This window comes from Boleophthalmus pectinirostris, unplaced genomic scaffold, assembly GCF_026225935.1.
Source record: "Boleophthalmus pectinirostris isolate CB_2022bp ecotype Guang Dong unplaced genomic scaffold, ASM2622593v1 HiC_scaffold_2, whole genome shotgun sequence".
NCBI classification, from domain to species: Eukaryota; Metazoa; Chordata; class Actinopteri; order Gobiiformes; family Gobiidae; genus Boleophthalmus; species Boleophthalmus pectinirostris.
In genome coordinates, this window is record NW_026571152.1 from 9,705,609 (window position 1) to 9,849,787 (window position 144,179).

The 144,179-nt window shown below is 40.3% G+C and overlaps 1 protein-coding gene across 1 annotated transcript; it reads left to right on the plus strand.

The window, feature by feature from the left end:
• The first annotated feature begins 15,972 nt into the window (after positions 1-15,972).
• si:dkey-106n21.1 (solute carrier family 23 member 1) lies at positions 15,973-117,027 on the plus strand. Its single transcript, XM_020919184.2, has 12 exons — positions 15,973-16,170; positions 49,461-49,607; positions 62,179-62,336; positions 63,865-64,024; positions 67,656-67,837; positions 72,147-72,264; positions 73,029-73,185; positions 80,258-80,511; positions 87,804-87,968; positions 96,715-96,823; positions 114,004-114,099; positions 116,710-117,027. The coding sequence occupies exons 1-12, from the start codon at positions 15,973-15,975 to the stop codon at positions 116,880-116,882; spliced, it is 1,917 nt and encodes a 638-aa protein (XP_020774843.2). The 3' UTR covers positions 116,883-117,027.
• The last annotated feature ends 27,152 nt before the right edge of the window (positions 117,028-144,179 follow it).

A 144,179-nucleotide genomic window follows, 5' to 3' on the forward strand; every position in this document is an offset into this window, starting at 1 on the left:
ATTGTAAGAATACAAGTTTTTCAAGGTATCTTTGAGGAATTAAAAACACTAAAAATATGTTCTGAGATGTCCCTGTGTGTCAGATGCCCTCCCTGTATCTTCATTGAGTCTTATTCTGTAATTGAATATTCCAGTAACAATAATAACAACATAATAAAAATAACCATCGCCATGGAGACAAGCAGGTAGTAAACTCCTTATCAGAAAAATGATGTAGTGTCCTTTTAATTCTAACCATTCTAACCAACATATTATGATTAAAGATGACCTCTGACCTCCTGACTTCCCCTGTATCCCACGATGCTTTGTGCTCAGACGGCCCGTGACTCCTCCTATGGTGAGGGGTTACCCAGAGTGCACTGCTCCTGTCTGTGGCTTTGTGGGACTCCGCGGGAGACTGAAGGAGGACAAACTTTTAACATGACTTCAACAAAGAGAGTTCACTTTAATCACTTAACCTGTGGGAATACGAGAGGAAAATGTAAATTAAAGAAACACTGCGGAATCTGTCTGCATTTGACCCATCCAATTATTTCCTAAAGGTCCCATATTACATAAAATTGACTCTTATGAGCTTTAAGTCACATTATAATGTTTTTACCTCCTCAAAAACTTACCTTGGGTTTAGTCTCGGTCTTTAGTCCTGGTTTAGTCCGGGCCTTCAGTCCAGACCGGTCCAGACTTCCTTTCATCTGGCAACTCTAAAAACAACCTTTGACCTCCCGTGACCCCCACACATTCACTGCCCCCCCTCCTCTCTCCAGGGATCTCTTTATGACCTCTGCACACTGACACCTTAAAGTGCCAGTCCACCTTAAATCACTTAAGGTGGAGTAACTGTTTGTTTTAGCTGAGTGAGGGGGGGGAAAGGTAACGCGCCTGACACCTGCCTTAACAAAAGCTTTTCCTGGAATGTAAGGTCACGTCTCCACAGATCTAACTCGGAGTAATGTAGCCTTGTGGAGTCACCTGTTTGTTTCCATGGAGATAGCCTGTGGTGCAACATAACAAAGTAGAATAAAGTAGTAATGAAGTAAAAGTAAAGAATGAGGACAAATTTGAGTATAAATCAAGATCAGTACATTTGGGGCTTTATTAGGTCTTAAAATCTGTGTGAAATATTTTTACTTTTTACTCTTTAAGTACATTTTTTAATGGGGTACTTTAATATTTTTACTTTAGTTGATTTTTTTAGGTGATACTCCCGCCCCCAATATCTGAACTTTTACTTAAGTAACAACATTGAGTACCATATTTTTCAGACTATAAGGAATTCTCTCGTCTATTTTCATACATAAAGTGCACTGGATTATAAAGCGCATTAACCAAAACAAACAGACGACACTTGAGACTGATCCTTTAGCCCAGGCGTCCACGATCCATTGGCAGAACGAGGCGTAATTCGCCCGGTGTTGCCTCCCTGTCTTGGTGAATGTGTATTATGAATGTGAATGTGGGTGGATCATTTAAGTTTTTTTGTTTGTTTTTTTTTCTAATGAGGATGACTCCAATATACATTGAGCAATAATGTGTTTAATGGAGCTTTGAGCACATTTGTTTGTGTTTTACAGAAACAAAACTTGAAACCACATGGCTCATTTGCATAAACTATAAGTGCTGAAAAAACAGTTTGCTCCTTGTGCGCTGATGCGGTCAGCTGGACTCTGGCTATAGTCACCGTAATGCTCCAACAATCCATCAAGCGGTGCGGCTTCATAGCTTACTTTAGTCATACTAAACCATTATGGCAGATTTTTGAGCACCGTGTGCCACATAAAATCAGTTTGAGGTCAGTAAGCACAACCAGAATTAATTCATAAGGCGCACCGGATTATAAGGTGCACTGTCTATTGTTGAGAAAATTAAAGGATTTTAAATGCACCTTATAGTTCGAAAAATACTGTACTTTTTCCATCACTGCCAATAGAAAGGTTTAATCCCCCAATGTGGAATATTTTAGTCAGTTGTGTTTGTGGGTTTCAAGCTCATAATCACCATACTAATTAAACAATTAAAATAAAAACATGCTGCTGCTTTTTTTAACGGGCAAAAGGTCCCACAGTGTCTTTAAAATCATCTCAAAAAGTTACACAGTGCAGCTTTAAGCATACATCTGAGTACCAGGAGTATTTTGCACCAACATCACAAAAAGCACAGAAAATGTATACTAAAATTACTTTCTTATTTGAACCCAAACTGGAAGGCTGGGGGTTCAATCTCAGCTTTGATCAGGGCATACTGTTGTTGTACCTTTGGGCAGGACATCAGTGGTTTAGGCAGTTGTGGGTCACTGCCGGGTCACAGCTGCCCCTCTGCCTGCAGGTGGCACATGACTTTATGACCCCAGGAGTGAAATAAGACAACTACATGTACCTCAGGTTAATGTGTGTATTTGTATGGTGTCGGGTCAGCCACCTGCTCGTCTCCATGGTTATTGCTTTGCTTGGAAGGTTTCACAGTACGGCATTAAAGTAGCTTGTATTTATTTTATTTCAGGTGTTTTTATTGCTTAAATGTTACCTTGAATAACACACATTCTTACTGAAATTGGGGTAATCTTTCCACAGATCTGACTTGTAACTCAGCCATGGGATACACTTGCTTTTCTTCATGGTGATAGATAAGCTTAATGCCATGCTGTGGAACATCCCAGGCAAAGCAGTAACATCTCCACTGAAACAAGAAGCTAAAAAAGAGTTCACCGCCACCATTTTCATCATTTCATCTTTTCAAACCCCAAATAAAATCAAATTAAAAGCATGTTTGTTGTTGCTGTTGTTGTTGTTGTTTATTGCATTGAAAAACTTGTGTGTGGGCTCACATCTCCACAAACCTGACTCATAAATGGGCTACATATATTAAGATCATCTTTTTTTTTTTCAGTCTATAAAAATTATCTGTAACAAGTGATTGGTTTGGTCTTGGTTTGATCTCAGGTTTAGTCCTAATGTAAGATTTGGTTTGGTCCTGTTCTAGTCCTGGTTTAGTTCTGGTATAGTCCTGGTCTAGTCCTGGTTTAGTCCTGGTCTAGTCCTGGTTTAGTTCTGGTCTAGTCCTGGTCTAGTCCTGGTTTAGTTCTGGTCTAGTCCTGGTTTAGTTCCAGATTCAGTGCAAGTTCAGACCTAGTTGTGATGTGGTGTGAGTTCTAAATGTGTTGGTGTGAAATCGATCCTGAGCGAGTGACCCCTGAACGACCCGGCAGTGATCCAGGCTCAGGAAGTACACATGTGTAAACAAACTCAGCAGTCCAGTGAGACTCTGCTATGATTAAAGGAATATATAGAGTTTAAATGACATGATTTCAGAATATTAATCTTAATTTCAGCCATTTTTGCTTGTTTCGATTCATGAAGTAGATTGATTATGATCATTTCACTTGTTTAAAGGTCCTATATGATGCAAAATTGACTCTTATGAGCTTTAAGTCATGTTTATGTTGTTAAATGTTACGTTTGAGTCATGTTTATGTTGTTGAATGTTACGTTTGAGTCATGTTTATGTTGTTGAATGTTATGTTTAGGTCATGTTTATGTTGTTAAATGTTAAGTCATGTTTATGTTGTTAAGTGTTATGTTTAAATCATGTTTATGTTGTTAAATGTTATGTTTAAGTCATGTTTATATTGTTAAATGTTATGTTTAAATCATGTTTATGTTAAATGTTATGTTTAAGTCATGTTTATGTTGTTAAGTGTTATGTTTAAATCATGTTTATGTTGTTAAATGTTATGTTTAAGTCATGTTTATGTTGTTAAATGTTATGTTTAAGTCATGTTTATGTTATGTTTAAATCATGTTTATGTTGTTAAATGTTATGTTTAAATCATGTTTATGTTGTTAAATGTTATGTTTAAGTCATGTTTATGTTGTTAAATGTTATGTTTAAATGTTTAAGTCATGTTTATGTTGTTAAATGTTATGTTTAAATCATGTTTATGTTGTTAAATGTTATGTTTAAATGTTTAAATGTTATGTTTAAATGTCATGTTTATGTTGTTAAATGTTGTTTAAATGTGTTGTTGTTTAAATCATGTTTATGTTGTTAAAGTGTTATGTTTAAATCATGTTTATGTTGTTAAATGTTATGTTTAAATCATGTTTATGTTGTTAAATGTTATGTTTAAGTCATGTTCATGTTGTTAAATGTTATGTTTAAGTCATGTTCATGTTGTTAAATGTTATGTTTAAATCATGTTTATGTTAAATGTTATGTTTTGGTCATGTTTGAACGTTATCTCATCAAAAACAGACCTGGAGTTGTGTTTCGTTTCATTCACACATGTTTGACTAACACAATGGAGTGTTTTCTGTTTGAGAGATTATTTCTAGAAGTTTAAATATGCAGGGTTTGTGTGAACAAAACAAAACATACCTCAAGCTTTGTGTTGAAACCAAATTATGACGTGGGGACAATTTTACTTGGCCAAATCTGTTCACTTATTTTAAAGCTGCACTGTGTAACTTTTCTGGTCGGGGGTTCCACTAGATGCTTGTCTTCATGAAAATACTATACTTCCCTGGGATGTTTCGCAGTATGGCATTAAACTGCTCTAGCTTATTTATTCTGTTACTGGTGTTTTTATTGCTCAGAAACCTCTTGTAAACCACACATTCTTATTGCCAGCATGGTTGCCTCTCCGCAGATCTGACTAATAACTCTACGTAAAGCAAGAAAATCAGAAAAGTTCCGTGTAGCATCTTGTCCTGTAGCTGACCCTCACTTGGCCTTAAGGTCTGGCTCCAAACAGCTGCTGCCATTACGACCCAAAGCAGGAAGTCTGCTGTTTATTGGCCCTTCATAAAGAAATCCCAGCCTCTGATTGGTCGAATCCGCTCCCGTCGTAAAGCACCCCGGCTCCTGACTGGTCTGAAACATGTGTGAGTTTGTCTGGACTGTTTTATTGATCTGTAACTGCTGCTACACCTCAACGAACACTGAACAAATAAGAAGACGGAATGAACTTTGTGAACTCTTAGCGTAAAAACATAAAACGCCAGATTCATGTCGGACATTTCAGACACATTTCATAGTCGTCCAAAGCTATTTCTCACTTACCTAATACATTCAGAAAATCCTAATTATTCACCTTGATGAATTTAGTTTTGCACAACTTTCCGAAACCAACGCGAAGTTTTGCCACACTACATTACAGTTCAGATCTGTGGAGAGTCACCCTTATTCACAGAAGGCGTTATTGTATTTTTGATCAGTAGAAACAACCATAATGACTAAATGCTAGATAGACATGTTTAATAGATGGATATGATGGAAATGTTGTTGGATATGTCATACCATGGAACATTCCAGGTGATTCCGTTATTAGACTACTCACGGAATCTTTTCTGGCATAAAAAAGGACAAGGGCAATGTTAATCCTGGTTTAGCACCCCAGCGCTTCTCACTTCTTCTCCGTGCACCGCGCATCCCCCTCTCCTCACTTCTACGTGCACGGAATCTCCACGGCTCTTTATACTGTGTTTCTGTAGAATAAGATGCTTTTATAACCCTAAAATAGTTATTGAGGAGTGGACTGTTTCAGACAGAACGCTACTGAAGGCCTAGGTGTGAAATGCACGCTCTGCCACTGTGCTAAGGTATTTGAGGGAGGCTTTAAGTTAAAGTGTATAGAGTTCCAGATGATGAAAAGTGCTTGTGATAAGGGGGGCTATTTGGGCTAAAGTGACTTGTCCTAACCCTGAAACCTAACTTTGGGCCAGATATTGCACTTTCTCTCTGAGACCTCAGCTACTGTCCCACAACATGCATCAACTAAAAATCAACACTAAGAATAAGAATAAAGAGCAAGAATAAAGCAGCAGTGGCAATCTGTTACACAAGGAACAATAAATAAGCTTCAGGTAGGCAACCAGGTACACAACAAAAAGGCATTTACTGAAAGTTTAGAAGGGAGAGGGGGCCACATTATATGGGACTCAGAGCGTGTTAGGAGCGACCGCCGTCACCACCAACGCCACACATAGCACCTTGAATCCGAATTCCACAACAACACATTAGGGCAAGTTTTTAACAGCGAACATTCTCAGGAAAAAAACTACTTTGCTACTTACATGCGCCACGTACGTCTACGAACCGAAAAGGCCACGAGTGCCACCTCACGGCGTGCGCACCCTTTTCTAATCGCTAATGAGTGACGTCCGGGAGCCACGCACAGCGACGCGCAGGCTGATGCATTCACGGACGCCTTACGGTAGGACAAAAAAACTAGTCCCTGCTAACCACCCGGGTACACAGGTAAAGCAATAACATCTCCGTCTCCACCAGCAAAGTTGCGCAGTGCACCTTTAACAAAATAAAAGTGTTAAAATGTATTTGTGTCAGTCTAATCATAACTATTTTGTAATTTAGACAAGTTTTCAAAGGTCCAATGTGTAACTTGTCTAGTGGAGTGTCCATCACCTTCTTGTCTCCATGGCGATGTGGCTAGAATGTTCCACAGTATGGTCGTAAACTTAAGAATCTCCATAGAGACTTGCAAGACAAATTACAGGTTCAATTTGTGGTTGAGTAAATGCAAAACAGATTCAGTTACAATTTAAACCAAAGCGTGAACATCTCCATGGAGACAAACAGGTTGCGGACCCTCTCCAGTAAAGTTACACAGTGCATCTTTAACATTTCACAGTTTGATTGCCTGGTTGTGTGCCACGGTTTTGAGTTCACTCTGTATCTCCGTCTCACTTGTACTTCCTGTAGCTTTCTCTGTAATACGATCCGCTCTGAAACCAAAGAGGACCCAGACTTACATAAGAGTCCAGACCTGAGCCAAGACTAGGACTGTCTGGGACCAAACCAAGACTGGGACCAAAAACACAGACCAAAAAAGGAGTACTAACTAAAGTCAAAGTCAAATCAGGTGTATACAGTTTATAGTACATTACACTACAGCTGCATTACTTCACCGTTTCTTCTGTGACCTGGATACACACTTTTCCTTGTTTACTGGGACATTACATTGACTTGTAGATTCTGTATCAGATATTGACGTCTTAAAAACATGAAAAACAGAAGTGGTTTGCAGTGGTCCAAAGTTCTTCCTCACTTACCTTCACCATGATGAGTTTATAAGCACTTTTTACAAATCTTGGATGACGTCACAACATTCTATCAGCTGGTGTTATTTAATACAGATGGGAGGCAAGTAAAATAAATGTTGATGTTCATGGAATCCAGCATGGTCTTGGGTCTAGTAAGTAATAGAAATGATCAGGTTTTATATTTGGAAATTCACCTTTCCCATGTTTTGTACAATGTAATTAATACAATATAATTAATAGAAAAAACTGTCTCTTGCGCCCCATCTGGAAGTATGACATCAGCACATTCTACAACCTGAAAACTACCAATTAGCATGGTTACGACACACTTCCTGCTTTGCTGTGAAAACGTATTATTAGTTACAGACAGCACACATATCTCATTTTCATTCTAAGAACTTCTTTTATTATTTAATCAATTTGTATTAGAGGAAACAGATATTACTTCATACATGAAAAAAATAGTCTGGAATGTTCCAGGTTATGGCATTAAGTATACTAGACTTGGAGAAGGTCTACAGGTTATGTAAGATATTTTTTCAGCATATTTTTATATACAGGATGTCCCCCAAAAAATTGACATAATTTTAAAAGCAATTACTGAAAACTGTTAAGGCAAGCTCAATGAGGATGTTGATGTTGGTCTACCAGATCCTTTAGCTCTGCACAAGGAGCTTTCTTCTTTAAATGTTTGGTACCAAGTCCAAATTTGTTTGCCAGTTGATAATTTTTTCCCAAATTTTGCACTGAAGGCGCTGCACAGTCTTGGGTGACTGTGTGCGAGCAGATTCCAAGTAGAGGTTTGCACAGGACAGAACTTTCAGTCCCGCTCTCTCTCACTCCTGCAAGGAATTGTAATTTTCAGCCCCGCTCCCGCCTGCAAGTCCCGCAGGATGAGAACCTTTGCTTTCTTAAGCTCTATCAAACACGGAGAAGTGAAACGGAATTGGGCTGTATATGGGAGGAGGCGTGGTGGGAGGTCCGGCGGCATGGTTAAATCCTGGCTAAATTCTGTTTTAGTCCTGTTTTGGTCCTGATTTTGGACTTGTTTTTAGAGCTGGTTTAGTTCTGGTTTAGTGGCACAACGCACGCGGCGTACGGGAGGAGGGACTCTCCACGCGGCGTACGGGAGGAGGGACTCTCCACGCGGCGTACGGGAGGAGGGACTCTCCACGCGGCGTACGGGAGGGGGGACGGTCTGCTGCTTAAAATGTTTCTATTAATGCCAAATAAAATAACCAGCAAAAATGATGCATGATATGCTTACATTCATCATTTACTTTACACTCATTTAGTTTGAGGGACTGCAGTTTGTCTTCCCACCTGCTCCCGCATTGTGTAGTCCTGCTCCCTCCCGCGCCCGCATTGAGCTTTCAAAATGTGTCACGATGCAAAACAGGGCTCTAATTCCAAGACACAAAATGACTTCTTTTGGGGAGTGAACAGCTCAACCTGAAAACAGAACAAAAATAAAACATTAAATAGAAAATCTTGATCTGTTTCATTATGTAAAAATTTCAGGTTATTTCAACAAGAATTGCCAAAATTATTAGCCTCCGAAATGATATCAAATATTTTGGGACACCCTGTATATATTCCACTTATTTGAAAGTGGATTAGTCCCTTTGTAAGCAGCACTTGAGGTCAAAATAAGTCACTGTGTACTGTTTGCATCAAATTCTAAACAGTTTTATTGTCCAATAATCTGGAAGTACACATTAGCATGCTAGTTGCTGTTAGAATTACCATCACGAGAGCGGAGAAAAGCGCTTCTAAACTGGTCATGGTGAATTATTAAGATGCTCTGAGTATAAAAGTTATGAAGTAAGAAATGAAGTAGTAGTGAAAATCAGGTAGTGCACTTTTAATCCCATACTGCGCAACATTTCAGGCAAAGCGTACATCACTCTAACCCACAGTTGTACCAGTCCCCTGTTCTTCCTGAGAACACTGTGATCCATATCATTGATCTGTTCTCTGTGTGTGTGTGACCTAAATCAGCACGAGAGCCACGTTTGACCTGGTTCAGTCACCTGACCAGACGTTACCACGGACGCACTTCCTGTTTCCTGTTTGGATCGATGCGTGGAAAAGTGCTCCGGGTCTGAACTCAGGAAAGAGACAGTAATAGAACAGCATCACCAGGAGTTTTAACGGCGCTGTATCGGATTTTTATTGTCTTAGAAACAGGAAAAACAGAAGTAGTTCATTTGAAACGGTTTGCAGTGGTCCATAGTTACTCCTCACTTACTTTATGCATTCAGAGCATCGTAATTATTCACTTTCCATAACTTACTAACAACAACTAGCATGCTAACAGTGCTACTTCCTGGTTTGTGGATGATAAAATGCTTTATAATTAGACTTAGACAGTACATATTGGATTTATTTTGACCTCAAGAGCTGCTTATACTAGAAATCTTGGACTAAACTAATTTTCAGAGCCTTTAACCATGTCGTCATTGTTTCTTCTTTTCATTTACCTTCTGGAAGTTGTATTTAGAGTGATTTGTGCAGGTTTGAGCAATCTTTAGTTACTTATTTTCAAGACACCATGTTGCAGATCTACCCTCGTTTTCACCACCACTGGTACACGCCCACTGCCCTGTACTTACTTCGTTCTCCAGTTTTATTTTCTTAATCTGTGATACACGCAGGATCCGGCAGGGTTGAGCAGGCATTTTGGTTTCTACCATAATCTGCAGCTGTCCATCGGAGTTGTCAAATGTTTGTTGTGACGGTTTTAAGGGCGACATCAGCTCTCACTGGGCACCACAGTTTTCTAATACAGAAGTCAGTGCACTTGTTTCTTTTATCAAGTGGTTTTAGATGAATATTGCAATTGAAAATTTGTAAATTATAACATAATGATCCACAATATGAGTTTTTAATGTATAAAATAATAACATATCTATAAAAAAAATGGGTTACAGCCCCTAACAATAAAACACTTTTTAAGTTACCCTTAAAGGTACAGTTGGTTATGTACATTTCTGGAGGTAGCACTATGTTTTTCAGTGTGCATCCCCTCAGTGAGTGTCACTCATAGAACTATAATAAAATCTGAAGGTGAACCCAAGATGGCGTCGTATTGTTCTCAGTGGCCTGTGCTCATTGGCACATGGGCCCAAACTAATTTTCTCTTTCACATTTACTTCCTCAATAGGGGCGAGCTCCTCCCACCCATGTGACACCTGTAACATATGTGGAGCGTTTGGACCAATCAAAGTGAGAGCTGCTAGAGTGGCAAGAGCACGGGCTCAAAGCGAGGCTAGGCTCACTGTTACAAAGATCACTTTTAGGTGCTTTGAGGATTTAAACATTTCAAAAAGTGTATGTTGTGAAAACAGCAAAAAATCCCTACAGTTTGAATTCCCCAAAAATGCTTTGTGCCTCTATGGGAGAATTCTTTCTGCGCCAAAGCTCCCGAGAGCTGCAGTACCTGGAGTGGCCACTAGTCGGTCTGGAACCGGGACTGATAGGCAATGCCTTATCCAGTTTTGATTATAGATCCATGCTCAAGCGTCACCTTCTTCTGCATGATGTTGAGTCACACGTAGGACGCACATGTGTGACATCACGAGTAACACCATGTGACTTAATGAATGTATAAATATATTTTTTCCTATCTGTGCTTAGATTATTATTAGGGTATTTTTGATTATGATTATGATAATGTTTATGATTTTTCAGTATTAAAGGGGGAATGTATTTGTTTCTATTAGTAGAGAAAAAGCCAATTTTCATTGTTCATTAATTTGGGAAAGGAGCCTCATACTATAAAAGAGGTCTCCCATCTTCACAGAGGCAGTGTGTGTTAAGATGAAGAGTTGTGTGTACCGCACACACCAGGCTCCAGGTCCATTTAAGGGCTGCTACAGACTGTAAATATATTTAATTTTCACTATTTTGTGCACTGTAAATAAAATCACCAACACTATTTTGACTACACTACAGTATATTATTTCTTTTATCACAATGTTTATATATTTGTCTATTCAGCTCAAATGTTACACACTGTGGCTTTAATAAAATGCCCCTCAACTGTAAGTGGTTCCACGTTCACTCTTTCAACACATGTCCATAATCATGTTGTAGCCTGTTTAGTTATTGCACCATTTCCCCTCATGTCTCTGTGTACTCTGTGATTCACTGGGGTCAGAGTTCAGGAGGAAAGGCTGTAATCACCGTGACCTTTGACCCCTGAACTTCCTGTCCACGCGGGGTCAAATGCAATTGTGTTTTCCTGGAATGTTTACGACGTGGATAGCACCCTCCACACTGACCTGTCACTGTGACCCAGAGGAGGGGAGGAGGGGCAGGGCAAATAAATACTGCCCCACGGAGCACGCAGGCCTGCAGGGTCAAAAAGCTCCTGCTTTATGACCCACACACACAACAGGTACTTGAAAGGAGACTTTACTACTACTACTACTACTACTACTACTACTACTACTACTACTACTACTACATCTTAGTATTTTTGCTACTAGTATCATTACAATCACTATTACTACTTTTAATCCAACAACTACTACCACTACTACTACTACTAATTCTATCATCACTACTACTACTACTACTACTTCTACTGTTACCACTTTTAATTCTTCTACTACTACTACTACTACTACTCCTACTACTACTACTATAATAATTTTACTACTACAACTATTAGTATTACTACTAATTCTACTACTGCAAATATTAGGAGTACTACTGCTAATTCTACTACTACTACTAATGCTACTACTACTACTACTACTACTACTACTACTACTACTACTACTACTACTACTACTACTACTACTACTACTACTACTACTACTACTACTACTACTACTACTACTACTACTACTACTACTACTACTACTACTACTACTACTACTATACTACTACTACTACTACTACTAATACTACTACTACTACTAATTTTACTACTACAACTATTAGTATTACTACTAATTCTACTACTGCTACTATTAGGAGTACTACTGCTAATTCTATTACTACTACTACTAATGCTACTACTACTACTACTACTACTACTACTACTGCTACTACTACTACTACTACTACTACTACTACTACTACTACTACTACTACTACTACTACTACAACTACTAATGCTACTACTACTACTACTACTACTACTAATGATACTACTACTACTACTAATACTACTACTACTACTACTACTACTACTACTTCTTCCAGTTCATGTAAATGTATGACAGACAAAGCAATACCATCTCTGTGGAGAAAGAGTGAATTTGACAGACCTTCCGGCAGAAAAGTTACACAATGCGCCTTTAAATCTGGGTTAAAGTTACATTCACAAATCCACTGCAGATTTTCTCTTTTCTCTTAAGTCTGTTACATCATCGCAAACACACACGATTTTAAGCAAGAATTCTAATCTCACAGCATATTTGTGAGGAGAAGGCCGTTGCTTTAGCTCAAATCTTTTGAGAAAAAAAATAGATTAAGAGTTTAAGAGAAATGTGATTTTAAAGAAAGTCAAATCGTTACAAAGATGCAAAAAAAAAAAAAAAAAAAAAAAACCCAAGGCACTCACTGGTTCAAAATAAAATGCCTTTATTAGTTTACGGCATGTCTTAATGGACAAATTAAAAAGTCCCGACGCGTTTCAGCCTATGGCTTTCCTCAGGGGACAAAGTCAAATCGTTGTTGGTATTGGCTGTGGTTATGAAACTGTTCCTGGAAAATATTAAATGGAGGGTACAATTTGATCTTAAAAGTTTTCTACCTGATTTTTAGTTCATTTGAAACAGATTGCAGTGGTCTAAAGTTCTTCCTCACTGACCTTATGCATTCAGAGTGTCCTAATTATTCACCATGATGAGTTTAGAAGAACTTCTCACAACTTTCACAGAGACTACGGTTTTGTTATGACAGTAAATTGTCAACAGCTAGTGTTCAAATGTGCACTTCCTGATCACTGGACAATAAAACGCTTTATACACTGATTTAGTCCTGGTTTAGTTCTGAGTTAGTCCTGGTTTAGTCCTGGTTTAGTTCTGAGTTAGTCCTGGTTTAGTCCTGCTTTAGTTCTAGTTTAGTCCTGGTTTAGTTCTGGTTTGGTCCAGGTTTAGTCCTGAGTGTAGATCTGGTTTAGTCCTGGTTCAGTCCTGGTTTAGTTTTGGTTTAGTTCTGGTTAATCCTGGTTCAGTCCTGGTTTAGTTCTCATTTAGTCCTGGTTTTGTCCTGATTTATTTCTGGTTTAGCCTGTGTTAGTCCTGGTGTAGTTCTGGTTTAGGTCCTGGTTTAAGTCCTGGTTTAGTTCTGGTTTAGTCCTGGTTTAGTCCTGATTTTTTTCTGGTTTAGTCCTGGTTTAGTTCTGGTTTAGACATGGTTTAGAGTCCTGGTTTAGTCCTGGTTTAGTTTTGGTTTAGTCCTGGTTTAGTCCTGGTTTTAGTTCTGGTTTAGTCCTGGTTTAGTTCTGGTTTAGTCCTGGTTTAGTCCTGGTTTAGTTCCTGGTTTAGTTCCTGGTTTAGTCCTGGTTTAGTTCTGGTTTAGTTCTGGTTTAGTCCTGGTTTAGTCCTGGTTTAGTTCTGGTTTAGTCCTGGTTTAGTCCTGGTTTAGTTCTGGTTTAGTCCTGGTTTAGTCCTGGTTTAGTCCTGGTTTAGTCCTGGTTTAGTCCCTGGTTTAGTTGGTTTAGTCTGGTTTAGTTCTGGTTTAGTCCTGGTTTAGTCCTGGTTTAGTCCTGAGTTGGTTCCTGGTTTAGTTCTGGTTTTAGTCCTGGTTTAGTCCTGGTTTAGTTCCTGGTTTAGTTCTAGTCCTGGTTTAGTCCTGGTTTAGTTCTGGTTTAGTTCTGGTTTAGTCCTGGTTTAGTCCTGGTTTAGTTCTGAGTTAGTCCTGGTTTAGTCCTCCTCTGATATTTTTTGCTCAGATCTCAGTTCAGTGAGGGAGAATCATTTGTTTATTACATAACATCAGTGCATCATCCTCCTGTATCCCTGTGTGTCAGATGCCCTCCCTTCTGATAGTGGAGCGTCCGCCGCCTGTTTGTCTCCATGGAGATGCTCTTACTTCGCCCAGAATGTTCCGCAGTATGGAGGTAAACTTATCGATCTCCATGGAGACGAGGAGAGGTCAGATCTTGAGAGAAGACAAGTTACAATAAAATTACCTTTAACTGAATGTTTCTTTAAAGATGCACTATGGAAATTCTGTCAAAAAGTCTGCCGCCTGTTTGTCTACATGGTGATGTATTGTCTGGAATGTTCCACAGTATGGCATTACACATGTAAATCTTAAAAAAAACCTGAAAAACATTCTCATGAGTGACTATTCATTGCAAATGTACTGTGGTCAGATAAATATTGCTTCTTCTCATCCTTCTCTCTTGTCACCTCTCCTCTCTCTTTTCTCTCTCACTTTCTCTCACTCCCCTCCTCTTCTCCCTCTTTTCTTCCTCTCTCCCTCCTCTCTCTGTCTCTCACCCTCCTATTTTGTTTCCTCCCTCATCCCCGCTTTGCTCTCTCCCTCTCCTTTTTTCTCTCTTCCCTCCTCCCTTCTCTTCCTCTCCCTCCTCTCTCTCAGTCTGTGCTCTTGTTACATAATCCTCCTCAGTTCCTCCTCGCTCTTGTTTCTTGTGAATGGACTCTTAACCTCCATCATTCTCTTCAGCTCATTCTTAACGTCAGACCAGCGTTTCCTCCTTTATCCCTCTATTCTTATCCTCACCTGTGTGTCAGATGCCCTCCCATCCTTCCATATCCTCTATGTCAGATGCCCTTCCACCCTCCTATTGGTAGTTTTCAGCTTCTAGACCAGGGATGATCAAACTAAGGCCCCATCTCCGGTCCCCCAGCCCCTCTGCCCCCATCTCTTGAACTGGCCCTATGAGGCAATTCTCAAAAGTTGTTGTTACGCCCCCAGGCCTTAGTTCTAACATGTTTTGTGTGATTTTGCTGAGTTCTCCGGAGCCCTGGTCCTGGTCCTCACCTGCAGCCACCGCCCCCTACTTAAGGAGATTACCAGCACCTGTTCGGGGCTGCTGGCATTGGTGGCCAGTTTGCCATTTTGTGTTTGTTTGTGTGTTTAGTTTAGTTCTGTTTTGTGCCTTTTTTGATTTGGTCACTGGATTCTGTTTGTGGGCTTATGTGGTTTAATTTGGGGAACTTGTGTTTTAGTTTGTGTGTGTCCCTTAATTGTACCACTCGTTATTGTTTAAGCCTGTGTGACCCCTTTTGTGGCACAAAACTCTTGTTCTGTTTCTTAGTTTAGGTTGTTTTCTGTGTATTTTTAGAGTTTTGTTAGTTTACCTTTCCTGTTAATTAAACATTATTTAATTTATTCCATTTCACCTCTTGGTTTTATTTTGTTACTTCCCTCACCCCAACGAGCTGGGTCGTAACAGTTGTCATGGCCTGTTTTTGAAATTACTTTTTGGCAAATAATACATATCTGCATCTTGTATTTAGTTGATTTTTTCAATTAAAAAAATTATATTTATATGAAGTATTTATATTTAAATAATTATATGACATATTTACATTTGACGTCGAATTTTGGTTACCTGACAAGTTCAATATCGGACAGTGACAGTGAACTCACGAGCAGAGTACTGTAGTACAGTTTAGTGCAGTTTTTTTTTTTTTTTTTTTTTTTTTTTACCAAATTTACCGTCAGTCTATGTTCCTCCCCTCACCTATGATCATGAGCTGTGGATAATGACCTAAAGAACAAGATCATGGATACAAGCGCTCGAAATGAGTTTCCTCCACAGGGTGGCTGGGTGCTCCTTTAGAGATTGGGTCAGGAACTCAGTCACACAGGAAGAGTTTGGAGTAGAGCCACTTCTCCTCCACGTCGAGAGGAGCCAGTTGAGGTGGCTTGGGCATGTGTTCCAGATGCCTCCTGGGCATCTCCCTCGGGAGGTGTTTTGGGCATGTCCCAAACACCTCCCATGTTTGGGCAGGCCCCCGGGGAAGACCTAGGACACTCTGGAGAGACTATGTCTCTGGGCTGGCCTGGGAACACTTTGGGGTCCCTCGGAGGAGCTGGAGGACGTGTGCGGGATGAAGGAAGTCCTTGCTCAGACTGTTACCTCCGTGACCCGGGCCCGAATAAGCAGAAGAAAATGGATGTACAATGACAGCATTCATCTGTGGGAGGTGGAATCACACCACCAACCTGTGGGTCAGTGGATCTGCCCACTTAACCAGCAGTGTTTATGTCGAGAGAGGAATTCAAAACACCAACCTTCGAATCACTGGAAAAACACTCTAACAACTAAGGTACTATCGCCCCCAGAAGAACCCACAGTATTTTCAACTGTAAATTTGGTTTGGTCATGTGTTAAAAACTATTAAAAATAACAAAGAATTGTATTCAATGTAATTAAACTCAAATTAATGTAATTAGCCATTACAGTATCAGTCTGTATCACTGGGTGTTTCTTGATTCCTTCTTGTGGCTGTTGCTAGGCAGATTTTCACCTCTAAATATGAAAAAAAAAAAAAAAAAAACTAACATCCTCACAGCATCAAAAATGTATGTGTGCATTTTTATGTACTGACTTATGAAATGAACACAGATATAAAATGTTTTATCACCTTTTTTTTTTTCATCTGGTGCTGTAGGAAGTGCAAGAAGAGGCTCATTCAGAAAGAAAAAAAATAAAAAAAATCTGTGAATGGTGCAGAGGAGAGGAGGAGGAGGAAGAGAGAAAGGGAGGAGGAGAGGAACAGGGAAAGAGGGGGGAGGGTGAGACGAAAAGAGGGATGGAGGAAGGAGACAATGAGAGGAAAGAAGGAAAGAGGAAAAGGAGGAGAGAGGAGACAAGAAGAGGAATGGAGAAGGGAAAAAAAGAATGCATGGCGGAGGGATGGAGGGAGGAGGAGGGAGGGAGAGGATACTGAAAGAAAGAAAGGAATGTGGAATGTAAGGAGACAAAGAGAGAGATGGAGTGACTGATAAATATAGAAAAGACAGATGGGGTTTAAAGGAGGAAAGAAGGGAGGAGACAAAAAGAGGGGCAGAGACAGAAGGAGGAGGAGAGAGGGAGGAGAGAAAGAGAATGGGTGCAGCAGAGATGGAGAGAGACAGAGGGAAAGGGAGAGAGGAGAAGAAGAAGAGGGACAGAGAGAGAGAGGGAAAGAAAAGAGAGAGGAGAGAGACAGCAAGACAGAGGGATAGAGTCAGTGAAAGGAAAAGGAGGGAGGAGAGAGAGGAGAGAAAGGGAGAGAGACAGTAAGGGGGCAGCAGAAGCAAAAAGAGAGAGATGGTGAGAGACAGAGAAAGGAGAAGGAGAGAGACAGAGGAAGATGAAGGAGAGAGGGGAGAGACAGAAAAAAGGGGGAGACAGCAGAAGGAAAAAGAGAGAGGAGGAGAGACAGAGAGCAGAGAGAGAGAGGGAGGGAAAGAGAGACAGAGACAAGAGGAAGAGGAAAGAAAAAGAGGGAGAGAGAGAGGGGGCAGAAAGAGGAGAGAGACAGAGAGAGAGATGAAGTGAGACAGAGGAAGATGAAGGAGAGAGGGGAGAGACAGAGAAAGGAGAGAGGAAGAGAGAGAGAGAGCGAGAGAGAGCGCAAGACAGAGATAGAGAGGGAGGGAGGGAGAGAGAGAGAGAGAAAAGAGGGTGAGGAACAAAAAAGAGGGAGAGAGAGGGGGCAGAGAGAGGAGAGAGACAGCGAAAGGAACAGGAGGGAGGGAGAGAGACAGAGGAAGGTGAAGGAGAGAGGGGAAGAGAGAGAAAGGGGGGCAACGGAAGGAAAAGGAGAGAGAGGGAGGGAGACAGAAAGGAGAAGGAGAGGGGAAGAGAGAGAAAGAGAGAGGAGGCAGAGAGAGGAAGAGAGCAATACAGAGATAGAGAGAGAAAGAGATGGAGACAAGAGGAAGAGGAAAGAAAAAGAGGGCGAGGGAGGGGGCAGAGAGAGACAGTGAGAGACAGCGAGAGCGAGACAGTGAAAGGTAAAAGGAGCGAGGGAGAGAGACAGAGAACAGAGAGAAGAAGAGAGACAGAGGAAGATGAAGGAGAGAGGAGGAGAGAGAGAGAGAGCGAGAGGAAGGGAGACAGAATGGGGGGTAGCAGAAGGAAAAGGAGAGAGAGGGAAAGACAGAGGAAGGAGAGACGAGGAGAGGCAGAAAGAGGAGAGAGGGAGAGACAGAGAGAGAGAGAGAGAAGGAAAAATAAACAGGGAGAAAGTGTCAGAAAGAGGAGAGAGATAAGACAGACAGAAAGAGAGAGATAAGGAGAAGCAGCAGAGAAAAAGAGAGACAGACAGATAGATAGAGAGAGAGAGAGAGAAGGAGAAAGAGAGGAGGAGGAGAAGAGGAGGAGGGTTGAGGCTGACGTCACATGGGGAGACTGCACCATAACAAAAATAACACGTCCCATCTGCAGTGGATAGAGTGATGGAGAGGAAAGATATTACGGAAAATCAACCTTTACCAATCTCTGTTTTCACCTACCCCCTGTCTCCGCCCACTGCAGATACACTTTTTTTGCTGTGAACCATCTACAGGTTTGAGAAAAGTGAAAAATGCGGAATCTTGCCATAGCGATGAACAATTATTATATCTATTGAATGGGAAAACAAAGAAATACTACAGAACTACGCTATTAAACGTACATTTGTGAATACTTACGACTTTAATGAAACAAACATGAGTTCAGACTTTGATCGACGGGCGCCAAAGTCATCGATGTGACCGGGATCTGGGTCAGAACGAAGAACACACACAGGCGACCAATCAGAAAGTAGATCGGAAACAGGGAGCAGAGTTTTATTGATTGGTTAATAGCAGTAAACAACAACTACTTTAGAATACTGTGGCACACAAAATCTAACTCAAAATGTGATTTAAACGAGGCATATTCAGCAAAATCAACTTTTCAGAGCTTTTAGCCTTGTTATAGTTGTTTGCCTTCTGTCGTTGATTCTCTCAAAGTTATATTTTGGCTGATTTGTACAAGTTTGAGTCATCTTTATCCTCCTCTATTCAAGCCATCATTTCTCCTGTCTACTTACAAGGCCAATCAAAACCACACGCTTTGAAACAAACTTTACAAAGATGAATGGATCTGGAGCCCTATCCTGTGTCCCTGATTTCAGAGGAAGTGATTGACAGGTGGATTAACCAATCAGACAGAGTCAAGAACATGCATAGCCTGCTTATGTAAAGAAGGAGAAACAGCATGGATTTTCTCCAAATCATCAACTGAAGCAGCAAACTGTTACTCATCTGTGTTAAAAGAAGTGATATACTGTATTTTGTTCTGAATGTTACGAACATTTTGGAGAGGAGATGTCTCCTGCGTTTGACAGACGCGTGATACACATTAGCGGCTGTGGTTGGATCGTCTCAAGTTTGGGCCGAGATTTTTCAGTCTCAAGTAAGTCTGAGTCAAGTCCCAAAACAAAGACAGACAAATCAGCAAGTCGAGTCTTGAGTTACTGGCCCATAAGTCTTAGTCAAATCCAAGTCGTCTGCTTTGAACTTCAAGTCTTTAAACCAAAATACCAAATACAGCTTAGAATTTAGCAATTTATAAAAATTTTAAACAAAATTGTAAGTCATGGTATATAGTATTTTCTAAAAACATATATATTTTTTTAGGAGAAGCATCAAGTCTTCTCAAGTCACAGGCCTCAAGTCTGACTCAAGTCCCAAGTCAGTGACCTGCAAGTAGTAAAACATATTGATCTATAGAATGTTGTGATGTCACCTGAAACCCAACAATTCCTCCACAGTCAGTACAGAGCAGTCACTATGCATTATACTGACTTGGTCTATGGCGCCATCTGGTGGACGATGACAGACATGAGCGTGGATATGACACATTCAACTGTTCAATTCACTAAATACTTGGAGTATTTTCACAGAAGAGAAATCCTAATGGCAAATTTGAGGGTGCTGATTCAGAATATTTTGTTTACCAAGCTGAATTTTATACACACACACACACACACACACACACACATATATATATATATATATATATATATATATATATATATATATATATATATATATATATTATATATATATATATATATATATATATATATATATATATATATATATATATATATATGTGTGTGTGTGTGTGTGTGTGTGTGTGTGCGGAGGAAACTCATTTTGACCGCTTGTATCCGCGATCTCGTCCTTTCAGTCATAACACAGAGCTCATGACCATAGGTGAGGGGAGGACTCATGGTAAATCGAGAGCTTTGCCTTTCGGCTCCCTCTTCACCACAATGGTCCAATACAGTGACCGCATCACTGCCAACGCTGCACTGATCCACCTGTCAATCTCACGCTCCATCCTCCCCTCACTCATGAACAAGACCCCGAGATACTTGAACTCCTCCACTTAAGGCAGGGATTCTCCACCCACCCGGAGAGGGCAAGACACCTTTTTCCGGTCGAGAACTACAGCCTCAGATTTGGAAGAGCTGATCTTCACCCCAGCCTCTTCACACTTGGCTGCAAACTGCCCCAGTGCTGCAGGTCCTGGTCTGATGAAGCCAACAGGACAACATCAGACACGTGTAGCGGTCCAGTGTTCCACGGCCAGGACAAAAACCACACTGCTCCTCCTGGATCCGAGGTTGGACTATTGGCCAGATTCTCCTCTCCAGTCCCTGGTATAGACCTTATCAGGACTATCACAGAAGACGTGATAGTTGGATTGAGGAGATCCTCAAAGTATTCCATCCACTACCCGAAAACTTTTTTTTTTTTTTTTTTCTAAATGGGATAAAGGTAACAAAGCAAGTAGGGTGTATTATTTGTTACATAAGGTGAGTTGTTGTACAGTTGTAGGGAGTATTATCTGTTACATAAGAGTGAGTTCTTGTACAGTTGTTGTGTTGTTTTTAATGTATGTGAAACTATGACAAATATTAACCACAGATACTGTATCCCACCAAAATAAGTCACAAACCCTGCATATTTAGGCTGAGTTGCTTCTCTCAAACTGAAAGCACTGTGTGCCACCTTGTGATGTCATGTGGTAATACAGGAAGTGCTTCATTGTGTTTTTAAAATCCACACACTTTCTAGAATCAATTGAATAATTTCAGCCCTGGGATTGCCAAGCTCTACTGAACTAAAAGTAAAAGGTAGCTTTTAATTTGAAAACTACCACTTCATGACATCTCAAAGTATAGAACAGAGCATTTTGAGCTTTGGAGGTGTAGACAGTCTAATAATGAAGTATTACTCAAACATCTGTGAATGAAACAAAATACAACTCCGGGTCTATTTTTGAGGAGGTAACAACTTTATAACCAGACTTAAAGGTCACAAGAGTCAATTTTGTGCAATATAGAACCTTTAATATATATATATATATATAAAATAAAAATAAAAAATAGACTGAATCTGATCTAATGAGATGTCAAAGTCAGGCCCAGGGGCCAAATTTGGACCACAATAAAACTATATTTGGCCTGCGAGATCATATCAAACATGTATTAGAGTTGGCCCACTAGCTACAGATAGGCTATAGAGACATTATTTATTTAAAATGTTGTTATTATTTTATATTATGCTTGTTCTGGATTCAGTGTTTAAGCAAAACTATGATTAAACATTTATTTTACTAAGAAAATGTTTAACATTACATATCTCGAAAGAAGAGAAAACATGCAGATGTTGTTGAAATTTTTTTTTATAAATATTTAGTTTGGTCCCAGTTTTTAATTTTGGCCTTCTGTGAATTTGAGTTTGACACCCCTGCTCTATCCTGTCATGAACTTTAAAGCTGCATTTTGAGCTATAAAACCACCTGTAATTGAATAAATGTAAGGTAGATCTGTTTAAAGTCATACTGTGGCTATATCACTATTCCAGGCTATATCACACATCCATAGAAACAACAGGTAACAGACCCCCAACAAAAAAGACACACAGTGCACCATTAAACTTGAACAATTATGACTTAAAAATCCTGGTCAGGACAATATTTTTACATCCAAAATATGTATTGTCTTTCTGGTATATAGTAAATAGTAGAGTACAGTATGAGAATATACGAGTGTAAAATGGACACAACTGAACCTGCACTGCTTCACAGGGATTTTACAGTTTACTGCTGTGAAGAAACAAGAATGTCCACACTGACTCACGAGATACAAGAGAGAAAGAGAAGAGACAGAGAAGAGAGGAGGAACGGAGAGAAAGAGAGGGCCAAGGGGGTAGAGGAGTGAGGTTATGAGGGGGAAGAGGGAGGAGAGGGGGTAACTGTGAGAAAGGGTAAGTGAAAAGTTCAGCTGATTCGAAATAATTAGTTTTGGATTATGACTTTACTATTAATAGGTCTAATGTGAGGGGTTTACTGGGGGGAAATCGTGATACTGTTTGCGGACGAGTTGACAGAATGGACCACAAATGATTGTTGTTGACCTTTTTTATAGCAATATTATCATTTGATATTTATTTATATATTATTCCATCCTTGTCCAATATAGAGCTTGGGATCGAGCTCAGGTCTCTGGTCCCACTCTAGTACCTGAACTCTGGTCTCTGGTCTCTGGTACCTGGTCTCTGGTTTGGTTTCTGGTCTGCTCTTTGGTCTCTGATACTTGGTCTTGTCTTTGGTTTCGTTTCTGGTACCTGGTCTGGTCTCTGCTACCTGGTCTCTGGTACATGGTCTCTGGTCTGGTCTCTGGTACCTGGTCTTTGGTCTAGTCTCTGGTACCCGGTCTCTGGTACTTGGTCTCTGGTCTGGTCTCTGATACCTGGTCTTTGTTCTAGTCTCTGGTACCTGGTCTCTGGTTTGGTGTCTGGTCTGGTCTTTGGTGCCTGGTCTCTAGTCTGGTCTCTAGTCTGGTCTCTAGTCTGGTCTCTGGTCTGGTCTCTGGTACCTGGTCCCTGATCTCTGGCACCTGGTCTGGTCTCTGGTCCTTGGTCCCTGATCTCTGGCACCTGGTCTGGTCTCTGGTCCTTGGTCCCTGATCTCTGGCACCTGGTCTGGTCTCTGATCCATGGTCCCTGATCTCTGGTCTCTGGTCTGGTCTCAGGTACATGGTTTCTGGTTTGGTCTCTGTTTTGGTCTCTGTTCGGGTTTTTGGTCTCTCGTACCTGGTCTGGTCTCTGGTACCCAATCTCTGCTCTGGTCTCTAGTCTCTGGTCTCTGGTACCAGGTGCCTGGTCTGATCTCTGGTCTGGTCTCTGTTTCCTGGTCTTTTTCCAGACCTTGACCCAGGTTTTGATCCAGGTTTTGATCCAGGTTTTGATCCAGGTCTCGATCCAGGTCTCGGTCCTGGTCTCGGTCCAGGTCTTGGTCCCGGTCTTGGTCCCGGTCTTGGTCCTGGTCTTGGTCCTTGGTCTTGGTCTGGTCTCGTGTGAGGTCTGTATTGTTGTGGGTCATGAGGTTTTACACTGAATTATAAAAGGAACGCATCGATTCTCCTCCGTCAGCCGCTCCACATGTGCTCCTCTCACATCCATTCAACATCTCAACCTGAAACCAGGACTAGACCAGGACTAGACTAGGACTAGACCAGGACTAAATCTTATTCTAACTCTGGTCCAGTACTGGTTTAGTTCTGGTCCAGTTTTAGTCTGGTTGAGTCCTGGTTGAGTCCTGGTCTGGTTCAGTATGTTCAGAATGCAGTAGTATCTTTGCAATGACACACTTTTCACCACAGCTCATTTCTCTGACGATCTTTGAAGAGTCGTGACACAAATGAGACGCGTGATTCTGCTGACGACAATATGAACCATCTTCACACAGGACTGAGCCAGGACTCAATCAGGACTGAGCCAGGACTCAACCAGGACTGAACTAGTACTGAACCAAGACTGAATCAGGACTTAACTAGGACTGAACCAGGGCCAGACCAGGACTGGACCAGAAGTAAACCAGGATTAAACCAGGTCTAAACCAGGACTGTACCAGGGCCAGACCAGGACTAAACCAGGGCTAAAGCAGGACTACACTAGGGCCAGACCAGGACTGAACCAGAACTGATGCAGAACTAAACCATGGCTAAACCAGGACCAAATCAGGACTGCACCAGGGCCAGACCAGGACTAAATCAGAGACTGAACGAGGACTTCACTAGAATTAAACCAGGGCCAGACTAGGACTAAACCAGGGCTAAACCAGAACTTCACCAGGACTTAACCAGGGCTAAAACAGGACTAAACCAGGCCAAAAATAGAACTGGTACAAAACCATAACTAAACCAGTTCTAAACCAGAACTAATCTCTTGGTCCTGGGTCCGGAACTAAATGCTGCTAATACAGTGTTACTTAAGTACGGTGTAAATGTTTGTCAGAAAACTCCTCTGAGAGATGTGATTTTATTCAAAAGTTACTCAAGTAAATGTAACTAAGCACTGGCACCTCTGATTTAAGCATTTCTGTCTACAGTCTTTATGGTGTCCGGTGCTGGGTGCTTTAGGGTGCTGTAGGGTGCTTCAGTCCAGGTGGATGCATTGGTCAGGGTTCCTCTGGACTTGAATAGGCTCTTTGTACAACACATGTTCACACAGTTTTTTCACACAGAGTTAAAAGTACAGTGTAAATCTGAGTTTGTGAATGTCTCAGGAGGAGAGCTTTAGTTTCAACTTCTCCAGAACACTTCACCTCTCCAGCCGAGCGAAGCAAAGGACAGTACGGAGAAATAAAGCCGTCAGTGGAAACAAAGCACTCTGGAGTGTGGGCAGGGCTCACGTGTTAAAGCTGCCTGTAGTTTAAAGGGCCCATATTACCCTAGTTTCTGATCTATGTTATAATGTCTCCTCATGACAAACAGATCTGGAGTTGTGTATTATTTTATTCACACAGAATCCCTGCATATTTAGACTATGTTCAGACTGCAGCCTGAAATGACCCAAATCCAATTTTTTGCCAGATTTTCCGCCTGTATCTGATCTTTTAATGATAGTCTGAATGACACAGATCAGATTTTTTTCAAATGCGACCCAGGCCATTTGGATATGTGCTCCTAAATCCGATACATAATCGATCTTTTGACATGCGACTTCAGTCTAAAACCAGTCTGAAGCCAGGTCGCATTCATCTCACCTACACGTCATCAACCAGCGACAAACATCACTATTCTGCACTGAAGCAGGAGAAAACTAGCCAGGCTGGCGTCACCTAGTGCCTCTGATCAATTTCATTTCTCTCCAGCGACTAGGTCAGGAATCAAAATACACTAGACGGTTTGCAAGAACCCCAGAAGTTGTAGACGGCACACCAGCCAATCAGTGAAGAGCTGTCAAGCCACGACGTCAAACTCAAGCGCCTGTCTGGGTCCCTCTTGTGGTACAGCACAACAGTAAACAAAACGGTTGAGATGGATGTAGACGAAGACAAACATTCTGTGTTGGCAACAATTCTCAAGATCGAGGATTTAAAGCTAGCACAAAAAAAATGTTTGGTGAATTTCATCAAGGGGAAAGACATTATTGCCCTTCTTCCTACAGGATTTGGGAAAAGTTTAATATACCATTTAGCCCCGTTAGAGGCACATTACATACGTCACGACCAAATAGCAGCAATTGGTTAAATAAAAAAAAGTACCCGCCTACCGTCGAGTAAACAAATCCTAATGCCACAAGGTCAGACGGTTTCCACAAAGTGAAACTGGTTGATGAATCAGGCTAAGCAGAAACTGGAAGAAGGCCACAACCTTGGCGGACGACAATGCAATCACATTACACTTCGTTCCTTTCTACAGACGTTGCTGCCACTGCCCCACAAAATGCCACGGTCAAAAACCTCGTCCTTCTCCTTCTCAATCTCCTCCTTAAAACAAATAAACTGTACATGTTCTGGCTCCGGTAAGACAGCAACTTTAAAATGGCCAGGTGCTCCATGACATCACAAGGTGGAACACAGCATTTTGAGCTTTGGAGACATAGACAGACTAATAATAAAGGATTACTCAAACAAACAAATACAACTCCAAGTATGTTTTTGAGGAGGTAACACTATTATAACATGGCTTAAAGCTCACAAGAGTCCATTTTGCGTAAACATAGGACCTTTAATGGTACAATGTGGAACCTTTCTGGTGGAGGGTCTGTCACATCTTTGTCTCCATGGAGATCTGTTTTATCCAAATTTTTCTCAATTTTGCATTGCATAACATTTGCATTAGTCCTAGTTTTTAACAACTCTTACACATTATAGTCGTCTTTTAGACCTCATTTAGACCTGGTATAGTCCTGGTATGTGCGCGCAGGTTTTTAAACACATGGGCTGGTCCATATCTTAATAAAGGACTTTTCATTTTTGTATGTAATAGTACCTCCAATTTTTTCATTTATTTATTTGGTCTATTTAACAGGGACAGTGTACATGAATCATCATTTCTGTAAATGTGCTAGAATTAGCCAGAGAGGCTATTTTTTATCTGTAGTCTCTGGCCCTGGACATATGGTAAAGATGGTCACCCTAAAAACACAACAATAAAAATTATACAAAAAAATGCTCCATAACCGCTCACATTTCAACGCTGGTATGTCCAAAACTAAATCCCTGACCAAGTCTATTTAAATGAAACTATTTTAATGTTTTCTCTTTCAGCATTTTCCTGGCTTAGTCCTTGTTTAATCTTGGTTTAGTCCTTGTTTAGTCTTGGTTTAGTCCTTGTTTAGTTTTGATTTAGTTCTGGTCACTCAGTCACTTGATGAACAAACAGAAGCCTGACCTGTGCTGTTTGAGCAGTTTGTCCATGTTAATCCTGATTGACCGTCTCCATGTCAAATGTGTGGTTTTACAGCTCAGGACTGTTCAGACTTTACATTTTACATTCATTAGATCACATTATATTGATCGTTACTCAAACATCATGCTTTATAGAACCAATATACTTGACTTTAGTTTAAAGGTCCTGAAGGTTACCTGAAGGGAATATTTTTTTTTCCCATGTATTTGAGCAAAATGTGTCTTCCGGACATTCAGCTCTAGAGGTCAAAATAAGTCTGCTTTGTCCAATAATCAAGAACTGTAAAGTTACCATGCAAGTTATTATTTGTTATTTTTACCATTTAAAATGAACTAGTTCTGTTTTTCACTTTTTTAACATAGTAAAGACACATAATCCGGTGTATATATATAGTGTGTCAAAAAGCTTCATGTGACAATATTAAATGACCTGAACATGATTGTTGTTGTCACACTTATTGATACTGAGGAACAGAGTTGATATTCAATACCAATTCCGATACCAAGTTCATAAAACAATTTTTATTTTTCTTTAAACAATATTTAGACAACAGACTGTGATTTTCAGTATTAAATGGTCATACTTTCTTTTCTATTCCCATGTGTCTTTACATGTGTGTACATGGAGCTTCCATAGTGGTCCATGGATGTATACTAGTCTATGTGCTCTTATACTTGTTCTGATACAGCTCAAGAACTTCTAGATTCATAATTCAAGATTCTAAATCTATTCAGGAAAGGTTCATTTCTGTCCACTGAATGTGACTTTTTTAGTATCAATACCTGCACAAATTATTATCTACACTGCAAAAATCAAATCTTCCAAGAAGTTCACATGACAAGTAAAATTATCTTAGCCTCATTCATCAGCCAGTTTCACTTCGTGGAAACCGTCTGACCTCACAGCATTAGGATTTGTTTGCTCGACAGTAGGCGGGTACTTTTATATTTAACCAATCGCTACTATTGGTCATGATGTATGTAATGCGCCACTAATGGGGCTAACTCGTATATTAAGCTTTTCCCAAATCTTGTAGGAAGAAGGGCAATAACGTCTTTCTCCATGATAAAATTCACCAAACATTTTTTTTGTTCCGGCTTTAAATCCTCGATCTCAGGAATCGTTCTCAAAACAGAATGTCTGTACCACAAAGGGGACCCAGACAGGCGCTTGAGTTTGACGTCATGACTTCACAGTTCTTCGCTGATTGGCCGGTGCGCAAGTCTACAACTTCCAGGGTTGTTGCAAACCATCTAGTGTATTCTGATTTCTGACCTAGTCATTGGAGAGAAATGAAATTGAATGAAAGCACTAGGTGGAGCCAGTTTGGGTAAAATTTTCTACCATTGGAACAAGACTTTTTGTGCTTAAAATATGAAAATACATCTTGCTACACTTAAAATAAGAAAAACAACAACTCTTTGCACATAAAATTAGAAACAAAATTGAATGTTGCTTGAATTAAAAACACATTCCAATGGTAGTGAATATTACTTGTCAAGTTGAATCTACTCAAATAAAGTAAAATGTTCTTAAGCTAAGCCTTTTTGCCTTACCCAGATATTGTTTTTTGTAGTGTAGTTTGATACTAGTTTTAGTACCAATTTTTACCTGATTTTCGATACTTTTGACAATCCTAGTGTGAATGCAGCCTTATTATTCGAACAATTTTTGACTATATGAAAAAAAAAAAATAAATTTAAAAATTTCAAATTTATATTGTAATACTGATAAAAAAATATAAATTAGTATTTTTTTTGTTTTTAGTCTCCAGTGTCTCGTCTCTTGTAACCTGGTTTAAACTCTTTGGTTTTGGATTGTCATGTTTCACTGTAATGAGTGCGTCCAATCAGACGCGCATGTGACAATCTCGGCCCCGCCCCTTCTCCAATGTGATCGTGAGGCTGCTCTATAGACCTTAAACAGGGTCTATAACGTCCTCAGAACTCCATCACAGCTACTCCTACTACTACTACAACTACTATTGCTGCTATTACTACTGCTACTACTACTTCTACTTCTACTGCTTCTTCTATAAAATGCATATAACTGCTGAGGAGAAAGTAGAGTTGGGATTGAAAGGCAATGGCACGGTGAACGAGGGATTTTTGGTGAGTAAATATGTTTAAGGTTTTGATTTGCAAATGTATTCTGGAATAGTCGAAGTCGAAGTACTGTCCCTTTACAAATAAATAAAATAAGAAATAAGTCAAATCGTTCTGAAAGAAAAATGAGCCTGAGGAGAAGTGGTCTGTTGTTGGGTTTGTGTAAATGTGGATTTGAGCCGTTGAGGTAAAAGCTGTTTAATCCACTCAAGAATGCAGCATAAACTAAACAAATGAATTTCAGATTAAAATGAAATTACAACTAAAATATACTCTTAATAATAATTGTAGTCTAAGAAAATAATGCATGAAGATCACACTTAAAGCTCCAATATTATAGAAAACTGACTCTTGTGAGGTTTTAGTCATGTTATAATGCTGTTACCTAATCAAAAAAAAAAAAAAAAAAAAAAAAAAAAAACTGGAGTTGTGTTTTATTTCATTCACACATGTTTGAGTAATTCTTTATTATTATTAGTCTGTCTACATCTCAAAACCTCAAGATGCTCTCTTCCACCTTGTGATGTCATGTAGTGGTAGTTTTCAAGTTAACAGGTAACTTTTACCTTTACTACAGCAGAGATCGGAAATTCCAGGGCTGAAATCATCCGAATGATTCTAGTGAAGGGTATGGACTTTAAAAACACAGTGGAGCACATCCTGTATTTCCACATTACATCATAAGGTGAAGCAAAGTTTTTTCTCTTTGAGAGAAGAACTCTCAAATATCTCAATCTGCAGGATTTGTGTGTTAAACAATTAAAATAAAAAATGTGTGAATGAAACAAAACACAACTCCAGGTCTGTTTGTGATGACTATAACACATTATAATTCTCGCACAATTAAAGGTACAATATGGAACTTTCTGGAGGTGCAGTGTCACCTGCTTGCTCCCATGGAAATAAAAAGTTAAAACTATACTTTAGAACATTCTCCATGAAGACGAATACATTTTATGTCATTGTGGAATATTATAACCTAAGGAACATTTCCATGTTTCTGTTTCCATGGAAACAAGGAGAAGCTAAATAAGAGTCAGGTTTGTGGAGATGAAAGCCTGCTCGCAGTAAGGATGCATGTTTTTCTATGTTTTTCTGGCAATTAAAATACCCAACATGACATAACATGCTTTTATTTTTATTTTAGCATGTTGCTATAAACAAAAAAACAAAACAAAACAAAACACAGGATGTACAGTATTTAACTTGTTGACATGTTTCAGCTGTAAGCTGAAAGCCATGCTCACAACTGTCACCAACTGTGACAGCATGTTTCAGGCTCACAGTATCACGCTGTTTGCTCCAGCTTTAGTCTTTGGTATGTTTTAGTCTTGTTTTAGTCGTGGATTAGTCCTGGTCTAGTCTGAGTTTATTTCCGAGTTTCATCCAATAAAATCTTAAGATATATTAATCTTTGCATGCATCAAGTAGCATTTATTTTGATTTAGGGTACTTTTCTTGCAGCATACTTGTACTCCTAGTTGAGTAATATTTTTACTGAAGTAACAGTACTCTTACTTGAAGTTTTGGTTATTCTTGACAAAAATTACAAAAACGTTATGTTGACAATATGAAATGATTTGAACAGTATTTGTGTTTCTTGCAGTGCTCCTTCACATATGATTGGGTTTGTCTCATTTTTGTGTCTAAGACCAGATGTTGTACTTAATTAAGTTTCATTGAAATTGCATTGAGCATTTCTCTTTATTTGAAGCAAAACTAGACATTTCATACTTGTTCCATTGACAAATCTTTAGTTAAAACAGTCAAAATGTACTCAGATTCAGATAACTTCTACTTCAATCAGTTATTCTCTTATTTTATGTCTCTCTTTACAGTTTCATTACATCAAAGTTTACATAACTGGTTTATTTCTAGTCAACGGGGTCAATTTCACAGTGTTTGGTTTCTTAGTTACTGTAGAAACCGTAGTAGGTGGTCATATGTGTGTCATGAGCCAATCAGGCGACAGGTAACAGTAGAGCCGCATCATTTGATTGGTCACAAGAGTCAAAAGCCCATTCACTTTTCCCATAGACTTAAAGGAGTGCTTTGTAACTTTTCTAGCGAAGGTTCTTTTCTGCCCTGTGAATGTGGCTTTTTTAGTATCGACACCTGCTCAAATGAGCATTTCGTTTCGATACTAGAATTAGTATCAATTAGTATCTGATTTTTGATACTTTTGTCAACAGTTGGCGCATCCTCTCAATCAACAATGGGAAAATTATCTGTCCGTATCCTCTGTGAATGCTATACTAACACAGTCTAACAGAGCCAGTTTGCTGTGAGCACAGTTTGACAACAGAATGAGTCCGGTGATGGATTATGGACTTTAAAACTGCAGGACAAGTCTGGAGTTTTATCTATGACGCAACAAATCTGGCCAAATGAAAACAGAGCATTTTTGAGACTCAGAGAAGATGACTTTGGATTAGTGGATAAATAAAACAACAAAATACAACTCCAGGTATGGGGACAGCAATATACATTTTCCATACTGAGTTCTTTAAGTTGAATATAAAGGTAAAAGGTCAGATTGAGTGGTTGTGTTGTTGTTGTGTGCAGTGGTCAGCAGGGGGCGAGAGGGGACACAGCTGGAGACTGGACAAAGCAAAAAGCATAACAAACACTGGACAGATGTGTCAACAGAACATGTAAAGATCTGTGTACAGAGACACGTGTGATGAGACGTGGGTTTTAACATGGGACAAAATGAAGGGAATGAAGCACAGACATTTTGTTATTTGAGTAGTTTAGAATGAAATTTCTTAAAATGACCAAAAAATATAGCACTTGTAAACTCACAGTCAGGCCCATCGACAGAAATTTGGAGGCCCGGGGCAATAAATCTCACATGGGCCCCCCACGAATATAAATTATTAGGAAGAGGGTCCAATTCTAGGCCCCTAAAACCCATGGGCACTAGACAACAGAACCCTTTGTCCCTCCCGTCTACTTCCCTGTACACAGTATGTAACTTTAACCCTTTTTTTTCTTTTATCACTCTGAAATATGTACTTCCTTAGTGTGAGTGTTGTGGCATTTTTCCAAAACCAGGTCTAAACCAGGTCTAAACCAGGGCTAAATCAGGTCTAAACCAGAGCTAAACCAAGTCTGAAACAGAGCTAAACCAAGTTTAAACTAGGGCTTAATTAGACCTAAAGCTAACCAAGGTCTAAAGCAGGACAAAACCAGGTCTAAACTAAGGCTAAACTAAGGCTAAACCAGGTCTAAACTAAGGCTAAACCAGGTCTAAACCAGAGCTAAACCAGATATAAACTAGAGCTAAATCAGGTCTAAACCAGGTCTAAACCAGGACAAAACCAGATCTAAACTAGGACTAAACCAGGTCTAAACTAGGACTAAACCAGGTCTAAACCAGGACAAACCAGATAAACTAGACTAAACCAGGTCTAAACTAGGACTAAACCAGGTCTAAACTAAAACCAGGTCTAAACCAGGACAAAACCAGGTCTAAACTAGACCTAAACCAGGTCTAAACTAGGACTAGGTCTAAACTAGGAACAGGTCTAAACTAGGACTAAACCAGGTCTAAACTAGGACTAAACCAGGTCTAAACTAGGACTAAACCAGGTCTAAACTAGGACTAAACCAGGTCTAAACTAGACCTAAACCAGGTCTAAACTAGGACTAAACCAGGTCTAAACTAGACTAAACCAGGTCTAAACTAGGACTAAACCAGGTCTAAACCAGGACAAAACCAGGTCTAAACTAGACCTAAACCAGGTCTAAACTAGGACTAAACCAGGTCTAAACTAGACCTAAACCAGGTCTAAACTAGGACTAAACCAGGTCTAAACTAGGACTAAACCAGGTCTAAACTAGACCTAAACCAGGTCTAAACTAGGACTAAACCAGGTCTAAACTAGACCTAAACAGGACTAAACCAGGTCTTAACTAAAGTTCAAACAGGTCTAAACTAGGACAAAATCAGGTCTAAGCCAGAGCTAAACCAGGTCTAAACCAGAGCTAAACCAGGTTTAAATTAGGACTAAACCAGGTCTAAACTAGGGTTAAACCAGTGCTAAACCAGGTCTAAACTACAGCAAAACCAGGTCTAGATTAGGGTTTAATCAGACCTAAAGCTAACCCAGGTCTAAACAAGGACAAAACCAGTTCTAAACTAAGGCTAAACCAGGTCTAAACTTGAGCTAAACCAGGTCTAAACTAGGACTAAACCAGGTCTAAACCAGGACTAAACCAGGCCTAAAATAGTACTCTACAGGTCCTGAAAGAAATACTACAACTAGTCTGGATTCACCCATGAACCCAAAACATGCACAGTAGGCCAAATCCCCAAGCTGAAGTAGTCCTGAACAAGACTAGCTCAAGACCTGGAGATGGGTCCTTTTTTCAGTGCACAGGTTGGTCCTTTGTCCGCTGAGTTTGGAAGTAAGTCATTTTGGTTTTAAGTTTCAGAAAATCGGATTCCGTATTTCATTCACAAAAAAAGCTCTTTTCTTTGAGACTCATTTGAGAGGAATCCAGGCTATTTGTGTAACAGTGTCTTCGTTGAGAACAATAAACAATGAGTAAAGAGATAAATGAATGGTTAACATGACTAAAACCGATGACTCATACCAATGACACAACAGAAAACCTTTATTATATTATTTTACTGTCTTAAAAACTCAAAAAACAGTTGGCTTGAAACGGTTTACAGTGGTCCAAAGTTAGTTTAGTTTTATCTATTTGGGCGTTCTTTACATTTTTGTACAGTTTATATAACACGCGTACATAGAAGCATATATAGTCTTTAAGGAGTAGGCTACTCTTAATCATCTTTTAACGATTTAAGATTATAAAGTCATTTTTTGAAGCATAATTCTTAAAACGGACTCTTGTGGGCTTTTAACTAGAATATTACCTCCTCAAAAACAAATCTGGAGTTGTGTTTTGTTTCATTTACACACATTTCAGTAACTCTTTATTATTAGTCCGTCTCCATCTTCATATTTCAGAATGCTCTGTTCCACCTTGTGAGGTCATCAAGTGGAAGATTTGAAGTTAACAGCTAACTTTTACATTTAGTTTAGTAGAGATTGGGAATTCCAGAGCTGGCCTTGTGTGTTATTAACAAAGTTCTTAGTTTCATTATGTCTTAAAGGTGCATTGTGTAACTCGGTCAGTGGTGGAGGGTCCGTCAAATGCTTTTCTCCGTGGAGATGTTATTGCTTTGTCTGGAATGTTTCACAGTATGTCATTAAACCTTTCTGTCTTCATGGAAACCAGACCTGACCAAGTTACAGGTCAGATCTTTTGAGAAGTGGAATTGAATAAATGGGTCAGTCTGTATGAAATCGGCCATTTTCAAGGAATCTCCCCTATGAGCCATCTCCGATTTGGTTGAAAATCTTTTTAAAACATTTCTCAAATCACCAAATGAAAGAATCTCAAATTTTAGCTCAGTCCCTTGAATCGTTCCTGAATTATGGGCCGTTGAAATTGTGGGGCCATGCTCTATTTTTGGAAGCCTTAATTTATAAGCATGTTTGAGAGACCATAATTTCATAAAAAATAGAGCTAGGAAGCTGAAAATTTGTATTATTGTAGTTTCTTGGTCATAGATTCTGAATCTGTTGTCAAATATTGGGTATCTTTATTAAGGGGCGTGATATGGGCCCACATAATCTCACATTCCCTCATGACAAGCAAATAGTGTTTAAGGCTATTAAAGGTAATTGAACCTTTCTAGCAGGTGGAAAAGTACCTAAACTCCACCAAAAATGACCTGTGAGATTTTCAAAAATTCCATTTGAAATGAAGGAAGTTAATAGTAGATGTTTTTTATGACTTTAAAGTAATCAGAATATGCCAAAGTTTCTCTGGTAAAAATTTGATCAACATCTAACTGTGCCCACATGGGGAACCGAGGGTCCAAAGAAGGGACCAAAAAGGTCACAATTGTTCTCTGACCATATTTGGGACTCTACACCATCCACATAATCCACCCCTTAATAAAGATACTCAATATTTGACAACAGATTTAGAATCTATGACCAAGAAACTATAATAATACAAATTGACAAATTGACTTGAGAGACCATGAAGTTATGGTTTCTCAGGGATTGAGCTAAAATTTTTGATTCTTTCATTTGGGGATTTTTGAAATTTTGTGAATTTTTTTCAGCCAAATCTGAGATGGCTCATAGGGGAGGGGGGCTGATTTCATATGGACTGACCCAAATGTAAAGTGGAGCTGTTTAATTTCATACTGTGGAAAATTTCAGGCAGAGCAATGACATATCCATAGAAACAAGCAGGTGACGGACCCCCAACAGAAAAGTTACATACCTCACCTTTAAAGTTTTAAATTATTTTAGGAGGCTGGCGTCACCTAGTGCTTCTGCTCAATTTAATTTCTCTCCTGCGACTAGGTCAGGAATCAGAATACACTAGATGATTTGCAAGAATCCCAGAAGTTGTGGACGGCGCACAGGCCAATCAGTGAAGAGCTGTGAAGCCATGACGTCAAACTCAACACCTTGTCTGGGTCACTTTTGTGGTACAGCACAACAGTAACCAGAGCAGTTGAGATGGATGTAGATGAAGACATACAATCTGTGTTGGCAACGATTCTCGAGATCGAGGATTTAAAGCTGGAACAAAGAGAATGTTTGGTGAATTTTATCAAGGGGAAAGACGTTATTGCCCTTCTTCCTGCAGGATTTGGCGCATTGCATATGTCACAACCAAATAGCAGTGATTGGTTAAATTAAAAAGTACCCGCCTACCGTTGAACAAACAAATCCTAATACTGCAAGGTCAGACACAAAATGAAACGGCTGATGAATCAAACTATTTGTATGGTTCCTGAAGCCAACTTTATGCACAGTTCTAATGGCCTATTCCTCACTTACCTTATGCACTCAGAACATCCTAGTTATTCACCACGATGATTTTATAAGCGCTTTTCACAACTCTCAGAGACGAGACCGGAGTTATTCTGTGACAGTAAAGCTATCATTAACTAGTATGCTGACGTGCTCTTCCTGACAATAAAATGCTTAATCGTTAGTTACAGGCAGTGCACAGTGGACTTATTATTTTCACCTTGAGAGCTGCTTATATATTATATCTGTACTGGGGCAAGACACATTCTGCGCAAATATACTACTGCTCAGAAGTTTTAGAACTCCACACTTTTTCCAGGTTTTTAATGTTTATTGTTATCTGTTGACCAAAACATAGTCTCAACTTTTGATTCATGAATGTGTCCACCTTTGGCAGATAGAACAGCTGAACACACTCGTGGCTCGTTCTTTTTACAATAGAAATCAAATCAGAAATCAGAAAGTTCTTCCCAAGTCTGTTGCAGAAGTTTCCATAAATGTGTGGCACTTGTCGGTTGCTTCACTCTTCTGTCCAGTTCATCCCAAACCAGCTCGATGGGGTTTAAGTCTGGACACTGTGCTGGACACGTTAGGTTTTCAAGTTTACCATCTTGTTCTTTTTTTCCTGAGTTAGTTTTGGCAGAGCTTTATTTTTTTTAAGCTCTCTCTGTTCAGTACTCACCTTTGTACCATTTCAAACTATTCACTGGACTATTCATTGGAAAATTAGGGTGTTTTTTTTTTTTTTTTTTTTTTTTTTTGGACCAGTAGTGTGTATGAGACAAAATCATATTATACTGTTGTCCTCTCATTAAATCCTTACTCGTCTTCTCTGAGGATTCACATCTTTCTCAGATTGTTGCATCAGAGGTAAAAATCCAGACTTCTTCGGTTTTTAAAGTTCCCATATTACACTATTTTCTGATCTGATTCTGATGTTATAATGTTGTTTCCTCATCAAAATGGAAAAACATACCTGGAGTTGTGTTTTGTTTCATTCACACGTGTTGTGTTGAGTGTATTGCGTTAAAATTAAACTCAGATTAAAGTGTAACAGTGTAACAGAGCTTCAGATAGAACAGTGTCTAGAGTTAATTTTTGATATTCTCAAATTGGAGGACGTCAACGAAACTAAATCTGACCTCAGCTCCATTTTAAGCTTCAATACTGAGTCAGAAGTCATTGTTCCTTCTGTCATTCCGTTTTGAAATGTCACGTATGATGATAGTTCTCATGTGGTGAGCGTTCAGAGGACAGTAAATGTGGCGAGGACGGAGACACGTGAGACGCATCACATCACATAGACACGGGGACAACACGCGCTCCGCAATGTCCTGATTTAGACCTGGTTTAGTCTTAGTTTAGTCATGTTCTAGTCCTCGTTTGGTCCGGGTTTATTCTGGTCTGTTTCTGGTTTAGCACTTGTTCAGTCCTGGTTTAGTCCTGTTTCTATCCTTAGTTTAGTCCTGGCCCAGTCCTGATTCAGTAATTGTTTAGTCATGGTTTAGTCCTGGTTTAGTTCTGGTTTGGTCGCTGTTCAGTCCTGCTCTAGTCCTGGTTTAGACATGGTTTAGTCCTAGTTTAGTTCTGGTTTAGTTCTGTTCAGTCCTTCTCTAGTCCTGGTTTAGTCTGCTCTAGTCAGTTCGGTTTAGTTCTGGTTTAGTCCTGCTCTAGTCCTGGTTTTGTGCTTGTTCAATCCTGCTCTGTTTCTAGTTTAGTCCTGGTTTAGTCCTAGTTTAGTTCTGGTTTAGTCCTGTTCAGTCCTGCTTTAGTCCTGGTTTAGTTCTGCTCTAGTCCTGGTTTAGTCCTGCTCTAGTCATGGTTTAGTCCTGGTTCAGTCCTTCTCTAGTCCTAGTTTAGTTCTGGTTTAGTCCTAGTTTAGCTCTGGTTTAGTCCTGATCAGTCCTACTCTAGTCCTGGTTTAGTTCTGGTTTAGTCCTGCTCTAGTCATGGTTTAGTCCTGGTTGAGTCCTGGTTCAGTCCTTCTCTAGTCCTTCTCTAGTCCTGGTTTAGTGCTTGTTCAGTCCTGCTCTAGTCCTAGTTTAGTCCTGGTTTTGTCCTAGTTTAGTTCTGGTTTAGTCCTGTTTCAGTCCTGCTCCAGTCCTGGTTTAGTCTTGGTTTAGTCCTGGTTTAGTTATGGTTTAGTCCTGGTTTTAGTGGTAAAAAAAATACCATTCTGTTGGTATCAGAATCAGTGTTGAGAATTTACTCTATTCGTTAGTATCGAAATTGAGTTTGAAATACTAAAAGTATTGTGACAAAACTTGTGTGATTTCATAAGATGGTCACAAAATAGAGACCACTAGAGACCCTAACGTCTGCCACTCGAGAAGCTTATGAGGAAAATATGGTAAATTTCTGTTTAATAAAGAAGTTATAAAATAGTAATGATTATGTAATATTTTATAGAAGCAATATTAAAAGGTAAAAAAAACAAAAAACAGAACATGTTCATTTTAAACAGTTTGCAGTGGTCCAAAGTTCTTCTTCATTTACATTATACATTCTGAGCATCCTAATTATGCAGTTCATTTATAAGTGCTTTTCACAACTTAAACTCAGTTTAGGCGTCATTATAAAGTTGACAGGGACTAGCATGCTAACATGCACTTTGTGATTATCAAACAATAAAATGTTTTGTATCTTCACTCCACTCTTGAACTGATCTAAAAACTATACATGTAAATATAATTATCAAGAGTAGGTTTGTTTGGTTTGGTTTGAATCTCGACATAAACATTATTGGGACCCAGAGGTTAGCAGTGCAATTCAAGCTTTCACAAATGAATGCTGTCCTTGTGTCTTTGAGCAGAACACTTAATCCTGCTCGTGGGTAAATGTGCGTGTGAATGGGTTAGTGGTTACTTGTTGTAAAGCGCTGTGAGTACCTTGATGGTTTAAAAGCGCTGTATGCACTGTGACCATTTACCATTTAGAGTGTATTGTAGCAATGGGAGCAATTTTAAGTGCATTTTAATTTTTTTTTCCTTTGCATCCAAATCTATAGTTTTCGATACCTTAGTTCTGGTTTCTTGACGCACTTGGACTTTACAGTATATGGACTTGTTGCTGAGAGCTGACCATGCCTGTGCTCCACCACTAGAGGGCAGTGTTGTCCTGTGTTGTGCCCGATGATTCCCTCTACGCTAAACTGCCCCACGTGTTCATAGTGACCATGGACCACACTATCAGCATTTGTCTCCTATAATAATCTGTACTAATAAATATACTCTATGCATTCTTAACACTTTTGGACACTTCCAGCCTTATGTTATAGTTTACATTTTCAAATACTGAACAGCCTGTATAGATAAGATTTGATATGTAGGCCCGGTATGTGATTTTCAATCAATCAATCAATCAAACTTTATTTGTATAGCACTTTTCATACATTTGAAATGTAGCACAAAGTGCTTCACATGCAACAGAAACATTTTTAATACATTAATTAACCCCCCCCCCCCATACACAATTTAAAGAAACATAAAAACTACAAAACTAATAAACATAAAGCTCTTAAAAGTTATAGTAAAAAATTAAAAGTGTATAGCTAAGACCAGATGGAGACAAAATAAAATAGTAATGATAATTTAATTTAAAACTACCATAATAATAACAATAATAATGATAATTTAAGTTAAAACAGGTAAAAGTTTCAGTTAAAAGCTAAATTAAAAAGATATGTTTTAAGTTTATTTTTAAAAATATGAACACTCGCAGCGGACCTCAGATCCTCAGGCAGACTGTTCCACAGACGGGGGCCGTAAAAGCTAAAAGATGCCTCACCGTGAGTTTTAGTTTGAACTCTTGGGACAGCTAAAAGGAGACTACCTGAGGACCTGAGAGTCCGAGAGGGCTCATATGATAAAAGCAGATCAGATAAATAAATAGGACTAAGATCATTAAGAGCTTTATAAACCAATAAAAGAACTTTAAAATCTATCCTGAAGCTCACAGGAAGCCAGTGCAGAGACTTCAGTACTGGGGTGATGTGCTCTCGCTTCCTGGTCCTTGTCAGCAGTCGTGCTGCAGAGTTTTGGAGGAGCTGCAATGGAGCTGTAGATTTCTTTGGAAGACCAGAAAGGAGAGCATTACAGTAATCAACACGATTTGTAATAAAAGCGTGTATTAAAGTCTCTGCACTGGCTTGAGAAAGAAAAGGTCTGACTCTGGCAATATTTTTTAGATGATAAAAACCAGATTTAGTGATGGACCTGATGTGTGGCTCAAAGCTAAGCTCACTGTCAAGAATAACTCCTAAACTTTTCACCCTCTCACAGGGGTTCAGTGAGTAGGTTTGGAGCTTAGCTTTGAGCCTCTCTCTCTGAGCTTCAGGACCAATAATTAAAACCTCAGTTTTGCCCTGAGTTGGAGGAAGTTTGCTGCCATCCAGGACTTAATATCTAAAATGCAGTTAAAAAGGGTATCGATCGGGCTCAGGTCACCAGGAGACACGGCTATGTAGAGCTGGGTATCATCAGCGTAGCTATGAAAGTTAACACCGTGTCTCCTGATGACCTGTCCTAGTGGCAGCATGTAAAGGTTAAAAAAGGGTTGGACCTAAAATTGAGCCTTGGGGAACACCATACTCCATTTTACATTTTGCGGAGGAGTGCTCCCCAAGACTAACATAAAAATCCCTGTTTGTTAAAAATGATTTGAACCAGTTAAAAACAGATCCAGAGAGACCAACTGTATAATGCAATCTATCTAATAAAATACAGTGGTCTACAGTGTCAAATGCTGCCGTGAGATCCAACAGCACCAGGACTGACAGGTTTTTCTTGTCTAAGTTGGATCTTATATCATTAAGAATCTTTAATAATGCAGTCTCTGTGCTATGCTGAACTCTAAAACCAGATTGATAAATTTCGAAAATATTGTTAGAAATCATAAAATCACTAACCTGGTTAAAAACAATTTTTTCTAAAATTTTGCTTAAAAACGGCAGATTTGACACAGGTCTGTAATTACTGAGCAGGGAGGAGTCCAAGTTATCCTTTTTAAGCAGAGGTTTGACCATGGCAGTTTTAAGTGCTGTAGGAAAAACCCCTGTCTGCAGCGAAAAATTTACAATGTTAAGAACTTCTTGGGCTAAAAAATTAAAAACTGATTTAAAAAGCGATGTAGGAATAGGATCTAAAAAACAGGTGGCTGGTTTTAATTGTAAAATAATTTTGTTAAGAGTCGTAGCATCAACCAGGGCAAAACTATCAAGTGTGTTTTGATAAAACCAAAGGACTTGTATTACAGACAATGCCTGGTTGGATCTGTTGCAGGTCAGCTCTTAATCGACTGAATTTTACTGCTGAAATAGGTCAGAAAATCCTCACAGTTTGGCATGTTGGCTGGCTCATTCCAGTTACAAACAGGGTCGATAACGGAACTAATAGTGGAAAATAGATTTTAAAGGTTTCAGGTTTCATTATGTTATCAGTTGACTTTTTTTTTAAATTACATGACTGTACTTGTAATAAGAAACATAAAGAAACATAAGAAAGAGCACGTTTTAAGGGCCTGTTCTGCTTTTTCCACATGCATTTGAACAAAATGTGTCTTGCCCCAGTGCAGATTGCAGATGTCCAAAGATATTCCACGCTTACCTTATGCATTCAGAGAATCCTCATTATTCACCACAAAGAGTTTAGAACAGGGGTGTCCAAACTGTGGCTCGGGGGCCAGATGTGACCCTGAGTTCAATTCTTCTGGTCCCTTAAATCACCTGCTGAATTGGCCCATATGATCGTTTTCGCTTCAAATTGATGTAATTCTATCACTACATCCTCAATGACATCACAATACATTATGACACACTTAAAATGATTGCGCCAAACTAGGGATGGGTATTCGATTAAATTTTCTTAATCGATTGTCTGGAGAATTAATGAATGAGTTTCGATTAATCATTAATGCCCTCAATTTTACAACATATAAACCATAACCACTATAGAGCCACATCAGCCCGTTTGAGATTATAATGTGTTTAATGCAGGTTTGACACATCTGTTTACGTTTTACAGAAATGAAACTTAAAACTGCATTGCTCATTTGCATAAACTGTAAACGCTGAAAAAAAAAGCTCTTTCCTTGTGCACGGTCAGCGTCTGTCAGACTAAAGGACACGACTCAGTGGAATATGAGTGTTCTCTCTGTGACAGAGGGATGTTGATGATGATGATGGTGAGTCTGTTCTGTGTGTGTGTGTCGCATTGGAGATGGTTCATGTTTTGAGAGATCAGACGTGTGCAGGTTTAGTGCAGCTCATTTCACTCACTTTATTTATGTTGGTCACTTTATTTCTTTTGGCTACTGTTATGATGAAAAGACTGAAAAGTGTTTGTTTTTTGGACGCATGTGCACTCAACTTTATGTTGTAGTAACCGGGATACTGTGTTTACATGCACCATGATGAAACTCAAAAAACCTGAGCATACCCAGGACACTGATGTGCATGTAAACACACTCATCAGTGGTAGTTTCTCCAAGAAGGAGCCAGAGTCCAAATGTGGGACTGTGAGGCCACAACTCCAGTGTTTGTGTCAGACGCAGCCTCGTCTTCTTCTGCACACAGCAACCTACATTCAGTTTGTCGATTAAAAATGAACGTGATAGACAAAATTTGTAATGATCAGTTATCAGTTAGTCAACTAATCATGGCCATCATTTTGTCTGGACTCTGAAGGCAAGAGGGCCAGAGCACAGGGAGCGAGCTGGGGGTTCAAGCTGTGTATCAGTCGTTCATTCATTTTTCAAAATAAAACCAAAAATAATAATAATAATAATAATAATAATAATAATAATTTAATTAAATATATATTATATAATATTTTCTTCATTATTTGTCTCCAAAGCCAAAATGAAAAAAACAGATAACGATTTGTTTTTAAATGAATAATGGAAAAAACAGGTAACGGCAGTTTTTCTGTTTCTATGACTTAAACTCCGAACTTTTGCGCCGCATAGGACAGAACCCGGACTGAACCAGGACTGAACCAGGACTGAACCAGGTCTAAACAAGGTCTAAACAAGGTCTAAACCAGGTCTAAACCAGAACTGAACCCCAAACCTTATTAGAAGTGTGGCAGCTCTGTCTAAAGATCACCTGTCTTTGGCCCTTAACTTCAAATGTGTTTTAAGTTTGGACAACACTGTTTTAGAAGCCCTTTTCACAACTTTCAGAGGAGACTTTAGACATGACGGTAAAGCTAACTACAACTTGCATGCTAATTCTGCACTTCCTGATTTTTAGACAATAAATCACTTCATAATTAGATGCAGACAACATGAAGCAAACCTATTTTGACTTCAAGAGCTGCATATACAATATATATCTGTACTAGGGCAAATACAAGTTCACAATTTAGCATTCTTAAAGGTGCATTGTGTAACTTTTCTGGTGGAGGTATTATTATCTCCATGGAGGTATTATTGCTGTGCGAGAATGTTTCACAGTGTGGCTTTAAACCTTTCTATCTATCGTCATATAGACCAAACCAGGCCGAGTTACTGGTCAGATCAGTGGAGTCAGAATGCCTGTTTTTCAAGGTATTTTTTGAGTAATGTAAGTTTAATGTGTGGAATCTGTGAAACAATCGAAGCAGAGCATTGGCATATCCATGGAAACAAGAAGGTGACTGACCCCCAACTTAAAAGTTTGTGACTAGTATTTCAGCAAACTTGTCCTACCCAGTACAAATATATTATATAAGTACTAAAAGATTCAGTAGTCCTAGTTTAATTGCATTGACAAAGCGCTGTTCTCGTCCTGTTTCTGACTAACCCATGGTGCTCATGTGATGCAGTCTTTTGTCTGCGTGAGTGGGCTGGATGCATTGTGGCGAGGCGTTCAGGGACCTCCTCTAAGGGTGAGTCATAGGGCCGCCGCTGTTGTAGTGAAAGAACACATGATCCCGGTGCAGAGGCGGCGCGTTCAAACGAGCCCGGAGAACACAGAGACACAGAGGGAGAGGCGGTGCGTTCAAATACATCAGGAAAATCAGGTCACTCACTCCCTTCAGTGGACAGGACCCGGGGGACAGATCCAGTGTCTCTGAACCAGGACTAGACCAGGACTCTAAAGACCACACGGACTCGAGGATTAAAGAGGGCTATAGAAAGTCCAACATGAATCATAGATGTGTTCAAAAGATAAGACTGGAAGAGTTAAATACTTAAAGGTACACAACGCTTTTCTGGTTGAGGGTCCGACATCAGTTTTGCCTGGAATGTTCCACAGTACGGCATTAAAACATCTGTCAATCTTGAATATATTTTAGATGATTTATTGCAGCAAAACATGCATTCTTACTCTGAGTGAGGGAGCCTTTCCACAGATCTGACCTCTAATCTCCTGCTTGTTTAATGCCATACTCTGGAACATTTTATATGCACATCATGTTAATAGATAATAGTATATTCTGGGTGATTGTCTGACATCAACTTTGCCTGGGAATGTTCGACAGTATGATTTTAAAATGTCTGCCAATCTTGATTTTATTTTAGATGATTTATTTGAAAAAACAGACTATGATCGGAGTCACCTCTCAACAGATCTGACTTGTAACCTCATAGCATCCTCTGCTTGTCTCCTGTCATGTAGGTTATGTTATTAGGTTCTTTTTTCAGACCAAGAGTTTGTTTTCATACCTGACAGTTTGGACTGCTCACTAACACTCTTCCTCAAAGTCACATGATGTTGCTGTGACGTGTCCGGTCATCTGATTTAAACAGGTTTTTACGCCACCTTCCTATCAGTGGAGGCAGAAGACAGAGCCATCTGCAGTCCGATTTCCTCAGGACCGTATCCCGGGTGTGTGAAAGTAAAAAAGTCCCCTCGTCCCGGTTTACAGCCGTCAAAACTGTCAGGTATGAAAACAGTCTCGGTCTGAAAAAAGAACCTAATAACCTGAATTATCGAAAGACCAAATGAACCTCATTGGACTGTCATGTAGGTTGACCGTGAGCAGGTTGGGATTCAGTGAGAAAGGTTAAAAACACAGACAAAGGCGTGAAGATGTGGTCCATAGTTTTTCTTTTTGTTTTCCAATAGTTTACAAAAGTGCAGGTGCAAAAAAGTGTAAGGTGCAATGTGCAGGCAGACAGCAGTTTCCTCTCCAGCAGCAGAACGCAGAATGATGTGTGGAGGTGCGTTTTATCTGGTCTGTCTAGTTGGATAAAACTACAACAGCTAAAACAGGGATAGTAATAATTTACATTATAATAAATAATAATAATAATAAATCTTTATAAAGCACAAAACAAGGTTCACAAAATGCTATACAAGAAGCAATGAACAATACAAAAACATAAAAATTGCATCCAGAAAGCATACAAAAACTGATGCAAATAATCCAATTAATTATAATAAATAAATGAAAAGAAATAGAAAAAAAAAAAAAAAAAGAAATAATATCAAGCAAAAGCCAGTTAAAGGAAGACCAACCGATAAAAATGAGTTTTAAGAAGTGATTTAAAAGCTGATACTGATGGTGCGAGCCTTATCTCCTCAGTCAGGTCATTCCAAAGCCGAGGTGCCTTCGTCCGGAGCCTGGACTTTGGAACAGTCCCAGGGACCTGCCTGAGGATCTGCGGCTGCGGGAGGCTCGTACGGAGTTAAAATTTCTGAAATTTAACTTGGTGCAAGACATAAATGAGCTTTAAAAGTGATCAGTAAAATCTTAAAACTAAAACATACAGGCAGCCAGGGAAGGGAAGTAAAACAGGGTCATGTGTTGATGTCTGTCAAACCCAGTGAGGAGCCGAGCTGCTGCGTTCTGAACCTATCAGAGGCAGGAGATGGATTTGGAGTCGAGGTCGGAGAGTAGGGAGTTGCGATAGTCTACACGGGAGAAGATGAGCATGTGGATGACTTCTTCAAGATCAGGGCGGGAGAGGATAGTTTTGATTTTACTAATTGTGTGGAGGTGGAGAAAACAGGATTGGGTGACTTTTTTGATGTGAAGGTGGAAGTTGAGGTGAGAGTCAAAGATGACACCGAGGTTTCTGACAACACGGTTAATGTTGAGAGTGAAAGAGCTGAGACTATTGCTGATATGGGAGGTGGATTGATTAAACTGATTAATGATTTGGAGCTGCTGAGTTGTAGGGAGTTGTAGGAACTTTAGTTTAAGATATTGTCCTAACACTCCATAAAACAAACTCAAAACCAAATAACTATTAAAACCCCAACTATATACATAAAAACACCAAGTAAACTTTAAAAGGTGCACTAAGTAACATTTCTTGTCTCCATGGAGATGTTGCTTATAAAGTCATGTAATGTGAACTTCTCTATCGTCATGGAAAAGTCTCCCTACAAGAGAAGTTACTTAAAGGTTGTATAGAAGATTTTTTAAGGGAAGAGAAATACAGCGACAGTCCTTTTTCAAATATTGTGCATGTGTGACACCACCTTCCTCCTCCACCGCTCCCTCGGTAGAAACATCTCCTCCCGCCTCCTTACTCTAGAAATCACGCTTGTTTACAGCCAATGCGTGTTCAGAATTACTGTTGAAGTGACCTGTCTAGAAATAATTTACCGCCCGACATGTCAGTTTTTAGACCCTTTGTCTGCTTCATTCACTCAATCGCTGGAAGAGATCCCCAAGAATCACCTCAGTTTAGCTTTGCTCATTTTCCCCTTCTCTTCTTCTTCCAGCGACTTTCTTTTGTGGCAAACTGGTCGTGGATTCTCGTCCGCCATCTCAACAAACTTTGTGCAAACTGCGAGGAAGCTACAGTTTGAAAAAGCCTCTAAGAACCACTGCATAAACCACATAATCCCCGCGAACCAGCGAGTCAGTTACACTAGAAACGTAGGGAGTTTGATTGACAACCTAACAGCCAATAGATAAAGAGGTCGCCTCGTTTTCTATTGGCTGATGTTTATCTGGCCTCACTACGTCCACAGTTGATAGATTTTCATTCTATTTTTTTGGTCATCATAATTACAAGGCTGCTGCATTCTCTGTAATGGTATTTTAAACTTTATTGACAATTTGAAACAAAAAAAATAAAATCCTCCATACAACCTTTAAATATGTACTATTAACTGATATGGAAGTGTTGTCTAATTGTCAAATCACATACAATATAATGAGGTGAAAATACATACGAAACGCCGAACATATAATATCAACGCTAAAAACAACTAGCAGGCTAACCAAGCATTTCCTGATTATCATACAATAAAACTGTACTAATTACAAGTGCACAGCGGGCATATTTTGACCTTAAGAGCTGCTTATACACTCTATCTGTACTAGGGAAAGACTATTTTGCTCAAATCCATGGGAAAATAATCAGTTACAGGACCTTTATGGTTTTAAGGCGGACCACACGTGAACTCAGCCTCTGTTTTACGTCTTTATTTTGTTTCATTTGACTCAGAAAAATGAGTTTTTCCACGAACGATTCACCTTCAAAGCAGAGCCCAGACAGCACAGGCTCAGGGGAGAGAGAGGTGAGTGGAGAGGCGCTAACCACTCTGCCGCCTATCACACTTTAAAGAGTTTGGGCTCGTGTTTGGGGTCAATGAAGTTAACAGCACTTCTTCTGAGCTGATGTTGTGACCGGACTCTTTTTAAAGACTGGTGGAGGAGAGAGGGAATATATCATTTGTATATAACATCCGGTATCTTTTCTACTCCATAAAACACATGGCTCTATTAGCAGGCTGGGAATACTGCCAATGTCTTTATTTATTGATCATTACTTTGTTCATTCATCAAATGTTAAATGTTAAATGTTAAAAACCATGAGCCTAATACTTTGTAAAACCAGGGGTCTGGGTCCTCCCGCAAAAAAACAAAACAAAACAAACAAAAAAACATGAAACAGTTTTTTTCAGTATGGCTGCCAGGTTACTATTTCCTGTAACCCACAAATTAAAAATAGGTCACTTTTAAAAAGTTGTCGATGGATGTTCAAAGCATTCATTATTTCTGTTTTCATAGAAGCTTGTCCCTCCTAACAATAGTTTATTTGTTATCATCAGAAGGCCCCCTAGTCAGAAAGCCCACTAGTCAGAAGGCCCTGTAGTGAGAAGGCCCACTAGTCAGAAAATCATTACCTCTTCTATTGGTTTGTCAGCAACATTTCTCTTGAACAATTGAATGTATATTTGATGAAAGCAACAGGGAATAATCCCTGGAAATCAGGGAAGAATTAGTAAACTTTTGGATGTATACCAATTAAAAATGGCTGCAACATCAAAATTACATTGACAGGAACGCATAAGCATGCATAACAGCATTAGCTAAGACCAGCATTACTTAATTTGTTGGTTTACAAGCCCACCAATGCTATATTAAAAGAAAAAAAGATTTAAAATAAAATTGAAATGAAGGTTGTAGAGCTCGAATTACTGAACATTTTGCAAGTTGTTGCCTGAAAATTAGACAATTATTAACCCTGTTACACTTCAGACAGCCATTTCCACCCAAATCATTATTTCCTCAAACATTTTTGCTGTATTTTAAGGGTTTAATATATTTATTACTTTTAATATTTACTTTTTAAAATATTTAAAACTTTAAATACAATTTCATTTTTAACAAAGCAGCCACAATTTTGTTTATAAATGTGGTACACTGAAAACACTACCTGAACATGGATTTTCTGACTAGAGGGTCTTCTGATGATAAGGCTGACCCCGGTGTAATGGTACATACAAATCAAGGTTCGGTATGTACCTTGGTTTTGAGATCAGGGTTTGGTTAATTTTTGGTACAGTATGGGAAGAATATACATAACTATTTGCTTGTTGTTAATTTGTGTGTTTATTAAACCAACAATTACTTTTAAGATTACACAAACAGGAAAATAAAATAAATGCAAAGTGCTGCTTGGTAATAAAATATATATTTGAGAAATAAAATATTCTCAAATAAGCAACAGCAGCAGAGATTTCATGCTGACGAAATGAAGGAATGGGGAGTGATGACCGTAGTTTTGCGAGGATTCACACGGTGCGGAGGGAAGGCGTGGGGCAATTGTTATCAAGGAGGCTGCATTAACTATAAAGCGCTGCGGGAAACACTGTCACCCCAATCACGGATGAGTTTCTTCATGAATATTAAAGAGCCGAGCCTCCGTGTAGATGCACATGTAGTGGCAGAATGTAAACACACACAAATTGCACAAATTCACTCGTGTACAGCCCTGCACCAAACCGAACATTCCGGACCAAAACGGTTCAACAAGAACACATGTACCATTACAGCCTGATTGTTTACTGGTTGCTATAGTGATGCTTATACTGCAGTGATTTACAACAGTGATTACCTTTTGCTCAATTACATGTGTGGTTATACAAAAATAATGAATGGCCGTTAGTATTAGAATTCTCAGAGGCCGTGGTAAAACACGTAGTGATCTGATGCCAGACTCACAGCCTTGTCTCCCGTGGACGGTGGGAACACAGAGCAGCATTCATCACCATTCAAACAGCATGTGTCTCATCCATCTCCTCTTCACAAACTCTCCTGATGTATGCTCGGCCCAAACACTGAAAACAGGACCACCACAGAGCCAGACCCCCTCCCCTCCCCTTCCTGTCCGCCATAACTCACCTTCATACCACATCTCACCCTAGATAAAAGCACTGCTACTTTAAGGTGTATTTTGCTTTGAAAGAAAAGACAATATCAGGATTTGCTGTGGTGCCGGAGTGATTACAAGCTTAAATATTGTGTTTTATTTGAAGTTATGGGTGTGTGGGTGATATACGGTGTGTGTTATTTGAAATGTAAACATTACAATGTATGTCTTTTTGTGCAGGATAAGGACAGTGATGCAGGGCCACAGCTGAGCGTGGATCTGCAGCCACACACAGAGAGAGAGGAGGAGGCCGAGGGAGGAGTGGACCTGGTCTATGCCCTCAACGACCGCCCGCCCTGGTACCTCTGCATACTGCTCGGATTTCAGGTAAAAACACTCCATTTGGTTCAGTTTTCACATTTTACTCAAATGGAACTAACTTTTCTCAAACTATTTTTGCTATTATTATGCATGGATATTTGGTCTCTTCACTTTAGCCTGTAAATGCTTCTGTAACCAGGCTCACATCAGACTCATCTGTGTGTCACTCTGAATTGAGTTCAACAAATTATCATTCTGGAAAGGCTCTCAATGAAAGCGATCACTTGGAGCGTGCTCTGTGACTGGTCGCCCACCATCTGTCAGATTTGTTGCACCAACCTGGGCCAAGGTGGATTCTTGTGAGTTTATGAAGTGTTATGGCGTCACTACCACTAATGAGAGAATCCCATTAGTTTCAGTGAAGACCACCTACAGTCATTACAGAGAGCCATTCCAACCCATTATTTGTTCAGCTTAAAGTATTGAAAATGCATGATATTGTTGACTTGAGTATTCTCAAAGTAATGTATAAAATAAAGTGCAATGTGTTAACTGTAAATATTCAGAGACTGTTTGAGATAAGAACAAACCACTACAGTTTAAAAGGATCCTACATGTTTAAAAAACCCAGATTCAGAACCCAGGTTATGGAGCGAAGCATTACTGTGAAAGGAGTTAATTTATGGAATAGTCTTGACAAAGATATTTCTTATTTTATTTATTTGTAAAGGGACAGTACATATTAATGAACATTAAAAATGCAAACATGTAAAGATTATAGCCAACGTGGCTAATTTCCATCTTCAGTCCCTCGGCAGGTTGATGTAAAATCATCTACAAGACAAAGGAAAGTACAACAACAATCACACAAAAGTACACAACAACAGCACACTCACTATACACATAATTAGTTTCAGACTGTTCATTTGAAGTTCAAAGTCAAAAGTTTTAGAGTTAAACCAAGAGTTAAACCAACAACCCCTCAAAATAAAAGAAAATGTAAATTGGTTAAACATAGTGACATATTTGACCATTGAATAACCACTGTTATAAAAGAATCAACTACTATGATGGCATTTAAAAACATAAAATCGAGTGCACTGTGTATGTATGTAAAAGGAAACTAGGCTGTTGTGCATAAAACTGAAGATTTCTGTTTGTAATTGATTAATAATTGTGCCTGAACTGAAATGCACCGATTTGAAATGTTTAGTAACCATTGATGTTGATGTATTGTCTGGAAAAGGGAAAGACGGGGCAGATGACATTAGATTCCTCTTCTTTCTGCTCCTTTTCATTCATTTCTTGTATGGTTGATGGTGTGACACTGGTGATGTCTTTTTATATTTTGAATGAAACATATAAACAAATACAAAAGAATTTGAGAAAAGTTTTGCAGCTAAAACAGGATATAAAGTAGGTTGGTTTGCAGTCTCTATGAACTTATTTGATAGTCCAAAAAAATGCAAAATAATACAATCCCAATGATGATGGAGTATGTGCTGCCTCCAGTGTCCTCTGCAATTTCAAGTACTTGGTGACATCACACAGGACTAGCCTGATTACACACAGGTGTTTCTGATACCAACATGTGGCTGCAGGGATTGAGTTTGATGTGTGCATACTTGTTAGATCAATCACACCATTCCTTATATCCCAGATCCTGTCATGTCCTTAGGCAAAACACTTGACCCACATTGTGTAGTAGGAATGTGTTGTGTGAGTGAATGTTAGTGGTTGTAAAAAAACAAAGCTAGTTCATTTTAAACAGTTCACAGTTGTCCAAAGTTATTCCTCACTTACCTTAAGCAGTCAGGGCACCTTAGTTATTCACCAGTCACTAGAAGAGTTTATAAGCACTTTTCACATGTCAATTTAGCAGAATTAGTGTCCTTTAAATCACTTTTACTATAGACCTCTGCCCACCCCCGAGACAGTAAAGTTCTGTGCCTGGTCTCTCCCCTCTGCTCCTGATGCTGTCCTGTCTCCTCCTCTTCGTCTTCAGTCGTTTTTCACCAGATCTAGTTTCAGAGAGTGAAAAGTTCCTCTCATCCTCTATGATTTACTGAGCGGAGGAAACCTCACACCCCTGGCCTAACTAGCGTCTGCTCCATTAACACATGTCACGTCAAAGTGGACATAAATTTCGCAAAGTGTGAAGCCAAGTCCGTGTCTGAATGTGCTCTGCGAAAAGAACAAATATGAGCTAATTCTCAAGCTTCACCATACGGAGGTAGAGCAATTTGTCTTAAAGATGCAAGGTGTAACTTTTTGGATGTGAGAGTTGCCATAGAGATGCGCAATGCCAATAAAATGTATTTAACAGAAAACATGTTTTTTCCCCTCAAAACTTACAGTGAGCAGGCTCACCTCTCCACAGATGTGACTTCTAACTTGGCCTGTAGATGCCACTTGCTTGTGTCCATGGAGATAGATAATTTTAATGCCATATGGTGGAAAATTTCAGGCAATAAATAATATCTACATGGACGCAGTAAGTAGGTCACATATAAATTAAACGTTCAAATCAAATATTGCTTCTTGCATTACAAATGCATTGCTGATTCATTCACAATTATACATTTTATCATGTCAAAGTTGCTTAAGTTTACATTTTGTGTTTTTCTTGTCAAATTTAAATGCAGAATAAGCTCCTCATTTGGGGTCACCATATCCAAAGGTAAAATACATCCATGGCACTCTATAATCTCAGTCACACGGGAGGAGCTCGGAGTAGAGCCGCTGCTCCTCCACGTCGAGAGGAGCCAGTTGAGGTGGCTCGGGCATCTGTTCCGGATGCCTCCTGGGCGCCTCCCTCGGGAGGTGTTCTGGGCATGTCCCACCGGGAGGAGGCCCCGGGGAAGACCCAGGACACACTGGAGGGAGTATGTCACTCGGCTGGCCTGGGAACGCCTCGGGGTCCCCCCGGGGGAGCTGGAGGACGTGTCTGGGGTGAAGGAAGTCTGGGAGTCCCTGCTTAGGCTGCTGCCCCCGCGACCCGGCCCCGGATAAGCGGACGAAAATGGATGGATGGATGGCACTCTATAATATTATGTGTCCTCAGAATAAAGAGAGAAAAAAATCTAACTTTATCTGTGACATAACAATTCTGGGAAATTCAAATGTGTGTGTTTTTTGAGTGCTCAAGGGGAACTGGGGTTGGGATGCCATCAGTGGAGGTAATTATTATTTGAAATATTGCATAACCAGGGTTAGCAACATTTTCTCACATGCAGTTATAATGACAATTATAATTTGACACCAGAAATGCTCAGATTTTGATTTAGGGAGGACTCTGGCTTTTACCTGTGAAGTAACAAAACTGGGAAATTCAAAATTTTTTATGGCTTTGAAAGACCAGACTTATTACACAACAATTCATCAAACAAAGCAAAAGGGGGGAAAAAAAACAAAACAAAAAACTCCCAGTATGTTTTTGATGAGGGAACAATGTTACTAGCCTGATTCATCAGTTGGTTTCACTTTGTGGAAACCGTCTGACCTCACACGATCAGGACTCGTTAGCTCAACGGTAGGCGGGTACTTTTTTATTTTACCAGTTGCTGTTTGGTCAGGACCTATGTAATGTGCCGCAATGCTCGGTATTGTCCAAATAATTGCCGGCTTCAGAGCTCTTCGCTGATTGGCCGGTGCACTGTCTACAACTTCTGGGGTTCTTGCAAACCGTCTAGTGTTTTCTGATTCCTGACCTAGTCGCTGGAGAGAAATGAATTGAGCGGAGGCACTAGGTGGCGCCAGCCTTCCTACAATGTTACATAGTTAAAACCTCAAAAAGTTGGACTAATGTGTCCAGTAGCAGTGGAAGTTACAACCATCACATGGTGTCATTGAATATGATTGACTCCATCCTGAGCAGGAGTGCTAAATTCCCTGGGGGAGCTCTTGTGTGTGCAGCCTGGAGTGTGATGTGTACCGTGACTGAAGCAGGTTAACAAAGCTTAAAAGAGATGCACAGAAGATGCGACGGTGAAAACCAGAAACGGCTGTGTTTTGTATCACTGGAACCTCAACTATCTGCTGCTTACAGTGAAAACAGATGCCAGTCCAGAAGTTAGACCACTCCAGAAACTGAAACAACTGATGATTTTGGTCTAACACCAAAGTCTTAGTTATGCAGTTTATTAACAGTTTAAATACATCATTACCTCCGCCAAGGAGGTTATGTTTTTGCCGGCGTTTGTCTGTTTGTTTGTTTGTTTGTCTGTTAGCAACATAACTCAAAAAGTTATGGACTGATTTTGATGAAATTTTCAGGATTTGTTGGAAATGTGAAAAGGTAGAACTGATTTCACTTTGGGGGTGATCCGGGAGAAATCCTGGATTCTGGATCACTTTGAAATTTTAGTTAACATTGTGGTAAATGGGGCCAAAAATTTTGTTTCTCAATATCTCGGTTAATTATTGACCAAACCCCATGAAATTTGACTCAGGGATGGACAATGGGATCCTCTTTCATATTCCAAAGGCTGATCCAGATCTGATCCAGAAGTCTGATTTTATCGCAATTTCTATAAAAAATGGGGGTAGTCCTTGGCGGACTCTGAGTGCTTTTCTAGTTTTCACTATTTTTTTTGCAAGTATTTATCAGTAAAAATGATTTCATATTCCAAGAGTGCATTTGATTGAACAAATATCCGTGCTTGTGCCCATACTGTTTGGTTCTTGCCAAATGAAGCTCATTAAGGGTAGCAGTTACAGTGTCTAATTTGAAGCCAAGTTCCATATTTGCAGTTCCGAGCAGATGTATCATAGCAGCCAAAGAGCCAATCAGAAGTGACGTTTTTGAAGGTATTCGCTCCTTGTTGGGTACAAGGAGGGCACTTGGCAAAGCTGTCAATCAAACTTGTTGCTAATTAGCAGGATTGACCTCGGGGAAAGAAGGCGGCTGATCAGTAGATTATTATATATATATATATATGTTCATATCTGCATTTAGGGAGAAAATAGGGAAATAAAAACACCAGGATCATGTAGAGAGGGTTAATATGAACATTTTATGATCAAAATGACGAGTTTTGGCAGCAGCAGCAGCAGTCACAGAAAGACGGGCAACCATGAGCTGAACTTCCTATTTGAAACACTGTGGCTCACTAGGTCCATTTCTATACAGTCCTGAGGTGCACTGTATAACACAGAGATTTAGGGTCATGTTTGTAAAGAGATATAGTTACGGGGAGTAATTTATGAGGAGGAGCAGAGCATAGACGTGAGATAAGTCTGTTAGGTAAAAGAAGTCAAGACTTAACCAGGATCCTTGAGTCTTTTTCAGCCTTTCCAGTTTGTAATAATGACAGTCAATAGACTTTTCCTGGGAGCGTGTTTATATGGAGCCTGACAGATCCAGGGTCAAAGGCCAAACCAGGAGCTAACAACTTGTTTGGGCATGAACACAGGTCAAACAGGATTTCTGTCCTTACTTTGCTCTCTAATTTTATTTTTTTAAAGGAGAAATTACATAAAATTGACTCTTGTAAGCTTTAAGCCATGTTTGAATGTTGTTATCTCATCAGAAACAAAACTGGAGTTATGTTTCTTTTCATTCACTGTATACCCTTTATAATACATCTCCAAAGCTCAAAATGCTCTGTTCCACCTTGTGATGTCATGAAGCGGTAGTGTTCAAGTTAACAGCAGCCTTTTACATTTAGTTCAGTACGCATGGGCAATTCCAGGGCTCAAATTATACAAATGATTATAGTGAATTTGTATTGAGTTTAAAAACACAGTGGAGCATATCCAGTCAGAGGTGGGACCAAGCCATCGTTTTGTGAGTCTCAAGTAAGTCTCAAGTCTTTTGACCACTACAACTACACATGAGTCTCGAGTCACTGGCCCGTAAGTCCAAGTCGTCTGCTTTGAGCTTCAAGTCATTTCAAGTACCAAAGTACCAAAGTACCAAATATGGCTTAGATTTTTGCAATTTATGTGACTTTTAAGATAAATTGTACTTATAAAATCATAGTATATTTATGAGTATTTATAGAGTATATTTGAGTTGTAGAAATGCTAATTTTTCCTTTTTAAATGTCTTGACAAAATCTTAGAGTGAATCATTACAGTCAGAATAGAACAAATTCTGATTTAAAAATGCTTCTCAAGTCCGAGTCAAGTCTGAAGTCTTAGTCCATTTTATCAAGTTAAGTCTCAAGTCCTAAAAATAGTGACTCAAGTCTGTCTCGAGTCCAAGTCTGCTTCCAGTATGACGATATGACATCACAAGGTGGAACAAAGTGTTTTCAGCTTGAGAGAAGAATTCAGCCTAAATATGCAGGGTTTGTGTGTTACGTTTTTAATAAGAAAACATTATAAAGGTGCACTGAGCAACTTTTGCAAACGTTCACTACTTGTCTCCATGGAGATGATACTGCTTTGCCTGGAACGTGCCATGGTATGGTATTAGACTTGGCCATTTTCATAAAAACAAGCATGTGACATCAACAAGCTAAGTTACAGGCCAGATCTATGGAGAGGTGACCCTACTCTCAGTAAGAATGCATGGATTTCAAGGTGTTTTTGAGTACTGCAAACTTTAAATGAATGAATGCAAGATGAGCATGTTTAATACCATACTGTGGAATATTACAGACAAAGCAATAACATCATCATAGAGACATAGTGCACCTGAACATCGATAAGAAAGTTGTGTATTTTATTCATCTGTGACACATGTAGGAGGGGCTGACAGTATGTGGAGAGTTGTTGTGATGATGTTTACCCCAGCGTACCATAAAACAAGACAGAAATTGTCTCCTAATACTTGACTGTGCTCTACAATCTTCCAACAGCTGACTTGTTTTATTTGGTTACATGCTGCTATTCTGACATGCCGCTATTTAGACATTGATGCGGAATTGTCGAAGGCATAAACATTATTTTTCAAATATCCCACTACTTTGACTTTTTCTTTCATTGTTGGAGTAGCCACACTTTACTATTTTCAAACATTCCGCTTTTCCGACATGAATAATATTAATGTGATAGCCTATTATACATTGCGCTCCCATATATCGTAAGACACTTGGGCCGGTGCAAAGGACTTGATCAGAGAATACTTGGTCCACATAGGATATCAGACAGTGGGAAAATGTTCTAACTGATTGCTGTGGGAAACAGTCATGCATTTTAAATCTAATCTAAAATGGAGGCTGCATGGGCCCTTTGTGCTTCATTCTTTTCGCCATGTCGGAAGAGCGATACTAAAAAGTGTCGTAATACTGGCATATCTAAATAGAGACATGTTCTATTGAAGGGATGTCGGAATAGCCGGCGAACCCTGTTTCATTTTAGAACAATTTTGCGAATTAAAATGTACAAAAACATAAACATAAAGATCCACGAATGTCATAGATTACTGACAAAAACACAATATGCTTTCTTTAAAACTCCTGGACATGTTTAAAATTTGTCCCATCATCTTCACCTGAATCTCAAATGTTCCTAAAGTCAAACAAGGATACACTGAAAAAGACATATGGCTTGGCTGATGTTTTCTCTGTTAGAGAGGGTTCCATGGTGCGTCCAGGCCCTCGGGACAGACCGTGGTGCGTTTACATGCAGTGACGGTTCATCGGAAAGAATGCACTGCATTGGGGAGCAGTTTAACTATGAATTACTCAGTCTCTTCAAAAGCCACATTTCTGAATGAAGGAAGAACATGAGGTCTTCATTAGGGCATCGACATAACAGTGGAAGAGACGACGCTTATTCATTAATTAATTAATTAATTAATTATTCATTGCATTTATATCACACCTTTCAAAATACCCAAAGCATTTTGCAGTTCATTCTTCATTCTCTCAACACTCAGTAGTGGTAAGCTACTTCTGTAGCTACAGCTGCCCTGTGGCTGACTGATGGAAGCAAGGCTGCCAATCTGTGCCATTGGTCATGATTGAGGTCATCAAATGTGCCCACCCTTCTCATCAGAAAGCGGGAACGGGGCATACTTAGCAACGAAACACACTAACTGTCAATCAAACCTGTTGCTAACACTAGCGGGAGTGACCTCGGGGAATCAAGGCATCTGATTGGTCCCTTATTTATGTTCCTATCTTGATTTAGGAACAAGATACATACGAACATTTTAAGACCAAAATGACGAGGCTCACAGCAGCAGTCACAGAGAGAGGGGCCATAAGATACCAATGTAAGTCAATGGGAGCCAGGGTCAGAAGGAGCCAGAAGAGCCTCCCGGCGCACTTCCTGTATGGAATGTGGCGGCTCGTGCGTTAACTATGACCATTCTTATTTACGGTCTATGGTTTTGGCCCTGGGGCTTGGTCATGTCACTCTCTTAGTCCATCCATCCACGTCTTTATACAGTGTGTGATTCAGAGCCCTGCAAGCATCATGTTAAACTAATGAACTGTTAAGCCTGTGCTTAGATCTGTCAAAGAGCTTCTGTATTTTGAGAAAAAATCTCCTCCTCCCCTCTCATCGTGTTTTGTCCTTCTCCCCTACTCATTCACTCTCCCCCCTCTCTCTCTGTCTCTCCTCTTCCTATTTCCCCTTCTCTCCCTTTCTCTCTCTCTTTCTCCTGACCCAGGCGACCTGCCCCATGGACTTGTGGGATTTGTAGCTTTGTAAATAGCCTCATAAATCTTGATCATGTGCTTTTGTCTTTTATATTTCTGTCCAAATTCTTCTGGATCTTCACCCCTCCTGACCTATACTTCCACCAGCGACAGGCTCCAATCCAACTGTTGCAAGAACATCTCAAATGAGGTGATAAACAATAGCCTTTTAGTGTATCTTACCCTCGGTCCAGATAATCCCAACCAAGATCCTGGCTCAGATCTGCTCCTGATCACTGCTCAGAGGACACATTTTAATGTAGCTCTGTAGCTGATAGTTTTCCATGTATTTGAGCCAAAACTGTCTTGCCTCAGTACAGCTATATTGTACAAGCAGCTTTTGAGGTCAGTGTAAATCAGCTGTGTGCCGTCTGCATCTAATTATTAAGCAGTTTATTGTTTGAGAATCAGTACACGTTAGCATGCTAGTTGTTGTTAGACTTACCATAACAGGAGGACTGGTCAGGTAGAGTCTCCAGATCCAGGTGAACAACAGGAAAGGCCTCACTCTTGCTCCGCTCTGGTGTTTCAGTCGATGATGAAATGGTCTAGTCTCTCTAAGTATTTCTTCTGGAAGGTCTTCTGCCACATCTGCTGCTGGTGTAATAAGCCTGGAGCATCTTAACTTAGACTTTATGGATCCACAAAGTAGCAAAGTAGCAAAAAAGATAGCAAGAGACAGGTGTCAGAAAAGACATGATTAAATAAATGTATAAGTCAAAATAAAACAGAAAGATACAATAAAATATAAAATCAAATTAAGCTTATAAACTCATTGCTTTGCATTATTATGATGGAGTAATTTTAAGACTAAAATGACAAGTCTTACAGCAGCAGTTACAGAGAGAGGGCCTTTCCTACAGAAAGACCCAGAAGTGGACCCAGAGTTGATGGAGCTGAGTCTTGTTCATGCTTACTTTCTATTCGTATGTACATGTGAAAAATAGAACTACCGTATTTTTGAGACTATAAGTGGCACTTTTTTTCATGGTTTGGGTGGTCCTGCAACTTATACTCCGGTGCGACTTATATATATAAAAAATTTTCACACTGAGAGGTGCGAGAGGCTCTAGGCTTGTATATCAGTATCTGCTATTTAAGTGATTTTGAGTGAAATTTAAGCGAAACCATCCTGTCGGGATTCAGAAAGGCCAGAATAATTCTAACTGGAACTGATGCTGAGTCTGACGACAGCTACACAGAAGAGAAAAGCGGCGCTCTGTTTACCTCTAGAGGTCACGGAGTTGATCAGAAGTGACACAGAGGACATAGAATTCAGTGGATTTAGTGATTTGGAGTGAGATGTAGAGTTCAGTAAACTTGTTCTGTTCTGTTGTTTAAGTTATAGTTTATCTGAAGAACTGTTCATATGTGACGTTAACAGTCTGTTGTTCTCTGTTCTATTGTTATTACTAGAACTTGCCTTTCCAGATGAAATGTCAGTTCTTGGTCTCTGATTTTATAAAATAAATTTCCCCCAAAAAGTGTGTCTATAGTTCGGTGTGACTTATATATGTTTTTTTCTTCTTCATTATGCATTTTTTTGGCTGGTGCGACTTAGGCTGCGTTCAGACTGCAGCCTGAACGACACAGATCCGATTTTTTCAAATGCGACCCAGACCATTTGGATATGTGCTCCTGAAACGGATACATATCTGATCTTTTGACATGCGACTTCAGTGTGAACAGCCAAAGCGCATTCATTCGACCTACACGTCATCAACAAGCCACAAACGTCACTATTCTGCGCTGAAGTAGGAGAAAATTGTTAATGAACTCCGTGTCACTGAAGCGAAGCACATCACCACTCACCACTCTTGGCTACGTCTCCACATCCACACTGTCCTACAAAACGCCACAGCCAAAAACCTCGTCCTTCTCCTTCTCAATCTCCTCCTTAAAACAAGGAAGTTGTACATGTTCTGGCTCCGGTACGAGAGGAACTTTAAAATCTCCAGGTGCTCAATGCTCGTGTCCATGTTTGGACAATTTCCATAAACACAAAGCACGCTCACTGCGGTTGACGTCATCGTGTCTCCAGTGCACATGTGGGACACTTTCGGACCATTTAACGTTCACACAGGTAATCACATAAAAGTCGCATTTAATTGGAAATGTGAACGACCTCGCAAAAACATCAGATTTCACAAAAAAATCGGAATTGAGCGTTAAGCCCTGCATTCTGAACGTAGCCCTATACTCCGGTCGATACTTATAGTCCAAAAAATACAGTACTTCATTTGAAGCGGTTTGAAGTTTAATAGTTTGTTTTAACCTGCTCTACACGGTCCCAGGGTTGTTATCTTATTAATTTGTCTGTAAATAATTCATAAATAACAATGATTTGAACATTAATAACAGACCAGTCAGGTGCTTTCTTTCCCTAAGACAGCTTTAGAGTTAGTGATAGGTTTGACACTTATAGAGCCTCATTACTAAGAGGTGTTACCTTCAACTTCCTTGCTTCTAATTAGTTGCCATGAAATGCACAGTCGGAATTCCAAATATGGAACTTGACTCCAAATTAGCCACTACAACTACTAGCCTCGATTTTCTTCAATTGGCCGGAGCTGAACAGTATGTTGTCCCTTAGTTTTCTTCTTTATACAGTCAAAGAGCCTCAAACATGCAGGTTTTTGTAAGGGTCCTGTACAAATGAGAAAAAATGTAATGAGTAATATATCACTGTAAAGAAGGTTTGTGTTGATGGTCTTTGGTACATGAGAACGTGGCGCGAGACAGTTTAGTGTTTGGACAGCTGTGAGTGGGGGGGGCCTCCAAGTGCAACGGAGTCATCTCTACTAACCTGACACCAGCCCAGAGAGATAAGCAGCTGTTATTTACCCTAATGTTTCACCGTCTAGATCTGTCATCACCTCCTCTGAATCCTTTGCTCCGTCTGACCCTCTCCTCTGAATCTTCTGCTCCATCTGACCTTCTCCTCTGCATCCTCTGTTACATCTGGCGTTCTCCTCTGCTCCATCTCACTCTCTCCTCTTCATCGTCTGCTCCATCTGACTCTCTTCTCTGAATCTTCTGCTCCAACTGACTCTCACTTCTGAATAATTTGCTCCGTCTGACCCTCTCCTCTGAATTCTCTGCTCCATCTGACCCCCTCTTCATCCTCTACTCCATCTGACCTTCTCATCTGCATCCTCTGTTACATCTGACATTCTCCTCTGCTCCATCTCACTTTCTCCTCTTCATCCTCTGCTCCATCTGACACTCACTTCTGAATCTTCTGCTCCATCTGACCCTCTCCTCTGCATCCTCTGCTTCGTCTGACCCTCTCCTCTGAATCTTCTGCTCCTTCTGACCCTCTTCTCTGAATCCTCTGCTCCATCTGACCCTGTCCTCTGAATCCTCTGCTCCATCTGACTGTCACTTCTGAATCCTCTTCTCCGTCAGACCTTCTCCTCTTCATTCTCTGCTCCATCAGACCCTCTCCTCTAAATCATCTGCTCCGTCAGACCTTCTGCTCTTCATTCTCTGCTCCATCAGACCTCTCTCCATTGCTCCGTCAGACCTTCTCCTCTTCATTCTCTGCTCCATCAGACCCTCTCCACTTCATCCTCTGCTCCAGCAGACCCTCTCCTCTGAATCATCTGCTCCATCTGACTCTCACTTCTCAATCTTCTGCTCCACCTGACCTTCTCCATTTCATCCTCTGCTCCATCTGAATCCTTTGCTCCGTCTAACCTTCTCCTCTGCTCATCTGCATCCTCTGTCTGTCTGACCCTCTCCTCTACTCTTCTGCATCCTCTGAATCCTCTGCTCCATCTGACCCTCTCTTCTGCTCCAACTAACCCTCTCTTCTGCATCCTCTGCTCCATCTGACCTTCTCTACTACATCTGAACCTCTCCCCTGCTTCTCTGGCCCATCTGACCATCTCCTCTGCTCCTCTGCATCCTCTGCCCCCTTCCTCTGAATCCTCTGCTCCATCTAACCCTCTCCTCTGCTCCTTGGCTTCATTTAACCCTGTTGGCACCTGTCTGCTCCTCTGGCTCCTCATATTTTTAACTCTTTCTTTTCTCATTTGCAGCACTACATATTGGCTTTCGGTGGGATTATCGCGGTTCCTCTGATTCTGGCTGAACCCCTGTGCATCAAAGACAACAACGTGGCCAAGAGTCAGCTCATCTCCACTATCTTCTTCGTGTCCGGCCTCTCCACTCTGCTGCAGACCTGCGTAGGGACCAGGTATATACAAGTCTTTCACTGTGTATGTTTTCATTTGTGGAAAATACATTGAAAAATAATATATACAATAATGGCTGCCTGGTCCTGGTTAATACTTGGATGGGAAAGCGCTGGAATACCAGGAGCCACGGTTGGGCTAGTGACAAAAACTGTTATTGTGTCCTTGGACGCTTCACCCACATTGCTTAGTATGAATGTGGTGAGTGTTGGTGGTGGTCAGAGGGGCCAGTGGAGCAGAATGACAGCAGAGAGCACCAGGGGGAGTAGACGGCCGGACCAGGTCAAACAAAAGAAATCTAGTTGAAGTAGCAGCCAGGGCAGGGATGCAAAGATTGGAGAAATGTGATCGTGCTGACGCTATGGTTAAAAGCTGCTAACCCTGTAGACCAGACCTCTACAAACATGTTTTGAGTGAGATTATTCTATGTTTTTTGTTTTTGTTTGTTTGTTTATTAGCTCAGATTTCAGTCTTCTTTTAAATGTTCCTGCTCCTTAATCGGTTTTATAATGTGCACTTTGAACTGAATCCTATTATCAAAACATAAATTTCAAACATGAATGTAATACTTGTCAGACATGTTTTACTGAATTGGTTCAGTTCTACTTTACTTGTCTTTTGAATGACATGTGAACAAGTCTTTAATGATTGGAGATTTATGTTTGAACTCTTTAAACTAAAGATAAAGGAAAAATGACATGACTTCTTAAAGACAAATGTTTCTGCATGTTTCACAACTGATTGTGAAGAATGTCATGCCATGAATGCTACTGCATTTTAAGGAGGTATGAATCAGGGCTGTCAAAGGGTCTTAAAGACCTATTCTACAAAATGCTCTTTCCAGAGCTTGTAACCGTGTTCTAGTTGTTTCCCCTCTTCATATTTCAAAGTTGTATTTAGAGTGATTCATATAGGATTTGGCATCATCACAAATCTGGTACAAATCTGCAACTCGTGATCTACAGCTGTCCAGAGACAGTGGCACTCTGTTGTGATGATGTTTACACCGATGTCAGCTCCCACTGGGCACCACAAATAGAATATGGAAATCAGTGTACATGTTCGTTATATTAACCCTCTCAGGCTCAAATTAATTTTTAGTATCAGGAAAAATCTGATATTTGGGGAAAATTATAATATGGGGTAGTAATATACAATCCTGACTTTTTTACCTTTTGTAAACAAAAAAAGTATTTTGCACTTCTGGCAGGCCGTTTGCGTGTAGCCATTCTTGCACAGTCTGCATCGCCCACGTTTATCAGCATGGATGGGAGAAAAGGCTCCTGAGTAAAAAAAGCTCATAAAATATGGATGTGGAGTAAGTAGGTAATTGGAATTTAGCTGTTGCAAATCTGCAACGCCTGCCTGGAGAGGGTTAAGATATTGTAGATGAATATTGCGTTTTAAAATGTGCAGATTATAACAGAATGATCCACTGGTGTCATAGATTATAACTACACAGCAGACACAAGCACAGTATGTCTTCTTCAGTGCTAACTGTGATCATTCTTTTTTACGGTTTTGTTTCAGATTGCCGATCCTTCAGGGCGGGACCTTCAGCTTCATCACACCGACCCTCGCTATCCTCGCTCTGCCTAAGTGGCAATGCCCCGCCCCCAAGTCCAGCGCTCTGATCAATGGGACGGCAGGTTACCACGACGACGAAGTGTGGATGTCACGCATGAGAGAGGTAAGAGCTGCCGAATCAAGGGACAAGGGCCAGATTTCCCTATAGAGTATATTGTCATGAAGTTTCTAAAAGGTAAATACATATTGTTGAACCTGATCTTTTCTATTAGTGACTAGACCCAAGAACTCAATGTAGTACAAGAAAAAGCAGTATTTTTGTTTTAAAGCAGTTTTTTATTTTATCTGCCTCCATCTGTATTAAATATTATTGGACTACAGAATGTTAAGCTAAAACAAGAGCTGAGAAACCACCGCATTGGTGGTTAGAGATGGGCTGAATGTTACTAACATATTACCCTAAACAAGGCATTGAAAAGTATGGATTCTAATGCTAAAGAATTTATACTAAAAATGAAAAGTTTTAGTCAGAATCAGAAAAGATTTGCCAACTAGATTTGCTGACTAGAAATGTGACAGGGTGCAACATAGAACTCCACATTTCAGGAAGCCTCACAGCAAGAAGGTCCTGGGTTCGACTCCTTTCTGTGTGGAGTTTGCAAGTTCTACCTGCGTTAGTTTCCCCTCCCACTATGTTCAATTGTCACATTTTTATACTTCGCTTTTCCACCTTCAAGACACTCAAACACTCACCCATTCACACATCGGGGGTTAAGGACACAACCACAGCATTCATCTGTTGGAGCTGGAATTGCACCGCCAACCTGTGGGCCAGTGCATCAGACCATTGAACGAATTATGTTTATAAAGAGAATGGGATTCGAAACACCAACCATCAGATCATTGACAAAGACCAACTGAGCTACTTTTGCCGCCATCAAAAACACACGATGAAAATGATGAGTGAGCTACGTGCGACTCTTTTGGTTAAATAAAGAATAAATACAATAGTAAATAGTTAAAAATGTCATGAAATTAAAGAAACAAACCTATAATAGTACAGAGTGTTGTTGAAATGAGTTCATAAATGGTAGTTGACTTTTTAAATGCATTATTCATATTTCTGTCTTCTCTGCACGAAACTGTATTTAATGAGTAAAATACATTTTTTCTCAACAGGTTTAGAGTTGGTGCTGTCAACATAAATCACACAGGGCCTAGTTTAGACACAGCTAAAGTTACAAATACTCTGTACAAATACTTCAAATTCTTTCAAACATTTTAGTTCAAAGCTTCTCATCATCTAAAATGAAATGGAAGAAACAGATAGAGATCTTTCAGGTCCTATACATTTATGTTGGAATGTCATCAAAACACCCAGAGTTGTGTTTTTGGTGTGTCAGTTGTTAAGTCAAAGGTAACTCTTTAACTCACCACACCTTTCAGTTCACTTGGTTCAGGCACTAGTCCCAGTGAAGCTGCATTCAGACCACAGCATCAAATCGCATTAGAGGTGTGCTCTTGGATGCTTTTGGATGTTTCTCTTTTCTAGTTTCTTTGTGAATGATGGTACTGCAGGAGAGAGTGGCTTCATTACATAAAATACATCAGCAGAGGCAATTGGCTTTCTGGGTCTATGACATCATTTAATGGCTTTCTGTGTTTGGTGAGTTTCATCACTTGCTCCAGGAGCTCTTTCAGTGGCACTTTCGTCTGTCCCAGGCCCAGTTTGATGACCTGCTGTCCCACATTAGTTTGCGCACAGAGTTGGGAAGGTTACTTTTGAAATGTATTCCCCTACAGATTACAGATGACATATCCCAAAATTTGTAGTTTGTAACAGAATCCATTAAATTACTTAAAGTGAGTAACGTAATCTGAATACTTTGGATTACTTGATTTGCTGTAGAGAAGCAAAGACGAGGAAATCGTAACATAAGACGTTTTGTGTGATAAAAGAAAATAAAAAGCCCAGTCTTTACTGAACTGTATTAAAAATATTATTGATAGAAAACGAGGAGACACGGTCCACGCAGCAGGATTTAGTCCTGGTTTTGTCCTGTTTTAGTCCTTTTTTGGTCCTGGTTTAGACCTGGTTTAGTCCTGGTTTAGTCCTGGTTTTAGTCCTGGTTTTAATCCTGGTTTTAGTCCTAGTTTAGACCTGGTTTAGATCTAGTTTAGACCTAGTTTAGTTTCCGGCAATGAGTGAAATTACCAAAAAATAAAAAATAAATAAATAAAAAAAGGGATATAGGCCAAAATGTGAAAACAGGAAAATACCATCGTGTAATTCATTTATTTCAACAAAGTTACTGTAATCCAATTACCACTCACTGAAACAGTAATTGTAACTGAATACAGTTACTCATCATTTGTACTCTGATTACATAACTCCAGTACATGTAATCCGTTACTCCCCAACACTGTTTGTGCATAACCTACACTGGAGCATCGTGCCTGTTTGGTTGATGCATTAAATGGAAAAGGTCAGATTTTTCAACTCCGGTGTCAATGCCAGATTTGCGCCACACTGAAGCTTGAAAACGTGGGACAGAAACACAGGATTGCCTTGATGTCCACCCTAGATTTTGGATATAAACTCAGCGCTGCGGTCTGAACGCAGCTGTAGATGTGCACATTGACGGTACCTCTCTAAATCTGGGCTCACTGAATATTGTAGTAGGGAGAGGCAGGATTTATTGCGTACTAAGAAAAAGATGGTTAGAATGATTACAGGTTAGATTACATGATTAGAAAGCAGTCTGCTTTTTGTGAGGTCTACCGCTATAACCTACAATCATTTAGAAGGTTAAGTTATTGGGTTTTATCTAAGGCCATCAAAGAAACACGAGCCCCCCATTACCTGTCTTGTATCAGAAGGAGTTTATTTGGAGTTTCTCCAAATAAAACATCAACTTGGAATATCCAAGCTCTGTGTTGCTGGAGATGTACTTCCATCGCAGAGATGAGTCAAAGCTCCCAGTCTTACACCCCCAATGTCCCTAAATCTTGCCTGGGCAAAGCAAAACATGTGGATGTCAGTCTCTAAGCAGGTGCTGACCTAGGAGTATGAGTATGAGGAGTATGTTCATGGTTCTGTTTAGGAGTTTGATTTTCCACAGAAAAGGTGAGAGTGACCAACTGAAAAACTGCTGATGCTAGCTAACTTGTGACTGTAATGTTATTTTAGAGGGACTTGTTTAAAATCAGCTCGCCTGTTGTAGTTTTGACTGAAGTGAGCTCTTTCAGGTCAGAGATTTGTGTTAAAATAAAACTCAGATTAAAGTGTAACAAAGCCTCAGACAGGGTGTGCCTGTGGTTAGCATCACCCCCCGAATTCATCGTTGTGTCAGAGCCAACACTGTGGAACATCCTTATCAAACAAGACAATGTTAGGCAGTGCACCTTTAATTAAATATGACACTTTAAAGGTGCACTGTGTAACTTTTTCTATTGGAGGATCTGTCATCTGCTTGTCTCCATGGAGATGTTGTTGCTCTGTCTGGAAATGTCCCTGTATGGCATTAAATATATCCATCTGCATTTACTCAGCAACATTGCTTTTTTTATTGACTTACTCTTACTGTGAGTGGGCTCGCCTCTCCACAGTTTTGACATGTAACTTGACCCTATGGGTCACATGCTTTCTCCATAGAGATAAATAAGTGTAATGCCATACTGTGGAACCTTCCAGGCAACATCTCCATGGAGAGAAGCTGGCGAAAGGACCTTTAAATGACAGTTTTCCTGAAAGTGCACTTGTCATGATAACCACACATGTGTCTGTCCCTCAGATCCAGGGAGCCATCCTGGTCTCCTCTCTGCTGCAGATCTTTCTGGGCTTCTCGGGGCTGGTGGGGTTTGTGTTGAAGTACATCGGACCTTTGGCCATCGCTCCCACCATAAACCTGATCGGCCTGTCTCTCTTCATCGAGGCGGGGAAGAAGTCAGGGGGCCACTGGGGCATCGCTGCTCTGTGAGTCTCTGAACACTGTACACAGATCACAGGTCCAAACACTGCACTGAAAACACCAGGGCCAGAGAGGAACAGACATATGTACATATCATGATTGACTTAGAGCCAGATCACCATTGTTTGTTTGATTGTTTGTTTTCCAAGTTTCTTGTGTATATGACATACATAGAGGTAAATAAACAGTTTTTTAGTATCATATAGTAAACAAAGGCCAAACTTGCCTGAATTACACATTAATAATTATAATTCAACAATTAAGAATAAATGACAAAACCTTTATTTTGTTTAATCAATGTTTAAACTGCCAGAAAAAAATGCCTTGCTTGTGTGTAAATTGTCTCTGCATTTTTGGACATGTCTAGTCCAGCATATCAATTCTTTCCACTAACATCACGCTGGGGATGTTATACATGTATGTCTAAGGCAAAATGTTGAGCAGTTACCATGATGACGCAAAGTATACGTTTTTAGATTGTCTGAAAACTCAAGAAAATTGCCTGACTCTCCTGTTGTAGTTCCAACCAGACCAGCTCTTTGTGATCAGATGGTGTAGAAACAAAACTCAAACTAAAGTCTAACTTGAATCACAGAGCCTCAGACAGAGCAGTGCCTCTAGTTATCACCGCGCCCCTGTTGATGACATCAGCTGGAAGGTATCAATACGTTACTATGAAGAGGCAGAGCTTATTCATTCTGGAACTTGTATTACTAAGCTCTTTCAGATATTTTTTGCTGTTTTACAATGAACACAGAGTAAAGTAATAATCTATGTATTTTATAGTTTATTACTAAGCAGGTCTCAGGTAACAGGTCATCTTTAAGTGGATGTGAGCAGAGGTCCAGAGATGAAGTCATTCCACAAACTGAAGCAGCTTTACTGTTTCTGGCTCTGCTCCTGAAATCAAGACAAACGATGTATTTTACAAGGCACACATCCATGTTTCATTCTCCAGCTGATAAGACCCACAGCAGAGAGCAGAGTTATCCTACTCCTGTCTCCTCCTCTACCTCTGCTCCTCTACCTCTGCTCCTCTGGCTCTGTTCCTCTACACTCTGCTCCTCTGCTCCTCTGGTTCTGCTCCTCTGGCTCTGCTCCTCTAACTCTGCTCCTCTAACTCTGCTCTTCTGGCTCCGACTTTTGGATCCTGACCTGGGCCTAATCCTGGTTTATGCTGGACACTCCACCCCCTTGACCTCTGACCCTATCCATCTTCATTTATATCCACCGTAACAGATAACACTCACATTAGTGTCACAGAGGCTGACAAATCACCACAAGGTTTTTAAAAGGTACAGCAAAGACAGGCTCACCCCAAAAGCACACGAGGTAGTACATAGTTTCAATAACCTTTTAACAAAACTGTAATTTTAGGACTAGTTTTCAGACCCCATAATTTTACTTGAGTATATTGTGCAGCGTAAGTGTTCCCACTGTGAGTAAGTCTACAAGTGACAAAAGCTTTATGTGACAATATGAAATTATGTCATATATTATGCAAAATTGACCGTTTCTTTTCTGTCTACATCTCCAAAGCTCAAAACGTCCTTTTCCACCTTGTGATGTCATTAAGAGGTAGTTAACAGCTACCATTTACCTTTTGTTGAGTAGAGAGGTGGACCAGGGAGTTTTCACACAAACAAACAAATCTGAACATAAATTATCATCACAAAATGAACACTAAAAGAGAAGAGTGAGGAATAAAAAACATTCAGTCACATGCAGCTAAACAGAGGCGTTTTGAGTCTGGATTTATATACAGTAAGAACAGAGTCTGTCTCATGTGTTCAGAAAACTGTTTCAGATTTTAGCTGAAGAAAACTGAAACACTGACTCCACATGTCTGTGTAATTCCTCTGTCGTTCAGGTCTGATAGCAAAGCAAAAAAAAAATAAAAAATCAATTCTGCTGACTGGACAAAAGTTTTGAGTGAAGACATTTGGATGAAGATGAGTGCCGAAACATCTTCACTCTAAAGCTATTGTCCAGTTACCCGAATTTTACATTTTCACAGATTCCCCATGTTTAGTCCTGACTAAACCAGGACTAAAACAGGACTAAACAAAAAATAAACCACGATGTATATAAAATGGTCAATTAAATTGAGATTATTAATTTGACTATAGCACACAAAAAAACTGAAATTTGGGCATGTTGCAAATTTGCCGACAACAGGCAGAATAGTCAATAATAAAACAATGTTAACAAACTGGAGCCTTGCAAGTGATTTTGGCACACAGTGCCAAGGGCTGGTATCCCACTGTTTGCAAGAGACAAACAAATCTAAGGAGGAAAACAGTTGTTGCAGTACAGCAGGTGGTTGACAGAACCATCGGTTACTTGTGTTCAGTACATATTGCTTTGCTTCACAATAACATCCAAAAGTTCAGTGTTAAAAACTGAAATAATCAATAGGCCGTCTGATTGTGTTACAGTCTGGGAGAGCAGTTTGCCACACTGGCACATTTTTTGCAGCGTTCTGACTTTGTTTTACTGTCCTCCACACCACGTCTTGTGTCTTTCTTCTTTTAGAAGTCTTTCTTGCAGCAGGTGCACTGGTGTTAGTATCTTGGACCTCCTCATCACTGCTCCTGTTGCTCTCGCTCCTGCTCTCTGCATCACTTGTCTTGGGGACATATTCCTCATCACTGTCCCCACAGTCACTGAGACAGCTGTCGTCGCTCTCCTCTGGGGGGAACTCTGGTGTGAGATCCACCAGTGAGCTTCACATAAAATGCTGACGCTTTCATTTTGGTCTGCATAAAAATAAATGATTGATTGATAGCATCTGTATAGCGCCTTTCAAGATACCCTAAGCGCTTTACAGTTCATTATTCAGTCACTCCACACTCAGTGGTGGTAAGCTACTACTGCAGCCACAGCTGCCCTGGGGCAGACTGGCAGAAGCGAGGATGCCAATCTGCACCATCGGCTCCTCTGACCACCACCATCACTCACGCTCACACCTCTTTCATACTAGGCAATGTGGGTAAAGTGTCTTGTCTAAGGACACAATGACAGTTTTTTTGTCACTGGCGCCCCACTGTGGCACCTGGAATTCCTAGCGGTCTCCCATCCAAGTACTACCCAGGCCTGGCCTGCTTAGTTTCTGAGATCTGACGGGAGGCTTTTACAAGCCGGTATGGCCATGCCAAAATGGCAGAAATTGCATTTACATCCCAACATGGTATTTGTATAAAGATTATTGAAGATAACTAGACAAAATAAGAAGGATTTCCTAAAGAAAATTTGTCCTGAAACTTGTTTCTATATAGCGCTGTTTGGCAAATAGCATTAGCATTATAGGCTAATGTCGCTAATATGCTACTAACAGAAATATGATAACTTCAAAAATACTTGTTACAGATAGTTCAACTCATTATGCAGGCTATATAAGCCCGCAATTAGCAGGTGAATATTTTTTATCTTAGCACAAATTTATCTTGCAACAATTAATCCTAATTTCCATCTTGAACAAAACACGAGTCCAGGTCTGTTTTTGAGGAGGTAACAACATTCTAACATGACTTAAACCTCACAACACAATTGTCCAGAATTTATAGTTTTACAGGATGTTTAAACATCCTGTCTTTAGGTTTATCACAACATTTAACTTCTTTGTTTGTGTTAGCTCAGTTTTCTTGTCTGTCTCTGGGGTCCGCTTCTTTATCCCTGTAAATACAGCATCATAAATCCCACGTACTTAACACAAACCTTTTCTTGCAAAAACAACTTGTCCGCGGTGTGTTCGTGGTCTCCTGGCACAGTGGGATATCTCTAAATCAGTTTAAATCCTGCAGTTTTTTGGCCTTGTTTCACGCTCCATGGGACGTTCTCAGCGCACAGCTGGAGTAGACATGAGCACAGCGGGTTCTTTCATGTTTAACTCACCAGCGATAACACTTTTTTGACAGTCCACAGATTTTTTTTACCCATAATCCCTCTCAGCAGGAAGTGGAGTAAAAGTGTCGACAGCATGGAGAAGCTGCAAAGTCTGGAGTCAGGCCAAGTTTAGGTTTCACTTATAGAGGACTAAAGGACAGAGGCAGAGGGGGAACTACTGTGAAAAGGAAATATTCAGAAAGTATATAACGCTTTTGCTATGGAAGAAAAAAAATATAATTTTGAATGCAGCTGAATTTCTCACTTTGTGAATGTTTAACCCTGAAAAAGTATGTTTTTTAATTGCCATCATTTTAAATATACATTTCAATGTGTTTAAAAATTCTAAATGTCTCTCTCGCTTTCCTCCCTCTCACGGTTTCTCTCGTCTTCCTCTCTCCTCCCTCTTCTTCTCTTCCTCTCCTCCAGGACGGTGTGTCTGATCCTCCTCTTCTCTCAGTATTTGAGTAAAGTGGATGTGCCCATGATCACCTACAAGGACAAGAAGTGGAAGGTGTTCCAGTACCCACTCTTCAAACTCTTCTCTGTGAGTCACCACACGCAGCACCTCCTACTGGACATCTGAGGGAATGGAGAGGCAGAGGAGTAGAGGAGAAGGTCAGATGGAGCAGAGGAGAAGGTCAGATGGAGCAGAGGAGAAGGTCAGAGGATGGAGCAGAGGAGAGAAGAGGTCAGAGGAGGGAGTAGAGAGAGGGAAGAGGACAGAAGAGGTTAAATGGAACAAAGCAGAAGGTCAGATTAAGCAGAGGAACGTGTCAAAGAAGCAGAAGAGAGGATCAGTGGAGCTGAGGAGAGGGTCAGTTGGAGCAGAGGAGAAGATCAGAGGAGTAGAGGAGAGGGTGAGATTCAGATGGAGCAGTGGAGAAGGTCAGAGGAGTAGAGGAGAAGGTTGGAGGAGTAGAGGAGAAGGTCAGAGGAGGCAGAGGAGAGGCTCAGAGAGGCAAAGGAAATGGTTATAGAGGCAGAAGAGAGGATCAGTGGAGCCGAAGAGAGGGTTAGATGGAGCAGAGGAGCAGAGGAGAAGGCCAGATGGAGCAGTGGAGAGAGTCAGATGGAGTAGACAAGGTCAGATGGAGCAGAGGAGAATGTTAGATGGAAGAGAAAAGGTTCAGCTAGAGAGAGGAAAATGTTAGATGGAACAGAGGAGAATGTTAAATGGAGTAGAGGAGAATATTAGTTGAAGCAGAGGAGAGGATCAGATGGAGCAGAGGAGAGGGTCAGATGGAGCAGAGGAGAGGGTCAGATGGAGTGTTGTTTCTGAGTGACCGTTGTTGTTGTCTCCCCCTGCAGGCGCTCTTTGGCATGTGCGGTGGCTGGCTCCTCTGCTTCCTCCTCACAGTATTTGAGGTGCTCCCGTCCAAACCTGAAGAGTACGGTCACTCTGCACGCACGGACATCAGCCTCGACGCGGTCACTAACTCACCCTGGTTCCACGTGCCGTATCCAGGTATGTGTGGATCTGTTACATCGCTTTACTTTATCAATAACTACTCTTTCAGACATTCGAGGGTCTATACTCTGTTTTATTTAAAGTTCCTATATTACACAAAATGGAATCTTGTGAGTTTTTAGCCATGTTTTAATGTTACCTCCTCAAAAACAGACCTGGAGTTGTGATTTGTTGCATTGACACGTTTGAGTAACACTTTATTTTTAGTTTGTCTACATCTCCAAAGATACAAAGGAATCATCCAAGTGATTAAAGGTGTATGGAATTTAAAAAGTGGCCGATTTCCTGTATTACCACATGACATCACAAGGTGGAACAGAGTGTTTTATATTTCAGAGATGTCCTAATAGCTTACACATGCAGGGTTTATGTGTTAAAGGTGCACTATGCAACTCTTTGGTTGAGGGTCCATCACCTTCTTGTTTCTATGCTCTGCTTGAAATGTTCCACAGTATGACTTTAAACAGCTCTACCTTACATTTATTCAATTACACATGGCTCAAAAATCCCTAAGAAAAAAAAAAAAAATCATTGTGACTGTGAGCGGTGTTGCCTCTCCACTGATGTGACCTGTAAGTTGTCTGGTTTGGTCTCCATGAAGACAGTAAGGTTTAATGCCATACTGTGAAACATTCCAAACAAAGCAACGACATCACGGCGAAAACATGTGACAGAAACTCCACCAGAAAAGTTACACAATGCACCTTTAAACATGTGTGAATGAAACAAAACACAACTCCAACTGTGTTTGAGATGAGGAAACATTTTGCCCTTTTAGTTGCATCATAGACGAAACTCTGGACTTCTACAGTTCAGTTTTTTTTAAAGAGTATATATTACATTTTTGTTCAGATTTATGTTGTCTAGAAAATGTGAAAAACTGATCCCAAGGTGACCAAATGCATGTTTAAAAAGGAATCAAAACCTGTTCTATGACAGGTGAGACTACTCATTTTATTGAAACGCAGTTCAGATGATTAGACTTATGGCAAAGGAGTAATTTATGGAGTAAGAAAGCTTTCAGAAATATTCGTGTGCATAGAATAGAAATCCGTGCGTATTTGGCTGTAGTTTCGCATAAAATAAACATTCGTAAACTCTCGAATGAGTCCAGTCGTACAGAAAATATATTGTGTGTATTTTATCCATCAGAATACGAATTGAAAATTTGCGACGTCAAGAATTACAATCACGAAATGAAAATTGTCCTGGTTACAGACAGTGGGTTATATATGAGATATAATGGGTTATAATGAACTAGCAAATCCATCCACGACACAGTGATGTTATACTGTGTACATAGCAAGGTGTTGCCTGTAAATACAAACATTAATTGATACTGGAAGCTGTAAACTGTAATGTTGGGTGTGATGTCTGTAACCGGGACAGTGTTTGGTGTAAACTGTCCCGTCTGTGAATTCGTATTCGTACTGATGAATGCGTAATCGTACATTTTTATTTTGTGATTGTAATTCTTGACGTCGTAACTTTTCAGTTTGTATTCTGATGGATAAAACACACACAATATATTTTATGTACGACTGGACTCATTCGAGAGTTACGAATGTTTATTTTATGCGCAATTACAGCCAAATATTAACGGATTTCTATTCTATGTGCAGGAATATTTCTGAAAGCTTTCTTACTCCATAGAAATTCAACTGGACAAAAGTTTATTTGGTCGAATACGTTTTGCAGCTTGCAGTTCAGAACAGAAGAAGCAACTTGGATGAGCTCTGAAACGTATTTGACCAAATAAACTTTCCAGTTAACAAATTGAATTTGAATGGATCCTACCTGGATGACTACAACTGACGACTGACTGAAATACATATATAAAATCAAATCAAAATAGAACTCTCCCTAGTGTGATGTGTCAGTGTGTTTTAGGGCTGGGTATCATTAAGAAGTTGCCGATACGATACATACCTCGATACACAGGCCATGATACGATACATATCTCGATACAGTGCACTTTGGATTCGATATGATATATTTCAAATCGATTCAATACAGTTCAATAAAAAATAAAGGCTAAATCATGGCTGTGATACTAAAAGTCTTTGTTAAACCACTTCTTGTGCAAAGTTCATATGAAACACATTTTAATCATCAAAACAGTAAAAATATCAAATGTTTTGCATAAATGAGTTTCCTTTCACTCCACAAGCAATAAAACTGTAGTACTGTAACAAAATAATTTAGTAAAGCACACCTAAAAAGACTCTTGGTGATATATCGATACAGCAGCCCACGATATCGATACTGTATCATCACATTAAACGATACAATATATCAATATTCCGATATTTTTGTACACCCCCAGTGTGTTTTAAAACTCTACTTCCTGTATTTTTTTCAACATATTTTTCACCTTTTCTTCGCAAAAACAAACTTCAGTCATTGATATTTACAACAGGAATGATCTCAGATAAGGACAAAAACTGAGAATAATACACTCTTAAATCTCCTCTGCATGAATGAAAAATGGCCAGATGATGTCCTCAGCTCACACTTGAAGGTGATCATAATTTTTTGGATGTTGTTATTGAGACATATATTTTTTTTACTTAAAGGTGTTGGTGTATGATCTGTTGCAATATTTCACAACCTGTGTGAAACCGTGTGAGGCCTCTGATAAATCTGTCACTGAAGGTAATGAAGCGTGAAGCTGAATTAGCCTCGAGCTTCACTACCAGTTTGGACACACCCTTCTTTTTCAGTGTTTTGGGTTTGTTTTGTTTTAATGGGTTTGTGATATGCAAATTTCATTCTTGTAAATTTTAAACCATGTTAGAATGTTGTTACCTCCTCAAAAACATACATGGAGTTGTGTTTTGTTTCACTTACACATGTTTATGAGTGACTCTGTATTAGCCCACATCTCTAAAGCTCAAAATGCTCTGTTTTTGTGACGTCATGAAGTGGTAGTTTTCAAATGGTAAATGGTCACATTTTTCTATAGCGCTTTTCCACCTTCAAGGCACTCAAAGCGCTTTACAACAAGGAACCACTCACCCATTCACACACCAGTGTACACAGACACTGTGGGTTAAGTGTCTTGCCCAAGGACACAACAACAGCAGTCTGTGGGAGCTGGAATCACACCAGCCAACCTGTGGGTCAGTGGATCTGACCGCTCAACCTGAGATGTTTATGTCGAGAGCTGGATTCAAACCACCAACCTTCAGATCAGTGGGCGAATGCTCTACCAACTGAGCTACTGCCGCCCCAATGCACAGCTCCTTTTATGTTTAATTCAATAGAGATTAGCAAGTCCAGGACTGAACTCATCCAAATGATTCTAGTGAAAGTGTAAGGAGTTTAGAAACACAGTGGAGCACTTCCTGTATTACTACATGACATCACAAGGTGCAAAAGGGTGTTTTCAGTTTGAGAGAAGCCTAAATATGCAGGGTTTGTGTGTTAAACACGTGTGAATGAAACAAAACACAACTTGAGGTATATTTGTGATAAGGAAACATTAGAACATAGATCAGAATATAGCAATTCACTTTCTACATTGTATAAATATGCAGAAGAAAGAATTTAGGATATGTTTGGAACTTTTGTAGCAAAAAAAAACTGAAATAATCCATATAATAAGTCCTCAAAGTAGCCACACTTTGCTTTGTTAACAGCGCTGCAAACCTGCGTTCTCTCAACAAGCTTTATAATGAAGTCTCCTGAAATGGTTTTCACTTCACAGCAGTCAAGAAATGCCAATATCACTGCCATAATCAATAATAATATACATTTATTTTTAATGCACAATATTGTTTAAAAAAATGTAATACAGTAAAGAAATGGCAGAATGCAACACTTAAGAAGTTTGTTTGCATCTATGATGAGTCATATAAGTTCATAATTCAAACTTCTCCAGCTCAAATGTGATCTTAGCACAAAAAAATTACGCAAATTTCCATACTAGTACAAGGAAAAAGAAAAAACAATAAGTACTAAACCCCCCCCCCCCCCAAAAAAAAAAAAAAAAAAAAAAAAAAGGATTGTTCCATCTATTAAGTATTGAATCATAAGTCAAATAGTATTTATCGCGACAGTGGATAAAAGTTATTTTGAGTTTATTTTTTGTGTCAGAGTTGAAAAAACAAAATTAAAAATGTCCAGTCTTTTAACTGTAGCTTGCGTGTATGCAGTGTAAAACTAGAAAAACAGTTTTACAGTTACAGTTGAGTTTTGATCGTTTAAAAAGATAACTGTCAGAGTTACGAGTGATGAGACGACATTGTAGAAACATCTTTGGAGTTTTTTTCTCTCAGGGCCTCATGTCTGTCTGTGTGTAAACTAGTCATATCTTATAAGCTCTACAGAGTTAAGGGTGGAATGTGAAAGGAGTGTTCCACAGTATGGCATTTACAGATCTCTCTAGTACTTCTTTAAAAAGTTTGGTTCATGTGACATTAGCATTTTATAGAATCCTTATAGTTTAAACAGCACTGGAGGAGGTTGGAACTCTTAGGTGGAGTTTGTTGTTTAACTGTCAGATTCCAGATTCATTGACCCAGTTTATGATTAGTATCTCTGTAATTACTGGGCCTATTCACATGAAAAAAAAAAAAAAAACTGGCACAAAATTGGCCTTCTCTGTCAGTGTAAATAAATAAATCAAAATGTAATTATTTTGTGGTCTGCCATCATTCAGATTTAAAGGCGTAATTGTTGTCATTTCAAAGAAGTTTTAACAATTTTCTGATTTGCACATTTGTGACTCTCTAATAGAGTTACATAGGCGGGAACTTATTAAAAGTGTTTTTTATTATTCAAAATTGGTTTAAAAAGCATGCATTGGTACTGTGAGTGAGCGTGCCTCTCCGTAGATCTGACTTCTAACTTGGTCTGGTTACTTTTACCAATATGGACATGTTATACCTCTTTTAAAAACTCTGAACCTGCTCTGTTGGCTAAATGTGTCTGCCAGTTACAGTAAGTTGCAATGCACACACGAGCAAAGAATGGCCAGCCCCACTGAGCAACATTATCATGCTCCTATCATAAACACAAGCTGCACTGAACTGTAAAAACCTTTAGAGTCCTAAACATTTTTATAGTTCATGGACAGTCACAAATGATTCTTAATTAGGCTGATTAAAGCTGTGCTTGATGTGCACACCAGAATGCTTTTTATGGTTACCTTAATGTCTAGAGCCACTGTTCAGAGTCACTGCTTAGAGTCACTGCTTAGAGTCACTGTTCAGAGTCACTGTTCAGAGTCACTGTACAGAGTCACTGCTTAGAGTCACTGCTTAGAGTCACTGTTCAGAGTCACTGTTCAGAGTCACTGCTCAGAGTCACTGCTTAGAGTCACTGTTTAGTCATTGCTCAGCTCAGGGGTGGGTTGTGGCCATCAAATAAGACGCATTTACAGTGGTATTGGCTCTTGGTATCGGCAGCTCATTGATGAGTACAAGTATGAGTATCACCTGGTATCAGATCAATACTGGTATTGGTGTTGGTCCATTCCAAGAAGACAGTCCTTGCATTTTATACCATAGTCAGAAAGAGTTCAATGTGACCTGCTCTGAATTGCCTTTTAAATGAGATGTCAAACTAAAAGTTAAAGCCCCACTATGTAACTTTTTCTCTTTTTTTTGCCAAAAACAGTCCAAGTCAGGACTAAACCTGGGATCAAACTAAGACCAATCTGCGTTAGTACTTAGAAATGTGCTGTGCTTTACTATTGTAAAGACCAGATCTCAGTCATATCAAAGTGGTAAACAGCTGTGGCCTGTGTGCTGTGTTGCAGTGGGACATAAAAGGTTTGTTTTGATAGGTTCTCTTGTTCCTTCTGATACAGAGAATGGTCTGGTCTCAGCGGGAGGACCAGACATGGATCTCCTCACAGGTCTCTGGAGAACATATTGTACATTCAAATTTATGAATAGAAACATGTTTTTGTTGTAAGGCAGTGACAGAACTCTGCTAGGAAATGCTAAAACAACCAAGTAACAAGTATGAGACGTAACTCAAAGGGGCTCTACCCAGTTTTTTCCCATTTGACTAAAATGTATCTCTTGAGGTCAAAATGTGCCTTCTGTGTGCTGTCTGCATCTAATTATACACCTTTCTATTGATGGGAAGTGCACTGTTATTTATGCTAGTTGAAATTAGCTTTACCCTGATGAGAAAACTCTACTCTTTTTACTATGCTATGATGTTGTTCCCTTATCAAAAAGGTTCTAGATGTCATCCATGCATATTTGAGTAAGGGCCATATAAATCCTCGTTGCAGTTGGCAGTACGATTCTGTCCAAATCCAAGTCACCCATGCTACTGCATGGATATTATCATGAATAACATAATAATAAATAATAAATAAATAGAAAATATAATAAACTCTGCACTCTGAAGGGGGACTGACTTAGAGCAGTGAGCAAAGGGAGGGGAGACTCAGAGCATCAAAAACAAACTCATTAAACAAGTTAGTTTTGGTGAATATAACATTTTTAAAACAATAAAAGGTAACATGGTGATCTAAATATGTTTTAACGATTACACGCCATGGAAGTGTAAGAGTTCTCTCACACTCATGTGTGTGTGTGTGTGCTCCCACAGGTCAGTGTCTCAGTGTCTAACACTGTCCTATCCCCATATACCTGGACTTTTCAGAGCTTTTAACCATGTTATAATTATTTTCTCTCACTATTTACTTACCCAAAGTTAGATATGGAGTGATTAGATTACCTCATGTATGGACTAAAGCTGCATTGCTTTTATTTTAGAGGTGTTCTTTTTAAAGTTTTGTAAGGTAACCTCACTTTTTCATTGCTTAGTCATAACATAAAGTCTTACCGTCTTGCACGAATAATGCTATTTACTGCTTTTTATAAAGAAATACAGTTATATAATATATACAGAATTGAGTTAAGCATTTTGTCCTGGACCTCCACAATATTTTCTGTTTCTCATGTGGCCTCATGGAAAAATAATTGTTTGTTTTAGATCAGTATGTCCAAATGATAACAGAACGATCCTCCGGTGTCATAGACTGTAACTGTAGCAGACACAAGTACAATATGTGTTCTTTAACCTCTTGTGTGTGTTCCCTCAGGTCAGTGGGGCTTGCCTACCGTCAGTGTCTCCTCTGTTCTGGGCATGATGGCTGGAGTCCTGGCCTCAACCATGGAGTCCATTGGGGACTATTACGCCTGCGCCCGACTCTCTGGCGCCCCCCCTCCGCCCACACATGCCATAAACAGGGGCATTGCGGTGGAGGGCATCGGCTGTATCCTGGCAGGGCTGTGGGGCACAGGCAACGGTACCACCTCCTACAGTCAGAACATCGCAGCACTCGGCATCACCAAGGTAACAGACTAGTACTGTGGCAAATAGTATATTATATAAATAGCCATGCTGGCTTGTCAAAGTCCTGATCCCATCAGATCTCAGAAGCTAAGCAAGGCCGGGCCTGGTTAGTACTTAGATGGGAGACCGCTGGGAATTCCAGGTGCCATAGTGGGGTACTGGTGGCAAAAACTCATTGTGTCCTTAGGCAAGACACTTCACCCACATTGCCTAGTATGAAAGTGGTGTGTGCGTGAGTGTTGGTGGTGGTCGGAGGGGCCGATGGCGCAGATTGGCAGCCTTTCTTCTGTCAGGGCAGCTGTGGCTACATTAGTAGTTTACCACCACTGATTGTTGAGTGAATGAATAATGAACTGTAATGCACTTTGGGTATCTTGAAAGGTGCTATATAAATGCAATGATTAATTAATTAATTGATAGGACTATGTTTAAGGAGCTGCATTATTCAACAGTCTTGGGCTGTATGTTAGAATGTAGTGTCCATCTCAAAAACATATATCTGGATTTTGGGCAGAAATTATGATTGAAATTCTTGATTCTTGAAATTGAAATGATGCTGATTTTCTGATGTTTGTGTGTTAAACACGTGTAAATGAAACAAAAGACAACTCCAGGTCTGTTTGTGATGAGGAAACAACGATATAACAAAGATCAGAAAAAGTTGTATACTTTTTGACACTCTGAGTCCCTTTGCTCCCGGCATTAAGTCACTCCCCCTTCAGAGCGCTATCACAAAACAATCAGTGTGTATCCCACTAATGAAACTATTACAATGACCTGAATCTGTAACTTAATTGAAAAGATAATTTTATAACTGTTACCTAGCAACCATAATGTGAACAACGGCCAAACTTGTCGACATCACACAATAGTAAGTAAGTAAGTTAGAAAGTAAGTTTTTGTATTTATTTTTCACAGACATTTGTCACAAAGACACTTTACAGATCATTATTAATTCACTCCAGACCCGGTGGAGGTAAACTACTATTGTAGACACACCTGCCCTGGGGCAGACTGACTGAAGCACGGCTGCCATGGCTATCAGCGCCATCACTCCCTCCAACCACCACCATCACTCACACACACACACACACACACACACACACACACACACACACACACACACACACACACACACACACACCACTTTCATACTAGGCAATGTGGGTGAAGTGTCTTGCCTAAGGACACAACAACAGTTTTTGTGACTGGCGCCCCACTGTGGCACCTTGTTTTCCCAGTGGTCTCTCATCCAAGTACTAACCAGGCCCAGCCCTGCTGAGCTTGAGATCTGACAGGATCAGGCTTTAATAAGCTGGTAATGGTCATACTAATAAAGAATAATGACAGCACTTTATTTTGTTAAATGAAGCTTTAAACTCCTTGTGCATAAATTGTCTCTGGGTTTTGGTTGTGTTGATGACATAGGTAGAGGGATTCTGTTTTAAAACTCAGTGCTACTTCCTGTATTTTTGTGTTTTTCTTCTAATTTTTTTCCACAAACTTCCACTTAAATGATGTATAACTATGATAAATACTGACCACAGGAAAACCCAAAACTCAAAAAGCTGAAAAGCATCAACTTTAATTCACGAGGTTTGAATGATCTTCATTAGCTTAAAAGAATTAGTCAAGGATGTGAGTAAAGTCCTTGTAACTAGTGACTCATAGATGTTTGTGTGGACAAATCATATTTTGTCCACATGTGGCCTTGGATCACTAGTCAACACCAGATAACATCCTGCTCCATCCAACCACAACATGTTTAAAGACAGTGGGAAATCTTGGCGTTAATATCAAAATGTGAGTTACAAGCCACATGAGTCAGGAGCCCATTTCAGACAGGCTGTGTGTTCGGGAACTTTTTTTTCTGATCTATGTTATAATGTTGTTTGCTCATCACAAACAGACCTGGAGTTGTGTTTTGTTTCATTCACGCATGTTTAACACACAAATCCTGTATATTTAGACTGAGTTCTTCTCTCAAACTGACCTTTCATCTCTGGAATTGCTTATCTCTACTGAACTAAAGGTAAAAGAGTGTTGTTTTGTCTTAAACATGTGTAAACAAAACACAACTCCAGTATGCTTTTGATGACGAAACAATATTATAACATACAGAATCAGAAAATAGCATAATATGGCTCCTTTAAGTCCCATCTGTGAAACAAGTGTGTGTTAGTTCTTTGAGATTGTATGTATTACATAATTTTTAATGTATTACATAAAAATGCACAATTTTTGTTGTAGTGCATCTATTAACTATATTTGAATGCTAAACCAAAGTAATAGGCTCTATTCAGGCTTACGTCACAAACCAGGAAGACGTTTGGAAACATGTGAAGACAACTTCCGGTGAACTCTGTTCACAGTTGTAAGTCTGACAAAATCTAGGAAAAATTAGGAAATGGCCCAGTTTTCTTCATCTCCATGTCATTGTAGCGCTCCATTATGCTCCGCTCATCAACAATTCCAACCTTACCTCAGTTTTCATAATTTCCCCACTGATGCACAACTCTGAGCGCACTGGGTACATGTGATTAGAAGAGATGAGGGCACCAAATTCAAAATGATTCCAAACAGCACATACGTATGCAGTCTTCAGTTTACCACTAATCACATTTACTTCAGTGGGGTTTATCACAGTCGGTCAGTGAGCCCTAGCCTGATTCATCACTCTGACCTGGCAGCATTAGGATTCATTCACTCAACAGTAGGAGGCTACTTTTCTTATTTAACCAATCGCTGTTATTTGGTCGTGACGTATGTAATGCACCACTAACGGGGCTAACTGGTATATTAAGCTTTTCCCAAATCCAGGAGGAAGAAGGGCAATAATGTCTTTCTTCTTGATAAAATTCACCAAATATTCGCTTTAAATACTTGATCTCGGGAATTGTTGCCAACACAGAATGTCTGTCTTCGTCTACATCCATCTCGACCGCTTTGTTTACTGTTGTCCTGTCCCACAGAAGGGACACAGACAGGCGCTTGAGTTTGACGTCATGGCTTCACAGCTCTTCACTGATTGGCCAGTGTGCCATCTACAACTTCCAGGGTTCTTACAAACCGTCTAGTCTATTCTGATTCCTGACCTCATTAGTGGAGAGAAATTAAGCAGAGGCAGTAGGTGACGCCAGTCTGGACAGGTGAGCCCAGTGTCGGGACCTACACCGGAAGTTGTCATTGCATGTTTCCAAACGTCTTCCTGGTTTGTGATGTAAGTGTGAATAGAGCCTATTGGTATTAATATCGATACTGGCTCCCAGTGTACATTGCAAAATTTCAGGTGTTGCACTACTGATTTATGATATCTCTGTTGTGTTGTGCCCTCATTTTATTATTTGTATTATGATAGAGACTTATGATTTAACCAATGGTGTGTAAGAACACTTGATCACGTGAGGCACAAAATTATGAATGGCCTGCACCTGTGAATAAAAGTGTGTGCCCGTGGAGAATGGGGTAACCACACAAAAAGAGAATACGAAGTGTACTGTGTTTTAATGCTCACGACAACGCTGCGTAAAAGGACCCTGCTAACAGGTTATGGGCCCAGAGTCATTTTACGCAGTTTGAGGAGCGGTCTCCAGGTGAATGTCGCGACGGTAAATGCGTGCACCTGAGTTCAGCCACTGACCGCAAACATGAGTAAAAACAAAGAAAAGGACATTGTGCCAAGCCGCTGGGGCAGACTCGTATTTAATGGCGATGAAAAAGGATACGAGCTGTGGGAGACAAAGCTTTTGGGCCACCTCCGTCTCCAAGGATTGAAGGACACTATTTTACAATCACCTGGTCCTGACGACGAAGATGATGACGAGAAGAATGCTGAGGCCTATGCGGAGCTTATCCAGTTCCTGGATGACAAGAGCCTGTCGCTGGTAATGCGCGAGGCGGTGGATGATGGACGCGAGGCGCTGAGGATTCTCCGGGAATATTACGCTGGCAAAGGGAAGCCCAGGGTGATAAACTTGTACACTGAATTAACGTCTCTACAAAAGTCACCGATGGAAAATGTCACTGAGTATGTAATCAGAGCAGAGACTGCGATTACTGCGTTGCGAAGCGCAGGTGAGGCGCTCAGTGACGGACTTTTGATAGCAATGGTTTTAAAGGGGCTGCCAGAGACATTTAAACCATTTGCCATTCGTGTTTCTCAGAGTGAAGATAAAATGACTTTTGCGGAGTTTAAGACAAAGCTCCGGAGTTATGAGGACATTGAAAATATGCGTGCAACTGTGTCTGAGGACAACGTGATGAAGGCGAGAGCGCAATTTGGCACAAGGCGCGCACCAGAGAGCGCAAAGGACAGTGGCAATACGGACATTGAGTGTTATAAGTGCGGTGTCAGAGGCCACATAGCCAAAAGCTGTCCGCGCAAGCAGTGGTGCAGTCACTGTAAAAGTAACACACACAACAATACGACGTGTAGACGGAGGAAGCAGCGGGATAACGCACAGCGAGCGTCCGACGCGGAGAGCAAGGAATATGCTTTCCGGATAAGTGACTCGGAGATGCAGGTGCCAGATGTCAAAAGCAAAGGTCTGATGGTGGATGCGGGTGCAACGTCACATATCATCACAGACATCGCCAAGTTCAAGAGGTTCGATGCCAGTTTCCAGGCCGGGACGCATTGTGTGGGAGCTAGCAGATGGCACCAGGAGCAACGGAGTCGCCAAGCACAGAGGGGACGCAGAGGTGTGGTTGGTCGACAGCAGGGGGCACCGTCTCAAAACAACGCTGAGGAGGGCCTTGTACATCCCAACTTATCCTCAGGATATCTTCTCTGTGAAAGCTGCCACCACGTGTGGAGCCACGGTGATCTTCAGTGAGAAGAAGAACATTCTGCTACATAAAGATGGCACTAAATTTCCCATACATGTACACAACAAACTGTACTATCTGCACACATCAGAAAGTGACAGTGAAGACCAGTGTAACAAATGTCATGATTTGCAGACTTGGCATGAAATTCTAGGACACTGCAATTTTGCAGATATCATGAAATTAAAGCATGTTGTAAGTGGTATGGAGATTAAGAATGAGGGAAATAAAACTCCACCACACTGTGAAATCTGCACACAGGGGAAGTTTATTCAAACTAGAAACAGAGGGCTGGATACCAGGGCCAAAGCACCTCTGGAAATGGTGCACACAGATTTATCTGGTCCTGTAGACCCTATGTCCAGAGAAGGTCATAGGTACGCACTATCCTTTACAGACGATTATTCTAGTGCAGTGTTTGTATACTTTCTGAAAAATAAGAGTGACACAGTACAAGCTACTGAGAAGTTTCTAGCTGACATGGCCCCTTATGGGCAGGTGAAATGTATGAGATCAGATAATGGTACAGAGTACACTGGGAAAGGGTACCAAGCATTAATGAACCGGAGTGGTATTAGGCATGAGACCTCAGCCCCATACTCTCCCCATCAAAATGGTACTGCTGAACGCAACTGGAGAACTCTGTTTGACATGGCCAGGTGTATGCTCATTCAGAGTGGGCTACCTAAGATGTTATGGACTTATGCTGTCCAGACTGCAGCTGTAGTGAGGAATAGGTGCTTCAGCAACCGCACTAAACAGACTCCTTTCTACATGTTAACTGGCAGGCAGCCTAATATTTCCAGGATGCAGAAGTTTGGACAATTGTGTTACACATATAAACAAAAAGGAAAGTTGGACACAAGATGTGAGAAAGGGATTTTTATCGGATATGACAAGGATAGTCCAGCCTATTTGGTGTACTATCCCAGCAACAGAAAAGTACAGAGACACAGACTTGTGGAGTTTATATCCAAAACGGACACAGATGTGCTGGATGCTGATGAAGATGATTTTGTGGTCAACAGAGAGACAATTATAACCCCACCTGTTAGTCCACATGTAACTGAAAAACAAGTAGATGTCAAAGAGCAAAGTGATAACCAGACACAAATGGTGAATAAAGAACAGGAACAGGCACCAAAAAAGGAAAATGGGGAACATCTATCTGACCAGAGGCGATACCCAGCTAGAGAAAGGAAGAGACCTGGTTATTTAGATGATTATATTTGTGGTTTTGAGGATGATGAGACCAATATTGACTATTGTTATAGACTATTATGTAACTTACCTCAAACATACAAAGAAGCGGTAACCTCACCAGATGCAAAAGAGTGGGTTAATGCTATGGATGAAGAGATGCAGTCATTAAAAGACAATGTAACGTTTACCCTGACCACATTACCGAAGGGCAAAGCTGTAGTGGGGGGTAAATGGGTCTATGCACTCAAAAAGAACAATGATGGATCTGACAAATACAAGGCGCGTTATGTTGCCAAAGGATATAGTCAGAAGAGAGGAGTAAACATGTGGATATAAAATACCATTTTGTAAGGTCCATGTTAACTGATGGCAGGATCAGCCTGGAGTACTGTCCCACTAATCAGATGGTTGCGGATGTAATGATGAAACCAGCAACCAAACTTAAGTTGTTAAATTTTGAAACATTTATGTTTGGTGCAAGATAAACATGTTATAGGTGTATAGGCCTGATTGTGTTTGTATAGTAATGTATTTTTTTCAAATGTGAGCAAGTGGGGGTGTTGTGTTGTGCCCTCATTTTATTATTTGTATTATGATAGAGACTTATGATTTTACCAATGGTGTGTAAGAACACTTGATCACGTGAGGCACAAAATTATGAATGGCCTGCACCTGTGAATAAAAGTGTGTGTCCGTGGAGAATGGGGTAACCACACAAAAAGAGAATACGAAGTGTACTGTGTTTTAATGCTCACGACAACGCTGCGTAAAAGGACCCTGCTAACAATTGGGTCTACCTAATAAACCTGAGAAAATGCTATGTAAAAAATAACAGATATTGTTTTTCCTATTTAGCAATTTTTAGTTTTGACTGTACAACACATGATGTAAAGAGTTTTATCTTGACAAGAATAAATAAAAGTCTGGTACAGGCCTTAATATAGAAGTTGGCTGATGTATATCCCTCTATAAACTGGGTCATGTACATAAATTTCGTCCATTTATCCAAACAGAACATCCTCACTTATGACAGTGAATTTAAATTAAACAAAACAGAACACTTAAACCCCTGAAAACCTAATACAATTGTGATTTGTGATGTAGCCTTGTAAAACCTCTTTAACAGACGTGAGCGCTGTCAGAACATAACATTTGTTCAACAGCCTGTGGTCATGTCCTGCAGCTCACCCATCACACTCTAAGTAATTCTCTCATAAATGATCCCCCACGGACCCTAACATCCACTTTCCCTTTCTCCTCAGGTCGGCAGCCGATTGGTCCTGCAGGCGACCGGGCTCCTCATGATCGTTTTGGGAATTTTCGGAAAGTTCGGAGCGGTTTTTATCACCATCCCAGACCCTGTGATCGGAGGCATGTTTCTGGTTATGTTTGGAATGATCGCTGCCGTGGGAATATCCAATCTCCAGGTACAGAATCATGCGCCACACCGATGTCCTGTACTTTTATGTCCCTGAGGCCACGCACCTGCTTCCAGTGCTAGCACTAGTTTGTGTCACTGAAGAATGTATGAGCGGAGAAATACGTCCACTAAACTGTGTCATAAAATAGATCCTAAAGGCAGAGCTAGTTCACTTTGATTTTTAGCGCTGAGTTTGTAGAGCACATGCTAAACAGAGGAGTATGTCTGAGGAACAGTGTTGGGAGTAATGTATTATAAAAGTAATGTATTACAGTAATGCGTTGATTTTTGCTGTAACGCAGTAATGTAAGGCATTACAGGGGGAAAAATTGTAATATTTTACTCGGTACAAATGTGAGTAACGCGCGTTACAATGCTTTTTTAACCTGGATTGAAGTGGTGGGTTTTTCTTCATAGAAATTCACTAAAATCACCGTGAAATCAGCAGCGGTGAAACGCCGGAGACGCGGCCGGATAGACCTTCAGTTAACCGCGGGTGAAAGGACCGACCCAGAACTCTACGCTGTTTAGACCTGGTTTAGACCTTGGTCACTTCTGGTTTAGACCTGGTTTACAGTCGTCCCTCGCTCTAACGCGATTCACTTTTCGCGGTCTCGCTGTTTCGCTGATTTTTAATTATTATTTTTTTTGTGCAATTTTGCATGCCTTTTGTTTTTAGTATATGAACACGTATTGCGTTCCTCCCGCTGACTGGCCAAGGGACTCCTGTCTCCTGAACAGTACAGTACAGAATGTGTTCAGCTGCCTAATTTAAATAAATGTTCAATCTCTAGCAGTGTGATTCTGAAGTGCTGTATGTCTGCAAGTTTTCTCTCCGACAAAATCCACAACGTCGACGAAATGTTCTGCACCGACAAAGTCTCCTGCGCTCACACCCAAAAGACAGAGGACGATGCAAACCATCGCACAAAAAGTTGGACTTCTGGACACGTTGAAGGAAGGTAGAAGTTACGCGCTGTAGCAGAGTCTTGCACCGGGTCTTGTACCCGCAAATAGTTGCTGAAATCAGGACCGTGAGCCTGAGCAGCAGGGTGTCCATAAAGCGTGATCGGGTGACAGCCGCTCTTACCTCCATGAGGTGCGGAGCAAAGCCGCTCCTTTCTCCTGCAGTCTCCTTCGAGCCCGTCCTGACAGTGAGTCCTGTTTTAGTCCTAGTTCAGTTCTGGTTTAGTCCTCCTCTTCAGTCCTGGAATCAGTCTGAGGTTAGTCCTGTTATAGTCCTGGTTTAGTCCTGGTTCAGCTCTGGTTTAGTCCTGGTTTAGACCTTGTTTAGTCCTGGTTCAGTCCATATACGGCTCAAAAGTTCAGCTTTTTCGCTGTTATTTTGGTGAGAGTAACTTAAAGTAATGCAATAGTAATGTAATGCCTTACATTTTAAATGCAGTAATATTGTAATGTAACAAATTACTTTGAAATGACAGTAATAAGTAATAAATAACACATTACAGTTTTAAAGTAACTTGCCCAACAGTGCTGAGGAAGATGAATCAAAGATGGCTTTGTGTTGTTTTCAATGGTCTCTGCTCATTGGCACGAAATGCCAAAAAAAGGTCTTCTGAATACTGCTCTAGCAGAAACATGTACATCTGATTGTTGAGTGCGGGGTTCTACCTACAGGTGCCCAGGCTCATGCTCTCCTCTCTGTTCTGGCTCCCCTCTCTGGTCTACCTCCAAGCTCCTTACCTCCCTGATACTTTTAATGCATCACAGCCAACTTTTTAATGCACCACAAGTCGCCCATGGATGAGTGTGGGTTCGTGAGTGTGAATGTGTGCCTGAGTGTTTGTGCTTGTGTGCATGTGGATGTGCATGTATGTTCCTGTGCAGGCAGGTGCGTGCATGCCATAGACAGTATATATATATATATGGACATAGCTAACTCGCTAGCCGCCACGTGCCAAATAGGAAGTTTGCCAGGAGGCTCTTTCGGCTCCTTCTGACCCTAGCTCCAGTTGACTCACATTAGGATTTTGTCATCCTTCTCTCTGTAACTGCTGCAGTGAGCCTCATCATTTTGGTCTTAAAATGTTCTTATTAACCCGTGACACATGATCCTGATTTTTTTTTTCAGCTATTTTGTCAGTCAAAAAATCCTATTCATAACATAGAGCCTGGCTCCAGATTCGCCCCTGTAACCGTGAGCATTGCAAGCCTCATTTGAGCGGCGCTGAACCTTATAGGTTACCTCACACTCGCTTAATCCATTTCTTTTATACAGCCTATGGTGCATGGGCGGTTGCGTGCAGGGCTCTGGTGGTGCCGTGGAGGACGTGGGCATGGATCAGCCTGCTCCATACTTGAGTGGAGATCTGCGGCAAAGCTCCATTTAATACTTAATTTACTTTCAATACCCACATTAACAAGTCAGCAGTAAAGCATCCGAATATTATAATGTCCACACTGTCACCAGCCCCTATCACCTTTGTACTTATTGTCCTATTGATCTTAATGTTTGTCTTGTATCTTGGTTCCTATATTCTGTAATGTATATACAATGCAAATAAAATTATATACATATAAAAAAAACAAAAAAAAAACATCATTAGTATCATAAACATCATAAACATCATTAGTAGAGCGTGGTGTGACAGAGTACAGCACTGATCAGTTCTCTGCAGTGGCCTCATTACACTCCTCCTCCTCCTCCCCACGCTCCGTCACCTCCACCAACAGACCCCATCTCTCACAGTTATGCTCCTGGCCTGCGCTCCCCTGCACCTGCTCCACCTCTCAACCTGCTCCCAAGTTTTGTTTTTCTCTTTTCGGAAAGTTAAGACCACCTCTCCAGCTGCGAACGCTTAAACCAGAGTCCAGATCTGAGCCTCCGCCTAACGAGGATCTGAGGAGGTCTCTGCAGGAACCATGAATCCCACAGAGCACTGCAGCAGAGAAGAGTGGCAGTCGTAACTCAGTAAGGAAAGGAGACGAGAGATCTGTACTGTGTCTGAGTATATTGAGTTGTACACAGTTATATTACCTGGAACGGCTCTCACTGAGATCAGGGAAAAGTGGAACATCGCATTTTGAATCTGATTGGTGGAAGCATCACCTCAGAGGAACAAGCTGAAAAATCAAACTTTTGTTACATCCAGTTGAAAGAAAAGCAGACATCTTTCCCTCCACAAATGCACGATGAGCTTCCTTCTGCGTGTTTTTCACAAAATAAATATTCTGATCAAATAGTCGGAAGTACATCTGTGGGCGTCCAAATATTCAGGAACGTGAGGAGTAAATTTAACACAGCAAAACACACCTTTTACGTGAAAGAGGAGTGAGAAGTGAAAGAGGAGGAGTGAGGCAGGAGTGTGAGAAGAGTGAGGAGTGGGAGAGGATGAGTGAAGAGCGAGATGAGTGAGCAATGAGTAAGAGATGAGTGAGGGAGAAATGGGAAAGGAGGAGCGAGAAAAGAGGAATGAGAGATGAGTGAGTGAAAGGGGACAGTAGTGAGAAAGGAGTGGAGGAGAAAGAAGTGAGAGAATAATGAGCGAGGAGTACGAGAGAGAAGATTGAGTGAAGAGTGATTAAGGAATGGGAAAGGAGTGAGAAAGAAGTGAATGAGTGAGTGAAGAGTGAAAGAGAGGACTGAGTGAAGAGTGAGAGGAGTGAGAGAAGAGTAGGAGACGAGGAAGAAGAATAGGAGTGAATGAAGAGTGAGAGAGGAGTGACAGAAGAGTGAGAGGGGAATGGGAAAGGAGTGACAGATGAGTGAGTGAGTGAGTGAGTGACGAGTGAGAGGAGTGAGAGAAGAATGAGAGAGGAGTGAGTGAAGAGAGAGAGAGGAATGGGAAAGGGGTGAGTGAAGAGTGAGAGGAATGAGAGAAGAATGAGAGAAGAGGGAGAGAAGAGTGAGAGAGAGGAGTGAGTGAAGAGTAAGAGAGAGAGGAGTGAGAGAAGAATGAGAGAGGAGTGAGTGAAGAGTGAGAGAGAGAGGAGTAAGAGAAGAATGAGAGAAGTGTGAGTGAAGAGTAAGAGAGAGGAGTGAGTGGAGTGAGAGAGAGAAGAATGAGAGAGGAGTGAGTGAAGTGTGAGAGAGGAATGGGAAAGGAGGTGAGTGAAGAGTAACAGAGAGGAGTGAGTGAAGAGTGAGAGAGGAATGGGAAAGGAGTGAGAGGGGGTGAGTGAAGAGTAACAGAGAGGAGTGAGTGAAGAATGAGAGAGGAGTGAGAGAAGAATGAGAGAGGAGTGAGTGAAGATTAAGAGAGGAGTGAGTGAAGAGTGAGAGAGAGAGATGAGTGAAGAATGAGAGAGGAGTGAGTGAAGAGTGAGAGAGAGGAGTGAGTGAAGAATGAGTGAGTGAAGAGTGAGAGAGAGGAGTGAGTGAAGAGTGAGAGAGAGGAGTGAGTGAAGAGTGAGAGAGAGGAGTGAGTGAAGAGTGAGAGAGAGAGAGGAGTGAGTGAAGAGTGAGAGAGAGGAGTGAGTGAAGAGTGAGAGCGCGAGGAGTGAGAGAAGAAAGAGAGGAGTGAGTGTAGAGTGGGAGGTAGAGAGAAGTGAGAGAAGAATGAGTAAAGAATGAGAGAAAGAAGTAAGAGAAGAATGAGGGAGGAGTGAGTGAGTGAAGAGTGAGAGAGAGAAGTGAGAGAAGACTGAGAGAGGAATGAGTGAAGAGTGGGAGAGTGGAGTGAGAGAAGAATAAGAGTAGTGAGTGAGAGGAGTAAAAGATTGAGGGAGGAGTGAAGTGTGGGAGAGAGAGAAGTGTGAGAATAATGAGCGAGGTGTGAGAGGGGAGTGAGTGAAGAGAGAGAGAGAGGAATGAGTGAAAGAAGAGTGAATAAAGAGTGAGGGAGGAATGAGAAAGGAGTGGGTGAGAGAGAAGTAAATGAATGAGTGAAAGAAGAGTGAGTAAAGAGTGAGAGAAGAGTGAGGGGGCGGGTCTGTCCTGAATGAGTCCAGTCCCTCATGTCCCCGTGTGTCCTCTGTGATTGTCTCTTTGGTTCATCTGCTTTGTCCTGAAACTTGACTCCGCTCTGGGGCGTCACAAAGACTCCTCACAGCTCTTACTTTTTTTGAAAATATTAAAAGAAATGTGAAATAAAACCCCGAAATCATGTTACTAGGAAAAATACCAATCAGTGTAACCCAAGATCAAATATATCTATACAGAATTTTGAGAATTACTGCACTAAAAATGACAACCAAAGAGCAGAAAAAAGACGTTGAAGAGGGGGTATTTTAATTCTTTGTTCAGATGTTAAAAAGTAGATAAAAACTATACAAGAAGTAAAAATTTATGAAAAAAATTCTTTCTTTTGAGCAGGTCAAATGTGGAACGCAGCGCCTGTTCATGTACGAGAACTTAACTCTGCAGCACTTTCTCAAACTCAAATACTGTATGTTTTTATATCACTGAAAAGCTGAGAAAAACATGCACCCTTTCCACCTCTAGAAAGTTTCATACTGTCACTTTAAATGCAGTGAGTAAATATGATGAGTACTACCACCTGTGTGTATTATCCAGACCGGTTTCTCTCATTTGAAAGCGTCTTTAGTGTCTGATCCTACAGGGACGTGGGCTTTCAGAGCACAGAATGGGACAGAGGGACAGAGGACAGTGGATCAGGTTTAAACTGTGTTAGTCACAGAGACAAGACTGTCCACGTTTACTACTGAAGAGGCTGAGTCATGAGAGAGAGAGTGTGACTAATCCACAGATCTGTGTGTGGAGTGATGCAGTGGGATTCATGACACAACACTCACATACTCTATGTGCTTAAAGGGCCCCAGGTAAGATCTGATGTGGAGGGCCCATGAAGATATCCACATTTCCTACAAAAATACCCTACGTTCTTAAATCAGTTGGCTTTGTGCACTACGAATCTGTGTATCATTCGTTCATTTGTTTTTCAATATAAAACCAAAAATAAGAAAACGAAAAAACAATTTTCTTCATTATTTGTCTCCAAAACCAAAATGAAAAAAACAGATAACGATTTGTTTTTTCAGTTTTCGGTTTTATGTTTAAATGATTAATGGAAAAAACAGATAACGGCCGTTTCCTGTTTCTGTGACTTAAACTGAGATGCCAGACTTTTGCGCCGCATATGGACTGAACCAAGACTAAACTAAGACTAAACCAGGTCTAAACCAGGACTAAACTGTTTTCAGTCCTGGTCTGGTCCCAGTCTGGTCCCAGTCTCAGTCCCAGTCTGGTCCTGGTCTGGTCCCGATCTGGTCCCGGTCTCAGTCTCTGTCTGGTTCCAGTCTCAGTCCTGGTCCTGGTCCCTGTTTCACTCCTGGTCTGAGTTCTGGTATGGTCCCGGTCTAAGTCCTAGTCCTGGTCCTGGACTCAGTCCTTGTTCCGGTCCTGGTCTAAGTCCTGGTCTCAGTCCCGGGCTGGTTCTGGTCTGGTCCTGGACCTGCTTCAGTTCGTTATGTGGCGCAAAAGTCCGGTGTAGCAGTGAGATGCTATAAGATGTTGAATAATCATCAATCAACAAATAATCATCTTGACTAGGGGTGGGCGATATCTCGATATTTTTAATATATCGAGATTTTTAAAAAACTCGATATGAATTCTGACATATCGTATATATCGATATAATGCTTATATTCACTTTTGATTTCGCCGCTTTGCTTGTTTGTCTTCTCTGTCGTCGCCCGCACGCCCTCGCCTCCCTGATTTGTTCGCTCGTGTCTCCTTCACTCCTCACTATCGCCATGAACGCCGAAAGTTGCTGCCAGTGAAAAGCTTCTAGCGCCACGAAACTTTTCCACCATTTACAAACAAAATCATCAGGAGCACATCCTCATATTCCACCGAGTCATGTCCTTTAGTCCAAAAGAAGTTGAACCGCAAGAGCTGCACGTGGAGTGCGCTGTTTATGCAAATTAGCCATGCGCTTTTTAAGTTTCGTTTCTGTAAAACATAAACAAGTCTGCGCAAAGCTGCAAAAAAAATAAATAAATAACATAAAATAAAATAATTAACACTATAATCTCAAACGGGCTGATGTGGCTCTTGAGTCGTTATGCTATATATCTTGTAAAGTTTAGCAATGTAAATTCTATTTATGCAGAAGATTTTAATGAATAATCTGTTGCAGTGTCACCTGTACAGAAGTGTTTGGAAACGTTGGGTTTGATCTGCAGTGGATTGTGAGATTAAACCTCAGAGCTCCTTACTGCTGGATAATAACATGGATCTGTTAAAATAAGGAACATCCTGAGCTTCTTCTGTTAAAGGAGCTCATGGTTCTGGTTATGGTCTGGATAACAGAGTTAATGCAAAGATGAGCTTGAGTTGAGTTGTTTTATTTATGAATGAAACAAAGGAAATATGTTTTATTTCTTTTATTTGACAGTTAAATTATTATTTATGTAATTAGGGTTTTTTGTAATCTTAAATGTTCCTATATGAACTGCCGACCTCTTACACTTTAATTTTTTAAAAAAGACCTTGTGGAATTTGGCATATTTGTTTTTGCAGTTTTCCGTTTTAGGGGATTATTTTTTCCGGTACAGATATCGAGATATATATCGTATATCGAGATATAGCAAAATATATCGAGATATATTTTTTGATCCATATCGCCCAGCCCTAATCTTGACTACACATTTCATTATGTTATGTTAGTTTTAATAAAAGTTAGCATTAGTACTGACATCGACACAAAGACGTCCCTTTGTAAAAACAGAAGTGTCCTCCAGTGAAGTTTTCTCCTAATTTGTAAAGTGTTTAACATGTGTTACGTCCCCTTTGCTAGGGGAGAAAGGGAAGTAACAAGAAAACCAGGATGTTAAGGTTTAACTAAAAATTGTGCATTTATTATTTACAGTGTAAGGGAAGACAAACAAAAAAACAGGCAATTAAGGTGAAAAATAAATAGGAGTTAAACAAAATAATCTAATAAACTAAAGAGCCCTAACTAAATACAAGGTACCAAATCTACTCAAGATGTACTGCGAACAAAAACAAAGGTGTCTCACGAACTAAACGAGGCAAAAGCCGGCAATATAACACAAAGAGACAACCCAACATCAAACAAAAGTGGCGAGCTGGCCGCAGTGATCCAGCCGCCTCGAGCAGGCGGAAGATGGTCCCTTTTCAATCCCCCGCTATCACAGGTGTCATCCACGGATTGGTGGAAGCGCAGGGATGAAGGGCCAATCGCTGACGCGCTGCGACGCCAGCCTCCGTCCCACGTCGGGTACTCCCGCGCATCCGGGTCCAGGGCTCGCGGACCGGGAGCATCATGCGCAGACAAAAGCAATTAAAGAAGAACGGGAGTACTTTAAACAAATATCACAGGGCCGGGGCCCGTAACAACATGTTGTCAGTGACACCCACCAGCAGCTCTCTGTTCACTCTCTGATCTGTTTGATTTTGTGATTTGCAACTAAAACCTCATAGGGATGACATTAGAGCAGAAATGGTCACACACTGTATCTCTGAGCAGAAGGCACCAGCTGCTGTTGAGCACAGAGCCTATTCCAGGCAAACTGTTAAACTGTTAACGGCTGCTACATGATCCTGGTCTTTTTATTTCACTGTTTTTTCCATTACTCAATTCCCATTGCTAATATGAAACGCAAATTTGCCTTTATAACTGGCCTCAGTGAGCTTCATTTGACTGAAGCCGCACACTGTGGGTGACGTCACACTCCCTTAGTCCACTTCTCTACACAGTCTATGATTATAATAGGTCTATATCAGTGAAATAAGTAGAACATACGGTGTATTTGTGTATTTGAACCTTCTCACAGTCTCTAATATTTGATGTTGTTGTGTTTTTCAGTACGTGGACTTGAACTCGTCTCGTAACCTGCTGATCCTCGGCTTCTCCACCTTCAGCGGTCTGGTGCTGCCCACATGGTTCCACTCCAACCCCGGCATCATCGACACAGGTACCGAACCAGGACTGAATCAGGACTAAACTGGAACTGAACCGGGACTGAACCAGGACTAAACCAGGACTGAACCAGGACTGAACCAGGACTGGACAGGGACTAAACCGAGACTAAACCGGGACTGAATCTTGACTGAACCGGAACTAAACCTGGACTGAACCAGACTGAACCAGGACTGAACCAGGACTGAACCAGGACTGAAACCAGGACTGAACCAGGACTAAACCAGGGTTGAACTAGGACTGAACCGGAACTAAACCGGGACTGAACAGGGACTAAACCAGGACTTTGATTGAACCGCAACTAAACCAGGACTGAACCAGGTTTGAACCAGGATTGAACTAGGACTGAACCGGGACTAAACCGGGATTAAACCAGAACTAAACCGGGACTGAACCGGGATTAAACCGGGACTGAACAGGGAATAAACTGGGACTAAACTGGGACTAAACCAGGACTAAACCTTGACTGAACCGGAACTAAACCAGGACTGAACCAGGATTTAACCGGGACTAAACCAAGATTGAACTAGGACTGAACCAGGAACTAAACCAGGACTAAACCAGGAATGAACCAGGATTAAACTAGGACTGAACCGAGAGTAAACCAGGACTGAACCAGGATTAAACCAGGACTGAACCAGGACTGAAACCGGGACTACACCAGGACTAAAACAAGGACTGAACCAGGACTGAACCGGGACTGAAATTGGGACTACACCAGGACTAAAAGTAGGACTGAACCAGGACTAAACCAGGACAGAACAGAGACAAAACACAGACTGAACTGAGACTGAACCAGAAGTAAACCAGGACTAAACTAGGACTGAACCAGGACTGAACTGGGACTGAACCAGGATTACAGCAGGACTTTATAATTTGATGAAGATAGTACACAGTGGTCTCATTTTGACCCTAAAAGCTACTTACACAAAATGTCTGGGGGCAGGACAAAATCGACTAAACAAAAAGTAGGTACAGCCTCTAAATACCTGATGTTTAAGCAGCTCTTGAGGTCAGAATAAGTCCACTGTGTACAATCTGCATTCAATTAGAAAGCATTGTCCGATAATCACGAAGTGCACGTTACCTTACTAGTTGTTAGCATTCTCGTGACCCAGAGCTGGACTGGAACAAAAAAAAAAAAACAGCCTTGGCATTTTTGTCTTAGACCGGCCCCTCATAAATAGTAGAGCATGACCGACTAATTTATGTACGTGTTCTCAGGGAATGCTCAGGTAAATCGTAAATAGTAAACAAACTGTGTAAATCATTACTCATACTTTAACCTCTTGGGTTCTTTTTAAAGACAATGCAGTAAAGTGTGTTTACCTTGTTGACATGTTTCGGCTGCTGCTGCAAGCCATCTTCAGAAGTGTCCTGAGATGAGAAGATGGCTTGCAGCTAGCAGCCGAAACATGTCAACAAGGTAAACACACTTTACTGCATTGTCTTTAAAAAGAACCCAAGAAGTTAAAGTATATAAGAAGACAAAATGAACATCTTTTGCTCATTACTCATACTACTAATAATAACTAGTAGAATTATAATTGTTTAGATCTGGTTCAGACCTGGTTTAGACTTGGTTTAGACCTGGTTTAGACCTGGATTTCACCTGGTTTAGACCTAGTTTAGACCTGGATTAGATCTGGTTTAGACCTGGTTTAGATCTGGATAAACCTGGTTTAGACCTGGTTTAGATCTGGTTTAGACCTGGTTTAGACCTGGTTTAGATCTGGTTCAGATCTGGTTTAGACCTGGTTTAGATCTGGTTTAGATCTGGTTTAGACCTGGTTTAGACCTGGTTTAGATCTGGTTCAGATCTGGTTTAGACCTGGTTTAGATCTGGTTTAGACCTGGTTTAGACCTGGTTTAGACCTGGGTCAGATCTGGTTTAGACCTGGTTTAGATCTGGTTTAGATCTGGTTTAGACCTGGTTTAGACCTGGTTTAGATCTGGTTTAGACCTGGTTTAGATCTGGTTTAGATCTGGTTTAGATCTGGTTTAGATCTGGTTTAGACCTGGTTTTAGACCTGGTTTAGACCTGGTTTAGACCTGGTTTTAGATCTGGTTTAGATCTGGTTTAGACCTGGTTTAGACCTGGTTTAGACCTGGTTTAGATCTGGTTTAGATCTGGTTTAGACCTGGTTTAGATCTGGTTTAGATCTGGTTTTAGATCTGGTTTAGATCTGGTTTAGACCTGGTTTAGACCTGGTTTAGACTAGACCTGGTTTAGATCTGGTTTAGACCTGGTTTAGACCTGGTTTAGACCTCTGGTTTAGATCTGGTTCCTGGTTTAGACCTGGTTTAGACCTGGTTTAGACCTGGTTTAGAAGATCTGGTTTAGATCTTTTAGATCTGGTTTAGACCTGGTTTAGACCTGGTTTAGATCTGGTTTAGATCTGGTTCAGACCTGGTTCAGACCTGGTTTAGATCTGGTTTAGATTTGGTTTAGACCTGGTTTAGACCTGGTTTAGATCTGGTTTAGACCTGGTTTAGATCTGGTTTAGACCTGGTTTAGATCTGGTTTAGACCTGGTTTCAGACCTGGTTTAGATCTGGTTTAGATTTGGTTTAGACTGGTTTAGGGTTTAGACCTGGTTTAGATCTGGTTCAGACCTGGTTCAGATCTAGTTTAGACCTGGTTCAGACCTGGTTTAGACCTGATTCAGATCTGGTTTAGTCCTGGTTTAGACCTGGTTTAGATCTGGTTCAGACCTGGTTCAGATCTAGTTTAGACCTGGTTCAGACCTGGTTTAGACCTGATTCAGATCTGGTTTAGTCCTGGTTTAGACCTGGTTTAGATCTGGTTCAGACCTGGTTCAGATCTAGTTTAGACCTGGTTCAGACCTGGTTTAGACCTGATTCAGATCTGGTTTAGACCTGGTTTAGACCTGGTTTAGATCTGGTTTAGTCCTGGCTCAGACCTAATATAGACCTGATTCAGTCCTAGTTTAGACCTGATTCAGATCTAGTTTAGACCTGGTTCAGACCTGGTTTAGACCTGATTCAGATCTGGTTTAGTCCTGGTTTAGATATGGTTCAGACCTAATTTAGACCTGATTCAGTCCTGGTTTAGACCTGGTTCAGACCTGATTTAGACCTACAGACATCCGGGGGCTGAAAGAGCTCCATGAAAGAGCTTAGTTGATCCGACGGTAGAGGACTGCACTCCTGTGGGACCCGACGCAAAACTGTGTGGAGCAGGATACATTTTGAAAGCTCATTGCGGGCGCACGGGAGCAGGACTGCACAATGCGGGAGAAGGCGGGTGGGATGATAAACTGCAGTTCCACAAACTAAATACGAGTGTAAAGTAAAATATACAAATGATTAACGTAGGCCTATCATACATAATCTGTGCTGGATATTTTATTTGGCATTAATAAAAACTTGCAGATGTGGCCTAATCTCATGCAAATTTTAGACAATTTCTTTCCTCTTCTCCGTGTTTGATAGAGCTTAAGAAAGTGAATATCGCCATCTTGCGGGATTTGTGGGCGGGAGCCGAACAAAATATCGCAGATGCGGGCGGGAGCGGGAATGAAAATTACAATTCTTTGCGGGTGCGGTTGAGACTGCACAATGCGGGTGCGGGTGGGAGCAGGACAGAAAATTCTGTCTGTAAATGCTTTACAGCTCCTCTAGCCCACTTTCCCGGGCCATGGGATCAGCTGCCAGTGACACACAGAGGTCCCTCAAGGCGATTCTGACCGAGGGCGGTCCCTTCCCTGCCGTGTTGACAGTATCACTCTGATCTAATCTAACGTTACTACCTGTTTACCTGCTGTGCCTGTGCTGCACCTCCCTGGTCACTCTGTCCCTCGGGTTCTCTGTCAATAATCTCTGACTGCTCCTCTCCCTGTCCACTGCTGCGGTCTTCACTTTCAACAACCTGAGCTGCAGAAGACATGGAGACTACAGCAGCCCCTCCAGAGAACATGTTTGTTATTTTCGCACATTTCGCAGCGAAATTCTTCAATCAGTTAGCCCGCAACTTCTTTCTCCATGTTTCCTCGCTCAACACTATGAAACTGGCGTGGATCAGTGCAGGGGGTAAGGGGTGGGGCCACTTTCATAGGCTACTATATCCTGATTGGTTTAGTCCACTGTCTATATTGAAGATGGACCAATGGGCCACTCCCTCTAAATTGTAGGCCTGTCTCTAAAAGAAAAAACAAACAACAAAGGCCCATCAGCCCACAGGGAAAATGCCCGGTATGCCCGATTACCAGTCCAGGCCTGCTGTGACCCCGAAATTCCACTGTAGTCTCTAAAAGTTGCGGAGAATGCTTGTAAACTCATGTTCAGAATGCCTAAAATAAGTGATGAATAACTTTGGACCACTGCAAAATATGCCAGAAATAGTTTTTCACATGTTTGAAGGTAGGGTGATCAGAATTTCAAAATAAAAACTGGGACATCCCCATTTTTTTGGTGGTTGGTAATAATAAAATTGTGAAACAAGTGCGTAATTAAGTCAGTATAAGAGTCAGTATAGTCACATTTTCTTTGTGGTTCTTGTTCATTTTTTGTATTTTACCTAAACAAATGACAGTTTATGCCTCTCTTTACTGCTGGCAGGGAACAAATTGGTCAAAAATAGGGACACCTGGGGCATTTCTTGTATAAAACTGGGACAAATCACTAGTTTTGGAGAAATCTGCTGGGACAGGGGAGCCTGATTCCTCAGCCAATTTCACTTCGTAGAAAACGCCTGACCTCGCAGAGATAGAATTTGTTCACTTGACAGTAAGCAGGTACTTTTTTTTTCATTTAACCAATCACTGCTATTTGGTCGTGACGTATGTAATGTGCCGCTAACGGTGCTAACTGGTATATTATATCAAATCCTGTAGGAAGAAGGGCAATAACGTCTTTCCTCTTGATAAAATTCACCAAACATTCTCTCTGTTCCGGCTTTAAATCCTCGATCTCAGGAATCGTTGCACACACTTAGAATGTCTGGCTCTTCGCTGATTGGCTGGTGCACGAACTCGCACTTCCGGGGTTTTTGCGAACCATCTAATGTATTCTGATTCCTGAACTAGTCCCTGGAGAGAAGTGAAATTGAGCGGAGGCACTAGGTGGCACTGACCTGGCTAGGGACAGGGGACACAGGGCTCAAAACTGGGACTGTCCCGGGTAAATAGGGACGTCTAGACACCCTATTAAATCCCATATTATGTCAAATTTTGTCATGTTATAATGTTGTTACCTGAACTGTGTTTTGTTTCATTCACACATGCTCCAGTAATCTTTATTATTTGTCCACATCTCCAAAGCTCAAAATGCTCTGCTCCACCTTGTGATGTCATGAAGGTGTGTGGAGTTTAAAAATCTTCCTGTATTACTACATGACATCACAAAGTGGAACAGAGTGTTTTCAGTTTGAGAGAAGAACTCAGCCTAAATATGCAGGCTTATGTGTTAAACTTGTGTGAATGAAACAAAACACAAGTCCAGGTCTGTTTGTGATGAGGAAACATTAGGACATAGATCAGAAAATAGTTTAATATGGGCCCTTTAAGAGAGAAAAAGTTAGGTACAGTGCCTTTAAGTCAGAGGTTAAACAAGGTTGACAGGTGCACTCTGGCCCTTGGCGCAGGAGCTCAGGCAGGGACAGTGCCAACCTAAGCCTCTAATGCCATGCTCCCAGATGGCAGCACGCGATAGTCCTCAGTCCAGATTTAGTCCGGACCAGGATATTATAAACCCCACGGTGACCGAAGCACTGACGCGGGATTTAAACCAGGATTTCACAGCAGGGGGCGGGGCAGGTGTGAGAGAGTAGGGGGCGCTGGTGATGCTGTGAAGTGGCTTAGTCAAGTGAATATAATAACTTCAACTTTGAACTTTATTATTGTCACAGAGGGAAACTGTTGTGCAGCAGAGTCATGACAGTGACAGTGGACATACAGTACAATTCAGTAATACACTGAACCACAGCTTAAGCTTTGCTCAACTATACAGACATACATTCTCTTAAAAATAGGCAAAAAAAATTCACCATGACTGATCCACACTGCAAAAAACAATATTTAGGTAAGGTAAAAAGGCTTAAATCAAAAACATTTTACTTTATTCAGTAGTAGATTAAACTTGACGAGTAAAATTATCTACCAATGGAACAAGTGTTTTTTTCTTAATTCAAGCAACATTTTGTTTTGTTTTTTAAGTGCAAAGAGTTGTTTTTCTTATCTTAAGATAAGCAAACATGTATTTTCACATTTTAAGTACAAAAGTCTTGTTCCACTGGTAGATAATTTTTCTCATCAAGTGAAATTTACTCAAATCATGATAAAACTTTCCTATTGTCTTAACATCTGTCTATACACCTATAATCTTAACATCACAGGATTTAAGTTTTTGCTGTGCAAACTATAAGAGAGCATCCATCCTCTTTATGGCTTCAGAAATAAAGGAAGTCCGAGCTCTCTTAAGTTCTGATTCATTCATTCTCAGATGCCGCCCTGAAAGAAGGAGGTCAAACTCCTCACAGAGCGGGTGGTCAGGACTCTCCATTATCTGCTGGGTCTTGCAAATCACCCTTCTTTTGTAGGTGTCCTGCAGCTGGGACTGCTGTAGCCTACAATTTTACCTGCCACTTTGATCAGCTGAACCGGACAATTTCTGCTAGACCAGGGGTCGGCAACCTTAAATACTCAAAGAGCCATTTGGAGAGTTTCCCACACAAAAGAATTACACCCGGACCCACAAAGCCCTTTTGACATCTAAAATGAGGATAACAGTGCCTATCTTTTTTTTTTTTTTTTTTTTTTTTTACCTGTTTGCTCTATATAAAAAACTATAGTGTGTTGCATTTATGAAATCAATGAAATGCTACAGACAATATTTGTCTATACACACACACACATATATATATATATATATATATATATATATATATATATATATATATATATATATACGGTCTATGGTATGATTTGCAGATGTATAATTTCTGAAAGTCTAACATGAACCATCTCCAACGCCCAGCCTCTGTCACAGAAAGAACTCTCATATTCCACTGAGTCTTGTTCTTTAGTCTGACAGAAGCTGAACCTCATCAGCGCACAAAGAGCGAGCTGTTTTTTGTTCAGTGCTTATAGTTTATGTAGATTAAGCCATGTGGTTTTAAATTTCGTTTCTGTAAAACTTAAACAAATGTGTGCAAAGCTGCATTAAACACATTATTACTCAATGTCTGTTTGAGTAATAAAAATCCAAACTTAAATTATCCACCTGCAGTGAACCAAAAACACCGCCTGTTTTGTGTTCCAGCATCATTCTCAGTCTCATCAACCGTGAAAGCAAATGAATCTGCCCACGTAGCATTAAATGTTCTGTTTTCTTCAGAAGCTTTTCGTGTCTTGGATTTATTCATAATTTATTGACCATGGATCGAAAAGCTTAATAGATCATGCTGCTGCTGGAGGTGCCAGTAAGTCCGGGTTGCCAGATCTGTAATGGGTGTCGCACATTGGCAACATTTACATATATTTTGAGCGACAAAAATATTAAAAATGTTTTATTTGAACGTTACAAGATTATCATTATCTACAAATTTAGGATTACATTTAAAAATGAACAAACTAAAATTGTAATTAAATACTCATTATTTATTTTCCAAAGTCAGAGGGAGCCACAACAGAAGGATAAATGTCATAGACATAGAAAGAGTATTGAACCGACAGACAATACAAAATTCAAGAATAGATTCAATAAAACTCTGATTAAAAAAGGGTCATAAGAACATTACTGATGTTAAAAGAATTCATCTTTCTTGTCTTTGCTGCACTTTCTTGCAGACGGCATCAGTGTTCAATTCAAAGCGTAGGGCACTGACAGTAATTGTCCCTAGATATTTATATTCAGAAACCTCCAATTTAAAAGTCCTATATTGCACAAAATGGACTTTTGTGAGCTTGAAGCAATGTTACAATGTTGTTACCTCCTCAAAAACAGACCTGGAGCTGTGTTTTGTTTCATTCACACGTTTGAGTAACACGTTTATTAGTCTGTCTACATCTCCAAAGCTCAAGATGTTTTGTTCCACCTTGTGATGTCATGAAGGTGTAGTGTTCAAGTTAACAGCTCCTTTTACCTTTTGTTCAGTAGAGATTTGCAATTCCATGGCTGAAACTATCAATCAATCAACTTTATTAATCCCAAAGGACGATTCAGTTCGCACATCTCTGGTCGTGCACAGTCCATAAATAAATAAAATATAAAAGAAAATCAAAAACATACAACACATGCCATACATTCAACCCTCAGGGTTCAGGGACACAACAGCAAATTTACAAATGATCCAAATGAATAAAGTGAAGCTGTATGGAGTTTAAAAACACAGTGGAGCACTTCCTGTATTACCACTTGACTTCACAAATTGGAATAGAGTGTTTTCAGTTTGAGATAAGAACTCACTTAACCCAGCTCTCCCCCAGTGCGTGCGTTCACTGGTGTGTGAATGGGTGAGTGGTTCCTTGTTGTAAAGTGAGTTTTGAGTGTCTTGAAAAGTGGAAAAGCGCTATAGAAAAATATGACCGTTTACCTTTTATTTTTGGACTGATTTACTTTACTCTTGTCATTGTACTTCAGAGGTTTCAGTGTGTTTTCAGTTCTTAAGTATCGCTGTCTGCTGGGGGAGTGAATACATTGTTCTTAAAAGGTCAACTTCATCTGTGTAAATAAAAAAAACCCCACATTGATAGTTTTGCTTGAATAAAAGATGAAATTGAGCATGTTTTTGCTGTACTGCGGGCCATTCCAGGCTTTATGCAGTACAACTTGAACACTTTTTCTAATCTTGATGTGGTTCAGAATAAAGTCTAAATCCTCATAGTTTAAAAACAGAGGCTTTAGACCTTTGTTCTGCTCATTACACTGCACTGCTAACGTTAATGCTAATGTCGCTTGTGCTGCCAATAAATGTGTAATCCAAAAATGTAATCCAACTGTAATCCAATAAATCTGAGCAGAGTGCAGCCGCTCTCTGGACCTCTGGAACACCTCAAGCAGGAGTTACTCCACATCCAGGTTCACGTTTATACTGAATCTATATTTATTTAGCTGATCATTTACATATGGAAATATATGGATTCCTAAGTGTAATTTTGACTCTTTACACCAGAGGTCGGAGAACAGTTGGAGAACTTGATCCAAGAACTCACTGCATTGCAGAAACAGAAATCAGCATTTGAAGAATATTCATTATAGCTGCTCCCATCTGTATTAAATATTATTGGCCTGAAGAATGTTATGATGTCATCTAAAAACCCAGACGATTGTCTGGGAATACATACTTCAATATTTTATGCTGACATGTGAGTCTGGCCACTTGTGAATCTCCCCATTTTCAGACCGACATGATTGACAGGTGGATTAGCCAATCAGGGAAACACACACAAAAAATCACAAATCCGAAAAACTGTAATATTTCTGCAGAATCAGTGAGTGATGCACTAAACTCTGTTCATCCGAAGGTGAGATAAATTTCATTTAGTTTGTAAATTGGCACATTTACATGAGAGCTTTAATTCCGAATATTTTTTTTTTTAATTTGTAAATACGTTTGTGTCCCTGTCCCAATCAGAAGCCTCCCCAACCTCCAGATGTTGAGCAGAATTAAAGGTGATTTAACATGTTTTCCATGTAAACCTCAATTCGGAATTATTATTTTCATGTAAACTCGAAGGAGAATATTTTAATTCCACATTATTTAATTCAGAATAATAAACTCGGAATTAAAAAACATCATGTAAACATGGTCATTGATAGGTGTCCAGTGAACTCCTTCGTTCCACATGCCTCACTGACATAAACAAATCTGATTGGACGATCATATGTGAGTCTGATTTGAGGGCATGGGGACCACACTGATGTCTTTATGTATAAAAAATAGAGCGCTCAGTTTGTGTTTGTCAAGCAGCCAGCATGTCCCAAAAAGGACAAAATCTGTTCTTCATCAACCTACTTGCATTAAAAGAACAATCGTTTTACCCCTACACTGTTTTACAGTCATTGTCCTGCACCACAGTTGGAGAACCCCTGTGTTAGTCATGTGATCTGGGTCATGTGATCCGGGTCATGTGACTGTCGGAGCGTCGGGATAATCCCGGTTCAGATCCGAGCACAACTTGTCTGGTCTGGGTCTGTTTATAGATCAATCCTCTTCTGCCAGACTTAGTGCTACTCTCCTCACTCTGCACCTCTCTGCATCTCCAGACCAGAGACCAGACCACAGACCATAGACAAGACCAGACACCTGAGACTAGACCAGACCAGAGACCAGACCAGAGACCAGACCAGAGACCAGACCAGACACCACACCAGAGACAAGACCACAGACCAGACCAGAGACCAGATCCGCCACCTGAGACTAGACCGGACTAGAAACCAGCGACCAGACCAGGGATCAGAGACCAGACCAGAGACCAGGTATCAGAGACCAGACAAGGGATCAGGGACCAGACAAGAGACCAGACCAGGAATCAGAGACCAGACCAGGGATCACAGGCCAGACAAGAGACCAGATCAGACACAAGACCAGAGACTAGAGATCAGTGACCAGACCAAAGACCAGACCAGAGACAAGACCAGAAACCAGACAAGAGACCAGACCAGACACGAGACCTGAGACTAGAGATAGAGACCAGAGACTAGAAATCAGAGACCAGACCAGAGGCCAGACCAAAGACCAGACCAGAGACCAGACCAGAGAATAGGGACCAGACCAAAAACCAACTAGCGACCAGACCAGGGGACAGAGACCAGACCAGAAACCAAACCAAACACAAGAACAGACACCGGACTGGAGACTAGAGATCAGAGACCAGACCAGAGACCAGACCAAAGACTTGACCGGAGACCAGAGATTAAACCTCTTCTGCACTTTCATTAAGATAATAAAAGTGCATTGATTCAGCAGAGACTTCAGAGGACTCACTCAGGAGGAGGCCATAGTCCTGAGTCCACATCAAAGACCAGACCAGAGACCAGGGATCAAACCAGGACTTCAGAGAACTCACACAGGAGGAGACTAACAGGAGTAGGGATAAAATCTTCTGCCCCTCCATTACCCCCGGGCCATAGTCTGGGATCCAGGCCAGTCCAGGGGACCAGACCTGACACCAGACTAAACCTGAATAAACTCGGTCCAAACCAGGACTAAATCAGGACTTAACTAGGACTAAATCCAGTTCTTAACCAAGTCTTTAGGACTAAACCAAGACTAAACCCAGAACTAACCCAGGGCACTGAACCAGGACTAAGCTCCTCCCTGTGTGATGTTATTTGCTCATCTTTCTCTCCTTCATGTACAAACCCAACACTCCAAAACAATATTTTCTCCAAAACATTAAACAGGGCTGTAAATCCACTTCCTGCTCTCTAGAGGTCAGAGGTCAGGGTGAAGTTTGAGCCTTTAAAATGGCGCCGAAACACTAGCCGCGGCGGTAAATTTGGTGCGACAGGATAACAGCCGCGGCTCCCAGCAGTCTTGTGTTTTATCTGAGCTGCTTGGGCCTAATGTTCAACACATGTGAAGCACGTTTTTGAACAGCAAAAGGCTCCGGAAAGAAAACAACCCGGACAGCAACAGTTTAAATGGGGCACTGGGTGGTACGGAGGATCAGGTGGAGACTAAACGACCCACTGAGCCAACAACATGTTGATCAACACAAACTCAGCCTGAACAATTGGGGAACATATCATACTGTTATTTTTCTGACAAGTTTTGAGATTAGATTTGAGTATTTCAAAATTTTCATGTGATGTAATCAATATTCCCTGGTGGTGTGACTGTAGGTACAAAATCAGTTTAAATATTTGTTAGACTTTAATCTTTGTTTTAACACAATCTAACCATAAAGAACTGAGTGAGCTGGAGGTACAACAGGTGAAATGATTTGTCGAGTGTGTAATTAAGGAAAATTGTTATGCACTCGGCCCATTCATGACTTATTCATGACTCACTTATGAGTCAGTACCTGAGAAACATGGGTCAGTGCAACTGAAAAACTGTTTGTGTGTTTTTTCTGTATTTTGGCTAAACAAATGACTGTTATTTCCCTCTTTACTGTTGGCGGATATCAGATTGGTGAGCCTCACATGAGTCTCTCATTTGGGTTGCCAGTTTCAGTGCTGAAGTCCAGTTGGTTTAAGCCTAAAATGCCTTTCTGATCTGAATGGTGACTTCCTGAACCCCAGCACCTGCACCAGTCATGAGTCAGTGCTAGTGCAGCTTCTGCAGCTCAGTGAGGGAATCCTGCAGGTTCTGAGCACTAAAAAGAACATAAAAAAAGGTAGTAATAGTACATCCCTGCATGCACTCTACATCATTAGTAGTAACTCGGGCTGGGTATATGTATATATATATGTGTATATATATGTATAGCAGCCCACAATATCGATACTGTATTAGCAATTTAAACTCTCTATATATAAATATATATACTAGTTTTAGTAACAGTGGCTGGCTCAGTGGTTAGAGCAGTGCTCCCCTAATCCGAGGGTCGGAGAATTGATTCCTGCTCAGACCAAGTTCAGTTGTTGTGTTCACCCACATTGTCTAGTGGTGGTGTGTGTGTGAATGATTGGTGGTGATTGGAAGGACAAATTGGCAACCTCACTTCTGTCAGTCTGTACCAGGGCAGCTGTGGCTACAACAGCGTCTTTGCCTAGTACAGTGTGACTGAAGAAGAAGACAGTGTAGAGCTTTGAGGGGCTTAGACAAACCTGTAAAACATTTAGTCCATTATTTATCACATACACAAAGTAGCAGTAGCAGCAGTAGTAGTGATAGTAGTAGTAAAAGTAGCCTCATAACCATAGTAGAACATCTATAAAAGCTCCAGAGTCTAAATCTCAGTGACTTTATGAGAGGTTGTGTTTCATGCTAAAGTGAAAACACAGAGTACAAGAGGATAACCAGGCCCCCTGTCCGCAGAGGAATGTAGGTAGTAGAGCTTACCTACTTCACATATCTACTAGTATGTATGGTGACTGTCCAGGACGACATGACATATTTGCTTTAAAGGAGAACTATTGTGCAGAATCAACTTTTTAGAGCTTTTAATCGTGTTATAATGTCCCCCTTCTCACTGACCCTCTGAAGTAGTATTAAAGCAATTGTGGTAAAGTAACAGGTACTTTCAGGGTGAAAAATGCACATTATTTGACTAAGTTCAACTTGAATGAATCAAGTAACTTCAACAGTGACGTATTATTGAGTCCAGCTCCATTTTCCAGTCTGTTCCTGTCCTCCTTTTGTTCCCTCGCTGGTTTTCCTACAGCTGCCACTCATTCGCTGATCCCAGGACGACTCTATATCCTCCCTCTGTTCATCCAGTCTGTGCTTGATTACATCTGTTCCCCTTGTTTTGTTTCTTCCAAAATTTTTGTGTGTGGGGCCTTGGTAGATTTGACATGGAATGACCGAGCTCTATTATTTTATTGTCACACATGTTACGATGTGTTTTGACAGAAATTGTAAACAAGTAGGTGTATTAGTTTCAGTTAGTTAGTTTCTCCCTGCAGATATAAGGACGTGTCCACCAGCGTTCTGACCAGAACTGAAGAAGCAGCTTGGATGAGCTGTGAAACGTCTTCAGCCTAACTAACTTTTGTCCAGTGGACAAACTGAATTTTCTCCTCGCGATGTGTTTTGAAGTTAAGCTGAACAAAAGTTTTGCTACGCTTTTTCAAAGACTAATAAATATTCATATATTAGATTCACAGTCCACTTGAGTTTACATTTATATGATGACGGTCTGGACGGAAGATGCAACAGTGGCGTCGCGTCTTCACTTTTTATTCCGCGTTTAGATGAGCGTTTTCAAGAGTAAATCTGTGTGCATACGATGACGCAAAAGTGTGTGGAATTGGATTGGGTGTGCATGCCAGGTTTCTGTGTACTGTATATATGTGATGTAAAGTCTACGCAACGTGAGCAGATCTGACCAGAGTTTTGTGTTTTGGGCAGTGTAGACGGAAACGCTACGGCAGAGCATATTCAACTTTTCCACTCTGGAGGGTGGTTTCAGATTCTTGCGTTTTTAAGCCCCAAAACATGTCACCATCTAAACAAAAGACACTTCTCATAAAATACATTGTCGTTTTAACCTGCAAGCGTTCTCATGTAAACAGGCCCTTAGTCAGAGTTTTCAAAGCAATCGGTTTCCTAGATTTTTTTCAAGTAAGGTCTACTTATTAGATTTTACAGTGCACTGAGCATTTCATTTTCTTGCTCAGTGATGGCACACATGAAAAAAATGTCCAAATTATAATGATCCACATGTGTCATAGATTATGCATTATAGAAAACAGACAAAAAGCACATGTGTTAAAAGAATAGCTAATGGAAGCAAAGTATGATTTTAAAGCCAGTTGGGCATATCTTTATGACACTATTTTTTGATCTATGTCCCAATGTTGTTTCCTGATCACAAACACACCTGCAGTTGTGTTTTGTTAAATTCACTCATGTTTCACACACTTACACTGCACAAAAATATTGAAGGAACACTTTGAAAATACATCAGATTTCAATGTGAAAAATCTATATACATATAGACGGGGCAATGTCTTAAGAACAAAGGATTTCACCTCTTTTAATGGAAATGAACAACAGGGGCATTAGAGTACTGACAACAATGAGACCACCCCTAAAACAGGACGGTTTTACATGTGCAGGTCATTTCAAGTTTCTCACTCTTGGTCTTTTTTGGCTGGTTTTCCTCTAGTGCTGCTGTGGCTACAGTGATTAGCATGACTGGGAGTATGACACCATTTCTTAACCCTACAGAAGTTGCACAGATTGTTGAACTTCTTCAGGATGGCTCATTCGGATGTGCCGTTGCAGGAGATTTAATGTGTCTCTCAGCACTATCTCTAGAACATGGAGGAGGTTTCAGTAGACAGGCAGTTACTAAAGGAGAGCTGGACAGGGACGTAGAAGGTCCTCAACCCATCAGCAGGACCCATGAACAGGCTGCCCATGCTCTACAGAATGACCTCCAGCAGGACACTGGCATGAATGTTTCTGCCCAAACAATCACAAACAGACTTCAAGAGGGCAGTTTGAGGACACCACGTCCTCTAGTGGGCCCTGTGCTCACTGCCCAGCACCGTGAAGCTCAGTTGGCATTTGCTAGACCACACCAGATTTAGCAAGTCCGCCACTGGTGCCCTGTGTTTTTCAGAGAGCAGGTTCACCCTGAGCACCTGTGAGAGACGTGAAAGAGTCTGGAAAAGATGAGGAAAGCACTTTGCTGCCTGCAACATGGTTCACATGTTTGGTTTGTGGTGGGTCAGTGATGGTCTGGGGAGGCATATCCATAAAAGGATACACAGACCTCTATCCATCCATCCATTTTCTTCCGCTTATCCGGGGCCGGGTCGCGGGGGCAGCAGTCTAAGCAGGGACTCCCAGACTTCCTTCACCCCAGACACGTCCTCCAGCTCCTCCAGTGGAACTCCGAGGCGTTCCCAGGCCAACACACAACACACAGACCTCTATCGGCTAGAAATCCTTAAACCCATTATCACACCCAACGCTGATGCAGTCCCGGGTTCCTCCTGACGCACGACAATGCCCAGCCTCATCTAGCAATTAAGCTGAATGGCCTTTAAGATCACCTAACTTAAACCCAATAGAACACATCTGTGACATTATGTTTGAGTTCATCAGACGCCGCCAAGTTGCTCCTCAGACTCCACAGGAGCTCAGTGATGTGAACGGACTAGCCTGCCACATTCTTATTTCACTTTGATTTTCAGGGTGTTTATAAAATGAAGCTCTCTGTGGGCTGAAAATGTTATTTCCAACATATTTTTTTTTCACATTGAGATCTGATGTGTTAAAAATGTTTCTACAATTTTTTTGAACTGTATATTTAGGCTGTGCTCTTCCCTCAAACTAAAAACACTCTGATCCACCTTGTGATGTCATGTGGTAATATAAGAGGTGCTCCAATGCACTTTTAAACTCCATACACCTTCACTAGAATCATTTGGATCATTTCAGCCTTGGCATTGACAATATCCAATTAAGGTGAAGGTAAAAGGTAGTGGTTGAACTTGAAAACATCTTCAACCACCACTCAAGCATGAGTGAATGAAACAAAGCACAACTTCAGTATGTTTTTCATTCTACCAACATTCTAACATGGCTTAAAGCTCACAAGAGACAATATAGTACCTTTAAAATCACTCAAGCCACAGATGCAGGATGAAACAGAAATACTCAAACATGTATGAAGGCCCAAACAAGTAATAATAAGGTTTAGCATTTGTGGATCATAAGTTTGGAGATTTCTTTCAAAAACAGTGATTTGCCCATAGAGTTATTGATTGATATAATTTCCAATTCTTAACAGCTTAACACTATCATGTTTTTGTCTTACATAAGTGTCTTCTGTTACCTGCTCTATTCCTTTGGTGGATTTACGATGTCCATTTGCGCCGATAAGGAAAGCTGACACGTGGCCTAGGTCCTAGTGATCAATGAGGTCAAAGCACTGTGTTCTAATCTGGGCTTCCATCCCCAAAGATGCCTCCCATCATTTCTACCTTTCATCTCCACTCTCTGGTATCTGAGACGAGGAGACAAGACACATATTTGAAGTGCCAAGGTCCTTATACGATTCTGCAAGTTCAGGTCTGGGGTCTGGACTCTGGTCTGGTCTCTGATCGCTGGTCTGTGGTCTCTAGTCTGGTCTCTGGTTTGTTCTCTGGTCTGATCTCTGGTTTGGTCTGTGGTCTGGTCTGTGGTCTGGTCTCAGGTCTGGTCTCTGGTTTGGGCCTGTGGTCTGGTCTCAGGTCTGGTCTCTGGTTTGTCCAACAGATTTGTTTATTTTAGTGACACCGATGAATCCAAAGCTCAATGGTCATCCATCATTTTCAACATAATTTCCCTCACCTCAGTCACAAATTTAATGCTTTGCTCATTGATTCTCAAAAAAATCCACCATGTTTTTCAGTCCCTTGCGATAGAATTCAAATGGCACTCACAACAATGATTTACCTTGGGTTTAGACCTGGTTTACACCTGGTTTACACCTGGTTTAGACCTGGTTTAGACCTGGTTTAATCCTGGTCCTGGTTTAGTCCTGGTTTTATCCTTATTTCCTGTCTTTACAATGTTTTGAAACGCTTCTTTCTTGTGTCTGTGCAGGAGTGAAGGAGCTGGACCAGGTGTTTGTGGTCCTCTTCACCACTCACATGTTCATAGGAGGCTTCTTTGGCTTCATCCTGGACAACACCATCCCAGGTATTTAACACAAATAATGCAATTACTCACTGATCTAGTCTAGTGAAAGATGCACTATGTAACTTTTGTAACTGAAGCAAAATATAGTTATTTGATTCCTATATATTTATTGTGTGAATTCTCTTTTTAAAGCAGACCTATTCTGCAAAATCCACGTTTCAGAGCTTTTAACCATGTTATAGTAATCATAAAATAATACATCAGACTTATATAATGCTTTTTTGGACACTCAAAGATGCTATATAAACAAATAAAAATTGACACTGTAGAAAACGGGAGGATCAAGGAGGGAATGCCAGTTTGAACAGGTGAGTTTTTAGTAGTGATTCAAAGTGCTGCAGCGAGTCCGAGTTCCTGATGCATTGTGGGAGTGAGTTCCAGAGGGAGGGAGTGGCGGTAACTAGCCTGATTCATCACCTCGCAGCATTAGAATTTGCTCGCTCAACAGTAGGCGGGTACTTTTTTCATTTAGCCAATTGCTTCTATTTGGTCATGACGTATGTAATGCGCTGCTAACGGGGATAACTGGTATATTAAGCTTTTCCCAAATCCCGTAGGAAGAAGGACAATAACGTCTTTCCCCTTGATAAAATTCACCAAACATCTTTCATCTTTGTTCCAGCTTTAAATCCTTGATCTCAGGAACTGTTGCCAACACAGAATGTGCGGCTCTTCGCTGATTGGCTGGTTCCCGAACTTGCACTTCCAGGATTTTTGCGAACCATCTAGTGTATTCTGATTCCTGACTTAGGCTGCGTTCAGACTGCAGCCTGAAGTGACCCAAATCCGATTTTTTTGGCCGCTATGTTCCTGTATCTGATCTTTTAATGACAGTCTGAACGACACAGATCCGATTTTTTCAAATGCGACCCAGGCCACTTGGATAAGTGCTCCTGAAACTGATACATATCCGATCTTTTGACTTGCGACTTCAGTGTGAACTGTCAAAGCGCAGTCGTCCGAACTACACGTTATCAACAAGCCACAAACGTCACTATTCTGCGCTGAAGTAGGCGAAAATTGTTAATGAACTCTGTGTCACTGAAGCAAAGCACATCACCACTCACCAGTCTTGGCTACGTCTCCACATCCACACGTTCCTTTCAACGGACGTCGCTGCCGCTGCCCCACAAAACACCTCGGCCAAAAACCTCGTCCTTCTCCTTCTCAGTCTCCTCCTTAAAACAAGTAAGTTGTTCATGTTCTGGCTCCGGTACGAGAGGAACTTTAAAATCTCCAGGTGCTCAATGCTCGCGTCCATGTTTGGACAACTTCCGTAAACACAGAGCACGCTCACTGCGGTTGACGTCATCATGTCTCCAGTGCACATGTGGGACACTTTCGGGCCATTTACGGTTCACACTGGAGACACATACAAGTCGCATTTAATTGGAAATGTGAACGACCTCGCAAAAACATCGGATTTCACAAAAAAATCGGAATTGAGCGTTAAGCCCTGCAGTCTGAACGTAGCCATAGCCGCTGGAGAGAAATGAAATTGAGTGGAGGCACTAGGTGGCGCCAGCCTGACTAGGCTGCAGTGGCTCGGTCCCCCAAAGTCCGGTGCTTTGTCCAGATGAGGGGAGTGAGGAGGTTGGTGTCGGCTGATCTGAGGCGGGTGGGACAATGCTGATGGAGGAAGTCGGTGAGACGGGGAGGGGCCAGGTGTTGGAGGGACTTGTAGGTGACGAGGAGGACCTTGTACTGAATGCAGTGTTGTACGGGGAGCCAGTGGAGATGCTTGAAGACAGGAGTGATTTGGTCTTTGGAGCAGGTGTGGGCGATGAGGCAGGTGTGGGTGAGGCGAGCGGCGGAGTGCAATTTTTGGAGGTGGGTGGAGGGGAAAGCGTACAGAAGGCTGTTTTAGTCGTCAAGTCTGAAGAAGATAAAGTCATGAATGAGGATTTCTTCGGTGGACTGAGAGAGGGAGGGGCGGAGACGAGCGATGTTGCAGAGACAGAAAAAAGATGTTTTGGCTAATTTTGCGTACAGAGGGAGAGGGGGTAACGGTGTGGCTACCAATGAAGAGGGAGATGTTCTGAGCAGAGGGGAGGAGAGCTTTTGGTCCAGTGATGAGCAGTTCTGTTTTATTGCTGTTAAGTTTGAGGAAGTTCTGGTCCATCCAGGTATTAATGTCAGATAGGCAGTTTGTTATGGTAGAGAATGACTGGTGGAAATGTGGACCTGAGTGAATAGTGATATCCCCTTTCCATTTAGAGTCTCAAAGTTAAGTTGATTCGTGTATGTTTGTGTGATCTTAAATCACTTATTTTCAAGATGCTGTATTGCCGATCAACCTGTTGTCACTGGCATACACCCACTACTCTTGATTTACTTCATTCTCCAACTGTATTTGCTTAATCAGTGACTTGCTTAGGATTTGGCAATGTTTTTATTTTGGTATGGATTATTAAAAAAAAAAAATCTGCTACTTGCTAGTGTGATCTGTAGCTGTTTATGAGAGTTGCCGGCTCTTTGTTGTGATGACGTTTACGGCGATGTCAGCTCCCACTGGACACCTCAGTTTTAAAACGAAAAGTTACATAGTGCATCTTTAAGTCTCCTGTTGTGTTGCATTCCAATTTAATCAAAATGTTTGTGTTTTTACAGGCACAGATAAAGAGCGGGGCATTAAAAAGTGGAGGGACAGTGTGGGTTTGGTGGACAGTGATGAGACCAGTGACCTGTCGTGTTACGATGTCCCATTCTGTGGAAGAGTCCTTAAACGCCTCACCTGGCTCCAGGTCCTCCCCTTCCTGCCCTCCTACAAGAACCGCCCATGAGAAGACCACACACTCAGCTGAATGATATTTTATTATTTTTGTATGTTTCATTATTTATGTCTGTTCAGAGGGTGTACAGTGGAGCAATTATTCACTGCAAAAAGAAGATCTACATAAGTAAAAAGTTGTATATGTAGAAACTTAAAGGAACTGTATGTAGCCTGGGCTCTCAGTTTGAAAAAAACTACTAGAATCTGAAGAAGACTGATCCTGTGTTGCCAGTGTCTTAACCTGCAGATAGAGAACACATCCATGTTTGTCTCATTCTCATTTTATGGACAAGCTTCATGTGAAAGCTCAGAATCTCCAGAATTCCCTCCCTGGGCTGCAGAGGCTGCACTAGCACTGACTCATGACTGGTACAGGTGCTGGAGTTTAGGGAGTGATCGTTCAGATCAGAGAGAGGCATTTTAGGTTTAAACCAACTGGAAATGACTCATTCTGGTTTCTGATTGGATAATCGTTTTGAGAACCATGCCCAGTGTTTTTGTAACTAAGAAAAAATCAATATTAAAATTGTTATTTGTAAAAGTTATGTTTGATTTGAACATTTGCCTTGTATCTGGGGACACAGATAAGTCAAGTTTGTGAAATTTAAAACTGAAATCTTACATACAGTTCCTTTATATTGGTATGCCTTTAGCTGCTTTTCAGTGAGGAAATCAACAAGTTGTTTTGGTCTGATGTCCCAAAGTGAGGAACTCATTTTTCGTTCTGCTTGGATAATAGGATAATAGAAATTGAATTATGAACTCCTTTCTATCACATCACAAATGACTCATTGTATTTAAGCACTAATGGCATGGCATTAAAATAATGGTGTCTACATATACTTTAAAATGACCTGAGTTCAGAATACAAGTTTAATATATTGGAGTGAGTGACAGATGGATTTATCCAATTACAGTGAAGCGTGGACTCTAGAAGAAGCAGACAGTTGTTAAAGCAGCGGGGCTGTGCACTTAATCACAGTTTTTTTTAATGGTCATTGGTCAGTGATGGGGTCTTGGGACCTTGGGTCTTTTGATGGAATTAACATAAGATTATGAATTCAAGCTACTTTAACTCATGTGGAGTGTTGTTTTGCAGTGTGCTTGGTGCTTGTTTCTGATTGGCTGATTGGAAAGTAGTGCATTAAGATTTATTTGCATAAGACAAAATCTACAAAAAACATGTAACACACTTTTTTTTTTTTTTTTTAAGCTAAAAATAATGATAATAATGGTAATGATTTATAATTCATTCTAAACTTAATCTAGTTTTATTTTTTTTATAATAATAATAATGATAATAAAAAAAACTGTAATACTAGTCTAATAGCCTCAGTTTAAAGGCACACTATGTAACTTTTCTGGTAGCGGATACATCATCACCTGCCTGTCTCCATGGAGATGTCTTTGCTTTGCCTAGAACGTTCCACAGTAAACACACCCATCTTATTCAATTATAGATGTTTTTATTGTTAAAATAAATTACTTCCTAAACATTCTCTGAGTGAGCAGAGTGGCCTCTCCACAGACCTGACTTGTAACTTGGCCTCTCCTGCTTGTCTCCATGAAGATAAGTTTAATATTGTAGAACATTCTCTGCAAAGCACCACCAGAAAAAAAAAAAAGACCCAGTGAAGATTTAAACACTGAATATTTTTGTTGTTGTTGTTATAAATTGTACAGTGATTACATGATTACCCCCCCGCCTCCTCACTCTCCCTTTAGTCCTCGAGGTCCTGCCCAGTTTAGCAGTTTAGTAGCTGAAGTTGTAGTTGGAGTTTAGGTATTTAGTCCCATTTTAGGATTCATAAAATATTCAAGTCATCTTAGATTTTTGGTTTGGTTTTTGCGGTACATGTCTTCTCTCACCACAGTTACAGTTGAATATCGCTCTACCTCATCACCAACAGAACAACTTAAAACAGCGTTATTTTATTTAATTACCACTGTACAAAGATGTTTTTATATTTTTAAATAATGTAACTATTGTAAAAGTACTAATACTGTATTTTGTATAATGAACATAAAACACTATGAGAAGAGAGGGTTCATTTTGACCCACATTAAACACGTAACTAAACATTTTCAGCCACATGTCTTTTATTTCACTAACTTTTTTTTTTTTTTCGTTTTAAGATGGGGTATTATAGTTTTATGGGGTATAAACTGCAACCACATCACATATTTAGATCAGCAATCAGCAAGTTAAACAATGCTTTTAATACTTGGCCTACAAATGTGCTGGATACAAACACCACAAGTATATATGTGACAAAATCTCTGCTAAAAGTAAAAGTGAAAGAGGGAAAGATCAGCTAAAAAGACATACATATGACTTAAAAACTATTCATTTCACAAAAAAACTATAACTTTTTTTTTTTTTTTTTTTTTTTGGTGAAGTCTTAGTTTTGGAGACAGTTTTGGCTCATCTGATCAGCACTTGTAGTGTGTGTCTAAACTCTGCCTTTCCCATCCTCTTGTGGGCGCTCTCACATACGACACGCCAGAGAACAGACTGCTCTTTTAAGTGTTCCTAGTTCTGTTAAATGTATTTGGTTGGATGTCATAATGTAGTAGCCTGATTCATCAGCCGGTTTCACTTCATGGAAACCATCTGACCTCACAGCATAAGGATTCGTTCACTCGATGGTAGGCGGTAGGTATTTAACGAATCGCTGCTATGTGACAGTGACGTAGGTAATGCGCCAAATCCCATAAGAAGAAGGACAATAACGTCTTTCCCCTTGATAAAATTCACCAAACATTTTCTTTGTTCCAGCTTTAAATTCTCGATCTCAGGAATCATTGCCAACACAGAATGTCTGTCTTCATCTACATCCATCTCGACGCTTTGTGTACTGTTGTCCTGTACCACAAAAGGAACCCAGACATATGCAACGAGTTTGACATCATGGCTTGACAGTTCTTCACTGATTGGCCGGTGCGCAGTCTGCAACTTCCAGGGTTCTTGCAAACCATCTAGTGTTTTCTGATTCCTGACACAGTCGCTGGAGAGAAATGAAATTCAGTGGTGGCACTAGGTGGCGCCAGCCTGGCTAATAATGTAGTGCAGCATGTCTGAGACTTTACACCACTTTACGTTTAACCAGAATGAAAAAGTGGTGCGCATACACTACACAGTAAAAGTCTCCCCCTGTGAGGGCAGTATCATCATGCAGTACATATGATACTGCATATGATCATATCCTGACAAAGACTGAAGTGTGCAGTGTGTGTTCTGCTGTGTCTGAGGTACACACTGAAGCCTCCTGTGTGTGAGAGGTGCACCAGAGCAGGGCTTTATCTGAGCAGGGACAGGGACTAGACACTGAGTCAAACAAATACAGGACACATACATTCTTGAGCTGTGGTTTAGATTAGCTGTGGTGTAGACTTCTAAAATGCACTGGAATATAGTCAATAGGCTCTATTCAGACTGGAAGAGGTTTGGAAACATGTGGATGATGACTTCCTTTGGGCTCCGCTGGCAATAGTAACTTTGACAAAATCTGGGAAAACTGAGAAAATGGCCCAGTTTTCTTCATCTAGATGTCATTGTATTCTTTCTTTTTTCCTTTTATAAATTGCCTATTCATTGTGTATTATAATTTGTCTAATAAAAAAAAAATAGAAGATGTAATTGTAGCGTTCTGTTATGACCGGTAGATCAACAGTTACGACCTGCTGTCTGTAAGTGACATCGAAGATACGATTAGAGTCCTTGTCCCCCATGGAAAGCTTTGGCAGGTTGTGAAGATGCTGCTGCCAAATCCACGGTTTTATCACAAGCCCTTTGTCTGTAACTACACTGGAAGTCATGATCCGCATGTTTCCAAACATCTTCTGGTAAGAGTGAACAGAGACTATTGTTTGTCCAAAGGAGGACTCAGACCCACTGATATTACCACACTATATTCACTATATTCAAATGAAACTGCAACAGAAAACACTAGTTACAAAGTTCAGACACTGGTTTATTTTTTTTTTGCTGTTAGGTGTCCAGATGTCCCTGTTTACCCAAGACAGTCCCAGTTTTGAGCCCTGTGTCCCCTGTCCCATTTATTTATACGAAACCACTGATTTGTCCCAGTTTTATACAAGAAATGTCCCTGGAGTCAGTTTTTGAATAATTTGATCCCTGACAGCAGTAAAGAGAGGCATATACTGTCATTTGTTTCCACAAAATACAAAAAACCTGCTTGAAAATGACCAAAACACAAAGAAAATGTGACTATACTAAATCTGTGTATCACTCGTTCATTCATTTTAATTCATTATTATTATTCATTATAAAACCAAAAATAAGAAAACTGGTCTGGTCTTGGTCTGGTTCCGTTGTCAGTCCCAGTCTGGTCCCAGTCTCAGTCCTGGTCTGGTCCCAGTCTCTGTCCTGGTCTGGTCCCGGTCTGGTCCCCGTCTCAGTCCCTGGTCTGGTCCCAGTCTCAGTTCTGGTCTGGTCCCAGTCTCAGTCCCGGTCCTGTTCCCAGTCTCAGTTCTGGTCTGGTCCTGGTCTGGTCCCAGTCTGGTCCCGGTCTCAGTCCTGGCCCTGTTCCCTGTCTCAGTCCTGGTCTCAGTCCCGGTCTTGTCCCGGCCTCAATCACTGTCTGGTCCTGGTCTCAGTCCTGGTCCTGTTACAAGTCTCAGTTCTGGCCTGGTCCTGGTCTGGTCCCGGACCTGATTTAGTCCTAGTTTAGTCCTGGTTCAGTCTGTATGCGGCGCAAAAGTCCGGCATCTCAGTTTAAGTCATGAAAACGGGAACGGCCGTTATCTGTTTTTTTTTTCCATTATTCATTTAAACACAAAATCGAAAACTAAAAAATACGCATCGTCATACGTTTTTTCCTTTTGGGTTTGGAGACAAATAATGAAGAAAACAGTCGTTTTTTCATTTTCTTATTTTTAGTCTTATATTGAAAAACGACTAAATGAATGACACATGGATTATACTGACTCACATGTTGGTCATGAATGGTCTCTGCGTAACAATTTTCCTTAATTACGCACTTGTTTGACAATTTTATCATTATCAACTGCCAAAAAAACGGGAATGTCCCAGTTTTTTTTTTGTTTTTTTTTAAATATGGTCACCCTGGTCTAAATTGCACACTAGTTATGATATAAAAATAAAAATAGAAACGCATTGCTATCTAACTGCCAGAAAATTGCCTTTCTTGTGCAGAAATTTTCTCTACATTTTGGATAGAGTTTTCTGTATTAGAACTGAGCGCCACTTTTCACTTTTTAATGATAACACTGAGACAACAGTGACATTTTGAGTACCTTCTCCATGTGAATGCGATTTGTCTGCGCGGTCAAGGCCAAACACAGCCATAAAAACAGAAAAAAACATCTCCCCCTGAGCCTCATAGGACCTCCACATGTACGGCACCAGACCCAGGACACAAATCTCCACCTCATTTGGGAACGCCGGGCTTGTGGAGTCGTTCAGGGACTATCCGTACATGTAATGGGATGTTTTCATGACTGATTTTTGTGTGTTTCTTCTGTGGTTGTTCTATCAAAACAGCTGGAGCCAAAGCTGTAAAAATTATTGAGAGTGATGCAAGAAAATGGGACAGATGTTGGAGTGAAATATTCAGTGTGTCTTTTAAAAGGCGTCTCTCTTGTAGTAAACACAGACTGTAAATAAAAATGGACATAGTGAACCTGCTCGCCGTGATACAAATACTTGGCCCCTACTGTATCTCTGTACCTGCTGCTAAGAGCCTCCTCATTTTGGTCTTAAAATGTTTGTATTAACCCGCTCTACATGATCCCCAAGTTTTTATTTCACTGTTTTTGTCCTTAAATCAAATTATGAACATTACCAACAGACCAATCAGAAGCCTTCTTTCCCCGAGGTTTAGTTACTTGCTCGACTCGGTTGCTAAGTAAAAATAGTTTTGCCCCATTCACTTTGTTGTAAAAGCAGATCTTGGAATTTAATTACCATATTTTTCGGACGATATGTCACTTTTTTTTTCATGGTTTGGGTGGTCCTGCGACTTGGGTGGTCACACTGACAGGCATGAAAAGGCACTCTAGACTTGTGTATCAGTATCTGCTACTCCTGTTACTCCTGTACCACTGTCACTTGGCTCTACTGCACATGTCTCCTGCAGAAAGAGCCTCTGTCCTGCTGCAAGTAGTGAAATATTCAGCCGAAAATGGTAATTGAGGAGCAGAAAGAAAGTTGAGAGTGAGCGAGAAACTTGTGAGGGACTGGCGGAAAGTGGGAATTGAGAACACAGCTTCACTGCATCCATGTGCGCCATGCACAGTGCACCATACAACTTGCCTGGAAGTCAAAGCCTGGAGTTCAGTGACAACCGAAACCATCCTGTCAGGATTCAGAAAGGTCGGAATAATTCTAACTGGAACTGATGCTGAGTCTGTCAACAGCTACACAGAAGAGGAAGCGGCGCTCTGTTTACCTCCGGAGGTCGTGGAGTTGCTCAGAAGTGACACTGAGGATGAAGAATTCAGTGGATTTAGTGATTTGGAGTGAGATGGAGAGTTTGTTAAACTTGTTCTGTTCTGTTGTTTATGTTATAGTTTATCTGAAGAACTGTTCATATGTGACGTTAACAGTCTGTTGTTCTCTCTTCTATTGTTATTACTAGAACTTGACTTTCAAGATGAAATGTCTGTTCCTGGTCCCTGATTTTATAAAATTCATTTCCCCCAAAAAGTGCGACTTATATATGTTTTTTTCTTGTTCATTACACATTTTTTGGCTTGTGCAACCTGCGACTTACAGTCAAAAAAATACGGTAAAACATATTTTTAATTATCATAATCCGTTGTAATCCGTTAATGCTATACTGTGAAATATTCTAGGCAAATAACACCAAACTAACATCTCCAAATGGAAGAAAGGGAGCAACAGAGGCTCTGTGAGTCTGCAAGACACTTCATCCACAGTGCGTCGTCTGAATGTGTGAGTGTTGGAGGTCAGAGGGGCAGCTCTGGCTCTGATCACCCTAGAGCAGCTGGGACTGTAGGCTCAGATCACTGTAAAAGTGGTTCTTTTTAGTTGCGATAAATGTAGAAATGATTAAATATTAGGTCAGTTTTCTTCATTTTTGGGTATTGCTGTAACTCAGAGGTCTCCAACCTTTATCCTCTGCTGAGCTTCTTTATAAAACAAAAATGCCAGAGACCTACTCATTTTAGTCACAAAAAATTGAGAAAGTAGAAGAAGAGCTATGGCACGCTTTAGACTGTGTACAGTTAAGTGCCTATAAAACATAAACTATTATCCATGTGTTAGTTCACAAGTACGGCATCAACATGACACATTTACAACGGTAAGATAAGATAAGATAAGATAATCCTTTATTGTCTCCCATGGGAGAAATTTGTCTTGGGACAGGGGGTAACATGTTTTATCAAAAAACAGGACAACACAACACAAAGCAGCACATAAACAAACACCATAAAACAAAGTAAATATGAGACCAGTATGACCATGAGTGATGCACCAACAGGACCCTTAAATTATCCTTAACGGGCAAACCCTTGCATTCTTCTGTTCTATTAATTATTGCACATTCCCTAAGCCTATGTGCAGTTTTGATTCCACATTCCTTAAGCCTATGTGCAGTTTTAGTTATAATTATTGCACATTCCCTTAGCCTATGTGCAGATTTAATTATTGCACATTCCTTAAGCCTATGTGTAGCTTTAATGGCACATTCCCTACACCTATGTGCAGTTTTGATTGCACAATCCCTAAGCCTTTTATAATTATTATTTAACTGCATTATCTGAGTTTAGCAGTTTAACAGCTAGTGGCACAAAATAATGTTTGAATCTGTTCAGTTTACAGTTTGGGACCCTGTACCTTCTGCCTGATGGCATCAACTCAAACTGACTGGTAATTAAGCAGATTTTAGTTATTAAGCCAATACATATACAGAAATCCTTTGTGAGCTGTTTGGGAGAGGGTGGAGAACTACTGACAGCTCCTGAGCTGCAGGTTGGACATCCTTGCTATAACTGATAATCACTGGTGGAAGGTAACAAAGTACTGCAAATTTAAGTATCTGTGCTTTACTTTACAATTTTAAAGTGGAAACTTTTTTTTTTAAACTTTTACTTCACTACATTTCAAATTAAAATCCACTTTATTTTTATAGCACATTTTACAAACAAAGCAGTTTAGAAAGATGCTGCACCGAGATCATAAAACAAAGACAACAAAAAGGTAAACTGCTAAAATTTGATCAAACCTGTCCTTAAACAATAAAACCAGTCAAATCAAATAAAAGCAAACCCATCATCAAACAAACAACAAACATCAAAATCATAAAACAGCAGTAAAGAAGTCAAATAAATAAAATAAATAAAAGACACAGAGAACCACACAACTCATGAGGTGTTACAAACCACAGAATAAAAGTGGGTCTTAAGACGAGACTTAAAACACTCCACTGTGGGGCCTGTTCGGACATGGGGGGGCAGAGCGTTCCAGAGTTTGTCCCTCCTGTCCCCCCTGGTCTTAAGTCTTGCCTTAGGCACCACGAGCTGGAGCTGGCCCTCTGACCTCGAAGCAAGTGCAGGGGTGTAAATTTGGATGAGGTCCAAGACGTACTGTGGGGCCAGTCCAGTCAAAGACAAAACAATAAAATCTTAAAAACAACTCTAAATCAAATTGGAAGCCGGTGCAATGACGCTAAAATCTGGGTAATGTGCTCACGTTTTTAGGCTGCAGTTAAAAGGCGCACAGCAGAATTTTGGACTGACTGTAAGCGAAAAAGTGCGTGGAGGCTGATGCCGGAAAAAAATGCATTTACATTCATCTAAACGAGAGGAGATAAAAGTGTGCATGACCTGTTCAAATGATTTAAAAGATAAAAACGGTTTATTTTTAGATAACATTTTAGATAGATTTGAAAGCAGGTATTCTTTCTATTCCACTACATTTCTAAACAGTAAAAGTATTTATTATTATTGCATGACACCTGCTAAAAAGCCAAAAGCCAAACTAAAATATTTTCCAAAAACCAGCTCAGAATCAGTTGATTGGTTCTGTTGAGCAAAATTCAGCACAAATCCTAAACAAAATCAAGAAATTCTGCGAAAAATATTAACACATAAGTACATTTTTTAATTTCTGCTACTACTTTATTTGCTCCGGTGCTTTTCCTTAAGAAACAAAACGGAGTGCTTCTTCCACCAGTGTTGACAAGCATGCTAAACCACACTGGTTGTAGTCTTAATCTGTATGAGAGCTGTTGTGGAGCTGACCTGGTTGGGTGAAGCCTGGACTCACCTCTTGCCCTGTTCCACTTCCTTATGTTATTCTGAGGTAAATCTGAGGTAAAGAGCTTAAAGAGCCACTCACAACACAGTGTACACAGCCGACCAGTCACCCACGTTTACTCAAACAATATCGCCCTAACCCAGATCTGAAAAACACACACGTTTAAACCTCTATCATCTCCACGGAAGAAAGAAGAGGAGCAACAGTGGCTCTCTGGGTTTGTTTCCAGTTCGGACCAAGTTCTGTCATGTCCATAGTCGAGACATTTCAGCCACACTGCGTCGTATGAATGTGGCGTTTGAGTGTTGGTGGTGGTCAGAGTGGCAGATGGCTCAGATTGTGCTACTTAAAGGTGCATTGTGTAACTTTTCTAGTGGAGGGTCCGTCAAATGTTTTTCTAAATGGAGATGTTACTGCTTTCCTATAATGTTCCACAGTATGACATTAAACATGTCTATCTAGAATTTATTTATTAAGGGTGTCACTATTGCTCAAAAGTACAACAATTCTCTCTGTGAATTAGATTGCTCGTCCACAGATCTGACCTGTAATGTAGCCTATGGTTGTCTCCCTGGAGAAAGATACCGTATTTTCCGGACTATAAGTCTCTCCGGAGTATAAGTCGCATCAGCCAACAAATGCGTAATGAAGAAGAAAAAAACATTAAAAAGTCACATCGGACTATAAGTTGCACTTTTTGGGGGAAATTTATTTTAAAAAATCAGAGACCAGGAACTGACATTTCATCTTGAAAGTCAAGTTCTAATAAAGATAGAGAGAACAACAGATTGTTAACATCACATATGAACAGTTCTTCAGATAAACTATAACAACAGAACAGAACAAGTTTATCAAACTCTCCATCTCACTCAAAATCACAAAATCCACTGAATTCTTCATCCTCAGTGTCACTTCTGAGCAACTCCATGACCTCTGGAGGTAAACGGAGCGCCACTTCCTCTTCTGTGTAGCTGTCATCAGAATCAGCATCAGTTCCAGTTAGAATTATTCCATAATTTCTGAATCCCGACAGGATGGTTTCAGTGTCACTTGAAGTCCAGGCTTTGTTCATCCATCCAATGACTTCCAGGAAAGTTTCATGGTGCATCCTCCTGGTGTCACAAGTTTCTCGGTTTCTTTTTCGCTCTTTCTGCTGCTAGATTTTTCGGCTGCAATTTTCACTTCTTGCAGTTTGTAATTTGCAAAATATGATTTTCTTTTTGGGGGCATTTGTGTTCAGTGTTCTGAATGCCTTCATAAGTTTGTTTAAATTTAAAATATTTAGAGGGATGGAAGTAATGGTGCGATCGACTGACATGATACAGACAGGACAGAGGCTCTTTCTGCAGGAGACATGCACAGTAGAGCAAAGTGACAATGGTACAGGAGTAAAAGTAGTAGCAGATACTGACACTCACCTCTCACAGCTGTCAGTGTGAAAATGTTAATATATACGTTGAACTGGAGTATAAGTGGAACCACCCAAACCATGAAAAAAGTGTCACTTCCAGTCCAAAAAATATGATATGTGTAATCTCTACCATGGAACATTCTAGACAAAGCAATAACATCTCCATGAAAAGAGCAGGTGATGGATAACCTGCCTCATACCAGACTAATAAGTTTATCACTTTGAACTAAGTTCTACACATTATGCATCTGGAACAGCTCACACTGAAAGTGTTTAGAAAAAGGAGGGATATGCAGCACAATACCTCGAGCTGATTGAGCGAATTACTCTGAAGTGTCCACCCACCAGTGTCTTTTTAACTAATCATGGCAAACCTGTCAAAATGATGTGTCCACTGTGCCAGGTAAACCCAAAACAAGTGTCATGCTGGAGAGGGAAGATGTCCATGAACAAATTTAGCCATTTTTGCAATACACATTTGTGCATGTTCCCTCACATAAAACCCACAGAAGCCCTGTGATTGGGTCAACCACTGCTCGGGTCAAATTTAAACTGTACAGCACCTCAAGACAAAACAGCTAAATAAAAAGCACCAGGATCACATAGAGCAGGTTAACACGAACATTTTAAGATTAAAATGACAAGGCTCACAGCAGCAGGTACAGAGAGAGGGGTGATCATTTTCAGTGTTAAGTCAACCGGAGCCAGAGTCAATGGAGCCAGAAGAGAGCACATCCTATTTGGAATGTGGTGACTAGAAGGTTAACTATGTCTATTTATACAGTCTATGACAGATTTTCAAGTTTTTCTATTTATGACTTGGTTTGGTGGATAGTACCTGTATTAAATATTTATCCTTAAAACACTTTTTTCTCCACCAACTGCCACTTAACTGATGTAATTTAAGTGGCATTTGGTGGGGAAAAACATTTAGAAGAAAAGTTCATTAATACAGGAAGTAGCACTGAGTTTTCTACAAAGGCATTACGAACAAGGAAGACATTTTTCTGGAACCTGAATAAAGGCAAGTCATTTATTAACTACTAGTTTAGACTTGTTAACATTATGAACAATTATGCACATAATCTGCAGCCTGTGTCCAATCACAAAATAAAATAAGAAACTTAAAAAAATAAAAATAGAAATGATTTTTAATAAAGTATAGAATTAAAGTAATGACGTCTCTATATAATGATGTCATGTTTAGTGAAAATGGGTAGTGAAAACCCTGTTTCACATAAATAGTACAGTTTTTAATTACATTTTTTGGACTAAAATTCCATCAAAAAATGATTTTCTGGAGAAATTTTAAGTAGTGATATTTTTGCTTGAGAATCAATACTTTTCAATACCTCAACCAGTATTAATATTTGGTATCACCCATCACTAGTCCAAAGTTATTCCTCACGTACCTTATGCATTCAGAGCATCTTAATTAAACCTTATAAACACGTCTCACAACTCTGAGAGGCCAGACCGGAGTTTTGCTGTCACAATAAAGCTACTGCCATGCTAACAGCACACTTTCTGATTCACAGCCGATAAAAACTCTTTATTATTAGCTAAAGAACATGCACAGAGGTCTCATTTAAACCCATAGACTGCAAATAAACATATCTAACCAATGAGTACCAGATGGTGTTTTTATTTTATATGTACTGTATTTTTTTGTAAATCATACTTTTTTCATGGTTTGGGAGGCCCAGTGACTTATATTCCAGTGCGACTTATATATTAAAATGTTCACACTGACAGCCACGAGAGGGCGCTCTAGACTTGTGTAGCAGGCAGATTACAAACTGCAAGAAGTGAAATCTGCAGCCAAAAACTGTAATTGAGCATCAGAAAGAAAGTCTGGAGTGAGCGAGAAACTTGTGTGACACCAGGAGGGTGCACTATGCAACTTTCCTGGAAGTCACTGGATGGATCGACAAAGCCTGGACTTCAGTGACACAGAAACCATCCTGTCGGGATTCAGAAAGGCCAGAATAATTCTAACTGGAACTGATGCTGAGTCTGTCGACAGCGACACAGAAGAGGAAGCGGCGCTCTGTTTACCTCCGGAGGTCACAGAGTTGCTCAGAAGTGACACCGAAGATGAAGAATTCAATAGATTAGTGATTTGAAGTGAGATGGAGAGTTTGGTAAACTTGTTCTGTTCTGTTGTTTATGTTATAGTTTATCTGAAGAACTGTTCATATGTGACATTAACAGTCCTATTGTTGTTACTAGAACTTGACTTTCAAGATGAAATGTCAGTTCCTGGTCTCTAAACTAAATTTCTCTCAAAAGTGTGATTTATAGTCCGGTGCAACTTATATATGTGTTTGTTTTTTTTTTTCTTCATTTCACAGTTTTTGGCTGGTGCGACTTATACACCAGAGCGAGTTATAGTCTGAAAAATACAGTATCATATATGGTGCATTTTATAATAAATTCCTATTCCTAATATATAACTCGAAACTCCAGATTTGCTCCGATAACTGCTAGCCTCGGTAAGCATCATTTGACTTGAGCCAAACACTATCGATGACGTTACACTCCCTTCGTCCACTCTGAACCCTAAGAGCTGTTTTTACAATATATCTGTACAGGGGAAAAACTAATTTAGCCTTATTACACAAAAATACAAATACGGTACAGCTTCTTTAACCTTTTTAAACCCTTCACCACCTGAGAATGTCGTTGGACTCTTTTTGACCCAGAATTTTGTCCCTAACCCTCATTACTATCAACACAAACTTAAATTATGCCTCATATTTTCAGCGTTGTGTAAAAACCCCTCCTTAAACGGTTTGTGTCGACAGATCTGCGTCCTCTGTGCCAAAAAGAAATCACAAAATTGTGCAGTGTCAGTGATAGTTGTGTTAGGAACTGCGCCAATCCTCACGACGCATGGTTTCATTAATGCTTGAGGAGGTGTCTGACTCAGGTGAGGCAGCTGTGAGAATAGGGCAGGTCAAATTCATCAAATTCTTAAAGGTTCTATATTACGTAAAACTGACTCTTGTGAGCTTTAAGCCATGTTATAATGTTGTTACTCCTCAAAAACAGACCTGGAGGTGTAAACCAAAGATGTTCATTTTGTCTTCTTATGTACTTGTGTTCTCTGGAGGAGGGTGTCCCAGGTGTGTGAAAGGAGGAACGCTCTGTCATCACAGTTGATGCTGTCCGTGCCTCGTTGCCTGATTTCACTGTCCTCCCTGGTCCAAAGTTTACATTTGATATTCTCCGATACAATGACCTGAGCTCCGTTCCAATCCATAATATGGTTATTTCTTTTACAGTGCTCTGATATGGCGGATTTTAGGTTTTCCTGTTGTGCTTTGTGTTTTTGTGTTCTGGTGAGTCTCTCTGATGTTTCCTTTTCACATTTTTTTTGGTGTTCCTTTTTGTTGGATATGAAACGCCTGGCCCCTTTCCCCTATGTATGACATATTATTGCATGATTTGCAATGGATTTCTGTTTATTTTGTAAGATCATAAACAATAAACTTTGCGCCTTCTTTATCATTATTATTAGTTTGCACGATCATACATTAAAATATATTTCTGCGTGTATGTATGTAAATATGTGTTATGCATATGTATGTATGTGTATATATTAGTGATGTAACAATAACCAAAATATCATGATATCGTATCGTCAAAAGTCTCACAATAATATCGTGGGCTGTCACAATATACTGAATCACAAATTCCTTTGCTTAAATGCATGGATTTATAGAAGCAAGAGCTTATAAACATAAGGAACTACATAACCCATCATTCATTTCAACACAAACAACATGAGAAAAATGTTTTTTGGGGATTATAACGTAAATAATTCACACCATAATTTTGTCAGATTATTTTTAAAGCAAAAAAGTGTCACATCTACAATTATATTAGTTACTATTATTATACCCTTCAAAATATCGCAATAAATATCATACCATGCGATGCACATCGTGACAATATCGTACCAAGAGATTTGGATATTGTTATATACTTATATTGAATATATGTACTGAATATCTTAGATGTGTATGCGTGTATGTGTGTACATGTGTATTATGTATGTATGGATGTATGTATGTATGTGCATGTGTGGTGTGTATGTGTGTGTGTATTTATGTAATGCATACAACAGGTAAGGCACTCCAAAGGTGAAAAAAAAAGCATTTGATTATGTAAAACAATTGGGGTAGGACATTATAAGCTTTTTAAACTTCATCCTACTCCTTTTGAGCATCAGGTCCCAAATATGTACATGCACATGTCCTTGTTTTTGTTATCGTTGTTGATTTTGTTTTACCTTGCTCAAACAAATAAATAAAATGAATAAAAAATGTATTTCGTAGATGGCATTGCATTCTTATTCTTGTGGGATTTTGTTTTTGGGGTTTTCTAGCTGTTGTTGGAGATGTGTTTTATTTCATTCACACATGTTTGACTAACCTTTTTTTATTAGTCTGTCTGTATCTCCAACACTCAGCCTAAATATGCAGGGTTTGTGTGTTAAATGTGTGTGAATAAAACAAAACTCAACTCGAGGTGTGTTTGTGATGAGGAAACTACATTATAACACAGATCAGAAATCAATGTAATATGGGTCCTTTAAATCAGAGGAGACGCCAAACTCCGCTCTGGTCCGTTAGAGTTGTGAAAAGCGCTTTTACACTCTTCACTGTGAATCATTTGGAGTCAAAAATGTGTTAAGAAAGTGAGGAATTACTTTGGACCACTGCAAACTGTTTAAAGCAGTAAATGCAGTAAAGAACTTTTTACAGTGTTCTTGTTTCCTTCTTATTGACCCTGTTGGAGTTGTATTTGGACTGGGTGACCAGATTTTCAAAATTAAATCTGGGACACTCCTGGGTCGGGATGGTTGGTATAAATAAAATTGTGAAAATAGCATGTAATATTGTCCATTCTCAAATCACTTGTGTTGAGGGTCAGTCATAATCTGATGGACTTCTTTCGTTGCATTTATTTCATTGTTTCATTGTTTTTTTCTTTTTTTTTTTTCCTCATTTTCAAGATCAATTTTCAGTATTAAACAAATGACAATGTATTCCTCTCTTTACTGTTGGGATATTTCTTGTATAAAACTGAGACTACTTTGGTCACCCTAATTTGGAGTGATTTGTGTATGTTTGAGTCATCTTTAATCACGTATTTACAAGATGCCATATTGCTGATTAATACGCCAGTGGTACTACTGCTCTGTACTTCGTTGTCCTATTTTATTTTCTTAATCAGTGACACATGTAACATTGAGCAGCATCGCGTGGTCATTATAGTTTAACAGAAAAAAAAAAAAAAATCCCATATTCCTAGTGAGCCAGAGTGTTGGAGACGTGTGGAGACACTTTTTAAAATATTCCTTCCAGTCCTTGTATTTGCAGAGGTCACTGGTGCTAGGCTAGTGCATGTCAATGGCCATAGTTAGCCTGCCGCTAAAAACAGTCTTACCTACGCCACAAAACACCTGAAGCAAATATATTATTACACCAAACTGTCGATGAGAATGTCTGTGTTGATAGAATAATGTTTGAAATAAAACTAATCTTGCATCGCATGAATTGTCGCAGGTTGAGGGACTATTTTCTCAGCACCAGCAACGGAATTTTACTTTGCTGGCAAGATAGGTGCTAGGTGATATCAGTCCGCCGCTGCCGAGCTTTATATCAGGAAGTACAACTCACTGCTGCTGCTCAGACATAAATCCTTCAAATGACACACAAGACATTCACATCGACCGTCTGGCGTTATAATTGTTTTGCTTCGGCTGTTTTGTGGAGTGGGCAAGACTGTTTTTAGTGGCAGGCTATGTTTCTTTTGAGTCTGTATTAAATCATTCTCCATTTTTGTAACATGGAACGATTGGCTTCACAGCTATAGCATGGTTAAAAATGATTCTGCAGAATAGGTCTCATTATAGTTTAACCTGAGCTGAAGAACAGATCAGAATTCTGTGGTGGAATTCGCTGTATAACTGTCAGATTTTAGATTTCTTGACCTGGTTTATGGTTCATATTTGCACAAAGTCCAACGTTCTTTTTTTTGTTTCATTATAGCTTCAGAATGTGGTGCCGGTATTCAGTAGCGCGATAGTTGTCAGTTGAAACTTTAAATAAGATTAATATGACATGTTTGTGGAGCTGATCTCAAACAAGTAATATATATGTCACATTTTCAAAAGATATAGAGGCTTTGCACCGTCACGTGACCCCTATAGCAACGGTACCTACGCCGCCATGACACCAGGCACGCTATGTCATTGACTTCAGTAGTATCGGAGAAACATGGGCAAGTTTTGTTGTGTATTTGGTTGTTCTAGACGCTCTGAAAGGGATAAAACAAATTGTTTCTTCACTATTCCTCTGGAAATTACTCATCAGGATCACACAAGGGAATTATCAAAAAAAAAGACGCAGATTATGGCTAGCAAAAATAAACCGCGAAGAGATTTCCTATGGCGCCATCAAGACACCCAAAGTTTCATCAAGGTATTTGCTATTTAAATTGTTTCATAGCTTATTTAATGAAAGAAGCACATTTACTGAACTAAAATTTCATTAATTTATCCAGGAAAACCTGCACTAGTTTACGATTCAACAAACCCACATTGGGCTCTTATGATCAACATGACACATGAGTCAAAGAGTCTGTGAGCCGAACCTCAAAAGAATCGGCCATGAATCGGCCGTCTTTTTTTTAATCATTCCCTTGTTTGATCCTGATGAGTAATTTCCAGAGGAACAGTGAAGAAACGATTCATTTTATCCCTTTCAGAGCGTCTAGAACAACCAAATACACAACAAAACCTGCCCATTTTTCTCTGATGCTGCTGAAGTCAATGACATAGCGTGCCCGGTGTCATGGCGGCGTAAGTACCGTTGCTATAGGGATCACGTGACGGTGCAAAGCCTCTATAGGCTAATGCTGAACCAGTGGATTTCAGAGCGATATAATATTGTACAAGCCGATCTTGAGGTCAAAATGAGTCCACTGTGTACTGTCTGCATCTATGTATAAAGCATTTTAGAGTCCTACTATGCTTTTTTTGTTAGCTTTACTGCCACAGAGAAGGTCCACTCTGGTCTCTGAGAGTTGTGAAAAGCACTTAATAACTCATCTAAATTACTAAACGCATCTGAATGCCTCGTAGCCAGGTCTTTCAACAGAAATTTGGGGGCCCAGGGCAAGAAGTCTCACACGGCCCCCTTTATTATTAATTAATAGGATGATGGTTCAATTCTCTGGGCAATTCTTCCGGTCATGTCCCACCAGAAGGAGGCCCTGGGGAAGACCCAGGACACGCTGGAGGGACTCTTCTGGCCTTGGAACGCCTTGGGGTCCCCCTGGAGGAGCTGTAGGATGTGTCTGGGATGAAGGAAGTCCCTGCTTAGATTGCTGCCCCCGCGACCCGGCTACGGATAAGTGGAAGAAAATGGATGGATGGGTTCAATTCTGGGCCCCTAGAACCCTGGGGACAATGGACCCCTTTGCTGCAGTGTCATACTGGATCTCTATGGCAGAATGATCATCACCTACATGGTCATTATATTTCAGATTTTATTTTTTTGCCAATTTTTTCCTAGTTGAGTCTCCCAGTTAATAGTGGTTGAAGAAGTACTCAATTTTGTAACTTAAGTAAAATAAAATTTTAAAAAATTAAAAAAAGAAAGAAAAAGAGTTGTGAAAACACGTATTAACTCATTGTAGGGAATAACATGGAGTTAATAGCAAACTCCAGTGAACTACAACTCAAACCCAATAACCCAACAATTTAATCCAATAACCCTAACCACAATAAAAACAACTGTGTGAAAACAGTGTGAAGGTCTCACCCAGCCACCACCCATCTCATCAGAAATGTCAAATATTACATGCCCTTCATCTGAACCTTATCTTATCTATATAAGTATATAAATAGTAGTAGTAAGTAATAAGTAATATTTCTCTGAACATTTCCTCCTTCTCTGGAAACCTGGCATATTAGCGTTCACCATGGCAGTTATCCGATGCTGTGGCACGCTATTATTTTTGGATCCAGTTCAAGGGTTGGTTTAAAAATATTTTGTCTGAGCAGTTTTCTTGAGAAGCTTGTGTCCATTGTAGAGTTGCCAGATATAGATCACTTATCTATATCTGGCAACTGTCACTGTCAACCAAGACCCATAATAATAGTTTTCCCATATGAAGTTATATTTAGTGCACTTTCACACCGCTAGTTCTATTATAGCATATAGACTCCAATGTGGTTCACTTGCACACCTGCAAACCAACCAAAATTGGTCTGACTGATGTATATCCAAGGCTCCTGTGCACAGCGGCTTCGACTGCACGTGGTTCCTGGACACTGGGGCTATCCAGCATGCCAGACCTCTTGGAAGCGAGGCCAAAATGCACCGTCTTTCCCAGTGGCCTTCTGTTGGAGCCCCTCCACAGGGTACACACGGCAGGGGCTGATCCCTATCCCCTCCAAGTGGAATCCAGCCTTTGACTTTTGGCTTTCGAATAGTTTGGACCTACTGTCTATGGTTTGGACTCGAGTTCACATTCTCCCCAGAAGGACCTCGCGAGAGTTTAGCATTTAGTGCTGAATCAAGTGGACTGAGACCACCTTTATGTTGAGGTCTCGGTCCGCTTGATTCAGTGTGAATCTGAGTGTGATTGATGCTTTCACACCAATGAAAACGGACCCAACTAAGAGCTTTTAGTTTGAATGGAACGTTTGGTGCGCACCAACTGCTGTCAGTGTGAAAGTACCGTTAAAGTGATTCTTGTTTGAATAAGCTTTAATCTCTGTTAATGCCTCCTTCTACACGCCCACTGCTCTGTGCTTGCTTCATTTTTCAATTTTATTTCCTTAATCAGTGATGCATGTAGGATCTGGCAACGTTGTGTAACAATTTTTTTTTTTTTTTGAAATAAATAAATAAATCTGCTAATCGCTAGTGTGATGTGCAACAGTCCATAGGAGCTGACATTTTACACAATATTCCAACCCAGAAGTCAGCAGAATTGTTTTATTATATTGCTTTAGATCAGTATTGTAATAAAACATTATAGATTATAGTTACAGAGCAGACACAAGTGCGACATGTCTTCTTTAAAGGCGCACTATGTAACTTTTGTGCTGGGGAGTATTGCTGGGTTTCAGACTCCATCACAGCATTCCATAGGACAACATTAATTCATATAGAAGAGGGCAGTTAAAATGAATACTGTTAAAATGCAAAACATAGTGAACTGAACTCATACAGCGAGTTCTTGGGTTTAATCAATAACTGAAAATACCAGGTTCAACATTTGTGAATTTACTCCTTGGATATTTTATGTCAAAATGTAATAAATAGGGAAAGCTGGTCCTTGATCTCCATCTGGGATTATGACATCTGAAAACAGCATATGGCATCTGTTCATCTCCATGGAGATGTTGTTGCTTCATTAAGAAAGTTTCACAATATGGCATTAAACTTCTCTATCTTGGAGCTGGAGCGAGACAGGTCATATCACATCAGGACAAGTTACAGGTCTCAATTATAAAGTGTGTACGTGCAAAATGCTGCGTACGTGACTTTCTCCGTTAAGTTTGTGATCGCCCAGGTTGTGGGTCAAATCTGTTGAGAGGTGACTCACTCACAATAAGAATACATGTTTTTCAAGGTAGATTGTTTTGGATAATTGAATTTTTAAGGCCGCGCTATTGAATATTTCAGGCAAAGACATCTCCATGGAGACAGGCAGGTGGCAGACACCCAGGAGAGAAGTATCGCAGTGCATCTTTAAGACATATAATTGTTTAGAATGTGCAGAAAGTGCACAATTTCGAGGATAACCATAATACTGTTTCAATTTCATTTTTTTCAATCCTTGGAGGTTTTCTGTCTCATCGTAGTGCAGATTTTGTAAGGTTTTGTCATGTGTGTTTTGTTGCAAAGAAAATTTATAAAAAAAAAAAAAAAAAACATGAAAATGAGTGATCCGGTCCAGAAACTGTAAACTTGAGCATGAAAAAAGGAGCTCAGAGAGACAAGAAGTGAGTATGTTTGAGGAAGTCTGTGGAGATATTTTGTCTCTATGTACACTTTTAGTAAGAATTCTAGTAGGCAAGAAGTGGCATTCAACTGCACAAGATAAGGAAGAGCGGTAAAATATCAGACATGCAATTGGACACTCACTCGTTGTATATCAGCAGAGATGATAAACTCGGCCTCATGTTGTTTTGTTTTGTTTTCTGGTTAGCCAGCTAAAAGGGAAAACTACTGGTACCTGCATGTGCATATTTTTGCTGCAGAGAATTCTATCTGAAATGCAGTCTGAAGATCATAAGTGAGATGGCCCTTATCTAGATGTGGTTATTGATATTTTGCAGTGATATCACGCTGGGGGGTCTCTGTCTGTGTACATGATGGAATGTTGATCGGTTACCATGCTGACACAATGCACGCTTAGTAAAAACTGCCAAAAAAGGTTTTAAGATCATTCTAAACTCACAAAATAATACAAAATGGATTTAAAGAGCACATTTTCAGTAAAAGTGTTCATGGCCCAGTTTAGGTTAGTTTCGATTTTCAACAAAAGTTAGCGTGACTAACTTGAACAACTGTGGCTGTGATGTTATTTGAGAGGACTTGTTTAACAGCACAAACCAGCTCACCTGTCGTAGTTACAGCTAAATCTGTTCTTCATGGTTAGATTGTGTTTAAACAAAGCTCAGATTAAAGTCTAACTTGAGTAACAAAGCTTAAGACAGAGCAATGCTTCTAGTTAACTTCACCCCCAAGGAATGTTGATGAAATTAGTATCAAAGGGGGAAAATGTTCAGTTGACAGTGAGTGCGTGTACATGCGGTCCAGTATCTTAAGGTTACGTTTACACTGAAATGAATCACCGTATCACCATATTGGAAAGAATTTGCATCAGACACATCGTTTCTGTGTCCGCAAGCCTTCCCTATCCACACAGTTTTGAGCATATTTGTTTACGTTTTACAGAAACAAAACTTAAAATCACATGGCTAATTTGCATAAACTAAACACTCAAAAAACAGCTCGTTCCTTGTGTCCTGACGTGGTTCAGCTTCTGTCGGACTTAAAAAGGACACGACTTAGTGGAATATATGTGTTCTTTCTGTGACAGGGGTGTTCTGCTAAAGGTGAGTCTGTTCTGTGCAATTAGTTGTAGCTCCGCTGTTTCCTGTTTGTCTATGGTTTGTTTAAACTGTTTTTCGCAATAGCGTCATATGACTAATGTCACAAATCAGGAAGGCACAAGTCACAGGGACAGTGGTCTAATAAGGACACAACTAGGGCTCCTATGTCAGTGTATTGACCACTCTGAGGAAGACCGCTAGTGAGCAGTCGAAACTGTCAGGTATGAAACAAAACTCTAGGTCTGCAAAAAGAACCTAACAACATAAAGTATCGGAAGACTAAATGAATCTCATTGGACTATCAGCGTATCAACGTTTTCAGGCATCCACACAGTGCCGGATCAGATTCATACTCAGATGAATTCATGGGAGCTGACAGCACCAGATCGTTCCGCCTCCGGAGCCGTTTTCCATCGGATTATTGTGGACACTGCATTTGCAATGAAAACAACTCGAATACGTACGAGTTTTGACGGGGTTTAAGATTGTATTTTTTGAGTATCATGTGAGTGTGTCCACATAAATGCAGTATTCTGATTTCAGTACTAGGATACTCTCACTGTCACTCTCACAATACAACCACCTTTTAACACCAGGCTCACTTCGATTGCTGTTTGTATTGCTCTTGAAGCAATATATTGTCATATTTTCCGTTAATGACGCCTTTTACTGAAGCTGTGACCGTGCTGCACAGTCTTATTCAATTCAATTCAATCTTTATTAAGAACACATAATATCCGGTTCATAGTAAGTAAGTATATAAAAATAAGAATACAAATAAAATAAATAAAGGACACACTAGAGCATGAATGATGTGAGGGAGGGAGGGAGGGAGGGTGTGGCCTAAGGAGATCAACACCTGATATCAAAGTGTGCTGAATTATTAGACAGCTTCTTTTCCTCAGGCAAAATGGGCCAAAACAGAGATTTAACTGAGTTTGAAAAGTAAAAAAAAAAATTGTAAAAAGTCTTTCAGAGGGATGCAGCACTCTTGAAATTGCAAAGATATTGAGTAGTGGTCAGAAAACCATCAAATGTTTTGCTGCAAATAGTCAACAGTGTTGCAGAAAACGTGCTGAGAAAAAAGACTCAAATGAACTGCAAGAGATTTGAGAAGAATCAAACACGAAGCTACAGGAACCCATTATTCTCCAGCACTGTCATGTACCTGAACTGCAGCCTACCTTGAGTACACAGAAGTACAAGGTGTTCAGAGCTCAGAGACATGGCCAAGGTGTGGAAACTGTAAACCCGACCACCACTGAACAAGAAGCATAAGCTAAAACATCAAGACTGGGCCAAGAAATATCTGAAAATAGATTTTTCAAAAATGAGCTGAGACTCTTGATGGACCAGATGGGTGGGCTGTGGCTGGATCAGTAACAGGCACAGAGCTCCACTTCGACTCAGAGGCCAGCAAGGTGGAGGTAGGTTACTGGTATGGGCTGGTGTTATTGATAGACTGAGAGCACTTAGTTGTTCAATTATAAAATGAATCCTCACAAATACAACTTGCCTAAGAATTTTGCGCAAAGTGTGTGTTTAGCTCCTTGCCATTTCTATGCCATAGTTACCATAGCAACCACTGTAACTATCCAGGATACTCTGATCGGGCATTTATACAGGTATATAATGATGTGTTCGAGTATCCATCCGTCTCCCATTCAGATCTTGGATATGATGTAACATCCATGCTTCAACAGTTTTATTATGTTTAATGTCTTTGTCTTGGAGAAAAATATTGGTGGAGTACCAGGTGCTCCAAAATAAGTCTGTGCTACAACTACACAACCTCGAGGAAGAATGCAGTATAAATAGTATAATTCAGTATATTAGTGAAGTGAAAGCTTTGGCGTCACGTGATAGTCGATCATTTTGGCACGCAAGCTAGCAGGGAATGAAAACATGGGCGAGACCTATGACCAAACCCACAGGCAGTGATACAGACGCAGTAAGGTATTACAGTGACTCTAACATATCCATAGGCACTAATACAGACAGAGTAAGGTATTGTAGTAATACTACCATACCCATAAGCACTAATATGGACGCAGTAAGGTATTGCTGTGATACAGATGCAGTAAGGTATTGCAGTAATACTACCATACCCATAGGCAGTAATTCAGACGCAGTAAAGTATTGCAGTAATACTACCACGTCCATAGGTCGTGATACGCACGCAGTAAGGAATTGCAGTAATACGAGTGATTGCAATTGTCATTTAAACTTCCAAACACAATGAAAATAGTTCATACTACAAGTGACACTGGGTGCAGCCATCTTTGATTCTATCTTGAAATCTTTGCTCTGTCTCTGAGCTCTTCTGAGTTCCGCCATTCGAGCAAAAGGGGCGTGTCAGTGCGTGTCACTGGCAACGTCCTCAGGCCTGCGAGTGGGACGGATAATCGAACGCACCATGAGTATCCTGGTTTCTCAGGGTCCATGTAAACGCCACACCCAGTGACTCCAGTCTGGGTGTGGCGTGGATAATGTTTGAACTTCAGCTACATCGTGATAGTTGAGAGAAAATGATTTATATCTTTCAAAAAATACAATGGATATCAGATTCTCAGGAAAACTGCTCAGACAAAATATTTTTTAAACAAACTGGTCTTGAGTCAGATCCAAACATAACAGCGTGCCACAGCAGCAGATACTGGCATCTGACTCAAAGAAGCGATTCAGGAAGAGATAAACTCGAATCACTGAATGCCTCAATTGCCATATTGAATACTTTTCATCTGAAGATAGGGTTATTATATTTCTGTTTGGTTAGTTACTATGGCAACAGTACTACATTTTCATCGCTCTGGCAACGCAAGGCAAGTTTATTTGTATAGCGCAATTCGTACACAAAGTAATTCAAAGTGCAACAGATAGGGTCACTGGTAGAGTCATCTCACTGTTAGCATCACTACTTCCTGTCCAGTTGAGTATCTGTGGGGTTTTTGCAGCGTTGTGCCAAAATTAATAAATATTTAAAGATCAGGCAGTGGATAAAGAGCTGTGGGTGGAGGTCAGGTTAAAATGTACACAAAGCAAATAAATACTTTAATAGAGGGCACTTATGTATTTAGAAAGAGAGATGTGTGAGTCTCAGTGCTAACGCTAATGCTAACTTTGAGGCATGATAAATATGTAAACATTACAAACTGAAGAATTCTGCATATAAAAACAACTGAATAGTCTTTACATTAATTAATATGAAGTTAACTTGGTTGTTTATTTTACATTTTACAATTTTAATGAAAGTCCTGTTAGCCTCAGGTTAGCCTCATCTATCTACTGTATTCTATTTGCGACGGGAAGGGCATCCGGTTTAGGATTATGTTAGTGAGTGAGTCAAAGTGCTCCTGCGTGTTTTTAAAGTCCATTAATTTTTACCTGGTGCTTTCATTGCTCATAGTACCTTCAATTATACAGCTACTGCTTTTGACATTATTATATGTCATATTTAATTTTTTTATTTTTTATTGCGGCTAGTTTTATTCTAGTTTGATGAGTCTCCCAGATCCCAATAACTCAGAGGTAAAAACAATACTCAATTGTGTTACTTAAGTAAAAGTAAAGATACCAAAGCCAAAAAGTACATAAGTAAAAAATCTACTTATGTAAAACTGTTTAAGTCCTGTTTAAAAATGTGGTTAAAGAGTAAAAAGAAAAAAATATTTTGCTTAGTGTGAGGTATAATAAAGCTTCAAATGTAGTGATTTTGATATAGATTTGTGCTGAAATCCCTCAAGAGAAGCAATAAACAATTCAATTATGTTTTTTTTTTTCTCTGTATATTTTTGTTTGCTCAAACTACAAATGTGTTAAAAATAAACTCTCAGCCTGTTCAGCAAGTCTCACACAATCAAACAATAATAAAAAACACTTTCACTTTTCAGTCTGGTTCAGAAATGTAGTGACTTAGAAGGTAGAGAAACCTGCTCTAAAATGTAGTGAAGTATTTTGCTACTTTAACTTTATAATGTTCCACCAGTGCAGTAACATATATGGAGAAGTATCTGAACTTGACCCATTCTTCAGTGTTTCTGAGTTAGAACTGTCAGAAGTTCTTTATACTGGAGAATTAGACTGAATGAAATTGTCGACACAAGTTCACTGCAAAAGTTCACGGTGTAACTTTTCTAGTGGAGGGTCCGTCAAAGGCTTTTCTCCGTTCTATCTTCAAGGAGCCCAAACCAGACCATGTTAGAGGTCAGTTCTGTGGAGAGGCGACCCCACTCAACATCAGAATGGAGGTTTTTCTTGGTATTTTTGAACTATAAAACCAACTCTAAGGGGGAAAAAAAAGTAAGGTAGAACTGTGAACATTCCAGGCAGAGAAATGGGATCTATAGAAACAAGCAGTGTTGGGAGTAATGCGTTATAAAAGTAACAAATTACTATAATGCATTTCCTTTTTGCTGTAACGCAGTCCTGTAAGGCATCACAGGGAAAAAAAATGGTAATATTTTACTCAGTACAAATGTCAATAACGTGTTACACTGCTTTTTTAACCTGGATTGAAGTGGTGGGTTTTCCATTTTTCTTCATACAAATTCGCTAAAATCACAGCGATATCAGCAGTGGTGAAATGGTTCCGAGTGTCAGGACGGGTCCAGAGGTGTGCCCGCATAGACAGTCGGGTAACTGCGAGTGAATGGACCGTGCCCCGCAGGGCTAATTGCAGCTGACTTTGCGGGCACCCTGCTCCACAGGCTAGGGGTTCTTTCAGGGGCGGTTCTAGTCCAAGATTAGTCCTGGTTTCGTCCTGGTTTAGACCTGGTTTAGTCCTTGTTCAGCTCTGGTTCAGTTCTGGTTCAGTCCTGGTTTAGACCTGGTTTAGTCTGGTTCAGTTCTGGTTTAATCCTGGTTTAGTCCTGGTTTAGTCTGGTTCAGTTCTGGTTTAGTCCTGGTTTAGTCTTGGTTTAGTCCTGGTTCAGTCCATATACGGTGCAAAAGTTCAGCATCTTCGCTCGTTAGCCACATTTTATTACAGTAACAAGTAATAAATAACACATTACAGTTTTGAAGTAACTTGCCCAACAGTGGAAACAAGCAGGTGACTGACCCTCAACCAAAAAGTTACACAGTGCACCTTCAAAATGAGAAAATAGATCTTCACTGAGTGTTCATTTGAGACGGTGACAATAGAACAGAGCTGCACAATGCACCGCAATCAAATCGAAATTGCTATGTGAGTTGGCACAATTGTCAAATCCCAAAGGTGGTAAGACAGGTTTGGATAGAGTGTTGTCTGCAAGAAGCTATAGAAAAGTCTTATGTAGTCAGTTTAGACCTCTGCAAACATGCTCTGAAATGCATAGGATTCTTGTATTAGATTATCAGACCATATTTCAAATGACACAGGTCCTATAATTACACAAAAGTGACTCTTGTGAGCTTTTACGACAGGGAATGTTATTACCTCCTCAAAAACATACCTCGAGTTTTGTTGTGTTTTGTTTCATTCACGCAAGTTTGAGTAATC

Coding starts and splice junctions, on each gene's coding strand:
- si:dkey-106n21.1 (XM_020919184.2), top strand. CDS start 15,973: ATGTCCCAAACACCTCCCATGTTTGGGCAGGCCCCCGGGGAAGACCTA. Junction 72,265..73,028: donor CACTCTTCAAACTCTTCTCT/GTGAGTCACCAC, acceptor CTCCCCCTGCAG/GCGCTCTTTGGCATGTGCGG. Junction 114,100..116,709: donor CCTGGACAACACCATCCCAG/GTATTTAACACA, acceptor GTGTTTTTACAG/GCACAGATAAAGAGCGGGGC.